Source organism: Labeo rohita, chromosome 21 (genome assembly GCF_022985175.1).
Source record: "Labeo rohita strain BAU-BD-2019 chromosome 21, IGBB_LRoh.1.0, whole genome shotgun sequence".
Lineage (NCBI taxonomy): Eukaryota > Metazoa > Chordata > Actinopteri > Cypriniformes > Cyprinidae > Labeo > Labeo rohita.
In genome coordinates this window covers 18,124,047-18,268,225 of record NC_066889.1, presented here as the reverse complement: position 1 = coordinate 18,268,225, position 144,179 = coordinate 18,124,047, and the positions used below count along the sequence as shown (strand labels likewise).

Below are 144,179 nucleotides of genomic sequence, written 5' to 3'. Positions count from 1 at the left end.
AAATAGAGTCCATTAAACACATCTGATGCTCGGAAACAAATAGCGAGGCTATATGAGAGCAGGTGAGGGAGCCCACCTGGGTCCATGCAGCTTGCGTTGGTACTTTTTTGTGTGTTTAATCTATCTGTCCCAGAGCAGGACGAAGTGTTTGTTATAACAGATGAAGAGCTGAGAGTGACTCACTAGATGCAGAGATGCACTGATATTAAACTTCTGGTAAATACAGATAAGTCGATAATTGTTTGTGTTATGGCAGATAACTATGGAAGCCCGTTTCCGCCACTGAATAAAAAAAAAAAAAAAAGGTAATTGCGAATTTTTATCTCACAATTCTGACTTTTTCTCATCGTTGGGAGTTTACATGTCTTAATTCTGACTTTTTTTTCTCAGAATCACATTATACAAACTTGCAATTTTGACTTTTTTCCTCAAAATTTTGACAAACTTGCAATTACAAGTTATAAAGTCAGTAGTTTATATAGTGACATATAAACTTGTAGTTCTGATGTTTTTCTCAAAATTGCGTGAGTAATAGCATCAGTATTGTGTGACAAAAAAAAAATAGCAAAAAAATAGCAATTCTGAGAAATAAAATCAGAATTGAGACATTGACCTTATAACACAATTGCGAGTTATTAAGTTAGAATTGTGAAATATAAACTCGCAATTCTGAGAACATATCAGTCCTTTTTCCCTTCAGATTTGGACTAACTTGAGTGAATATCTCACAATTCTGAGAAAAAAATGTCAGAATTGTTAGATATAAACTCACAAATGCGAGAAAAAAAGTCGCAGTTGCGAGAAACAAACTTGCATTTGCGAAAAAAAAGAAGCTAGAATTCCAAATTTATATCCTGCTATTCTGACTTTATAACATCAAATTGTGAATTTAAATCTCACAATTCTCACTTTTTTTTCTCAGAATTGTGAGATATTGAGTCAGAATATTCAGAATTGTGAGTTTATATTATGCAATTCTGAGAAAAAAAAAAGAATTGCAAGATGTAAACTTGCAATTGCGAGAAAAAAGTTAGAATTTTGAAAGTCGCAATTCATTTTTTAATTTTTTTTATTCAGTGGCGGAAACGGGCTTCCATAGATAAAAGATAAATTGCATATATTAATAATCTATATTATTGATTACAAAATAAAAATAAAATTTAGGTTTCACTACACAATGGATATTCATATTGCAGCTTTTTTACCTTTTTATCACCTTTTAGGAGAAACCAGATAAAACTAGCCAAAACATTAATAATAAAATGAGCTTTTTCTTTACCCATTAGAAGAAAAAAAAAGTTGAAACAATAAATTTAATTTAATTTTCAAATTGATTAATTTAACTTGTTTAATTTTAAGTAAAATAATTGAATTTTAAGTTAATACTTAAAGCTTTTTGCCACTAGAGGGCGCATATTCAAAACAAACAAAGAAACAACCGCTTCCTCTTCTTCCAGTCATGTGTATTTGAGGTAAACAGCGCTTTTTTTTATCATAGCTACTAGATTTTGAATGTGTTGAAAGTTCTGTTATAATGCTACTCTGTGCATTTGTCACCTATCTGATAAAGTGCATAACATATTAAAGCATCTTCGGGGCATTTTTCCTACAAAATAAAACCAGAAAAATGGAGCGTGTATGACGTCATTGGCAGCTGACGCAATGACACGGTCCATTACACTACTTAATATTGCATATTTCTCTGGATTTAAACATTCTTCGAAACATTTGGGATAACGTAATACACAAGTCAGCAAAATATATAACACAGTTCTAGTGGTTTTGGATATTTTAATTTAACAATCTTACATTGTCCTTTTTAAGTCTGTAACTTTTAATGCTCTTGTGGTTAATAAACAGAACTGCATGCGTCTTGCGGAAGAACATTGTAGCCGGAGCTACTTCTCTCTGTTTATGACGAGTCACGCAGGTACTCCGCAACGGTTCCTACAAGAACTATCTAAAATAGTCCAAATATAAAAATGTATTATAGGTGCACCGCAGTGATTCATCATAGTATCTTACATACATCTGTGGCAGTTCATAATGTTCTGTGAAGAACGCAGCTATCTCATATTCTGCACACATGTACTGGTGACACGCTGAAAGGATCTAACAGAGCTTACTGTCATCTGTTTCATTCAGACGTGTACTTTCACACTTAGCCAAACTCATTCAGAGCCACCAGACCCTTCCACGTCACTAAATATCACGGCTTTTCTTTCCACTGGCACTAGTCACATCTTTTTGCACCTGATGTAAAATAAATAAGGAAGAACAGGAACAAAAAGTCAAGGGCAAATAGCGTGGCTGTCATCGTACTTAACTCAGAGCTCTTGATGTGAGATTGGCCCAGCCTCGTTCACAGTGACTGAGACGGCCATCCATGCACAGCGTCTTATTACACATCCGGAGAGTCATTTGTGATGCTCCGGGGGGATGATGAAAGTCGCGGGCACGCTGAACTAGAGTGTTTGTTCCATCGGATGCCCGCAGAGACGAGACAAACCAGCAGGAACAAAGAAGCTGTGAGACACTACTCCTTCCAAAGCAACTTGACCTCGCAAGGCAGATGGTTCATTATGGTTAGAACCCGGAGATTGACATTGGCAGGTGAACAGCGGGCTGTCCGAGTAATGATTTTAGAGCATCCATGCCAGATATGACCGGCGATGGCGATGATGTCAACTTTCGCACGTCGCCTGCCCTTCTAGTCTGGCAAATGGAGGGTGCTCTGAATTGGATGAATGACCTATCAATGGAAAAATGCATATGTATTAAGGACAAAATAGACTTGCGCAGCCAAGAAGGAAATGGCAGGTGCAGAACTATACGAACAGTGGCCAGAAATCTGGGTCACAGCAGTGGTACAACAACAAACAACATTTAAGTGAATACATAGCAAAAAATAAAATGTGTAGGTGGGTTAATTGAGTTTAAGAGTTGGTTTTAGAAAGCGTAGGCTGATTTTAGAGAACATAAGTGTTTGAGAGAAATTATTCACCAAGGCGTTGTGAAGAGTGTTAATGGTTCCTAATAAAGCTGGTTTTTAAATATAAACCTGTTCTTACAGTGGCACATTATCAAATGTGGAACAAATACACTTCATATTATACAAGCAATGATAATGGTTCAGTGGCACATGTAACCATTTTACCAAATCATTTGATGCCTCTTTTTATAAATGTTTGCTCTCATATTTAAAGAATGAGCTAAGGAAAGTATATTCACATTAGTTTATAACCATATTCAACTCATTAGTTGGGGTAGTTCTACCAAATAATGAGGTGCAGTATCACACAATCAGTGTGATATGGCTGTATATTGGCACGGCTGCGATTCGGCCGTAGGCCGCAGTTTGCTCTGCTCTGGAACAAATAATAGATTTACACAAAATGAATTATAACTTGTGTTTAACCACTTTAAAGACATACATTTCATTTAGAGACAAATTTCAGAAGATCTGTCCGAGGTAAGGCTCCTCTCGGCGGGTTCATGAGTGCTGAAAGGCCGCTGACATCCTGGAGCTCAAATTTCCATAAACGCTGCAGCAAATTTTCAAATAGATGTTGTCTTTTTTAACAAACTGCATATTTTAAGTCTAAACCAGTAACATTCTCACCTAAAAACTCTTAAAACTTAGATTCCGTGCCACAAAAACAGGATTATTAATAAAATTATAGTGGCTTTGGGCGTCCGCCATGAAACTCACTGTGAGAAATACCGCAAACGAAGTGATACAAACGTTGAAATGGTGGGAGCTGCAGTGTCACTAGAATATCACACTCTTCTCAGCCAATCAGATTCGAGGACCAGAAAGAACGGTTTTTTATATATATATATATATATATATGCATGCTATTTTTTATTTAGTACTGATCTGAATAAGATATTTCATGTAAAAGATGTTTATATATAGTCCACAAGAGAAAATAATGACCCTGTTCATAAGATTACATACACTTGATATTTAGGCAAAATAAGAAAAATATACACAACTTCATTCCGTTCAAAAGTTTACACCCTGGCTCTTAATGCTTTGTTTTTTCCTTCTAGAGCATCAGTAAGCATTTGAACCTTCTGTAATAGTTGCATATGAGTCCTTCAGTTGTCCTGAGTGTGAAAAGATGGATCTCAAAACCATACAGTCATTGTTGGAAAGGATTCAAATACACGAAAATGCTGAAAAACCAAAGAATTTGTGGGACCTGAAGGATTTTTCTGAAGAACAGCAGACAGTTTAACTGTTCAGGACAAACATGGGACTCGTAAACAACTATCACTAAACAAAAAAACACAGCTGTGGATCATTCAGGTAACAACACAGTAAGAATCAAGCATATGTAAACTTTTGAACAGGGTCATTTTTATAACCCCATTTTATTTATTTTCTCTTGTGGACTATATGTAAACATCATTTATGTGAAATATCTTATTCAAGTCAGTACAAAATAAAAAATAACATGCATTTTGTATGACCCCTATTATTTTGGTAAAAGAATGAACATTTTGCAGATTCTGCAAGGTGTATGTAAACTTTTGACTTCAACTGCATATAGCTATATAATTGCATTAAATTATATTTAATATTTGTGCATGCGATTTTATGTCTTCAAGGTAGTCTGTCTATGCACTGGTATATACATTTAGCCCACTGTGATAAATTGCGTATCTGCCATTTCACCCTCCATCTCAGTATGTCAGAGTGTGTGTGTGTGTGTGTGTGAGGGCAGGGAGGGGGACTCTCTGACTCACTCCTGACTCATACCCCCCTCCCCAGGGCATCACGGGAGGAAGCTCACCCCCCCTTCCCCCTCCCTTCTTAACAAACAACCACACACACAAAAGTAGAGATAAGATATGACAGAGCATTAATGATCCCATGGGAAGCATCACACTATATTGGGGGAAAATGCACATGCTAATCAAACATATTTAAACATTATAATGCATCCGAACACACTGTAAACACACACACACGTGCAACACACCCTGATAAGAATTCCAGCAACACAGTATGTTATAAATGGGGAATCCCTATTGGCAAAGACACAATCAGGTGACCAGCTACCATGGCAACAACCGCCTGCTGCCTGTCTCTGAGGAGCTTAAAGAGTGTAGGAGACTCATTCCCAGATCCGACGCGCTGTCAAAGACGAGAGAGGACTCCCCACTGAAATCAGCATGAATGAAAGACTCATCAGCATCCAAACACTTGAACGACCAAACTAGCATCTGATTTGGATTAGTTCAGGTGTTCTTGAAACTTGAAAGGGATAGTTCAACCAAAAATGAAAATTTTGTCATTAATTACTCACGCTCATGTCGTTACAAACCCGTAAGACCTTCGTGCATCTTTGGAACACAAATTAAGATATTTTTGATGAAACCTGAGCTCTTTCTGACTAGCTTATTTTAACAATGTTCTTACTACCTGTCAGTTGCGTTGCTGTCTATGCAGGGCCAGAAAGCTCTCGGATTTAATCAAAAACACCTTCATTTGTGTTCTGAAGATGAATGAAGGTCTTACAGGTTTGGAACAACATGACAAATTTTCATTTTTTTGTGTGACAGTTTCTTAAAAGACATTGGGTGAGATGCTGAAAAAACAATAGCATGTGACATAACCAGCAATGTGTGGACTTTTGTCCCATTTGGGTTACCTATTCCTTTAATTAATGGGCATATTGTGTAAATATTGGGTAAAGACAGTCCTAGTACAAATACATTTATCTTTAGAAATATTTTTTTTATGTGAAAGCAATATTACTAGACCTTCATTTCACCTCTGCGCATACTGCATAAAATGACGACATCATTTCATCTGAGCTATAAATGAAACTGCCGTGTTTTAAAGTGCATTAACTCTTAATGCAGCCTTGCAACTCTGGATATATCTGAACGGATCTGTAAAAGCAGCTCTCCATTATGGAAGAAGAGAGTGTGTCAATCAAGGGCTGAGAAAAGTAATTCATGAGCGTATGACTCAGACAGTTTCTAATAAAAGATCCACCTGAATCAGTAAAGCCACTTTCCTTGAAACTAAAATCCCAAAGTTGCATTTCTAAGAAATCAGAGTTTCAGAGTTTGATGGCAGACTTAAAGGTGTCCTTAAACCAGGCCTGCTTTTGGTAATACCTTGTCGAGTGACACAGGATGTTCACCTCGACAGACTTCCAGGCCGAGCGACAGCAGAAAGCTTGTGTTAAATGAGTGTAAATAGCGTATGTGTGCAAGTCTATATCACAACACAGCAACAGACAACATCTGCTCCACAGCTGAAAACGGACCACCAGAGGAAACAAATTAGTTTCTGACTCTCTCAGATGGTGTAATTATTTCAGCGAGGCTTAGTCTAAAAGCATATCTTCCACATGTGAAGGGTAAATAATCTTGAAAGTAATATTTCATTCATTAAGTTCCCTAATGATGCTGTTCCGACAATACAGCGTGGTATTTGATGATTCATTCTTGTAATTTACAATAATGAACACGGCATTAGCGATGCGCACTTATTTAATCAAACATCTGCTATCGCTGGAGTCCGAATGCAATTTTCACCTCACACACACACAGGTAAGAAAAAAAGTGATGTCCAGTAGGGTGAGTCACCATCTTCAGTATGATTCGTGTTCGTGTCACGTGAACCTCCAGCGCCTCTATCAGCCAGAGCTCATAATCTAACAGCGCAAATGAGAAGCACGTAAATGTCCGAGTGAATCATCCAATATTTGGATTTTATTATCAAACTACACAGCTGGCAGAGTGCTGCTCACTTTAAGGAGGATGGTGAACATAACTTCCTGTTTTCTTTGATCCATGGCTCGCTATCACCATGGCAACCGTGCACTCTTGTTAAACCTTCAAAATCAAGGTCATATTGAGGTTTCTAGACCAGCCGCTGATGAAAACTAATTTGGTAAATCCAACAAACACGGGTTGTTATTCATGTCTCGGAGAACGACCGCAAACCACCAAGGCATGATTTCATGACATGATCCTCACCAGGTATCAGTCAAGTACCTTGTGACACCCATATTCGGAAACTATCCATGACTAAGACCAGATGACCAGGGTAAGAGAGAGGGAGAAAGATACCTAATGAATAAGTCTATTTATGAAATGCATTATCCTTCCTGGATGGTAAAAACCTGTGCCTCGTCCTGGAAGTACTCAGCCTTTCTAAATGCAACACATCTCAAAAAGCTTCAAACCACTTACAGCTTTTATCGCAGAGGCGGTACCTGAGGGACCCAAGACTTAACTGCTCTGTTCAGATGCTTCCGGAAGTTTAAAAGCAACACATTTCCTGCCTTAAGTGGCCATTTCTCTGAAGATCTGGTGCGTAGCCAGTAGGGTTGTGCGCCAATTTGGCATGCCTTTAAGAGTCCAATTCTGTTTCTAAATTTAAATGCAATTTGAATGGTTGCAGATGCAGAATTGGGATTTAAATTCAAGGAAACAGAATTACCAATGTAAATGGAAAAATTAAGAAAGTTTTTCTCAGTAAAATTAGTACATTTTCAGTATGAATTACCTATTAACGTTATTATATGCTAAAAACATTAGAGGTTATTAATCAGTGTTTGAAATTCAAAACAGAAATTACATATTAAATTTAAATAAATGCCAAGTTCAAGACTTGAATGGCTTAATATAACAAATTATGTCTCTTGTACTGAAATACGTAGTAGAAAGCCATTAGAGAGAGTAGAAAGAGACATTATTTTTAAAAAAATCACATCGTTTCATACACTTTTTGGACTATGGGTGGCGCCAATACTTCAATGATGTGAAATTATTGCACTCTGTGAGCTACTGGCACTACCTGTTGCTATTTTTACTCTGAATACACAACTCGTAAAATAAAATACTAATACGATGACCACAGCTACTGAGAGAGCTTACAGATGGTGATGAATATAAGCGTAAGCTTAAATCAAATGCCGTATCATCAAATTTTTTCCCCACAAGAAGTCTAAACACCCCTGGATATCAAGTGAAATCCACGCAGAGAAACTCCTTCAGTGGGTGTGGCGTCATGACAAGCGTCGGCATGTTTACATCCTGGCAGGATGGCATCTAGCGTTTCTTGTCTCTGCCGTTTGTAAGCTCTTTCAGCAGCTGTGGCCTACTGAAAGCCTCAAAGGCATCAGGGCTAAATTAGAGAGAACAAAGACGTGGGTCTTTTTTTTTTTTAGGAAGTTTTATTCGTCCACAGGCATCTTCCCATTCTTTTCTCCTCTTCTTATTGCTAGGAAAAGCAGTGAAGACTTACATTGCTTCTCGTTGCCCTTCAAACTAAAAATTACAACCAAAAGCCGCACAATGTGGCATTGTATCAGTATTTTATTCTCCGAGTTGTGCTGTGGTAAATAGCAATAGTTAGCCAGTAGCTCACCCAGTGCAACCATTTGACCTCATCAACATAATCGCACACCCCATAGTCCAAAATATGTATAAAACGATGTGGATTTTTTAAACAACATAAATCTTTCATTGGTTTTCTACTAGCCTACATATTTCTGTAAGAGACATTTAAGTCTTTACACCCGTAGTTTCTTTAATGCAAACTATGATATTCACACCATTAAAACTACTTGGCACAAGCTGATTGGTACATGTTGCATACACAGCCAGTATGTAAATGGCTGCATTTACTAAAGCATTTTGCACCATGCTTTCAGAATTCCTCTGAAATCCTCCACCTTCCTCAGCTTCACTTGTATAGATCTGCTGTGGGCCTGCCGTTCTTCAGAAAAATTCTTCAGGTCCCACAAATTCTTTGGTTTTGCAGCATTTTTGTGTATTTGAACCCTTTCCAACAATGAATGTATGATTTTGAGATTCATCTTTTGACACTGAGGACATCTGAAGGACTGATACGCAATATTACAGAAGGTTCAAATGCTCACTGATGCTCTAGTAGGAAAAAACAATGCATTAAGAGCCGGGGTTGTAAACTTTTGAACAGAATGAAGGTTTATTTTACCTATATCATATATTTTTTTTAATGTAGTACTGCCCTTTAGAAGCTACAGAAGATACTTACATGTTTCCTAGAAGACAAAATAAGTTACATTTTCCCTGATTTTCAAATTCTAAAAGTTTTCACCCCCTGGCTCTCAATGCATTGTGTTTCCCTCTGAAGCATCAGTGAGTGTTTAAGCCTTCTGTAATAGTTGCATATGAGTCCCTCAGTTGTCCTCAGTCTCTAAAATCTTCTGAGAGTTGTCATGATGGAAATGTTTTTAACAGCCATTTGAAAAAAAAGTAATATTAACCACTGTTAGACCACTTTCTCTCTATTAGCAGACAGATGAGAGTTTGTTCATCCATGGGGGTGTTCTTTCTATCTCCTAACTCAACTCAACTATGGTCTCCGATCTGTCATTGCCAGCCGGATGAATCTGTCACAGCTCATGTCGCTGAAACAAGGACTGCCTTCCCACTCATCATGACCTCCACACACTGTTCCAGCATGCCCTGCAGCACCTGACTGTATCCATGTGTTTTCACAGACACGACACGCATTGAAAAATGAGATCACACCAATGTTACAAAAAACATCAGAAGAGAACCATGTTTTTTTTTTCTGATGAACAATCATCTCCTTGATAGTCCACTCATTATTGAAAATATTTGCGCAGATATTAAGCATTTTTATGATTATCGGCAACGGTCATTTTCAAAACCGATTGCCGGTAATATAATTTAAAATGTAAATACGTTGTTTGGCTCTTGTGATAAACTGCAGTACGTTTCGCCATTTAGGCTACTACTGTATGGATCATTATAACATTACAGACCCATTTCCTCTCTCTCTCTTTCTCTCTGTCTGGATGGACGGATGGATGGACTGAGGTGCTACCACTGGCTGTTCTGTTCAGCGTCACAGTTATTTTCATCTTAATGTAGACACCAGCCTTTAGCGTAACTACACGCTGTCACTAAATATGAGGCCATGCCAACCATGATTAGAGTTCGAGATTTGAGACAACACGTCAGATGCCGATGAGGTCAGCACTAGCGCGTGAACGGACAGGCAGAGAGTCCAGAAGAACGATGACGTGTCATTCGCCACCTCATGCCTCCGGGAGCCCTGTCACCCTCGTGTCCTCAAACAAGCCCCTGGCACTGTCTGCCATGGGACACCTAACTGTCACGCAGCCCATACACAGTTGCTGATTTGTACCAAAGGGGACAAGGCTGACTCAGAGGTGTTTTTTTTTTTTTATGTGAACATCAGGATGTGAATGTGACATTATACATATACAAGTGGGAAACTATCTATTAAAACTTTAATATGTTATATTCTGTAAGAGCATTTAGATTTGTATTAATAAGTATTTGTAATGCCACAGACATAAAGTTGGGGACACAACTTTTTCTTAAAATGTAATTAAATATTTTATATATATATATATATATATATATATATATATATTTTTTTTTTTAAATAACTTTCTCATGAATAAAATCCATAGGCCTATTCACAATGTTATCACTTTATTTGTGTTAAATATGTAATATTGTTGCAATTACATATTAGAACACCCCTTTGATACTTTTTGAATATGCAGATTTTGTTACTGAAACCTTTCTCAAATATGTATTTATGAATAATAATGTAACCCTTAACAGTGCACAAATAGTTTTCAGCCTATATGTAATCATTTAATAATTTATTGGTATTTAAATTTCATTTCAACAGTTTTAAATTAGAGCAACACCTTTTCCCTTATGAAAATGATCATGGTTCTATAATAGTAAAATTGTAGTAACCATTTTTTTTTTGGCGTATTGACTACCATTTGTATAACCTCAGTTTTGCTACAAATACCATGGTTAAACTATGGTTAGTGTAGCAGAACCATGGCTAATTTGTAGTTACCATGATTTAACTATAGTAACTATTTTTTGTAGTTTTATTTGTGGTTATATTTCGTAAGGGATATCACTGCAGTAATGTCCCATATAACGTTAGTGTAAACTTGAAGCAAGTAATTTAACATTGGGAGTTTCCGAATTAACTTTCAAAACTTGGCCTACTATACTAGTGGTAGTATGAAATATACTTTAATATATAGTTATATCACGAATTATTACTGTGTTTAGCCTATGTACCATGGCACTTACACGGTAACCCAAGATAAAATGTACATTTTATCTCGAGTTACCATGTAAATTAATACAAATAAATTAAAAATGGTAATGTGGTAGGTGTACTGTTAGTGTTTTGGTCGGAAAATGTGCTTACTTGCAGTGAGTCGTTCACAAGCGCAGATGGCAAACAGATGGACGCTATTTCCGGTTGTTTCCGGCTAATAAAATTGATGGGTAAATGTATAAATATGCACTTCATCCATCACTCTTTTTGTTCTCTGTTTTAAAAAAAAGTATCACATTATTTTTGTAGCGAATGAGAAACTATTCCAGACATTTTAGTGAACAGTATGGATCATTCAGTGTCAGACTGAATCGCGAACCGATTCAGAGCGTTTTGCTAACCTTTACCGAAGCATTGAAAAGAATCGATTCACAACATGATTCGTTTAGAAATCGGCAGTGCTAGTTCTGAGTAAGAATGTAAACAAGCGGAAAAAACAGGACACACAACGTTCTGAAATATTGTGAGGGAAAATGCTTCTTATGTTGGTATGCGATAATATAGTCTGTGATTGAGAAACTTTTTTCCATTGTTCCGTTTACAAAAATGAATCAAAGTTTTATTATAGTAAAAGTGTAATAACCATGTTTTTTTGGCGTATTGATTACTATTTGAATAACCACAGTTTTACTACAAATACTATGGTTAAAAAAGGTTAGTGTAGCAAAAACAAGGTTAATTTGTGGTTACCATGGTTTAACTGTAGTAGTCATGATTTTGGCTTTATTTATAGTAAAACCATGGTTTATTTTCGTAAGGGTAAGTTAGTGCCTCTAGCAGTGCATAAATTACAAGTGCTTTTACTTCCAAATGACAAACTTTAGCCATTTAGTGAATCAAGTACTCTGTGTTATCCTTACACTTAGGGTTACTGGGGAAAAAATGTGTCATCAGAATATGAATAAAACAATGGATAAGCTGATGCTTACAATGAACTGACTTCCCACGTGAATTGCACTGAATGGAACCTTGTGCTAACACTTGAGTCTTGAGACTCGCTCTATAATTATCCTGTGTGATCTCCTATGAATTACATTTCCTGAGTAATGACACACTGAAAGCAGTTAAATAAAGAGCACAAGTACCCATCAACATACACTGTTAATCTGACTTTTCTAAGTGCAAAACTTTTTCTTTCTTTCCTTGTAGTTGGAGTCTTGAGACATCAACTGTCAAGTTGCAAAAGCAGAGTGAAGTAAGCCGTGAGATCTTTGGCACCATCTCGCTGAGAGGTCTGAGAAGGAGGGCAAGAGAAAGCGTTACACTTTGTGTAGCACAGTGTTTTTAAAATGGAGTGTGAGAGCAGACAGGCTGCAGAGCCAGAGGTCAGCGGGGTCAAGGAGGGCAGGAAAAATAACTGATAGGAAATAAGTGTGCATGACTGAAGAACACTGGAGGTGGGACTGCAGGTTTAGGGGTGTGGGAGGAGACCGTCTGGGTAAGAAACCCAACTTTGATGGCAAAATATCTCTCCCGCCATGAGCATTGTAGTTGTGAGTATGTTTCTGTAATGTATAATCTAAGGCCCTATGATTTCGGCAATGCAAAGAATGTGGACAGAATCCAGCCATTAAAATAGAACTTACTGTATAACGCAGAATGTCACGGAATTTTGGGTGAATTCATCAAAATGAGGTCATTTAAATCAAAACACAAAATGGACTAGTGTCTGTGAACATTTAGCTGCAAAACAATAAATCCTGCATGTTTTGCGTGTCTCTGTGTGAATGAATAGCGCACATTTTTATTTTTTATTTTTTTACACACATAATGAAGTGTGGGTGACTCTTGCAGTGTTTTCAGCCTCTGATGGTTCAATATACATGAGTACATGAAAACATAATCTCTGTAACTGCTCTGAGAGTCACTTCATGAGTATTTGGCCATTTCTTTTGAGAAAAACTATTGTCATATCATATACAAACAGAAACTAAAAGTCTTCACAACAACCCATCAAAATAAAAGTTCAGTTTAACTTGAAGAAACTGTGACAGAAATATATTACTGAGTGTAATGATAGCATTACTGCTACTAATAAAATAATTATTAAAACATTATTTTTTAACGAATATTTACCAGAAAAAATATTTACCAGAATTTATTTACCAGAAAAATGTAAATACACAACACAGAATAAAAAAAAATAAATAAATAAAATAATGACATTTTTTTTTCTAAATGAATTAATTAGAGATGCTTTTGATTATTAAAATGTAATAAAATAGAATACAGAAAATTAATGGAAAACAGCAAATTTGATAAAAGTAAAACTGAATTTGAGAACCAAATTGATCATATTTCAAAGGCCTTAAAAATTGAATTTTTGTGAACGATTACTAAAACTTACACTATCAGTCAAAAGTTTTTGAACAGTAAGATTTTTAATGTTTTGTAAAGAAGTCTCACCAAGCCTGCATTTATTTGATCCAAAATACAGCAAAAACAGTAATAATATTTTGAAATATTTTTACTATTTAAAATAACAGTTTTGTATTTGAATATATTTTAAAATGTAATTTATTCCTGTGATTTCAAAGCTGCATGATTCTTCAGAAATTATTCTAATATTTTGATTTGCTGCTCAAAAACATTTATTATTATTATTATGTTGAATTATGTTCTATTGATGAATAGAAAGTTCAGAAGAACAGCATTTATCAGAAATAGAAATCTTTTGTAACATTATAAATCTCTTTTATCACTTCTGATCAATTTATAACATCCTTGCTAAATAAAAGTATATATATATATATATATATATACTGAGAAGCTGTTGAATGGTATAGTGTGTAATGTTACAAAAGCTTTTTATTTCAGATAAATGCTAATCTTTGGATCTTTCTATTCATCAAAAAAATCCTGATAAAAATGTACTCAACTGTTAAATATTGATGATAATAATAATAATAATAATAATAAAGGTTTCTTGAACAGCAAAACAGCATATTAGAATAATTTCTGCAGGATCATGTGACACTGAAGACTAGAGTAATTTATTTCTGTTTGATCACAAAAATAAATTACATTTTAAAATATGTTCAAATAGAAAATTGTAAATAGTAAAAATAGTTAAATAGTAAAAATATTTCATAATATTACTGCCTCTGCTGTATTTTGGCTTGCTGAGCAGAAGAGACTTCTTTAAAAAAACATTCAAAATCTTACCGTTCAAAAACTTTTGACTGGTAGTGTAGTTCCAAGAAAAATTTATATTTTTTAATTTGACCATTAAAATACAGTCTAGAAAATTAAAACAGAAATTTTTTTTTTTCTTATAATCATAAAGGAGGCAATGCATGTCAAATAAAAATAACAGATTTAAATAAAAGATTATTTACAATCATTTTTGTTGAGAAAAACACAGAAAATAGCACTAGAGAGCCTGAAAGAACTATAATATGTAATATATAAGAGGTTATGTGTGATTTGATGTTTATCATCCGGTGAATTATTATCCACCACTGAACATTTACGTGGTCAATTGCAGTAAATTATTTGCGTTTGTTCTTAAAATAGCTATTTGGATTTGTTCTAGACATGATGTGTTCTTCTACTAAAAGTTACAGCACAGGATGTGAGGTTTGGATGATATATCATAGATAAAGTTTATTAAAAAAACAAGCACTTTATACAAAATCATGGCAAGAGCATGAAAGGTCATGCCTTTCTTTTGAATATCGATCCTAATATTTCATTTTCACCAGGAGGGATATTCAAAATGACATCTGAGCTGCACATATGGAGGCTGTAAACATATTCAAGGAGTGTAAAAACATTTGTAACTCCTTTTAACAAGGACAGCTATGTAATTATTAAGTCATTCAATCCAACTGGCGTAATGAATTGCGAATGAATTGTCTAGAGCGTACATAGTAGTTTCATTACAGTATAAAACACCAATGAACATTAATGCTAATGTATTATTAATGTACTTTAATTAGAATTAATAATTAATCGCAAAACAGTTCTAACAGTTTTAGACTTCGGCATAAACCTCCATAATGGTGAGGCAGTGCCATTACCTCTAAACAGAGCACCCAGCGGGACAATTACACTCTTGACTCAGTGTTTGTCAGAGCATTAACCCTGTCTGTGTGGCACTAATGTGTCATTAAGTGGCTGCTGCATCCTGTTTACTGACGGTAGACGTCTTGTCACCTACTGAGCAAACTGTAAAAAAAAAAAAAAAAAAAAACTGTATGCCACTATGCACTTGTATGCTTTGGGTTTTTTTTACGTGCTTTATCTCAAACACACAGGTGTGAATACTAATGACTGGATGGTCTTGAACTGTGGTCTCTGTTTGAATATATAGAGAGTGGGTTCTTTTAAAGTAGGAAACAGCTCAATCCTTTCTGAGAATGGAGCAGGTGTTGATGTTTTATGTATAACCTTATTAGGACAGCATATGAGACAGACTTGGCTTATGGCCTAACAATCTGACAAACATAAATAATCAAAAGCAGACTGAAGTCTTGGAGCGCCGACGCTTGTTCTGTTCCAAGACCTACTGAAGAATTTCTGCCTTCTGTGGAACACAGACTTTAACTCTCTTGAAATTAATCACAAGTCTGTTTTAGACTTTTTTTTGTAAGATACCTGAAGCTCAATGTTGCAAATTTCTATAATTTTAGTTGTTAGCAACTTGTTTGCAGTTTGTGCATAAGAATGGCTGCAGAACATTTTTTTATTACTTTATTAAATAAAATAAATGTTCGCTGAAATAAAATAAAAAAGTTAAAATTAAATAAATAAAATCTTACTAAAAACTAAACTTATTTTATTTCAGCCAGCTGCCGAGGAAAAATTTCTCATTTTCATTGTTTAATTTGATGTAGTAAAATAAACCTGAAATAAAAATTAATAATAAAAAAAATAATAATAAACATATAAAACATATTCTTAAAAAACATATATATATATAAAATAAAAATGACAAAAAAAGCTACAAATAAAATAAGCATAAACTTATTTAATTTCAGGCAGCTGCCAAGAAAACATTTCTTATTTTCATTTAGTTAAAAAACAAAACAAAAAAACATATAAAAAATATTTAAATAAAAAAAAAAAACAATCAATAAAAATGACAAACACATACAGCAAATTACTAAAATAAATAAATAAATAAATGAATAAATAAATAAAATAAACAAAAACTTAAACTTATTTTATTTCTGTCATGACAGCTCTCGGAGGGATTGGCATGGTAATGTACATGACAGTGTAAATGTATTTGGTCTTGGCGGAATAGATCTGCTACGCTGCTGCTGCGGCAGAGCAAGTACAGAGACTTGCTACTGCCAATACATTAAAACATACTGCTGTGAGCATGTAAGAAATATTGCTGCTGCACATATAACGTATATGAATAACACACATAGCATGCATGAATCACCTCGTAGCAGATCTATACAGGTGGAGCTGGGGAAGGTGGAGGGTTTCTGAAGCATGCTGCAAAACTGTTTACAGCTAGCACTAGTCATATATTTGAATGTTGAGCAGTGAGCTCATTGGCTACTGATACAGGAGAGAACCAATCAGCTGTGCCATGTGATAATGATGCCATTATGTCAGATTGAGTTAGACCTATCAGGATTGCGCCATCTAGATTTTCATGCCAGAACTCTGTATTTCAGCCAGTTGCCCAGGAAACATTTCTCATTTTTATTTAGCTTAACTTGATGTACTAAAATAAACCTGAAATAAAAATGAACAAAAACTATAAAAAAAAAAAAAAAGAAAAAAAATTAAAATGACAAAAACATACAACAGATTACTAAAATAAAATAAAATAAAATAAATAAAACTTATTTTATTTTAGCCAGTTGCCAAGGAAACATTTCTCATTTTCATTTAGTTTAACTTAGTATACTAAAATAAACCTAAAATAGAAGTGACTGGGAAACTGTATAGACATGAAAAAACATATAAAACATATTTAAAAAACATAAAAGACATACAACAAATTACTAAAATGAAATAAAATAAACATTTTATTTTACACTCTTGCTAAGTGGCTAAACTTAGTATATTAAGTTAACTTAATATACTAAAACCTGAAATAGAAATGAATAAAAAATATATAGACATATAAAAAAACATATAAGGTATATAAAACATATAAAAAAATAGGAAAAAAAATGAAAATAAATAAAAATAAAATTACAAAACATACAACAAATTACTAAATAAAATAAAATTAAATTAAACCTAAGCTTATTTTATTATATTCACTTGCCAATGAAACATTTCTCATTTTCATTTAGTTTACCTTGATGTACTAAAATAAACCTGAAACAGAAATTAATAAAAACTATATAGACAAAACAAAAACAAAAAACATGTTAAAAAAAACGAATAAAAATGACAAAAGCATACAACAAATTGCTAAAATAAAATAAAATAAATGTATTTTATTTCAGCCAGTTGCCAAGGAAACATTTCTCATTTTCATTTACTTTGACTTGATGTACTAAAATAAACCTGAAACAGACATTAATAAAAACTATATAGACATCTAAAGCATATAAAAAATATGTAAAAAATAATAAAAATTACAAAACATACAACAAATTACTAAAACTTTAAATAAATTTAAAATTAAAACTGAAAATATAAAACAAATTCAATTTATAAGTGTTTTTATAAATTTGTAAGTTCAGAAATCGGTGGTCAGTGAGATTTATTTTAATATTTTAAAAGAAATCCTTATGCTCAGATGCTGCATTTATTTGATCAAAAATATAGTAAAATGTGCTTTTGTGAAATATTATTACATAATATTGTGTAATATTATGTAATATTGTGAAATAATATTACAATTAAAAATAACATTCTAGTCATTTTGACATGTAAAATTATTTAAATAGCTTAGTTTTAGTAATTTATTTATTTAGTTTACTTGTTTAATATTTTTTGAAATTGTTAATTATTTAATCTATTTTAAAATGTAATTTATTCCTGAGATAAAAACTTTGAATTCTTGAAAAAGTTTAGAAAAAATTATTTTTATGAAAACCTAGATATATTTTTTTCCAGGATTGTTTAAAGAATAAAACGTTCAAAAGAACAGCATTTATTTGAAATAGACATTTTTACTTTTGTAATAATTTAAATGTCTTTACTTACATTTTTGATCAATTGAATGCATCCTTGCTGAATAAAAGTATTAGTTTCTTTAAAAAAATATCAAACTTTTAAATAGCAGTGTATGTTTAAAACAAAGCATGAAAGTCTCTTCAATTTATGTCAATAACAGATCTTATTTTGTGAAAAAGTGTGAATTAGCCTTGACTGAACAGCCATATAAATGTGCTTCTATAGCTTTCACAATATAGTTTTAAATAAAATGAGTGGTTTGAATATTAACTCTTGTGCCAGAGAGACTGATCAGTTCTGTGTGATAAATTCCACAGCAGGTTCAGTGGAAACTTGCTCTGCTCATTTTCAGAGAACGGCCTGACTCGCTGACCTCACGGGGTTAATAATACACTCTGGCAGTGTGGACACAGGATGCTGAAAATGCCTAGGCACACACGTTGCTCCATTTGCCCGGATTATTCACTCATTTCCAAACAGCCGGGGAATTATAAAGCACCCTAAGGTTTGGTGGTGCAGGTGGTGTGTGTCTTGCTTTACCCCTGCACTCAGGATGTGTGTGTTTGATTTATAGCTCAGAGGAGGATGTGGCGCAATGACCTCAGCCCCTGACCCCAGGTCTCACTCAAACGGATTGCACAACAACAATCAATTTCTAATCATAACCCAAGAGTTAGTGTAAGCTCTGACCTATGCATTATTCAGTTGAGGGACAAGGGCAAGCAATGCAAGCCCCTACGCACAAATCATGAATATTTAACACCGATCTACAGCGACGCTTCTCTGTAACCACAGCGATTAAACAGAATGTTGGAACAAAAAATGATGGTGTAGGAGTATATTTATTCTCTTACCCTCAGTCATCACTCACACTTGTGCTGGGAACATGTTCGACTCTCTGGTTCATAACAACGGCTTGAGAGTAAATCAATAACAACAGACTGAACGAGAGTCATGCAAATCATTATTTTCAGCCAGCGAGTCTGTGAGGCACATGTCTGAGAAAAAGCACACGCTGCTCAGTAAACCATTTAAGAAAAACTTCATCCTGCATCTCCCAGGCTCATCAACATCACCTATTATTTCCGTGATGAAATCTAGGTCTGTGACAACCAACCTAAGGCTTAAGACGAACATAGCTAGAGCACTGGGAATAATACATTGTAATAATACATTTTCAAGTATTTAATTTAAGTTTTAATTTAATGAGTTTTCAATAATAACATGTTATAGTTTTTATTTTATTGTTTTTATTATTTTTTTATGAGTATCAAAATAATCATTTTTGGTTTTGTGGGATAGATAGATAGATAGATAGATAGATAGATAGATAATAGATAGATAGATAGATAGATAGATAGATAGATAGATAGATAGATTTATTTTATTTTATTTGATTTTATTTTATTTTATTTTTCCAATGATAACATGTTGTAGTTGTAAATTATTGTAAATAATAATTTTTGGCTTCATTATTTTATTTTATTTTATTTTATTTTATTTTATTTTATTTTATTTTATTTTATTTTATTTTATTTTATTTTATTTTATTTTATTTTATTTATTTTATTTTATTTTATTTTATTTTATTTCCAATGATAACATTTTGTAGTTGTATATTATTGCCAATAATAATTTTTGGTTTCATTTTTTATTTTATTTAATTTTGTATTTTGTTTTGTTTTGTTTTGTTTTGTTTTTTGTTTTATTTTATTTTATTTTTCCAATGATAACATTTTGTAGTTGTGTATTATTGCCAATAATAATTTTTGGTTTCATTTTTTATTTTATTTAATTTTGTATTTTGTTTTGTTTTATTTTATTTTATTTTATTTATTTTATTTTATTTTTTCCCAAAGATAACGTTTTGTAGTTGTATATTATTGCCAATAATAATTTTTGGTTTCATTTTTTTTATTTTATTTTTTTTTATTTTGTATTTTGTGTTTTGTTTTTTTTGTTTTGTTTTGTTTTATTTTATTTTTTAATTTAATTTAATTTAATTTAATTTTTTATTTATTATTTTCGTTTAATAACGTTATAGCTGACCAAAATATGATTTTCTTTAAACACTTTTTATGAATTGTATGAATTTCCAATAATAACATGCTATAATTTTTATTTTTTATATTATTTTATGAGTTTTCATAATAATCATTTATTTATTTATTTATTTATTTTGACTTTCCAGTAATAACATGTTATAGTTGTAAAATATTGACAGTAATATTTATTTTATTTTATTTTGGTATTATTTCATTTAATGAATTTCCAATGATAACATGTTGTAGTTGTATGTAACTGGCAATACAAAAATTGGTTTCATTATTAATTTTATTTTATTTTATTATTACTTTTACGAGTTTCCAATAATATTTTTGTTATAGTTGTAAAATACTCTCAAGATTAGTTTTTGTTTTATCTAGTTCATGTATTTAATAATGTTACAGTTGACCTTTCTTCTCCCTAGTTCTACAAATGTGAATGTGGAATTTCTCTTTCTGATCTTCTCAAAATAAGAACAAGCATCTACTGCCTTCAATATTGAAATCAGTTCAATACCAAAGAGTGCAATGTCACCAGAAACACAGCAGCTGTCTAAAATTTCACCACTGTCTGCATATGGTTGTGTCTACAGCAGCAAACCACCAGAGCCTTTCATCTGCTGCGCACTCAACTTCACAACTCATTCAGCAGTGTCTATTAATATTAATAAGCAATTTAATTTATCACATATGTCTTGATAAACAGCAGTGTTTGGGAATGTTTCTGTCTTGTGTCGCTGAATTGAAATAGATTAAATTGTATTGTGCAGCTTCCTCACTCAGTTTTCTTCTGTCACTTGCTATTAAGCTGAATTCTAATATACAGCATCAGCTGTAAAGCAACTGGCCTTCCTGTAACGGTAAAGGGAGTAAAACAGCTCAATAATCAATATCAATAACCCACAGGATATTGTCATGTAAGGTCACTGAATGCAAGCTACTGAAGACAAGCTGACAACATGAGGTGTCCACCAACAGAAGATCTTTACTCTTTTACATACACGATGAATGTAAATCAAGGTCAGTCCTATCTATCTATCTATCTATCTATCTATCTATCTATCTATCTATCTATCTATCTTTTACCTCACGATTTTATCGACCTAGCAAATATCTATAGACGCACACAATATAATTGTAATTCATTAAGATGCAGCATATGTGTGGTGGTTTTGCACCATCTAGTGGTGTAAAAAAAATGTCTCAGACTGAGGATCTTCAAGGAGAGATCTTCATACATCAGAAAACTTATTTCTTAACCATTTAGTTCATAAACTATCCTCTATTTCCATTGTTGACACTATAATAGCATCCTATATTATAGCAGTTGTAACTGACAGGTACCCCTGGTGAAAAAACCAGCATATGCTGGTTAGGTAGGTTTTGATGCTGGTTTAAGCTGGTCCTTTGCTGGTTTATGCTGGTCTTTAGCTGGTTTATGCTGGTCCTTTGCTGGTTCATGCTGATCCCAGCATCAAAACATACCTACCAGCATATGCTGTTTTTTTCACCAGGGACGACTACTAAAAAGGTATCCTTACAAAAATTAATCATGGTTTTACCACAAATAAAAACAAAAAAAAACACGGTAATCACAAATTAACTATGGTTTTGCTACACTAACCATATTGTAACCACAGTATTTGTAGTAAAACGTGTTATCCCTGGTGAAAAAATCAGCATATGCTGGTTAGGTAGGTTTTGATGCTGGTTTAAGCTGGTCCTTTGCTGGTTCATGCTGGTCCTTGACCAGCAACATGACCAGCAAAAACCAGCAAAGGACCATCTTAACCCAGCTAAGGACCAGCATAAACCAGCAAAGGACCAGCTTAAACCAGCATCAAAACATACCTAACCAGCATATGCTGATTTTTTCACCAGGGGTATCAATAGGCTACGCCAAAAAAAAAAAAACACGGTTAATACTATTTTACTAAAATAAAATCATAGCTAATTTTCGTAAGGGTACCAACTGTCACTGGGGCGGTACCAAAATGTACACTTCAGGTGTTAATATGTATCTTTTAAGTACAAATATTACCATTTGGGGTAAAAATAGTACACGGATAGCCTATACCTGTTAGCTTTTAGCTAACGCTGCGCCTCAGAGGCAGCTTTGTACCTTTTTCCTGAGTGAATATTGCAAATTAGTGAATATTACACGTATATACGGTTCATTTTTATACAAAGAGTCTTTGCACATTCGATGGGTCTTTATTTTGTGAGGTAAAACACCGGGTGGCGCTGTTGCTCTGTTGTGGTTTGTTTCAGACTCATGTGCGTTGATCAGGCAGAGACTCGGAGAGCCGGTACACTTACATCAACAGATGATCTGCTGCTTACTGCAGTTGTTTGACTGTGACACAGTGCAGAGAAGAGCACTTCAGTCTCCAAATGACTGTGATGGAATATGACAGTTTATAGCAACACGTGTGGATTCACAAAGACGTCTGAAACACGGAGCCCCGGGGTGAGTAAAGTTATCTCAATGATGCTGTCTTCCACTTAAATGCCTTCAAGTGTCAAAATGTGCAACAGGTTATTGAAAAAACCATGAAGTACTGTTCATAAATGTTTTAACATATTTTAATAATAGTAATAACTATAATTGTATTGTTTTTCCTTAATTGCACCAAGTAATAAGATCCCATATTAGTCCTTTTGCATTTTTACAATGGGAAATATTGGAATTCTTAGTTTCAGTTAGAGAGGATCAAAATGTCTTTGTTCACTGGTCAGATTTTAGAGGATTTGCCTGCAAATATGAAACTTACAGCTGGGATTGATTCGTATCAAGGCTGTGAACATTATAGCTTTTAGTCTTTTTGTTTTTATTTAATTTTATGATGAGCAAAAACTTTGTGGAATCCTTTTCAGACAGATAATGTAAAATAAGATCTATGTTATTGTATGTTTTTGTCATCAAAGCTCATTTTACATATTGTTATTGTTCATATATTTCATATACATTCATAATAACTACAAGATAAATGTGTTTAAGACCACTACATTTGTGTTACTCCCATATGGGTTTTATCATTGTGTGTAAATGTCACTTTCATAACTTGTGAGCAGCTCATGGCTTATGTTTTCTTGTCACTACAGGTTGTGATTTATTTAAATGCAAATGCCACTCAGTTTTCCGGGTGGTATGAAATGAAAAAAGACGTTGTGTGGGAAGGTGTTGAAATCAGTTATTAGAGGGTTTGACAGTGCAGATTATTTTCATTATGTCAGTTATGTCACGTTAACATGTTTTGCTTGGTATAAGAGAAACTTAAGAAAACTGATCAAATCAGAGAAGCTGCCACCAGTAAATATCGCAGTGACAATAACTTGCTAAGAGTTGTGGGTGTTTGTTGAAGCACATTCTTATTGAAACCTATAGAGCTCCTATAGAGCTGCCTATTGCATTGTAATATGTTCAATTGTGATGCCTCACGTTTTTGGGTGCGGTTTCAAGCATAACATGTTCATTAGGAATGTTTATTCAGAAATAGAGTTTGAAGTTCATATTGTGCAAACCAGTTTAGTTAATGCATTTATACAAACAAGAGTGTTCAGATTCCAGATGTTCTTTATTTAGACGGATCTATAGGATTCACATGGTTGAAATCCCTTGTGCTAAGGGAATAGTGAACTCTTAGATCTTATGAGACAAGATTAGTGGAAGTTAGTGTCGTGTCACATGACATCAGCTTTGTACGTCAAATCAGCTGTCTTTTTGGGTCATTTGATGAAACGGGTGCCTGTCCCAGTTTGATTTTACAAGAAAGAAAAATCTGTTAGAAAAAGAGTCAGCAAATTGCATTGTGGTGTCGTAGGCTAAATGCATGCATTTTGGGATATCATAATTGAATAGATTCAGGGTAACAGAGTTGAAGTTACAGTTTAATTTGACAAGCCTTGTACTCAAGATTTTAAAATAAAGATCCTTCTAATATAATGTAATAGCAGTAATGTTTACAGATTAATACTTTTCATTTGTCAGTTGTTTACTATACAAAATCATGGTAACAGGGTTGACATTTTAAGATTGTCCCCTACTGACAAACATTACAAAATTTTGGATAAAGTGGAAGAAACTTTAATTTTGATTAAGAAATAATAGTGCTTTATAACTGGGAATATATTGTATGATGCTAACAGGATTGAAGCACAAACTAGGGACATTATTAAGGATTTATAAATACAATATGCCAATTAAACTATATAAAAACAAAATGCTAGATTAAAATTCCAATACAAAATAATTATTATAAAAATTAAAATAATAATTCAATGCTTTCAGACCTTCATATTCTCTGAGAAATTGTGTTTTTCAATGCAAAGTTTCTTGGGTGAACACTTTTGCAAGAGAAAATAAAATTGTTGAAATATAATTTTTATCTTATATATTTCTCATATATGGGCCATTCTATAGAATTGGTGCGAATCAGAGTTGGAAACATCTTGAAAAAATTTTTGTGTGTATGCAAATTGTATAATATCCAAGGTACATGTTTCTAGTAATTTTGCAGTTAATTCTCATATTGTATTTTCATATTGCAATATTTGTCCTCTACCCAAATTTGTCACTACTGGAACACAATAATATATACTTTAATAAGAAGGGTCTCTATTGACCTATTATGATTTTGCTTACATCTGCATTGTAAATATATTTTTTGCTATTTTATTAAAACGTTTTCAGAGGTAAATCAATAACAATTACAATTTTAACAATATTTCAAGTGTGATTTATGAAATTTGTTGTATTTTGAATCCACTTTTTTTATAAAAGGCAAAAAGTTAATCACACTGATATCAAACTTAAGGATTCATTAGTTTAAATATACATTGAACCAAAAACTATCATAACGTCTTATTTCTGACAAAACATCCCATGTTTCGGTAGTGACAGTAATGCTTTGGTAGTGACCACATCAAATTACAGAATTTTGACCCACAAACAAAAGCACTACACAAAACATACTAAAATACAAAAAAATTTGCAAAACTGTATTAAAGTTTTGTTTATTTCCCCCCAAATAAAGGATTATGTGTTCCACTTTTTTCACTACCGAAACAATGATGACATGTTTCGGTTGTGACTGTTATGGTAGTGAAAAATGTATGGGATAACACCCAAAAAACACAAAGATGTCACACTACCACAACTTTACCAAATGTTTCGCTCGTGACTGTTTTGGTAGTGACATTAAAAACAACAATGGAATAAAATGCAAAAATTATTTCAATATCATTTTCATAAGTTGAAATTTAGGGGTTATGGTTTGGGACAGCCACCTCCCAACTGAAAGCATCAAATAAATGATGATTTTATACATATTAAGCTTACTAATAATTTACATATTATTGTGGGTTTCAATAGATAATAAAATGATCTTAGTAAACATCTAAGATTTGAATACTTAAACGCTTTTTAAATGTGTTTTTTGGTTGTGGGACAGCAGTTTGCACCAATTCTGTAGAATGGGCTCATATAATCACATTGTGTACATAGTGTGACTCACTAAATATACTGTAACTATATACTATTATATTTGAAAATAGAAACGAGTATTAAATAAAAATACAGCAGTCTGAACTTATTTACACAATGCATTTTTCTATTTTGTTCGCGCACCACTTATGTGCATCCCTGCATATTATCTTATGTTTTTTTACATCACTATGTCTCTTTAGTGTTGAAGCATAGTAAAATCTGCCTTCAGATGGTTATTGTTAAATGTATTTATCCACACGTATATCAGGCAACAGGTGGCACCTGTTTTGTCGAATGACCCTGTTACTCTGTCCTACACAAGAATCATGTGTAAATCAGTTGTCCTCTCTGTTGTGCTTCTTAGAATAGCCTGTTTTGTTCAGTGTGTTTGATACAGGCCTATAATAACCATGTGGCTCATTTGAAACCCAAACGAAAGCAACCGAACAGGAAAGAAGTGTCCAAGCTGTCTCTGTAATACCCACTTGAGCCTCCCAGCTGGGCAAATACATCACACGCTTCCAGTGTTTACTCTGTGAGAGCTCTCTCCACTTCTGCGTGAGTTATGGCTCCAGCGCCACAGGCACAGGGTGCGATTTGGCCACTGTGGGTATTAACAGTGTGATGATGGAGTGCATGCACTTTGAGCTGAAGTTTTTCTATCTTCAATGTCTCGCCTTCAATATTTGATGTGTTTTGAGGGTATAATAAGACATATGACTCCAATTTAAGCCAGTGGTTTTCGACCTTTTTTTGTTTTATGTACCCCACAGCACCATCAGTAAGGCTCAAGTTCACCCTGTGTGACATCAAATCAGAAATGTGGATGCAAAAACATCTATTAAGTCTGTAAGGTGTGAGGAAAGTTATATTAAAACTGCTAAATGCATAACGTAATTCTAAATATATTAAAAATATATTAAGTGTAGCTGTAATAATTGTAATATGCTAGGTTTATTAAACAACTAGATTAGGAAGCAAGCTACAATGGTTTTATTTCACGAATACTGCTAATACATTAAAAAATTAACATATGTAGTATTCCACTCAAATTTGCACATTTTAGACATATTGCATTGCACATAGTTCATTAGGAATTTTAAATAGTTCACCCAAAAATTAAAAGTCATTAATTACTCATTTTCATGTCGTTCCAAACCTGTAAGACCTTCGTTCATCTTTGTAACACAAATTAAGATGTTTTAATGAAATTTGAGAGCTTTCTGACCCTGCATAGACAGCAACACAACTGACATGTTTAAGGCCCAGAAAGGTAGTAAGAATATTGTTAAAATAGTCCATGTAACTTAAGTCGTTTAACTGTAATATTATGAAGCTACGAGAATAATTTTGTGCACAAAGAAAACAACAACTTTATTCAAGAATTTCTTCTCTTCTAACAGTCTTCGCAGTGCGTTCACGGACTATTTTAATGATGTCTTTGCTAACTTTCTGGACCTTGAATGTGTTAGTTACATATTACTGTCTATGCAGGGTCAGAAAGCTCTTGGATTTCATCAAAAATAACCTAATTTGTGTTCTTAAGATGAACAAAGGTCTTACAGGTTTGGAATGCCATGAAGGTAAGTAAATTTTTGGGTGAACTATCCCTTTAATACTTCATATATTTTAGGATGATTTATCAAACAAAATGCGGATCGACAGCATGCAGTGGTTAGTCCTTGTGAGTGTGTAGTTTTGCTTAGAAAGGAAGACGGTCAGACATTCATCATGGCTCGTATTTATTTGTTATATCCCACAAGCCTGTGTTTCATTTATAAACGTGCTGATGGTTTAGTCTCAGTGCTCTCACTTTGAAGCTCATGCTGAAAGAATATGATTGAATTTGGGATGTGAGAACACGAAACAGTTGTGTTTGTCCCTCAGGAGAGGGACTGCATTGTCTTGTGTGAACAAAACCCCATCTGACCACTTCCATACAGATGACCAGTGATGGCCACAGCATCAGACTCAGCGGACGAGTAAGAACCACCTTAGAATATTTGACTACATATATAAGTATTTATCTTGGCTGTTTATGTGTAATTGGCTGCATATTTTTGTCTACAGTTCAGTGGATCAAGTCGTGTCTAAACACACTTCGAAGATAACACTGTCTATCGTCTTGGTGACCATCATTATACTGACTGCTCTTGGTAATTTGCTTGTAATGGTGGCTCTCTGTAAAGACAGACAGCTAAGGTAATGCTGCTTCATATCTACATTCAAATTCCTTCTATCAGTGTACATTTTCATGTTAAAATACATATAAATTAAGCTTAAGATATTTAAAGGTAGCGATTTGTAGGTTAATGTTACAAAAACGTAACACTGTGCTTCTTTAGTGTTTTCAAAACATTGTTCAGTTTGTTTGAGAATCTTGACCAGCCCCACATAGCAACAATGGCTCAACCAATAGCGTGTGTTTGGGGCGTGGCCATCTGTTGTTCCAACCAATGGCAGATGGGGGGCGTGTTTGAACAATCTTTTTTAAAGGGGAAATTGGAAGCAAAATTCACTTTTACATGGTGTTTCCATATAAATGTGTCTTAGCAGTGTGTGGACAAAACCACCCTACAATGATAAAAATCTATTCACTCTTTTTTTTTAACCTCCAAAAAACCTAAACAGTCCCAACTGTCAAGTCGCCCACGACCACTGACGGACTGTCCTGTATTAGCATATTTCCACCCCTCAGCCAGTTGTGCGCTGTTCACCATTTTCTCTGTGCTCAAGCAGCTGTAGGGGCAACAATGTCTGGTAAGCAAAGCAGGTGTCCCGACATCAGAGCCACTGAGGATGTAGTGGATTCGTTTTGTTTTTGATGGTAACACGCCACCAAATAAACAAAAAACGGAAGAGAGGGGTGGAGTGAGCAGTAGCTCATTATCATTTAAAGAGACATGCACCTAACGGGTCGCTGTGAATAGAGCTGTTTTTGACAAGGTAAAATGGGTGTTGTTTTAAATGACCACTAAGGAATTTTAACCAAAGTATGTTGCAGACATTTCATGTTAATCATAAAGAATCATACACACTTGTGGAAAATGGGCCTCCGATGTCTCCTTTAAAAAGAGTGTTGTTTCTCAAATAAATTTATCTTGTTTTAAAGATGCTTGGATATTTTCTTTATGTATTTTTGCAACATATTTTCCATAGTAAGTTGAAATGGATCTTTTTTTTACTTTTCCTGTTCTAATTTTCTCTAACAGCAAGAAAAAACCATGATAGCATTTTTTTGACTTTACAAAAGAGGAACAATTATAGAGATATTGATTACATTGGTTAGAACAGAAAAAGATGTCACATTTGCTGTTACTCCCTCATGGTGTGTTCACACCAGACGCGAGTGATTTACATGTTAAGTCAATGCAAAGACGTGATAGACATCCTACGACACGATTTGTGCGAATTGAGTGTTTCGGGCATTTGACGCGCTAACGCGTGATTTGCGCGAATTGAAATATCTGAACTTTGGCGAATATTCATGCCACGTTTACCAATCAGGAACAGAAATCCGAAAAAACAATAGAGGACAAAATCAACGTCGCTGCATATGGATACCCGGAGCTGTACGATGCATCTTCGTACTTTTATAGAAACCGGAATAAAAAGGATCTTGCTTGGAAGAAAGTGAGTGAGGAGGTCGGACAATCTGGTAAATTGTAAAAAAAGCTCTTTACTTTATGCAGGTGTGCATAATTATTAGGCATGTTTTCTTTTACAGACAAAATGAGCCAAAAAAGATATTTAACCCAGACTGAAAAGTCCAAATTATTAAATGCCCATGAGAAGAATGCAATACTAATGCATTACAAGAGTTTGCAAAGTTAAGGCTTGACCATTGGACAGCGAAATGCTTGTTAAGTCTGCATGGTCAGAAAAAACAGGTGGAGAAGGAAAGATGCATGTTAACTGCAAAAGAATTAGGAATTAAGGTGAAGAGTTAGGTGTGACACCATCAGGAACCGTTTAGTCTCCAGCGCCACCATTTTCCAGAACTGCAACCTACCTGGAGTCTTCAGAAGTACAATGTGTCAGGTTCTCAGAGACTTTGCTTGGTAAAAAATCCTAAAAAATGCCCCTGACTTAATAAGAATAACAAGCTGACGTGTTGTGAAATACATGAAGACAGTTTTTTTTTTTTATAGGCTTTATAGACAGATAAGTTGAGAGTGACTCTTGAAGGACAAGCATCACATCCTCTTGTACCTCTGATTCAAGAATTTATCTTCCAAAATCTGGCAGTAAGTTTTAGGAATTCATTTTAGTCCATCTCTGCAAGTCAGACTTTTCAGGATAGGAGACTAAACATGAACTCCCAAAATGTACTGCAAATTCTTGTAATGCATTAGTATTGCATTCTTCTCATGGGCATTTAATAATTTGGACTTTTCAGTCTGGGTTAAATATCTTTTTTGGCTCATTTTATCTGTAAAAGAAAACATGCCTAATAATTATGCACACCTGAATATAGGGAGTTTTTCACTTCCAGCCTTCACAGACAATTATATATCACATATAAATGATTAAATACAAAATTAACAGTAGTTATTAAGACTGATGTGGTTTGGAATTGGTAAAATGTGTTTGGAAAAAAAAATATGACCAGAATATCAACATGCCTAATAATTCTGCACACAGTGTACATAGCTTAAACGTGAGTGTTTTCTCTGTATAGAAACTGAAATATTTTCTACAGTGAACTCATTTTTATTAACATTATTGTTTGTTTATTTACTGTTCTGTATCTAGGAAGAAGAAGACCAACTTCTTCATTGTATCACTGGCATTTGCAGACCTTTTAGTTGCCCTTGTTGTGATGCCCCTGGCAGCCATAGAGCTGACCACAGGTCGGTGGAGCTATGGAGAGACGTTCTGCTTGATCCGTACCTCACTGGATGTGCTGCTAACCACTGCGTCTATTCTGCATCTGTGCTGCATTGCACTAGACAGGTGAGTGCATTTGTGAAGCTAATATAGAAACAAAAAATGACTAATGTTGCTCTACACAGAAAACTGCTTGCGTTGCCATGGCAATATTGAGAAAAGAGCTCTTAAATTAGAACATGTCATCATGCACATAATAGTTTTGTTTTAGCAGTTTTGTTTACTAGATTTGATGATACATTTTTCTTTATATATTTATGTATATATACACTACTGATCCAATAATTAGAATAGTTAAGATTTTTGTAAAGAGGTCTTTTAAGCTCACCTTGGATGCATTTATTTGATCAAAAGTACAGTAAAAACAGTAATATTGTGGAAGTTCATTACAAATTAAGCACCAAAAATAATTAAGCACACTAGAATAATTTCTGAAAGATCATGTGACATTGATGACTGGAGTAATGATGCTAAAAATTTAGCTTTGCATAACAGGAATAAATTACATTTTAAAATAAAAATCTGTTATTTAAAGTTTTAATAATATTTCACAACATTACTGCTTTTATTGGATTTTTCATCAAGTGAATGCAAAAAAAAAGATTTATTTATACAATTTATTTACTTTTTTTCCTCTAAACTGGAGGATTTGCATGTTGGCGTCCAGAGGCGCTCTGAAAGGTTTAAGCCCTGTAATCACGCGTAACCAAATTACAATGTGCTACAATGTTTTTCTGGTAGCCTGCTGTGCTATATACAAAAATGATGTCCGGCCTGTGTTGTTATGTCTAATTTATATTTTGTCCAGTTCCTAATTGTTATGTTTCTTTGATTGCAAAGATGTGTTTTATGTACTACGATTCACTCACAGAGTGAACTGTACGTTCAAAAATGTATGCACAAAAAAAGAAACACATAGTTTATGTCTTGACGCTAACTCCAGGGGCTTGTCAGCGTGTCAGCTAATTATCTGTAATTTGCTGCGTTACGTATGCAAATTTTCTCATGCATCCATTAGGAAGACCGCAGCTCTTTTGGCCTGTAAGAGAGCAGCTGTGATTTATGCACCGCACCTGGTCCATATGGCAGTAACATGACTCATTCTTAGTCTCTCAAAGCCTCTCTCTATCTCTCTCTTTCTCTTTCAAACAACAAATTCTGTTTATCCCACTGTGTCACCAAGTTCTTTCTCCATCCGTATGATTCCCGTGACTCATGATGTCTTTGCCACGACAGTCTCTAGTGAGAGCATATTTTCTGGTTGCATGTAATTCACAGCGTTAGCTTTTCTAGGAAAGATCAGCAGAATCATTTGGGTTATGAGAAAGTACAGTATGTAGGGACGCATTGAATAAGAAAGATACTGTACTGCCAGACAGCTTCCATGAATCATTTTTGAAATATCTGCATTTCTTGGACAGGTACTATGCGATTTGCTGTCAGCCTCTGGTCTATAATAACAAGATGACACCTGTGAGAGTCTCACTGATGCTGGTTGGATGCTGGGTCATCCCCATTTTCATCTCTTTTCTTCCCATCATGCAAAGTTGGAATACCATTGGAATTGAGAGCTTTGTAAGTGAGGAGTTGTTGGATGCGTTCGTCTTGTTATTCTGATGTTTTATACGCTTTAAGTAATTACTCTCTGCTAGATCTGTGTTGGATGAATTGCAAAACAATTTTTTTGAAATAAATAAATAAATAAATAAAATAAAAAAGGGGCATTTGCCACAAATACAGGGTGCAAAAAATGCTACAGATATGTGTAACAATTCAAAAATGTAATTATTTTATTTAACCAATGAGCGGCGCCATGAAGGATTCTAACTTCCGTTTGGGTGCTTTCATGTTCCTGTCTCCATAGAAATCCATTTTAAAATGGCCTGAGTTGAAACTTTTTCAATATAACTAACTATAAAAATGTGCCCAGTTTAACATTATATTATTGGAAAATAATGAATATGAACGAATATGAATATGAATTCAGCAGATTATACCACTGTTCAAAAGGTTGAGGTTCGAATTTTTTTAATAAATTATTTTTGTAGTTTTGAGAAAGAATGCATTAAATTGGTTTAAAGTGATAAACTTACATTGTTAGAAAAAATTGTATTTCATGTAATTGCTTTTGTACTTTCTGAAAGACATGACACTTATTTTTTTGTCAGAATTGTGAGTTTATATCTCTTAATTCTGACTTTTTAATCAGAATTGTGAGTTTATACAATTTCGAGTTTATATCACGCTATTCTGAGAAAAAAATGTAAATTGGGAGTTTATATGAATGAATAAATGAATGAGGCATTCACACTTGTGAATTTTTTTCCACAGAATTGCAAGTTTATATCTCACAATTCTGACTTTTTTTCTCACAATTGCGAGTTTATACAATTTCAATTTTATATCACGCAATTCTGACCTTGTAACTCGCAATTACGAGTTTATATCTCTATCTATATCTCAAAATCTTTTTTTTCGTCAGAATTGCACATTTATCTCATATTTCTGACTTTTTTCTTTAGAATTGCGAGTTTATACCATTTCGAGTTTATATCACGTAAATTCTGACTTTATATCTCGCAATTCTTAGATTTTTAGAAAAAAGTCAGAATTGCAAGATGTAAACTCGCAGTTGCAAGGAAAAAAGTCAGAATTGTGAGATAAAAAATTGTGAAAACTGGTTGTATAAAATTCTGTTGTATGAATTTATTTGTTAGATGTAGCTGAAAAGGTCAGGACGTTAGGTGATAAATCAGTAAAATAAAAGTTACCAAAAATAATGATTACTGATTTTAGAGAGTTTTTTTTATGAAAAATGAAAATTTTGTCATCGTTTACTCACCCTCATGTCGTTTCACACCTGTATATGTTTATTTCTTATGTTAAACAGAAGAAGATATTTTGAAGAACCAAACAGTTGTTTGTCCCCATTGATCAGTGTTGCCAAGTCCATGGTTTTCCCGCGGAATTGGGCTACATTAACACTATTGCTGCGGGTTGTTTTTGATGTCAGCGGGTTGAGACTACCCCAATAATGTCATATTTAGCCCCTAAAATGCGAATTTACCATGGGAACCCTGACAAAAAAACGCATATATTATGGGGTTTGTTGTGAAAACCTGGCAACCCTGCCATTGAAATCCATAGTAGGGAAAGTAAGTCAATGGGGACCATCAACTGTTTGATTACCAGCATTCTTCAAAATATCTTCTTTTGTGTTCAACATAAGAAAGAAACTCATACAGGTTTGGAACGACAAAAGTAAATGATGACAAAATGTTCATTTTTGGGTGAACTATTCCTTTAATTTATTTTCTGTTTTTTCCTTGTTATTTCCCAGATCGAACAAAGAAAATTCAACTCCTCCCGTAATTCGACTTGTGTGTTCATGGTGAACCGACCCTATGCTCTGGTGTGTTCAGCCGTGGCCTTCTACGTGCCTCTGGTGCTGATGGTCCTCGCCTATCAGCGGATCTACGTCACCGCTATGGGACACGCTCGGCGAATCGGCTCGCTGCACCGGGCCGGCTCGGCCCCTTCTTCGACTTACCCCAACCACGATCAACACGGCTCCAGTCGCATCAAGAACGAAACCAAGGCGGCCAAGACACTGGCTGTCATCATGGGCTGCTTCTGTCTGTGCTGGGCGCCCTTCTTTATCACCAACGTGGTGGATCCCTTCATCAATTACAGCGTGCCCTGGCAGATGTGGACCGCTTGGCTCTGGTTGGGTTACATCAACTCGGGCTTGAATCCGTTCCTGTATGCTTTTCTGAACCGGGCTTTTCGCAGAGCCTTCCTTATGATCCTGTGCTGTGGAAGTGAGCGCTATGCCCCGCAGGGGGGGCTTTAGTCCGAGCAGACGGCACTCAGAGTCTGTCAACGGAACCTCCATTTCTCTCAGGTACAGTTAGTCCCTCCTGAACACACTGAGCTTTTAAAAATGAGTTCTGGGAGAAGAAAGATGAAGGATATCCGTATATATGAAAAGTGCATGGAAGAATGTTGCTAAACTGTATTTTTTATTACTAATATTTAATTTTCCATACCTTCCGAGAAAAAAAAGATTGTGTGCGGTAAACAATAAATATACAATATCAAGTCAACTAAAGCTAAAGTTATGAGCTAAAATTGAGTTAAATGTTTCCCTGTCTTTCTTACAAAGTGCATTATGTAAAATTTAAATGCAGTGTGCCAACATAATCAATTATTGATTATTTTAATGATTATAGCTTAAAATGCAACCCTCAGTTCTGCACATTATGTAACAAGGGGTCCCTGCTCCTTCTCTCTATTATCCTTGGCCTGAAAAATGATAAAAATGTTCGAAATGATAATGTCACAGTAATCTTAGACTATCTTAGACATTATCATAAAAATGATCTTTATAAAACCCATTTAGAAACATGCTAATACCATACAGGCTTTTACAAGACACTTAAAAATGACATAATGGCCTGGAACGTGCTCAGTAACTTTGAAAGTGAAAAGCTGCGTTTAGCCGCAAGAGCTGGTGGAATATTCAGTGACGAGTCTTTCCACGTTTCCAGTTGTTTTTCTCCTCATAGTTTCAGACTGTTTTAAGTGGGCTCTGCCATTACAAAGGCAATTACCCCCATACTGGTTTTGAATAAGTGTAGATGACATCAGTTTGCGGCTCTTGATCAAAACAAAAGCACATGGTTGTGACCATGCATTGTTCGTCGCACTGAAACTTTATGATCTGCGTAAAACAACAGAGGCATTTTAAATACACCACTATTTATTTTCCCATCTTTTATTTGTGCATTTCTATTATTTGTGTGTGTTTTCCACCCCAGGCGAATGAATTACTTCAGTGATGTTTTGACCTTTCTGATTTTTACGACTAAGGCCAGTACTCTGAATGTCTACGCTCAGTGGTTTGCCGTCTCGTCCCAGCAAAATACTTGTCGTTTTATGCACCAATATAATGGGTGTATCCTTATGATTTGCTTTGTTACAATGATGTTTTGGGGAATTATTCCCCATTTTATTACTGTTAAGTGGCTCTAGAGAAACCATGATGTTTGGTTTGCATGAGTAGTCTCCTTTTTTAAGTTTTAGTGTGGTGCAAAGCCCTTGGCCAGTCATGTCATCTTATTTGAAGTCTTTTCAAGTCTTATTTTGCTGTATATCGTTCAGGATATGGTTTAATATTCATAATACTCAAATTAGCTAACCATTTTTTGACATTTTGTCATATTATTAGTGATACTAGTAATATTTGTAATAGTTTTTCCTGCATTTGATGGCAGAACTGTATTAGCTGAGTCACTGACACTGCTTATGACACACATTTTGGGGAAAATAATTAATTGTAATCATAGATAATTTAACAACAACATGTTTTGACTTGATCATTTGTTCAAAATGACATGCTGGTCACATTGTTTTCTCACCATTTTTTAGTTTAAGGAGGGTGTTTGGTTAACAGCTGACATTTTTTTGTGGACATGAGTACATATTTCCTGATTTAGAAGAAAATAACATTTAAATGTAATCTATTTTTCTAAGGTATTTTGATAAATTAAATACATTTAATGCACTGCCATTCAAAAGTTTGGGATCAGTATGATTTTTAATGTTTTTTAAAGGTCTTTTCTGCTCAAGAAGGCTGCGTTTATTTGATTAAAAATACAGAAAAAACAGTAATATTGTGAATTATTATTTCAATTTAAAATAGTGATTTTCTATTTTAATATATTTTAAAGTAGATATTATTCCTGTGACCCAAAGCTGAATTTTCAGTATTAAATGATCCTTCAGAAATCATTCTAATATGCTGATTTATTATCAATGTTGGAAACAGTTGTGCCGCTTAATATTTTTTTGGAACCCATGATACTTTTTTCAGGATTCTTTGATGGATAAAATGCTAAAAAGAACAGGATTATTTAAAATAGAAATCTTTTGTTAGAATATACATTAAAGTTTAAAGTTTGGGGTCAGTACATTTTTTCTTTCTTTCTTTCTTTGAATGAAATTAACACTTTTATTTAGCAAGGATATGTTAAACTGATAAAAGTGATAGTAAAGACCTATATTGTTAGAAAAGATTTCTATTTTGAATAAATGCTGTTCTTTTTAACTTTTTATCCATCAAAGAATCCTGAAAAAATATCACAGGTTCCAGCATTGATAATAAAGCAGCATATTAGAATGATTTCTGAAAGATCTTGTGACACTGAATGCTGGAGTAATGATGCTGAAAATTCAGCTTTGCATTACAGAAATAAATTATATTGATCAAATAAATGGAACTTTGATGAGCATAAGATATTTTTTTTGAAAAACATTAAAAATAGTACTCATCCCTAACTTTTGAACGGCAGTGTAGATAATCTTGACTAACATTTTAATTCATTATTAAATTTGAGACTCATTAATTCAAAAAGTATTTTTAGTTCATCAATTCATAATGGCAATTTCAAGCAAACTAAAAAACAGGGTGCACGAACTAAATTTGTTAGATTATAGTATGTATTCTCTTAATGGATAAAATGTATCTCTCTCTCTCTCTCTCTTTATATATACAGTGGGTACGGAAAGTATTCAGACCCCCTTAAATTTTTCACTCTTTGTTATATTGCAGGCATTTGCTAAAATCATTTAAGTTAATTTTTTTCCTCATTAATGTACACACAGCACCCCATATTGACAGAAAAACACAGAATTGTTGACATTTTTGCAGATTTATTAAAAAAGAAAAACTGAAATATCACATGGTCCTAAGTATTCAGACCCTTTGCTCAGTATTTAGTAGAAACACCCTTTTGATCTAATACAGCCATGAGTCTTTTTGGGAAAGATGCAACAAGTTTTTCACACCTGGATTTGGGGATCCTCTGCCATTCCTCCTTGCAGATCCTCTCCAGTTCTGTCAGGTTGGATGGTAAATGTTGGTGGACAGCCATTTTTAGGTCTCTCCAGAGATGCTCAATTGGGTTTAAGTCAGGGCTCTGGCTGGGCCATTCAAGAACAGTCACGGAGTTGTTGTGAAGCCGCTCCTTCGTTATTTTAGCTGTGTGCTTAGGGTCATTGTCTTGTTGGAAGGTTAACCTTCGGCCCAGTCTGAGGTCCTGAGCACTCTGGAGAAGGTTTTCGTCCATTATATCCTTGTACTTGGCCGCATTCATCTTTCCCTCGATTGCAACCAGTTGTCCTGTCCCTGCAGCTGAAAAACACCCCCACAGCATGATGCTGCCACCACCATGCTTCACTGTTGGGACTGTATTGGACAGGTGATGAGCAGTGCCTGGTTTTCTCCACACATACCGCTTAGAATTAAGGCCAAAAAGTTCTATCTTGGTCTCATCAGACCATAGAATCTTATTTCTCACCATCTTGGAGTCCTTCAGGTGTTTTTTCATGTGTCTTGCACTGAGGAGAGGCTTCCGTCGGTCCACTCTGCCATAAAGCCCTGACTGGTGGCGGGCTGCAGTGATGGTTGACTTTCTACAACTTTCTCCCATCTCCCGACTGCATCTCTGGAGCTCAGCCACAGTGATCTTTGGGTTCTTCTTTACCTCTCTCACCAAGGCTCTTCTCCCCGATAGCTCAGTTTGGCCAGACGGCCAGCTCTAGGAAGGGTTCTGGTCGTCCCAAACGTCCTCCATTTAAGGATTATGGAGGCCACTGTGCTCTTAGGAACCTTAAGTGCAGCAGAATTTTTTTTGTAACCTTGGCCAGATCTGTGCCTTGCCACAATTCTGTCTCTGAGCTCTTCAGGCAGTTCCTTTGACCTCATGATTCTCATTTGCTCTGACATGCACTGTGAGCTGTAAGGTCTTATATAGACAGGTGTGTGGCTTTCCTAATCAAGTCCAATCAGTATAATCAAACACAGCTGGACTCAAATGAAGGTGTAGAACCATCTCAAGGATGATCAGAAGAAACGGACAGCACCTGAGTTAAATATATGAGTGTCACAGCAAAGGGTCTGAATACTTAGGACCATGTGATATTTCAGTTTTTCTTTTTTAATGAATCTGCAAAAATGTCAACAGTTCTGTGTTTTTCTGTCAATATGGGGTGCTGTGTGTACATTAATGAGGGAAAAAAATGAACTTAAATGATTTTAGCAAATGGCTGCAATATAACAAAGAGTGAAAAATTTAAGGGGGTCTGAATACTTTCCGTACCCACTGTATATACATACATACATACACATAGTTTGCTAGATTAAGGGGCGACTACATGTTATCTTTTAAGAGTAATAAATAACCGCCACTAAAGAGGAGGTTTGTTTGAGTATAGCCTGTTATATTTAGCTACCACTATTTGTTTAACTTTAGTGTCTTTTCAAAGGCTTGATTTAATCTTTGTTTTCCCAAGGCAGCCTTTGTCAAAAATGATCTTCTGAAGGAAGTAAAAATAATTATTCTCAGATTTAACCCCCTCTGAAATGTATTCAAGTCAAGTCGAGCTTTATTGTCATTCTGCTACTTGTGTGGACATATAGTGGAATGAAACGTTGTGTCTCGCAGGACCACTGTGCTACATACTAGGTAAACATAAATATAAACATACAACAATAGAAGACCTATTAGAACAATTATAGACCTATACAACAGTTAAAGGAGAAGTCCACTTCCAAAACAAAGATTCACATATAATGTACTCACCCCATTGTCATCCAAGATGTTCATGTCATTCTTTCTTCAGTCGTAAAGAAATATATATTTTTTTTTGAGGAAAACATTTAAGGACTTTTCTCCATATAGTGGACTGATATGGTGCCCCAATATTGAACTTTGCAATGCAGTTGCAACTTTGAAAATGCAGTTTAAATGCGGCTTCAAACAATCCCAGATGCAATTGTAAACGATCCCAGAGGAAGAAGGGTCTTATCTAGCGAACAATCGGTTATTTTCATAAAAATAATACAATGTATATACACTTTAATGTCAAATATTCGTCTTGTCTTACAACTCTGTGTATTCTGACTCAAGACAGTTAGGGTATGTCGAAAAACTCAGATCCTTTTTTTTTCCCTTAACTTCAAAAATCATTTCAAAATCATCCTACATCGCTACAGAAGTACTGACACAGTCTTTGCAAAGTGAACATGCAAAGAAGATCAAATTTCGACCCTAACTGTCATGAACCGGAAAAAAACAGCCCAAGCAGAGTAAGACAAGATGAGCCTTTGACATTAAAGTGTATGTAAATTGTTTTATTTTTATGAAAATAACCGATCGTTTCGCTAGATAAGACCCTTCTATCTCGGCTGGGGTTGTTTACAGCCACATTTGGGGTTGTTTGAAGCCACATTTAAACTGCATTTTGGAAGTTCAAAATCAGAGCACCATATCAGTCCATTATATGGAGAAAAAATGCTGAAATGTTTTCCTCAAAAAACAAAATTTCTTTACGACTGAAGAAAGAAAGACATGAACACCTTGGATGACAAGGGGGTGAGAACATTATATGTGAATCTTTGTTTGGACGTGGACTTCTCCTTTAACCATCTGACTATACATATACTATAAATAGTTGACTATGCATACTCACATTCCCTGGATGATATTATTGTATCCAAATTAATATTAAACCTTCAGTTCGCTTAATTGCTTTAACACCTCGGCTTATTCCAATGTTTTCATTTAAAGCAGCTTTCAAATGCTATAAATACAAGGACTTAGAGTTACACTTAGTCCCTTTTGTTAGCGGCTGCTGCAGAATCTGTCCTTGTGCAACACGAGCGAATACACGGCGAGAAGCGATTTGTTTTTTGTCTGAAAGCTACAGCCTTGATCCCCGCATGAAGTATTTTAGCGCCGCATTTTTCCCACTTTGTTCGTTATCAGACTGATGATTGGCGATGCAGAAAAGGTGTCAGAAGACACAGCTCTCTCTGCTTCTGTTTCCATAGTGACTTCTCTAATGGCCAGCATCCAGCAAACCTTCACTGTCAATCACAGCCTTTCACATTTTCCATATTCTACACATATTTTCCAGAGGTATGTGTGGAATGTGACGTTCTTCCAACCGAGGAACATTTGTGCGGCTTAGCGCTATAGCCATGTGGTTTAAGCCTGGTCTCTACTCATGCGGAGGGCTTTGATTTGAGATTTCTGAATCCGTTCAATGGCGGCCGTGCTCACGTTTCGCTCGGTGTGACTTAAAGCTTCACGTTTGTGAGAAGAACTTCGGACCTTTGGCTTAATCAGAACCAGGTACCGCAGAAGATTGCGTCTTTCCAAGAATTAATAACGCAGTATTGTTTTCAAAACCTATTCAGAAAGATATGTACACGTTAGCAAGTGTGAAGGTAAACGTCTTAGACGTTCAGGTTCAGCCAAGGTCAAATCACACAGCCGTGAAACACAAAGCCAAGAAATAAAACCAAAACATATGAGAGAATGTTTTATTGTTGCTCTTCAATCTAATAAGCAGCATGATTGAGGAATGATAACATCCTGATAGCGTTCTCTCGCTGATAACTTCTTGAATAGAAGCTGAGATGAAGGTGGTCACATGTTTTATGGCCCTATCTTAGATTAAGGACGTTGTTGTTATTGCTGCCTATAAAAACGTCCTCTTGGAGAGAGAAATTAAATTTGATAGCACCGTGGCCCTGCACCCTGACATCACTTTTATTCAAAGACGAACAGACCTGTCTCAACACATTTTTAAAAACCTGTGATTGAAGCCATTTTGACGCTAAATCTGGCTTGTGATGAATTTGACGCTGCAGTAAAGGCCTTAAATATTGATTGTGATGTTTTAGGGTGTCAGCTATAATAACTGTGCAGTTTTAATTTCTGCCATTAAGATCTCAAACACTTAGAGTGGGTTAACAGGAGCAATGGGTTAATGTGTCCGATTGATTTTACAATGTACTTTACAAGCTTTCCCTCCTTGCCGAAGCAGTTATTAGCTCAGATTGATCTTAGAAGTGGCACTATTTTAGCAACCCGCTATACAAATAGTGCCAGTGATGAGCAAACCTCCTCGCCGTGTCTAAAAGAGGGCATAACTATTATTATCTTGCGATTACAAACTATTTGATTACATATAGCATATCGTAAAAGGTGTTGGATTGTTGCTGTAATCTTGGTTTGACTTTTGAGTTTCTGTCTAAATTGTTAAAGGAATAGTTCATCTAAAACTTCAATCATCAGTGTTGTTAATGTTAACTTCATACTAAAACTGTTAAAAATAAAATATAAATATTATGTGAAAAGCTTAAAAATGAGAAACGTTATTTTGGCAACAGAATGAAATAAGTTTAAAGAGATCCAAAGAGTTCATCCAAAAATGAAAATTCTGTCAATTACTCACCCTCATGTTGTTCCAAACCTGTAAAACCTTTGTTCATCTTCAGAATGCAAATTAAGATATTTTTGATGAAATCCAAGAGCTTTCTGTGTGAGACATTCGTTTTATTAAATTCAGCTATAGGCTAGATATTTTTTCATTCCTTCTGATAGCTGTGTTAAAAGCAACAAAACACAAAATTATTGTGATTACTGGGCGGCTGGCGTGCTACAAATAATAAATGGAAGATGTTAAATATTATTTCCAATCATTCACTGTATTACACCGTTATGAATAGTCACTTATATACCTTAGAAAAGACAACAATATAACTTATGTTAACAAGTTGGATTCCACTTCAACCTTTAGAACGTTTTATTGTTGTTTTTAATTAAATACATGTAAGGAATAAAAGATTGGACGCACAGATATTTTTGCGGAGCAGGTGGTGGAATTTTCACAAAAAAAAACGTATAATTTAAAGAAACGAACGTCTCTTTGTAATCGAAAAGACAGTTGATTCACATGAATACAGCGATCTGTCCTGCCACATTAAAGAGCGTCAAAAACACATTATTGCAATCATATTGATTGTATTTCACTATAAAACTGACATATTTTGAAAGCTGAGACTTTGTTTTATATTAAAAGTTCCAAAAGCATAAAGCTTATTGCTATTATTGGGTGGCTGGTGCACTACAAATAGGCCTAATGAAGGCAATCGAAGACGTGAAATATTTTTTCCAAGCATACTGTCACTGTTAGTATAACACATGGTATGATTTCTGCTAATAATCCCAAATATTGTCAAATAAATTCTGGTGGCCTGGAAACATCTGCTGGGGCTCCCAGTCTGGCCCATTTGCATGCTCTCAAAATATTATAACTTTAATTGCTATGATTTAATTCTCGTAATTACAACTTTATTCTCGAAACATTTTGACTTTATTCTCAAAGCATTTTGACTTTTTTTCTTGAAACATTTCGACTTTATTCTTGAAACATTTTGACTTTATTCTCAAAACTTTTTTATGACTTTTTTCTTGAAACATTTAGACTTTATTCTCATAATTTTGACTTGATTTTCAAAACATTTAGACTTTATTCTCGAAATATTGTGACTTTATTCTCAAAATATGACTTTAATCTTGTCATTTTAGATTTTTTTTTACGTGGCGCTACAACACCATAGTAGAAGGCTCTCAGGTTTCATCAAAAACATCTTAATTTGTGTTCTGAAGATGAAAGAAGGTCTTACGGTTTTGGAACGACATGAGGGTGAATAATTAATGACAGAATTTTCAGTTTTTGGGTGAACTATCCCTTTAAGTTTTAAGTTAAAGTACTAAAACTAATAGAACTGAATTAAATTTGATATACGCAAGTGTAAATGAGATGTGAGAAGTGGGATCAAACATTACATTTGAATAATAGCTTAAACTGTGGTCCGTTCCTCACAAAACTATTGTATGGCTTAAGACTGCCTGAATCATATGGTACTTTTTGTCATTTTTGGAGCTTGAAAACCCACACATTCATTTTTTTCTATGGAAAACAGCAGTATGAACATCTTGTTAAACATCTACTTTCAATTTGGATCTATCCATTTTAAACAGTACATTTGAATATCACCAAATCTGCTTTAGATTAATAATTTCTTTGAGAACTATTAAAGAAGCTCAAAAATATTTCGATAATCACTGGTGTCTAGGCAGTAACCTGAACACATTTAATCTCTCTGAACACCATTTCTCTTGTGAAGTCTAAATGAGGTTCGGACTGAGCATTTGAAAGGTATCCGCTATAACCCACTGCTAAAGATGATGTTTCCATGTTTGGTCAAAACTGAACCAGTTTCTCTCTTCGCTGCACCAAATCCTTGGGTTTCAGGTTAATGTCAGGTCAGACTATGAGTTGGTCATCAGACTAATGGATAGGGTCTTGCATGCGTATCTATTTTAAATCATTTTCCCTGTGCTTTTAAAAAAATATCCACAGGGAGTCACACTGATTATTTTACTCCCATTTCACAATCCTTGATAGTATTTTTGGCTTATGTTGTAATTGTGAGCATTCAACATGTTATTTATTTTACATTTGCTTTAAAATTCTGATTAAATGATTAGAAGTAGCGATTTCTAAAAGCTGAAAATCTCTCCCCAGTGGGCGTGAAAAAACGGTTTTGACATTGTTTTGTATTTCTTGTTTTAACGGCAGTGGCAGATTGTTCAGGCGTCCATAGGGTTTCTTTTCCTGATGTCCGTGTGAACGTATGGATTCAGTGTAAAGACGGTGCCAAATTTGTCAGGAATGATTATTTAAACATACAACAGATATTTATATCTGTATGGCGACTTGTTAATTTTCACTGTTTTGTTTTGTATCATTTCTTTTCTCATGCAGAACGTGCACGGATTACTCTAGAAAGGCGGCCCGATATGTACGAGCGAGGAATCCGTATTCTCTTGTGGTTTGATTTGTTACAGATGTTTGGGATGTTTTTAAGTGATCACACTAGTTCGATGTGGTTATGTTTGATTTGGATATCAAAATGAAGGTTTATTTGGTTAGATATATCTGCACACATTCTCTGGACCCGTCTTATTTTTGACCACCCGTACTGTCTGTTTTATCTTTAGCAGAGTTCACTGTAAGCGCAGTGCGGTTTGCTGTGAAAATAAACTTGTGTGCTCAGTTTCAAGTCACACTTTTATCATTATTGTATACCAAAATAAAAATTGGTCATGGAAAAAAAAAAAAAACTCTTCATGAAGGAAGAACAGTGGATAATGTTAAATGTGTAATTTATATGTCAGGCACAGTAACAGATGACTGAGATAGACTAATTACTGCACTCAGACTTAATTACTTTAAGAGCAAAAGGTTGAGTGATGTTAACGGATGTTCCTCTTCTCTGGCATTAATTGGTCTGTGCAGTTACTCGTAGGATTTTATTTGCTCATTCGATTCTGTTTCCAATCGATATCTGAGAGTAATAGAGGACAGTGTTTCTCTGTTAGCGTACAGTCAGTCATTATCACAACATAAACCCTGATGGAGTAATTAGGACGCAGAAGAGGAATGGAAGACGTGAAATATTCATTTGAGTTAACCAGAGAATCGCTTAGCTTCAGCTAAGGCAAGAAAAATAGTCCCTCACAATGTACAAAATAATGGGACTAGCAGAAAAGATGAAGACTGAAACAATATTACTGTAATAATATTTAAGTCATTTGAGGTCATTTTCTCTACAACTGAGAAATGAGACGCTAGATGGCGGTGGTTACATTGAGCATGAGTACATGAAAGTAGCATTGATTTCAGTTAAGTTGCAGTTACATTTGCATGGATTTGTAGGCAAAAAACCTTATGCGAAACTCCCAGTTGAAACGACTGGATTTTACCTGTAAATATTTAGCTGATGAATGGTAAATAAAAGTTATAGATGCCTATTTTTTGCTACTGAATACAACATTTAAAAAGTAATTGTGCCCGTTTATCTTCTGACTTTTTTTCTCGCAGTTGCAAGTTTACATCTCGCAATCCGGACTTTTTTCTCAGAACTGTGTGATACAAACAATTCTGACTTTTTCTTGGAGAATTGCGGAATATAAACTCGCAATTACGTGTTATAAAGTAAAAATTCTGAGATTAAAACTCACAATTGTGTCTTTTCTCGCAATTCTGACTTTATAGCACAATTGTGAGTTAGTCAGAAAGTAAGTAAGTCAGAATTGTGGGATATAAACTTGAAAAGTCGCAATTCTGGGAACATATCAGTCTTTTCTCTTTATAACCTGCAATTGCGAGTTCATATCTCACAGTTCTGAGAAAAAAAGTCAAAATTGCAAGAAAAAAGTCAGAATTGTGAGTTTTTAATCTTGCAATTCTGACTTTATTTCTTGCAACTGTTTTTATCTCAAAATTCTGACTTTGTCTCACAATTGTGAATTTTTATCTCACATTTCTGACTTTGTCTCACAATTGTCTCACAATCTTGCAATTTTGACTTTATTTCTTGCAATTGTGAGTTTATATCTTGCAATTCTGACATCTCGCAATTTCATGTTTTTATCTTGCAATTCTGACTGTATTTCTCGCAATTGTGAGTTTATATTATGCAATTCTCCAAAAAAAGTCAGAATTGTAAGTTTTTATCTTGCGATTCTGACTTTATTTCTCGCAATTGTGAGTTTTTATCTTGCGATTCTGACTTTGTCTCGCAATTGTGAATTTTTATCTCACAATTCTGACTTTATTTCTTGCAACTGTACGTTTTTATCCCACAATTATGGCTATTTCTCACAATTGTGAACTTATATAACAGTTCTAAAAAAAGTCGCAATTGTGAGTTTTTACCTTGCGATTCTGACTTTATTTCTCGCAATTCTGTTTTTATCTCGCAATGCTGACTATATTTCTCGCAATTGTGAGTTTATATCACAATTCTGAGAAAAATGTCGGAATTGTGAGTTTATATCTTGCAATTCTGACTTCTCGCAATTTCGTGTTTTTGTCTTGCAATTCTGAATTTATTTCTCGCAATTGTGAGTTTATATTATGCAATTCTCCAAAAAACGTCAGAATTGTAAGTTTTTATCTCGCGATTCTGACTTTATTTCTCGCAATTGTGAGTTTTTATCTTGCGATTCTGACTTTGTCTCGCAATTGTGAATTTTTATCTCACAATTCTGACTTTATTTCTTGCAACTGTACGTTTTTATCCCACAATTATGGCTATTTCTCACAATTGTGAACTTATATAACAGTTCTAAAAAAAGTCGCAATTGTGAGTTTTTAGCCTTGCGATTCTGACTTTATTTCTCACAATTGTGAGTTTATATCACAATTCAATTCTGTTTTTTTGAGTTTATATTATGCAATTCTCAAAAAACGTCAGAAAAGTTTTTATCTCGCAATTGTGAGTTTTTATCTTGCAATTCTGACTTTGTCTCGCAATTGTGAATTTTTATCTCACAATTCTGACTTTATTTCTTGCAATTGTGAGTTTATATCACAATTCTGAGAAAAATGTGAGTTTATATTAACAATTCTGAAAAAAGTCGGAATTGTGAGTTTATATCTTGCAATTCTGACTTCTCGCAATGTCGTGTTTTTATCTTGCAATTCTGACTTTATTTCTTGCAATTGTGAGTTTATATTATGCAATTCTGAGAAAAAAGTCAGAATCGTGAATCTCGCAATTCTGATTTTATTTCTCGCAGTTGAGTTTTTATCTTGCGATTCTGACTTTGACTGTCTCGCAATTGTGAGTTTTTATCTCACAATTCTGACTTTATTTCTCACAATTCTGACTTTGTCTTGCAATTGTTTTTATCTCACAATTCTGACTTAATTTTTTCGCAATTGTTAGTTTATATCACAATTCTGAGAAAAACATCTGAATTGTGAGTTTATATCTTGCAATTCTGACTTTCCTGCAATTTCATGTTTTTATCTCAAAATTGTGACTATTTCTTGCAATTGTGAGTTTTTATCTTGCAATTCTGACTTTATTTCTCGTAATTGTGAGTTTTTATCTTAAATATGATTTTATTCCTCCCAATTGTAAGAAAAAATTCAGAATTGTAAGTTCATATATCACAATGTTGACTTTATAACTCAAAATTATGAGTTAATATCTCACAATTCTGAGAAAAAAAGTTTGAATTGTGAGATAGAAAGTTGCAATAACATTTTTTATTTTTTTATTCAGTGGTGGAAGCAGGCTTCCATAAAAAGTACATTTGTCTCAACAGGAATCCTGATAATGACTGACTGTCCGGATTTTGCATCCGATTCGCATGTTTTGCCACACTGACCAGTGTAAAGCTGCTTAGTTTGGAATTGACTGACTGGCGATCTGGCCAGTCATAATGCCTAAACTGCCATTTTGTCTGACAAACAAATCAGACTGGAGAGTAGATTAATGTCATTGAACTTGAACTTGAAAACTAGTGTGTATTGACGTCTTTTCACGGTTGAAACAAAATTCTTCTGATTCATTCATGTTTATTTCATGTTATAACTCGTAAAGAGGAAGAGATGATCGTTTGACGTGCCTCTTGAACTGAGGCGCTACAGCGATCTGTCACGACACATTAAAAAGCCACAAAATGGTATTTCTTGTTTAAATTTCTCAAAAAATGACTACATTTGAGCTGACTCTTTGAAACCCGTGTGAGGATCAAATGATATCGGTGCTTAATGCATCGCTACACTTGACAATGTACAAAATCTTTGGCCACAAAATTTCATAGAAGTTTCGCAAATGTGACCATTGCTTTTACCTGGAAGAGCAGATATATCAGATGGCTGGATGGCGCAGTGTCCAATCAGAAATAAATATTCCAGCTTGCTGCCTGAATACAAATTTAGTTTTCTTCACTTCACTCTTTTATCATCTTCTTTCCCCTCATCTTTCATTTCTGTTCTTCTCTGGGGATGTTGGAAGATTTTTTGATAGCTTCTAGCTAAGGACAGGAACGAGGACAGAGATCAGTCAAAGAAGAAAGCTTTGAGACAGACAGGCTGCTCTTTTTACAAAGTTTTCAAAGCTCAAAGCCCGCCTGACCTGTTGTAGGAATCTGTTTTGGCATATGGGGAGAATTATTGGACATTAGGAGTATAATGTAGCTCATAAAGCGGGAACTCATCTGAACTGAATTACTGATCTTATCAATCTCAGTCTTATTATAGAACAGTTCATGAGAACGGCCTGAAAAAGGTTTCAAGGCATGCCTGTCGACTCAGAGGGTTTCTATTTTCTGTTGGGAGATTAATAATAGTTAGCACTGATTGCAGAGTGCTAACTGCAAAATGATTTAAAGATTTTTTTTATTAGAACTAGAACATCTTGAACAATTTGAAGGGATAGTTTACCAAAAAAACAAAAAATTACTTACCCTCAAGTTGTTCCAAACTGCTTCTTTCTAGTGTTAAACACAAAATAAGATATTTTGAAGAATGCTGGGATGTTGCCAGTAGCCACTGACTTCCATAGTATGTCAAAGTCAAAATACTATAGAAGTCAATGGAGCCCAGCAACTGTTTGGGTACCAACAATTTTCAATACATCATCTTTTGTGTTCAACAGAAGAAATGTATACTGTTTTGAAACAACATGAGGGTGAGAAAATTTTAGGGTCTCATTTCAAGTCATTTTATGTCTCAAGATGTTCCCAGAATTAATATTTTAATAAATTACGCACCCCATTATGTACATAATGTACTGACAAATAACAATCCTGCTGCATACAGTTGCAAGGCATTTTATAAGTAAAAGCTAACTTGGTTTTAATTTTTGACAGTTGATTTGATAAGAATAATTTGATAAAATTTCACTCTGACATTCAAGGTTAATCACATTTTATTCTGGGCCGCAGAAGCGCACACATTTACTTCGTATAAATCAACATTCATTTACAAAGCAAATGAATCAGTGAAGAATAAGATTTCCTTTCTACCCAAATTAATTTGTTTATTGCATCATAGAACTTTGTATCAAACCACGTGATCATGAAATTGTGTGTATTTTTAGATATGTATACTATATACCAGTCTCACGTTATTCAGACTGTGTAGTATAGTATATAGTATCGTCTAGAAAAGAACAGATAGTCCACTATTGTCACTACTAGTATATAGTTCATTTTTTACTCACTGTCATATTGTTCAAATCCTGTTTACGAATTGAAATCTGGAATTTGATATGGTATATCTCTTGATATTGATGCCCGTTTGTGTCATGAAATAATAATAAATTAATTAAAAAGGTAATTGTTTTTTTATTTCTTTATCTTATGATTCAGCCTTTTTCTGGCAATTCTGAGTTTATATGTCACAACTCAGACATTTTTCAGAATTGCAAGATATAAAACTAGATGTTTTTTTGAGTTTACATCTCACAAATTTGTATTGATGTATTTATTTTTGGTTTGGAAGCTTGTTTTCACTATGGGATAAAAAATAAGAAAGGTAACTGCGACTTGTATATCTTGTAATTCTGAGTTTATGTCTAGCATTTCTGACATTATTTTCCCCAAATTACAAAAAAAAAAGAAAAAAATTGAGTTATATGGACCTTATTGGTGCTTGACTTATGTGTTCACTAGAAACTATTTTTGTATGAAAAGACCTGTGAAAAATTATTTAAATTACTCATTTGTCTTAGCGTTTACCATTAAACAATAGGGACTTTTATGCAACAGTTTCCAATGGAACGGCTACAATGACCGGAAGTAGGCTGTAACCCCGCCGTAGCTGAGAAAGTAAAAATCTTTAAGCAACTAGGTGCTGATGCCAACAGCAGACATATCTTTGTACAAATGAAAACATTGTTAAAATTGGCTCAAGTTTAAAACATATCAACACAGACTAAATGAAAGACTAATGGTAGAATCGTATACTGATGGAATTACAGTGGTATATACTATAAAATGTAACATTTATCTACTAATCTGTGACGTTGTAAAGACTACAGCAAACCAGCTGTTCTCCCGTAGTAGACGGCTACAGTAGAACGTCAAGAAGTGGCGGTTAAAGTCGTGAACGCGCAATATGATGTCGGAATGCCGTTGCCGTTCCATCCGTGGATGCTGCTTAAAGTCCCTATGAGCGTTTATACTACGGGGGGCGTTGAATGCTTGAATCTGATTGGCTGACGAACGTTCTGTTATTTTCAGTGAAAAGCACGGCGAACGCAGTTCCAGACAGTTTCTTGACTGCATTACATGGCTGTAATGCTTTGCCACTTTGCCACATGATTTCAGTTATTTCCAAGGTCCTTACAACCTAAAACAGCAAATTAACCAAACCCCACAACGACATTGGCCAAATAAATAAATACAGTAAACAACAGGATAAAAACGACAGATTATTTCCATGTTTTTGCCACAAAGTTACATTTTATTATGTACGGAAAGCACATACTCTATTTCTCCCACTCTCTCTCCCTTCCAGACGCACACTCAAGCTATGTTTTCATTCAAAGATGCGAATTTAACTTATGCGCAAAACTGGAATATCACATTAAAGATTTGCGCATACAGCACCGTTTCCAACCAACGAGACAAAGAGAACAAAATCGTCACTTCCTGATAAACTTGCACTAAATATCACTGAGAAAACTAGGAGAAGCCACTGAATATAATAATTTTCATATAAATATATGAATTGCTTGCACCGCAGGGCGAGCAGTAGGGATGTGACGGTGCGAGGATATTTTCCCACTGGTTAATCGACGTGTGACAACACCAGTAATACACCAGGGGGGAGAGGTTGTGGGGTAGTTCATTAGAGTTTTCCTCTTTTCCACGCTTTTCTTCACTTTTAAATGCCGTGCACATTTTACTTTAAGTTTCGAATTAGCGTCGATTCGGCATCAATTGACTGAATAGACAATAAAACGGGACAAACTCACTTATATTAAACATAAAATGATTCATTTATAAACAAAACGAATAAAAACCAAATAAGAAACTACGTGTTCTTCCAATGAGCTTCCAAAATCACCTTTTTGGAACAGTCACATGATTTTCTTTTAATGCGCATGGAGGAATTCGGTAAAAGTGCACAAGCGAGGTAACAACGGCACTGTTCCAGAAGAAAATGAACTCACAGTTTCACTATTAGTAGAGACACTGCTGCCGATCACTTTTGAGAGACACACAGACTCAGAGAGGTAATTCACGAGCTCTCTTTCTCTCTCTCTCTCTCTCTCTCTTTCCGTCTGTCTGCTTGTCTGCATGTCTGTCTAAACTTAATTATTAACTGCATTAATCTGCTATCAAGCATCGTTACTAGGTCTAAAATGACGTTTTGAAATTATCAACGGAGGCATTGGATGAGATGTGTAAGAAATGAATCCTGCTCACAATAGTTTTTTAAGAAAAAAAAACGGACGAATGCATTGAAATTTATCATCTGATCGATGTCCGCTTCGTGCCATGGCCACATCACCGCCTCTGTTGTGCATTATTTTCAAATAATCCAACGGCCTGTCGTCAATTATTCCTTACTTAAGCAACATGAGGGTGAGTAACTAATGGCAGAATTTTAATTTTTGGGTGAACTATCTCTTTGCATTTACCTGTGCAATAAACTGAGAGGTCAAATCTTGCGTTCGATTTAAAGAAGGAAGGAAAGCCAGTCGGAGAGATGAGAAAGTGATGAGGAACTTAGTGAGTTTGTGGCTTGTGTGACAGTCAGGCTGAGAATTCCTCAGTCTTACCCTGTCGACCCTCAGCCAAGATTTGCTTGAATGCATTTCACATGAGTCAATCACTCTATACTCCCCCAGCATACTTGAACCCAAGACACATTCTTTCAGCTATTTCGCTCCACCAAACAGCTGTTGTTGTGCTGTATCATGGTTAAATGAACAACATGCTGAGGAAAGAACCCTGTGGAGCCCTGTTCATGCAGGACAAACGGGATTTGACACTCATGCTGTCCGTGGTGGAGTTTTGTAGTGCTCAGCTTAAATGTATAATAATGTATAACCGTGTAGATGCACAAAAAGTGCGACGTTTCATCCTAAGACGGTGTGCGGCAAACTCAGGTTCGTCGAAAACAACTGTAGTGCTGAGATAATGCAGATCAAGTGCTAGTTTTAGAGTTTCTGCCACACATTCTGCTCCTCCATGAAGATGGTTTCTTTTTTAACATTAAGAACCAGCTACAGTCATTCAACCGGAGATGTAGGAAGAGTACGAAAAGTGGAAGGGACACATAATAAACCTTGGTATCTTGGCTTATTAATATAAGACAATGGAACATTTGCCTAGTAGTTGCAAACGGTGCCAGAAATGACCTTTTTAGCTTTTAAATATACACTGTAAAAACAATTTGTTGAGTCAACTTAAAATAATTTGTAACCTGGCTGCCTTAAAATTTTAAGTTCAGTCAACTCAAAAAAAGTTTGTTCAACTTGAAATGTTAAATTATACTAAGTGACAACTTAGATATTTGAGTTAAATCAACTTAAATATTAAGGCAGCTGGGTTACTTACCCATCTGTTAAGTTAAACAAACACAAATATCTAAGTTGATACTTACTACAACTTAACATTTCAAGTTGAATAAACTTATTTTAGTTGACTGAACTTAAAATTTTAAGGCAGCAGGGTAACATTATTTTAAGCTGACTCAACAAATTGTGTTTTTTATTTTTTACAATGTAGTTGAAGTAGTGAAAGCAACATGCTTACTGCTGTTTCTAGTTTTGATGTCTGCAAGGGCTTTACAGATGAGAAATTGATATGGAATATAGACAGGCGGACAGATATACATAAAGTCAAGATTTAATTTTCGCCAATGAGCTAGTCCATTCAAACTGAGCTGCATTACAATTTTTTAAAAAGAAATTAATACTTTTATTCAGCACATTAAATTGATTAAAAATGACAGTGATGATATTAAAAAAGATTTCTATTTCAAATAAATGCACTGTAAAAAAAAGTTGACTTAAAAAAGTAAGTGTTCATGCTGCCTTAAAATTTTAAGTTTAATTAACACGAAATGTTCAGTTGTACTGCATGAAAACGTGGATATTTGAGTTGAGTAAACTTAAAATTTGAAGGCAGCACGAACACTGACTTTTAAAAGTTGAAAACTTTTTTGTTTTTGTTTTTACAGTGTTTTTTTCATCAACGAATCCTGAAAATGCATCAAAACTGATACATAACACAAGTGTTCTCAACATTGATGATAATAAAAAAAAAAAATGTTTCTTGAGCACAAAATGAACATATTTAAATGATTTCTGAAGGGTGATGTGACACTGAAAATTCAGCTTTGATATTAAAGGAGTAAATTACATTCAAAATATATAAAAAATCAAAACAATTATTTTATTAAATTCTAATAACAGATCACAGATTACTGTTTTTACTGTATTTTATTAAAACAAATAAGACCTAGAGTTAAAAAAATATATATATATTTGCAAAACATTAAAAATTCAGGTAAATCGACCCTATTAGATGTTTTGGATGAAAACTACATTTATAATTAATAATTAGTCACCAATGTCATCTAAAAGGCAACTGTAACACAGAACTGAGCATTGTGAAATTTTTCTTTTTGATTCTCTTAATGGATTAATGGATGTGCACCATAATTGTGCAAAAACTCTTCAACATGGTTTAATTAGATGATAATGGATGTCTAAATTTGGTCAGAGGAATGCATGTCTGTTTGATTGACGTATATGGATGCTTGAGGTTTTTTTTTAATAAAACCATTAAGTAAGATCTTTTGAAACCACACTTTCTCAAAAGCTAAAACAAATCTAAGAACAGCTAAAAAGTGTACTGATGGATTGAACCCATTAAAGAAGTGTATTTTAACTGAACAATAACTATTGATGTTTCTAACAGATATTTAGCAGCCGCATATCTGAAGTCAGTCCGTAAACAGTCCATATGTTCAAAAAAACATTAATGAAGTCTGTTTCTGTCTTTACTTATGATTTATAATATCCTTTTCCTGCTCACATCTGCTTTCATTTACTATCCATTGATATTAACAGTGTAAATTCTTTTTCCTAGAAAACCTATGCAATAAAAAAGAAAGAAATTTGCATTGAGCTGCATTTGCTTCTTTTCCAAGAATCAAGCAAAATATAAATGTATGTTTTCTGTTTTGTTTGTTTTTTCCCTCAGATTGTCATTTATTCAAAACCGAAGGTACAGTGACAATTCCAACAGATTTCTGTCATGCGAGCTGGAGTCTCAGGAGTCTGTTGGTGCATCATAGCGAAGAGATGCAGCCTGAGGAAAACATACAGACAACTGCCTACATGGGGAAATATGTGTCAAATCACGAGACTTCATTGCCATTTCCTTATGATGATAAATAACAAATTGCAAAGATTATTTACAGGCCTATTTCGCAGAACTTCTACATTAAGTAAGAATGATGTTAGCATGCAGGTATTTTATCAGACAGCCTAAAATCATAATTGCAACCAGATAAAATGTCCAGGAATGTTAAGGAGATGGGTAAAGTTTGAAAAAGCACAACAAAGGAAGAAGGAGGCAAAGAAAAATATACTTCAAAGGAACAATTTACCTTAAAATGAAAATTGCTGAATATTTATTCATCCTCAGGCCTTCCAAGAAGACCATCACTTGTTTACCAATGGATCGTCTGCAATTAATGGGTGCCGTGAGCTGATAAAAAAATCCCAATAATCGTCCATAACAATTCATAATATCGCTGAAAAGTTCATCCCCTGTTCCCTTCTCACATCAGAATCCACCAACATATTTGTTTAGAGCTATTTTGGACTGTAAACCGTGCTTGGACAGAGAACTTGTATTTTAGCCCAGGGGTGTCAAATTCAGTTCCCGGAGGACCACTGGCCTGCAGAATTTAGCTCCAACCCTAATGAAACACACCTGAACCAGCTAATCAGGGTCTTCAGGGGTTACTAGAAACTTCCAGGCATTTGTTTTGGAGCTTGTTCGAGCTATATTCTGCAGGACACCGGCCCTCCAGGAGTGGAGTTTGACACTTGTTATAGCCGGACACAATGGTTTGAAGTTAAAAACATCTTAAAGATGGATTTGTTTCTTACAAACATGCAGCTTTTCACAGTATGTTAATTGATGGACTGAAGTGGTGTAGATTACTTGTGAATTATTGTAATGTTTTTATGAGCTGTTTGGGCTCTCATTTCTGACAGAATCTATTGATTGGTGACAAAGTGGGCTACGTTCACACTCAAAGTTTTTGGGATAGACAACCACATCTACTTGCAGGTGTGAGTTTCGAAGTGTCCCGTTCACACAGAAACTTACATCAGTTGACCATATTGGTGGCACTCAATGTAAACAATGCCAGTGAACCATACAAAACTCGCATATTTTGCTGATTATTGCTGCTGAAAATGGCTAGTTATTATCATGATTTGGGCTGTACTAATCGGTTGGACTAGGAAAAACATTTGGAGTACTATAAACTGCCAAACGTTATAACAAATCAAGGAGAAGAGAGCAACAAACTGTCTGAGGAACAAAAGGCGTTTGTGGTTGGCCAAACTGAACCAGGATTTCCAGATTTTTTGACAACATGTTTGTTTTTAATCATTTACAGTCAGGTAGGTGAAATATTAGGCTCATGTCTTAATTAAAACTGCTCTTACATATGTTTATCACATATTAACTTTGTCAAAATATTGCGCTCTTTGTCTGCTTACTAAGTCCTTCTCTATATTATTTAGCACCGTTTTCTATGGTTTAGACAGCATTAAATTAGCAGGACAACGTATTCAGTAGTACGTTAACCGAGCAATCCGTGCTGTTGTTTACATCCGAGTATCTCCAATACGGCCGCGCATCCGGGTAACTGACCAAATCGTGATAAACAAGCCCGATTTCTTTACCAGTAACATAGCTACAGTGACCAAAGTAATGTCAAAAATTCCAACGTTTATGAAACTAAAAGTCTTGTCACTTTATGACAGGAAAAGAGTCAATCAAGTTCACACGGCGCGTGTTTTCCGACAATTCACGGGTGTGAGTTCGGTTACAGAATGTGGTTGTCACGCCCATATTGTGTTTCAACGTAAGTCTATTAAGGACTCAAACATAAGACTGAAAACCGTATTCTGTTGCTGTGTGAACTGTAATACTGAAGTACTCCAAATCTGTTTATATGAAGAAACAACCTCATCTTCATCATAGACGGTCTGATGGTGAGTACATTTCACAAATTTTAGTTTTTGAGTGAAATATTTCTCATTTTTCAAGCTATATGAGGTTGTCAACTTACGCTTCTCATTTACGTAGTCATTCTCATCTTTCAAGTTAGAAGGAACATTTCTGCTTCAGCTGTAAAGGCTAACAATGACAAATATACTGCTCAGCAGGCTTATCATTTAAGCATGCGTTTATTCTTGCATCCATTGAACCTCAACTGCTCATTTTCAGACTAAGGAGCTGATACTCCCTCTTTATTCATCAACGTATTTATGTTGTACAGTTTTGACTTCTGTGAAAAGAAGCAGTGGCTTGTCACTGTGTGACATTTGTACTTTTATTGTATCACTGTGTAATCAAAATTATTTAATGTACAGTGTATCTGGACGATGAAATCTCAAAAAACTGTTGTTAAAGTTTCATAAAACTATATAAAAACTACATTGTTATTCTGTACCGCATGTGTTCGGCGCTTCTCATCCATTACATAAAAGCTGCTGTTTGATTGATGTGCCATTGTTCTTTCCATTGTGCTCCAGACAGCTCGATGGAGGTTCCTAGGAGACAGCTAAATGCTGAAATATTTTAATTGTGTAATGCTTCATATGGCCTTGAAAGCATTAGCTTGATCAGGCCATTACATTGTTTTGCTCAAATGAGCCAATTACATGTCGAGGCATCGAGTGCCACTCAAAAATTCAAACTCGACCATCAAAGATCTAAATTACTATCCATTTGCAAAACGAATGTGAAGATGATTTCAAACGTGAAGTTTTAAAGCAGCTATTCCAGCATGAGGCCACACAACAGATGTTTTATGCTCTGCCAGAGACAATCAACCTGACAAAATATAATAATGCAAAGAAAGATCTCTGAAGTACTGTTTTGACGTTCACTGACAAAACACATTACTGTTCAAAAGTCTGAGGTCAGTAAAAATTTTTACCGTCTCTTAGGACCACTAAGACAGCATTTTTGGTCAAAGATATAGTTAAAGCAGTATTGTGAAATATTATTTCCATCTAAAACAGCTGTTTTCTATTTTAATACATTTTAAAATGTCATTTATTTATGTGATGGCAGTCTTTACTCCAGTCTTCAGTGTCACATGATTTTTCAGAAACCATTCTAATATGCTGATTTGTTACTCAATTAAAGAAGTTCACTTTAGTTCAATTTCCTGATAATTTACTTACCCTCATGTCATCCCAGATGTTCTTGCCTTTCCTTCTTCGGTCAAAAAGATATTTAGGTTTCTGAGGAAAACATTCCAGGATTTTTCTCCATATAGTGGACTTCAATGGTGGCCAACAGGTTGAAGGTCCAAATTGCAGTTTCAAAGGGCTCTACACAATCCCATATGAGGAATAAGGGTCTTGGCTTGCAAAACAGTCATTTTCTTAGAAAAATACAAATTTATGTACTTTTTAACCACAAATGGTCATCTTGCACTAGCTCGACCTCCCGCATTAAGTAAACGCATGCATGACGTAGGTGGAGATTCCAACCCAGTGTCTGTTGGATGATTTTAAAGTTGAAGGAAAAAATGGAGTTTTTCACCCTACCCTACCTTTTTGAACAGAACAGTGTTGCCACATCTGTGGTTTTCCCACAGAATTGGGCTACATTAACACTGTTGCCATGGGATGTTTTGTATGTGTGGGACGTGATAATTTAGCCCATGATATGCGAATATTACGAGGGAAACCCCACCAAATAATGTGTATTTTACCCCAGGTTTGTACTTTTTACCTGGGAATCCCAGCCGAAACATGATTGGGCTAGTTTTGAGTAGCAATTGAGGCAGGTTTTGTTGTGAAATCCTGGCAACCCTGGAACGAAAGTACACAGATGAAGAACTAGCCGCGTGTGACCTTTCCAACATGATTACCCAGTTCGTGAAGACACGTATGCACAACGCATAGCCAGTGAAAGATGAGCATTTGTTTAAAAAGTATATGAATGTTTTATTTTTTATTTCTAGAAAATGACATTGTTTTGCTAGATAAGACCCTTATTCCTCAGCTGGGAAGCTGTGTTGAAACTACAATTTGGACTTTTAACCCATTGCCCACCATTGGAGTCCACTATATGGAGAAAAACATGGAATGTTTTCCTCAAAAACCTTAATTTCTTTTCGACTGAAGAAAGACATGAACATCTTGGATGACATGGGGGTGATAAAATGATCTGGAAATTTTTATTCTGTAAGTGAATTAATCCTTTAATGCATCCTTTCTTGTTTCTTCCTAACTCCAAACTTTTGAGCAGTAGTGTAGTCACCATTCCTAGTAATTCAGGATACATTTATTTGTTTAAAAAAAACTGTGCAGTCTTAAAAAAAAAGCCAATTTAGAAATGTATAAAGAAGCATTTTATTAAAAGTGCTGTACATACACAAGGAAATGCGTGACCTTTTATAAGATAATATTTACAAAATCTACCTAGGAAAGTAAACAATGACATAAAAAAGCAAAACAAAAATGTATGTAATTGTGGCTTCTTTGGAAAGTCACTGCACCGGTCAAAAGTAAATAAGACAAACACCTGAGAATAGTTGTACCCTGTAGAGTCTTAATCCTGACATAATTATGTGTGACCTAAACCTCATAAAAAAAATTAAATAATAAAAAAAGTTCAATCAAAGCATATCTTTAACGGTGGAATTGAGAAAAGCATCAGTGTTGGCTTTCTTGGAGAGCTCGCTCTGTAATGGGAAACAAGATAAAACATGTTAACACATCTTTACTAGCTGAACACCGAATCATTATGTGCGGGGCTTAAAATGTTAATGATCTCTCTTGGGGCAATTAGCGGTCACAAATGAGCATCCTTCTTATCACTGATGCTCCATTAATAAACATCCGGGCAAGTAGTCTGATGCTGAGTGATTGGGCTTACGGTAAAAGCAGAGTAGCTCACTGGAACCGGTTTCTTGTCACTGTTGAACTCCTGCAGCGGCACACGTGGGCCAGAGCTGACCTCTGTAGTCTTGGTCCTCTGTTAGACCAAAAGACAAAAACACACCAAAATTAAGAAACATCACTGATCTTTAAGACATGTACAGATGATAGCACTTAACCTACAGATTTACACAGAGTACTGATTGTTGTTAATGCAACAGTGTCATCTAGTGTTAGCTTTAGGAACTTTTAACACTAGACTTATGTCTAAACCCAATCCTTTTTGGACTGATGTCAAGCCAAAAGCTTTGAACACAGAGTTGAATTGAGATCGGAATGCACCAGGCAGATGGTTTTAACCTTGGCAGAGAGTTGAGGTCTTCCTGGCACACACAGAAATGTGGTAGATGAGCTGGCGCTGCTGCTGCTGGCACTACTGATGCTGTTCACGGTGGCAGTGCGAGGTGCCAACATATTGGGCGTCTGAAACAATTGGAAGATGATTATGCGTTTTGATAAAATGCTTGTTTTTGCACATTCATGCTTAGGGAGAAAACAGATACCTTTCTGATTTTGTTAGGGGTGGGAGTGGTATATGTCGATCCAAGGGGTCTCTTTGTTGGAGTTTTAAACTGAGAGGTTTCTGTTTTCTTTGTCATCTGGAAGACACAGTTTAGTAAAAAAAAATATATATATATATATGAAAATCTATTAAAGTATGATACAGACACTCTATACTACAAGGTATTTCCTTCTTTTGTGTCTGAACATCATCTGATATTAGGTGATGGCTGATTTATGTGCTTTTCAATACTCAAATTGAATTAAAGGGGTCATCGGATGCCCATTTTCTACGAGCTGATTTGAGTTTATAATATACTTTGGTTAAAAATTCTGAATGGTGGTTTAAAAAAAACACCCTTTTCCCTTTTTACCTTGTCAAAATAAGCTCTGCAAAAATCAACCCATTCTGATGGATTGTTCCTTTAAATGCAAATGAGCTCCGCCCGCTCCACCCCTCTCTTCTCTCTGTGGAGTGACGAGCTCTGCTCGGAGAGATTGTTTACCTCAGCCGCATTTAGCGCGTTTAGCCGTGAAAGTTGCTAACTAGCATGTTATTAGGAAAGCTGATTGCAGAGATTCATAAAAAAAAAAACAAAACAAAACCCTTATACTCATTTCTGCTGTAGGTAAAGCTGGATCATGAATGATTTGCGCGAACACAGACATTTATGTAGATCGGGAGGCGCATTTCCTTCACAAACAAATGTAATCCACAGCATCTTCAGCGGCTCAGATGTCGAGAGTAAATAATGACCACTATGTTCATTATTACATCCAGCAACACAACACCTCAATCGCTCAATCAGAGATATTCTTGCCAACTTACATCCCTGCTCCGGCATCAAAATAGTGGAGGTCAGACTGTTACAGCAGATTTAGGGCAGGTCTGAGGTAAGACGCTCATGTCAATCAGAGTGAACTTTGCATCCGATGACCCCTTTAAATCTTGAAAGCGTTGAAGTGACGCTTGAGTGATCAAGAATATTCTAATATACTAATAAGCTTTCCTTTAATTGCTTTGTCCTTATTTTCTCTCCTTGCATCCTTCCCTCTTATTCAAGGGGGTGGAGCTAAGATGTGAGGCAAGGAAACAAGGGTGAACAAATAAGAAATGAGAAGCACTGAACGAATCTCACCCGTTCATTCTTTTCCTTGTCTTTCTGCAAGCGGTGCTCTTCCCACTGGCTGGAGATGTAATCCATAATCCTCTGACCTTGTACAAGAAAGGAAGTCCCCTGATTCTTTTCCCAAGCTTCCACATGGCTTCTTAACTCCTCTTCCAGCTGTTTGTGTAGAGATCCACAGGCAAATTGACATTACAAATCACACAACCACAACTTGTTTACAAAAATGTCTGTCATTAATTACTAATTAGACATTTGTTCATCTTCGGGAACACAAATGAAGAATATAGCTGCAAGAACCAGTAGGGTTCAAGCGCTTAAGACATTCAGGCATATAAGGAAAAAGATATTACATATTATTTAGTAAGGCTGTACCCACATAAATCAATGATTTTAAAAAAAAAAGCATTTTTGGCAAATCCAAGTAATTTACCATAGAATAGGGTAATCAGACATGCTACTTCCACAACCCATTCAGCACAGGATTTCTAAATTGCCTAATCCCCTTAAAACTTCGAATGCTGATTTAGAATCACCTGTCACATGTGCTCAGCAAGTTTTGAAAATGATTTGATGATTTGATTGACAGCAGTGGTTCTAGAGGCAAAGTTGTCCGGAACAAAGAGTTCTACAGTAGGACCATGAGTCAAACAGGCCCAGCAAGTTTCGTTCTGATCGGCCTTCCAATTGAGAAACGCAATTGTCCTTATAGACACATATGGCACTTCAGACCGAGACTGTGCACACCGATTTTCATGTTAATAGGATGAATGGTTGCGCAGTTATAGCCATTTTTATGTTTTTTCCCCCTCTTATATTGCCACCAAGTGGCCAAGCTCTATGATTTTCCCTGTGACCTCAGACTGAGCTCTTACTTAAGTGTTCTGAGTTTGGCTGAGATATCTAATTCCGTTTAGGAGTTATAGGCATTTTACTAAAAGTGGCCTTGCCCTTTTGAACATTTTGGCATCCCTTTGAGATGGTGAACGTCTTTCTGAACTGGTTTGCTTCCGATAGAGCAAAAAACCAGGACTATTTCGCAAAAGTAGGTTTTTCAAAAAAAAACAAACAAACAAAAAAAAAAAAAACCCACACACAATACCCAAAAATTTCAGCAGGCTCACGGTTGAGTCTGCATTTTGACCAGCGTAAGCCAAGGGTCAGGGAAAAAATTGTTGAATAAAGTTATTATTTTTGTTTTCTTTGCACACAAAATTGTCGTAGCTTCAAAAAAAAAAAGGATGGTTGAACCACTGATGTCACATGGACTATTTTAATGATATCCTTACTACCTTTCTGGGCCTTGGACATGGTAGTTGTGTTGCGGTCTATGCAGGGTGAGAAAGCTTTTGGATTTCATCAAAATTGTCTTAAATTGTGTTCCGAAGATGAACGAAGGTTTGGAATGACATAAGGGTAAGTAATTAATGAAAGAATTATTTTTTTTAGCAATAGCAAATGTGCAAGTACCTTTGGGAGCAATTTCTGCACTTTGGCCCTGTCCTTACTTTCTTTAAGCAGGGACCCTCCTCTGTTACTGAAGCGGTTTGGATCTGCAGCCTTTCTCTGTTAAGCAAAACATATGGAACAAAATGACACATTTGAAACCACATATGGAAGAGTTCACTTCAAGCATAGGACTTCTGAAATGCTTATACCTCAAACTCTTGAAAGAGAGCCCAGTTTCTCTTCCATTTTTCCAGGTCCTCCAATATGGGCTGTGTTACCTCATAGAAAGCCTTCATTCTCAGCAGCTCGGTGTCATGGAGGGCCAGCAGCTCCTCTGTGTAGTGATCTGTTCAACCAGAATGAAGCCCTTTTCCATTAGCAAAGAATACATTTTTATCCGTTTTTAATGGTTTTAAACACGGTTGGTGATTAATAATATAATCTACTCAACAACTCATAATTAATTAGCTACAATTACAATTAGTTTATAATTAAACACCCAAAAATGAAAATTCTGTCATTAATTACTCACCCTCATGTCATTCCAAACCTGTAAGATCTTTGTTCATCTTCAGAACACAAATTAAGATATTTAAGATGAAATCCGAGAGCTTTCTAACCAAAAATATCTTAACTACGGGTGAGTAATTAATGACAGAATTTTCAGTTTTGGGTGAATTATCCCTTTAAAGGAATATTTTGATGGATGAGTTTGCTTCTTCATCTGAACGAATTTGTTCTGATGAAGAAACTAATTAATCTATATCTTGGATGGCTCTGATGGCAAGTATGTTTAATATTTAGGTACACTATTCATTTGAACACATATTTGTGCTTGCTGAGAAAAGCTATGAATTTAAGATTATAAAGTTACCCGACTGCTTTTAAGTTTAATTAGGAAGACTCAGGCAACTTACCGTCACAGAAGTGAACACTGAATGGCTCTCTCTGTTCTGGTCCAAGCATGCATTTGTCCCATAGAACCACAAGCTCCTGTCGGACCTTATCAATCACCACCTCCAGCTGAGCCATCTGCAGTTCCTCCAGATGTTCCACATAGCCCCGCCACTGCAAGAGGAAATGCAGTCCATTAGCACTCGTTGCTAAACCACAAGGAGAATTAAGATCCCTGATAGGACATCCTGTGGGTTACATGCAAAAGCTCTCACCCGTCTGATATCATCAGAGAGAGTGCTCATGGCAGCCTCTCGGAACGCCTCGCCTTCCGGCTCAGGACAACTCAGACGATTCCACAGGCTCGTAGCTCGCTCCTTGAGTTTGTCTCGGGCTGAAATCAAGGATTCCTTTTTCAGTTCAAGCTGTGTGGAATAAAAATGTATTATTAGTATAATAATAATAATAATAATAATAATAATAATGTTTATCAGCCAGCTGGCAAGTATCTCTTTTTTTATATACTCATCTATTTATACTTACATAACCAATTTTAATTTACATTTGGTGCCAAATGTAATTTTGCCAAGCCTGCCAAGCTTGTTCAATAAACAGCCACTAGATGGTACTGCTAGTTCATGCAATGCTTTTAGACATAATATCCATGCAGAAACATTTGTATACATTTCGGAAGCAAAAGAAAAAAAAAGAAATAAAATAGTGTGTACATATATATATATATATATATATATATATAAAATAACTGCATTCAATTTGAATACATTTTAAATTGCAATTTATTCCTGTGATTTGAAAGCCAAATTTGGAGCATCATTACTCCAGTCACATGATCCTTCAGAAAGTATTCTAGTATTCTGATCAGCTGCTCAAAAAAAAAAAATAAAAAACATTTATTATTATTATTATTATTATTATTATTATTATTATTGTTTATGCTGAATACAGAAGAGTAGAATTTTTTTCAGATTTCTTTGATGAATAGAAAGTTCAGAAGAACAGGATTTATCTTTTGTATAAAGATAAATTTACCGATTTATCTTAAATCAAAAAACTAACCAAAAATACTGATTCCAAGTTTTTGAATGGTATAGTATATAATGTTACAAAAGCTTTTTATTTCAAATAAATGCTGATCTTCGGATCTTTCTATTTAAAGAATCCTGAAAAAAAAGTACTTAACTGTTTTAAATATGGTTAATACTACTACTACTACTACTACTACTAATAATAATGATAATAAATGTTTCTTGAACAGCAAATCAGCATATTAGAATGATTTTTGAAGGATCATGTAACACTGAAGACTGAAGTAATGATGCTGAAAATTTATCTTTGATCACAGGAATAAATTACATTTTAAAATATAGTCAAATAGAAAGCAATTATTTTAAATAGTAAAAATATTTCACAATATTACTGCTTTTGCTGTATTTTGGTTGAATTAAATGCAGGCTAGGTGAGCAGAAGAGAGAAAAAAAAACTTTTGACATTTACAAAACTAATACTACTGTTTTTTCATTGTTGTTTAAAGGAAAAAAATAATTAGCACCTGGCTGAGCAGCAGTTTCAAGGCTTTGATATTATCATGCGTGAGCAGAAAAATATCAGTATCGGGGCAGATGCTCTCCCGTTCCAGACTGCTCTCGGGTTCATGTCCCATCTCATCCATCAGGTTCCTGATGTCCTCTCTGAGCCCAGAGAACACCTTCTCCCTGCTCACCTACAAACACAGAGCTTAAGTCATAAAAGCATCCAGGACAGAAACTTACAAGCAATCTGAACATGTCCAAAAAGAAAAAGAATAGATACTTTTTCTTTGCCAAGTTTCTCAACATGTTCCTGGAGTTCCTGCAGCTGGGTTTGAGAAGGCACGCTTCCTGACGGAATGTAATATGGCGTAGCGCATAAAGTCACGCACAACTCCTCGTCCTGCTTCTTCAGATCACTCAGCTCTCTTAAACGCTCATTCTTCTCCTTTAGAAGAGATTCAACACGGCACCGCAGGTTCTTCTCCATCTGGAGGACTGTGAGGTTGTCCTCCAACTATAAAAAGATTGTAGGATAGCTTTCCATAATTAGGGTTAAAATTTCAAGTGACAATTTCAGATAAGCATCACAGGTCTTACTTTATATGGTTCCAGTGCCAGTTCCAAGCACAGTGTATCCAGTTGTTTTTGGAAGGTAATGACGTCGGTTTTGATGCGATGTCTTAAGGCCTCTTCCTCCATGATCATTGAATGCAAAAGCTCCTATAAAACACATAAGTCAGAGTGAGCATCATGCACAAATTGATAAGATGTTATGCATGCAAAGGCAGAACTTACATCTATATGTTTTTTCACAGTTTGCATTCGTTCTACCCTCTGCTCCTCCATGATGCCGATACTGTCCCATATGTCCACAAGCCTGGCCATGGCATGATTGATCTCAGTCACCAGAGAGAATGCCAGAGCTTCACTGCTCATGAAAACATATGGAAATAAATGTGATTAAATGAATACTTACAGATCTTAGGGTGTTTGGACTGACCATTCAATTTCACAACATCTTTTTGGCATGCAATGAAAGTGAATGGTGACTAAGAAACATTATCTTTTGAGTTCAAGAGAATGTCAATCGCTTTTGGAGCAACATAAAAGGTGAGCAAATGATGACAGAATGTGTATTAGTATTATATTGATGTATGTTTTGGCTGAACTATCCCTTAAACACGGTCATATCACCTAAATAAGCAGTAAAGCTCACGTCAACAAAACATCAGCAAGGCGTTACACATGAGTAATAAAGTAACGTTAACGTTGCACTACCAGTCAAAAGTTTTTGAACAGTAAGATTTTTAATGTTTTTTTTTTTTTTTAAAGTCTCTTCTGCTCACCAAGCCTGCATTTATTTGATCCAAAAGATAACAAATATACGTACTATTTTAAATAACCGCTTTTTATTTCAATTATTCATATGATCAAAAAAACAAACATTAAAAATCGTACTGTTCAAAAACTTTTGACTTGTAGCGAACGTTTATTTAATACTACTAAGTTACAACGTCAGTAAAACTCGCTGCATAACCAAAAAAAGAGGTAATTTATTAACTAGCATGTGTTTTATATTAACTTACCAGGCACAAGCTAAGATAATGAGACACGTCCATAATATAATTTAACCTGACACTGGTTTGGCAGTTTAACAGTTTCGACTTAAACTACACACACTTACCTTCTGCGACAAGACATCGTTGTACCCCACTAACGCACAACTTTATCGGTAAACTAAATAAAATATGACGTATGAAAATAATAACAGTCCTCTCGCTCTGCAGCCTACGAGCGGTAAAATTTGAATCGCAGCTGACGTCTTCTTGTCTTCTTCACTGGATGAAGCGGGAAAAGAGACTCGTAGAGTCACGAGTGTGGCGCCACTACGCGTCCCGGAGCGAAATAGGTTCATTATAATCGATCACATTCCGTAGTGATTTGTGATAACGACGGTTATCCTTTAGGATGTTAGTGCGATGAATTATTGGAAAAAACTTTGTTCCACTTAATAGATAAGAAATCTGCTCTTGGAGGTACAAACCACAAAATCTGCAGTCTGTGGGGTATCTTCAACTAAGGTACAGTAATCTGTAATGTAACCTTTGTATTTGTGTTCTTCTTGGCAAAGACATGGACAGTTGTTCCTTTACAAGAGGTCTGCAGGCGGTCCACCTATAGAGAGTTTGCTTTTATGTCACGGTTTGGTCAGTTACCTGGATGTGCAGCCATATTGGAGATACTCGGATGTAAACAAAAGCATGGATTGCACAGTTAGTGTACTACTAAATACGTTGTTATGCTAATTTATGCTGTCTAAACCACAGAAAAAAACGTGTGGAAGCTGCTAAATCATATAGGGAAGGACTTTTTGACAAACTAAAGTTAATAGGTGGTAAAGATATGTACGAGCAGTATTAATTAAGATATTAGCCTAATATTTCACCTTCCTGACCAAACATGATAAGAACAAACATGAAATCATGGAAATCCTGGTTCAGTCTGGCCGTCCATAAACGCCTTTTGTTCCTCAGACAGTTTTTTGCACTCTTCTCCTTGATTTGTTAAAACTTTTGTTAGTCTATAGTACTCCAAATGTTTTTCCTGGTCTGACCGATTAGTACAGTCCAAAACATGACAATAACTGGGCATTTTCAGCAACAATAATCAGCAAAATATGTCGGCACAGTGGCATTGTTTACGTTCTTTGCTGCCAGAATGGCCGACTGATGATGTGAAAATATTCTATTACGGTTTGATCTCAAACTATTTTGTACACAATACAATTAAGTGAACTGAAACCAAAAAGCATAGTGTATCAATCAAAATTTATTAGAAAAGAACTCAAATTAAGATGTTTTTGCAATGTAATCATCACAACCAAGTGTGTAAAACATGAATATGGTGTGTTATACAGTATCATGAATAGGCTATAAAATATGCATGAACCTTGAGGCAACAAATGTATCCAAATGGAATCTAAGAGTAATACAAATAGTAGTTATTGACACTGGTTTAAAATATAATCACATCTCCAGGCAAAATTCGTACTTTACTTTTATTTCCTCAAGAACACTATAAAAACATTTTCACATTTTAAAGGCAGTATAACAGGCAGCTCAAAATCACAGATCTGAATTGTCTTATCATTGTCCTGTTTTATTTGACTTTTATTAATGGCAAGTTTTGCACCAATCACATTCACACACAAAATTATCTGTCTTATTGTATATTTCACATTTAAAAGGGCATTAAATATTAAATTAATGTGTCAGTAATATCACAAAACATTGATATTATTTGTTAGAGTTTCTTTTTAGTAAATAAAAAAAACTTAATATGAGGCATAATTCCAGTGTGTGTAATAATAACCCCTGAGTTTGTACAGTAGCAGAATATTCAAAATATTCACAGTCAGTTTTCAAACAGGAGTCGATTTTTTTATGCCATCATGTTGATTTCATAAACATATTCAGCATTCATTATTTTCTAAGAGCTGAATATCATATTTCATGTTTTAACAGAGAATATGTTTTTCAGCTCTTGAGGCCCATTTGTGGACACATCACACAGATGAGTCATTAACCAGTTGAGTCGTACGAGTAGCAAAACAAACAGCACTGTGTATGGTATGAAATGACAGTTGTTCCATGTTTTTGTCAGCAGCCCCAAAGAAAGAGCCTCTCCTTAAAGCATCTATTACTGGTGTGTTGCAGCAAGCCAGAATTACATTCACGCCAACTTCTTTATAGTCTTTTAAAACCATTTTGAAGGTGCTCACTCCTGCTGTGTCTATTATGGAGATGCAGGAGCAATCTAAGATGATGGTATGAAAATCTATGTTTTTTGAAATCAAGTTTACACTTACATCTCCATTTGTTTCATCTACTGCCTTCTTCGCTGCCTTTTCTCTAGCTTTTTTCTCCAGTTTTCTTCTGCGGGTTATTTCAAGGAATGGCTCAAGATCAGTTGCTTTATATAAAGATTTTAAAAAGAAGTCTTTGTTGGCGTAAAACAGAGGCGACTGAAAACGAAAGATTTTTACTTTTGGAACAGGTGAAAGATTATCATACTCTTCCATGTCTTCAAAGTCGTTGGTTTGTTCAATTTGTCCCAGTAACGAAACCTTAGGATTCTGAGTCTGGGCCACCACGCAGATCAAAGAGAAGACCACCCCGATCGCCAATCCAAGCTCTACGCTAATTAAAGCAGTTGAGCTCATGGTCATGAACCAGACAATTGCCTCAATCTTGCTTTCACGCCATTGCTTAGGCACGTCTAGAAATTTGCGCAGGGCGCCCCGCAGACTGACGATGATGATGCAGGCGAGGACACATTTCTGTAGGGCGTAGAAAAATGGTGCAAAGAAGAGAAGGACCAGAAGAACCACTAAGGCACTCACTATGCTGGAGACCTGAGTCTTGCAACCTGTTGAGTCCTTCACCATAGTTTTCGCAAGGGCCGCACTTGTCGTGAAAGAATGGAAGAATGATGGAATTATATTGCAGAACCCAATTGCGATCATTTCTTGGTTGGGCTTAACCGTGTAACCATTCTTTTTAGCAAACATCTCGGACAGCGAAACGGTAAACGCAAAACTTATAACAGCTAATGGAATGGCATCATATGCTACACGGGGCATCAATTCAAAGCTGGGCACCTTTGGCGGAACGAAACCGGTTGGAATGGCACCTGAGATACTGGAGCTAAACTGTCCGTTTAGATCAGCAAAGTGGGAAACTATTGTGGCAACTGCCACTACCACCAGTTCTGTGGGCAGCGGTATCTTCAAACGGTCCTTATAGCGATCCTGGATCTCTTTTCCTGCAACCAGCACTGTGATGCAAATGGCACTTGTTATTAAGTCACAGAAGTTGGTTTTGTGGATGTTCTTGAAGATGTTGATCCATGTGACCACCACTGTGCCGTAGCCTTGGTGTCGAGGGATCTTAAGGCCGAGCAGGTACTTTGCCTGGACAGTGAGGATAGTGCAAGATGCCCCAGTGGCAAAGCCATCAAGCATAGGAGCAGACAGATAAATGGAGACAAACCCCAGCCTGAGAACAGCCATCAGCACCTGAGAAGAAAATACAATACACCATAAATAAAGTAAATCCATCACCGAAGGGCACTTATGGTGCTTTTCCACTGCATGATACGGCACGGTACAGCTCACTTTGGTCCTTTTCCACTGCATGGCTTGGCTCTGTACTGCACACTTAAAGGGTTAGTTCAGCCAAAAAGAACAATTCTGTCATTAACCAGTAATACCTTAGTTCGTCATAGCTAGCAAGAGTCCTACCATGTTCAAAGTCCAGAAATGTAACAAGAACACAGACAAAATAGTCCATGTAACATCAGTGGTTCCACTGTAATTTTATGAAGCTATGAGAATATTTTTTGTTGTGCAAAAAAACTAAAATAACAACTTTATTCAACAATTTGTTACCTCCGCGTCATCCTAGCACGATTTCTGAACATAAACAAGGATCTTGAACGTGGTAGGACTCTTGCTGTCAATGAAGAGTCAGAGAGCTCATGAAATTCATCAAAAATATCTTAATTTTTTTCCAAATATGAACGAAGGTCTTACGGGAATGTAATGACATTAGGGTGAGTACCACCTTGGTTGAGGTTCCAAATGAGCCATACCTACAATGTGATGTGTTTACACTGCAGATCACTGATTGGTCAGCCAGCATCTGCAGCAAATCTTAGCAGCAGCAGCCAATCTTTGCTTAAAAAAAAAAAAAGAAAAAAAAAAAAAGAACGGCAGTAGAGGCAGCATAACTAGTCTAAACTCCCAACCACTTTGAAGCGGTGCTAACTGCAGTGGAAAAGCAAGTGAGCCAAGCCGAGCCGAATCGTGCCGAGTCGTACCACGCAGTGGAAAAGCACCAACAGATGTACGACTAATCATGACTGCCATGGTGAAGAGTTGTTCCAAGCCAAAGTGCTCAAAATGGGTCACTTCAAAGGATGCTTTGAAATGACTCGCTCCCATGATTCTTTGCAATGCACTTCAAGGATCAGTTGTTTGGTTCCCTACACCCTTCATTCCTTCAAATCTCTCACTCACATTTATTTAAATTTTTGTATTTTACTTGAGTGTTTTAAGAATGTGTACATACCTGGTAGACTCCAGCAAGAAATGTTAAAGCTGTGGCAATGCTAATGGCGTAGCATTCCTTTCCACATTCCATATTCAGTGCCATGATCTTCAAGTTGACCAGAGTAGTGTTAGCTTCCCCAGTGCTATTTAACCCAAATGCGCTTTTCGTACTGTCTTCATTCAGATCGAAGCCTGCAAGGTAGACCTCTCGGTCTACAACTTGTCCAACCATCAGACTCATGAGGCTAAAGATGCCCACTGAAACATGTTTTGACGTTCCCATGAGAAAGTAAATGATGTTTGCGAAAAATGATGTGTACAAGCCATAGATGGGTTCCAAGCCAGCCAGCAGGCAGTACGCAATTGCTTGAGGGATCAGTATGATGCCAATTATGAGGCCAGACATCAGATCTCCCCATAAATATTCCTTCACGTTGTACTTCGGAAGCCATTTCACTACAGGGAAGAAGCCTGTTAGAGTCTTCTTCACTTTAGTTCCTGAACAAGAGAGGTTTCTCTGCAACTTGGTCTTGATAATCTCAGGAATCCGTTTCCTCTGACGCTCTCTACGTTTTAGTGGGCCCACAGTCACAGAGTTGAGGTCCTCCATGGCTTTCAGTGATGAAGGACCCATGGACTGATGAGGCTTTTAAGACAGCTCCTGAAAAGTGGACAAAGACCTTTGATCAGTAAGTGATCTCCTTTAAAGATCAAACTGGAGGTCTGTTAAATAGGGGTAACTGATTAATCGTTGTGCATGGAGCAAGTATGAATGGAAAAGAGTTTCCTGTGTTTTCTTTTTTCAGCTGTTTCTGCTGGAACAAGTCAATAATTAGTCATGCAAGTTAACATGATTATCAAAGGTTATACTCCAATCAGTGTTTGAGAGTGTTTAACGTGCTTCATTGGAAATGATTCTCACATGCTTTTCTTATCAAAGCCTCTAAAGCTGTTTGATCTGTAATGCTAATACAGCTATTTTATGATGGTAACGATGTTAAAGTCCTTTCCCTTTTATAATCATTGTTGAAACTCCATGAATTACAAGTAGAGATGTACTGTATGTGGCACAACAAGCAAATCTGTGTATCGCTTAGCGATTCAAAGCAATTCCTGAGTAAAAATGTCCAGTTACTAAATAGTTCACAGCGAAATCTCACCAAACATTTATTTTGGTTTCTTGTTCCATTAAGTCCTCTTCATGTCAATGTGGCAGGCATCTGCTGTAGGCTTTCTTGACAATGGTCTCTATTCAAAGCAAACTACGTGTGCATGCTATTTATCTTCAATTGTCTTTTTACTGAAGGGTCGTAAAATCACTACTTAGATATGAGATTGTTTTCCATGATGGTGTCCCATAAAGTTTATAGGTCTATATTTGAACTGGCATTAACATCAGTAAACTCTTTTTTTTCCTCCACAATTGTTCTTCTGCAAAAGTACATGTGTGCGCAGTGTGTTTTTGAATTTTAAGACAGAAATAACCAATTGAGCAACTATTAAGTACAACACTCACCTGAATAAGTGGTCAACCTATAAAATGAACAAAACTGCTTAGATGTATTCACTAACCTCTCTACACCCCGCCTCTCACCGCCTAAATGGAAAGTAATGGTGTAAGTCCATGCTTCAGACCTTCAGGCAGACCTTTCTGACATCAGTCGTTTTCATAGGCTGTAAGAACAGAAGGCGGAAGTGTTGTATCTCTCCTGGGTTAAACATATGCTAGTTTGTAGTGCTCTGCATTGAGCAACAGCAGGGCATCATGTCAATAAGGCGTAAAGAGTCAATCTTTTACTGGTTCTTATTAGATGGAGCAAAGCCAGATCACACATTAGATAATACTACGAAATATAATGAAAATAAGTTTCATCTGAACTAGTTAAATGAATTATAGACTGGACTATGTAGTGCAACGAGCTATGTGAGAAGAAATGAAAATACATTTGCTTTGTTACGCAATTGCAATTGTTATGCAGTTACGCAGTTTATTATGTTGTTACGCAATTATGCAATTTACACCTAGTGGATAGCAAAGATTTATGCATTAAAGTGCATATACTAGATTTAATTGTAAAGTGTGTGAATACTTTCTACTCTTTGTCTTATAGCTATACAGTTTCTATTAAAAAGCAATAGCAGGGCAACCTGGCCAAGCGCAAAGAGTCAATCTTTTACTAGTTCTTCTTAAACTGAGCAAAAACATTTCACACATCAGACCGTTCCATGAAAAATAAAGAAATAGCAGAATCAGTGTTTCATCTGAACTAGTTAAATGAGTTATATACTGGCTTAGTGAACTAGTTTTACAATTGGCTCTTTGTTTGTTGCATGTTCAATGGCAGGCAGTGTCTAAAAATTGCACACTGACTTGAAGATGCTGTTGTTTGGGCTACTTACAGGATGTATGGCATTTATACTGTGAAAAATTGTGTGAAATACGACGTACACATTTCTACAGAGACTATTTTATCATAAATCTTCTGCTTTTAAATATAGGTCCCATTATGTGGGACATTTTTTTGGCTCTGTGTATTGCATAATATTTGTCTCATACTGTTTTTGTGTGTGTGTGTGCAGGTTTCCATTCATTGAAATTATTACTATTGTGTCAATAAATAACAAAGAGCCAGTTCAGGTAATCTCTCAGTTTATTCTTTGAAATGTAAGCCTCCGTCATCTGGTAGAATAATGACTGTGTGGTTAAGTAAAATATCCTTTCTGATCTTTCTTCATAATTGCAGACATAGTTGTTGTTATTATGTGTAAAGATAGAGATCTCAGTCCACTTTATATGAAATAGAACAATGACGGTGTGGTTAAGAAAAATGTCCTTTCTGACCTTTTTTCATTATTGCAGACATAGTTGTTGTTATCAGGTGTAAAGATAGAGATCTCAGTCCACTTTATATAAAATGCGTCAGTTATGAGTCATACTTTATGAGTGAATATAAGTGAATGAGAGACAGACCTTCAAATATGGTCTTTGGCAAACTGAGATCTTGTGTAAGATATGTCTTATATAGATAACATGTAGAAATAAATGGTTTAACTTCCGTGTCATATAATAATCCCTAAAGTGTCTAAAATCATAAAATGATTTGACATGACATAAATGTGCCAAAAGGCATGTTCCTTTATCTTCATTTCCTGTTAAATATGCATGTGATTTCATACTAACATATGAACACTTTGTATAAAAGGAAGCCCACTACCATATAAAGATTGAGGATGAATATTTTGTGAAACAGTGACTCACCCTTAGCATAGGAGCGGATGAGTAGAATGGAGAATACATTTGCCATGCCTTCACTGCTGAATTTCCCGGTGCGCTTTAGCTTGACTGTCTGAATAGAGCAAAGGATTGTGGGTAAAGATGTTGCTCCGCTTTCTTAACCCTCAGCAACCAATCATAGGCAGATGGAGATGGAGGAAGACAGAGAAGGGAGGGGGGGCTGTGGGCTGATCACCATAGAAACAGTGCCACCCACAGTCACTACTTAGTATTACTGAATTTGTATGTGGCTGAAAGCATCTGAGTAGTTAACTGTGAGCCACATGAGAAAAAATAGACTGGAATTTAATTTTATGTTTACCTAGCATAAACTTGCTGATTATGTATATAGACATGTCTGTTTATACAGGACTCTATTGTACACCTTATTATATAAATGTTGTTTTTTTGTATTATTAAAATACTTTGTATTCTCTTTTAATATAAAATGTGTTAGTTGTTTCCCTTAAAAGTGGAACACTGTTTGTGCCTCTGGCTCTGTGTTGCTGCTCTGTTTTTTTGAGCATCCAATCTGCCCGACAACAGCTTAGCCAATGGTGTGAGTTCAGGGCATGGCTACCTGTTTGTCCAACCAATGGCAAATAAGCATGAGATGAGTGTTTGAGGAAACCTGTTTGAAAATGGTCAATTTGGCAGTAATGACATACTATCTATTTTTGAAAATTAGAATTCAGATTCTGAGAATGTAGGTCAACGTTTGTTATTCCATTGAGGAGTAACCATCATGTAAACAAACAAACAAACAAACAAACAAAAAAAAAAAACAAGGCTAATGAGGTACTAGATCATATACACTACCAATCAAAAGCTTTTGAACATTAAGATTTTTTATATTTTTAAACGAAGTCTCTGCTCACCAAGTCTACATTCATTTGATCCAAAGTACAGTAAATTTTTTAAACGTTTTTACTATTTGAAATAACTGTTTGAATATATTTTAAAATGTAATGTATTCCTGTGATTTCAAAGCTGAATTTTTAGCATCGTTACTTCAGTCACATGATCCTTCAGAAATCATTCTAATATTTTGATTTGCTGCTCAAAAACATGTACTAAATAAATAAAATAAATACAATTATTAATTTAAAAAAATAAAAGTATTAATTTCTATAATTCCTTTCCAAAAAAAATTATATAGACTCCAAACTATCAAAATATTGATAACACGCTATAGACGTTATACTAACGTCAACATATATTTAGTGTTTGCTTAGCTGCTTTGTTCTCTTTGTTCTCTTTGTTCGTCTTTATTACTATATTAGACTTATTACATATGACCTTTCAAAACATTGCTTTTCCACAGCAAACAAAGCATGAACCCAAGTTAATTATCTTTTAAAACAGGTCAGTATGTTAATATATGTTTGCTGACATCCTATCACTTTGTTAATGTTCATGAATGGTTTGGTATCACAGTGACTATGGTTACTCATTCCTTTTATCACAATGTTCTAATAACGTGTACTACGTGTCGCAGCTTAAGTGAAGTTTCATGACTTCAGTTGTGGTTTCTAAAGATAGTTTTTAAAACTTTTTTTTTTTTTTTGGCTGTTATTATCAAAATTGTATTAAATATAAGAGAAGAAATAAGTATTACATTTTTTGTAACAATCTTTATTATGTAATTATGTATAGTATTATATAATGTATAATTGAATATAGTCCTTGATGTAATTTGACTGCTTTGTGTGACTAACAGACCACAAATTAGGTATAAAGTAAATGTTTAAATAACTGTTTGTTAATTTTTGATATGTTTTAGGTTTCACTGCTGCTTTATGATGATGCATGCAGGATATAAATAACCAAAAGAGGGAGCGGTGTTTTTAAAATGTAAACATTTTGATTTTTTTTTTTTTTAAATTATTTTTTCATTTTAAGTATTATTTAGTAGTACGAGTTTAGAAAACTGTGCCAGACTTCTAGTCTGATGTCTAGACTTTTCTGCATCTTGTTTACCTACATTGTCAGTCTTTAAAAGCCCCTTATGTCATTAACCCTGACTTTCTCCAGCAGAGACTTGGCTCAGTACAGACAATCTGTTCTGTCTCCAAGACACCAGCTGGCCTGAGAATACTTATCAGCAGTCGTAACAAGAACAGTTTTCAGAAGGTATTAACCTATTGTATATAAATTGGCAAGACCTCAGATGACCCAGCGTAATAATGAAGTAGATAAGCTCATACTGCACTTACTTAGGCCAGCTTGTTTATTTCAAATCTTTTAAGGGTGTTGCATTGACTGCCATTGCATGAATGTGAATTAATACTGCTCAATTAACATTGGAAACATTATGTCTATTATCTATTAATAGTGCTTGTTATTGTAATTTACATATATTACTGTGAAAATCCTCAAGTTTGGTTGTCTTTCTTATGTAATAGGAATATGTATGTAATATGTATTAAATGTATTTGCAACACATATATTTAATGCTAAGTATACTACAAATACATTTACATATGTATGTACTTAATATAAATACCCTACAATTATACTTTTGTCTACTAAACTGGTATACTTACAGTCTGCTAAATTTGAACAACTAATTTTGTACTCAGTGTACTTTAATTGTGTGGAAGTAGTGCTGAAGTCCACCTAAAGATGTACTTGAATATATTTGATTGTGCAAAAGTGGAACTATTGCAAGTATACTTCACAGACAATTTAAGTATCTTGCATTTAAAGGGGTTATCGGTTCACTTTTACATGTTGTTTGAACATTAATGTGTGTTGGCAGTGTATGTATACATCTACTCTATAATGATAAAAATCCATGCAGTGGTTTTTAATTAATCTGTAAAAATAATGTCCCCTTTTTCAGATCGAGCCATTCTCACACCGACAGAGGCCGCACCCACAATAGTTGATTGACATGAGCGTCTTACCTCTGACCCGCCTTAAATCAGATGTAACAGTCTGACCTCCATTGTTTTGATGCCGGAGCAGGGATGTAAGTTAGATGAGAATATCTCAGATTGAGCGATTGAGGTGTTGTTTTGCTGGATGTAATAATGAACATAGTGTCATCATTTACTCCCGACATCTGAGCCGCTGAAGATGCAGTGGATTACTTTTGTTTGTGAAGGGAAAGTGCCTCCCGATCTACATAAATGCATCTATGTTCGCGCAAATCATTTGTGATCCAGCTTCACTTACAGCAGAAGTGAATACAAGCGTTTTTTTATGAATCTTTTTGCGATCACCTTTCCTAATAACGTGCTAGTTAGCAAGTTTAGCAGCTAAATGCAGCTAAAAGTGGCTAAAGTAAACAGGCTCGTCACTCCACAGAGAGAATAGAGGGCGGGGCGAGCAAAGCTCATTAACATTTAAAGCAGCCTTGACCAGAACAGGATGATTTTTGCAGAGCTGATTTTGGCAAGAAAAAAAGGGTGTTGTTTTACACTACTATTGAAAATTTTTAACCAAAGTATATTATAGACTTTTCATTAAGACTCTAAAGAATCATATCAACTTGTGGAAAATGGGCATCCGATGACCCCTTTAAAGACTGATACAATCCTCCTCAATATTGCATTAAAACACATTTTAGGCTTAATATTAAGAAATGTGCATTGTGCAGAAGTAGTATTCCAAATAAAGTTTAATAAATAAGCCTCAAGAAGCTGTGGTTTACAGTGACTTTATAACAGCTAAGGGGCGTTTTTTGTGTTCTCCACTTTGCGTTGTGCCTAACAACGCCCCTTAGATGTTATAAATTCACTGTAAACCACAGCTTCACGGGCCTTATTGCATTTATAAAATGGTTATTTTATATACATAGTAAGGTTTCACAAAATAAAACAGCAAATAAAGTGTAATGATATTAATAAAAACAGTATTCTTCCACCAAACAATGTAGTTCCCCAGAAACAGTTGTGGTTTCAACAAAGTGGTTGCCAAGCGACACAGAAGTGAACAAAGGTGTATATTTGTAGAGTAATTTACAACAGCTTCGAACACGGCTCAACCAATCAGAATCAAGGACCCGGAACTATCTGTTTTGTAACTATCCGTGTGTAATGTCAGTTTAGAGGAATTGTCATCACTAAAGCCTATAACTACACTAAGTGGATAACTTGATCTTCTTTTGCCAAAACAACACCTGTTCAATTTTTACTATTTTAGATATTGCAAGCCCTCTTTGGTTACCAACTTTGGTTACCGTTTTCCACAATCTTAATTGAAATGTATTTATCCCTTGTGATTTATACTGTATGTTGATTCTGTTCTTCTTGGCATTGGTTATTAATGCAAATATGCTGTGGAGTATAATATACCCCTTTCAGTTTGCATACAAATAGGGCATTCATGTTGTGTATCTATATTTAATGTATTTTAAATTTAAAATAATCTGTTAAAACATCCTGACTTCACACTGGGGTCAGTGATACAGAAGATGCTAATGATATGCAAAACAATGCACAACAATCCACCCCTACAAATTCCATACAAATGTCCAAAAGCAAGTTTTGTTTAAAAAATATTTATTGTCACACACACTTAACACAGTACAAGATTCCCTTGAGATAAGAAGTTCAATGATCTGATGTATCCCTGATGCACACACGCATCTCTACAGCACTGAAATGGGATGAACCCGGATACCACTTCTTATGCCAGCATGGTCTTTGTTTCTCTAACAGCTTAGCAAGCCCCTGTAAGATGAAAGATGAGAAAAGTCATATCAGACAAATCAAAGATTATCATGAATAAGACTACTTTTGTTGTATTGCAGCTAAATTAAAAACCAGTAGACTTACCAGACTGCAGGACGGGCTGGAACTGACCAGCCATGCAGATCTCGTCTTGTTTCTGGCGGACGACGCGCTGGATTGCCGGAGGCAGACCACGGGGGTTGCGTGAGAAGACCAGGGCATAGCCATCCTCGCATGTGCCATCATCCTTCAGAGTGCGGCAAGCATAGGTGATAGCGTAGTTGTCGTAGTCAGTGTCAATGACCCAGTAGTTATCACCTTTATGAAGAATAAACAATATGAGTCAACTGATTCAATGGATACAGATGTGATAATGGATACAGATGTGTCTTCTTACCTCCACTGGACAGATAGCTAGCCAGGCCCTGATAGTTCATGAACATCTTGCCAGGAGTGGTAGGGTCAGGAACACTGTACTGGGCGGCCATGTCAGCACACACAACCCAGAATCTGTACAGAGTAAGCAGGATTAACATTAGCATGTGACATCACTAAATTATTTCTCAATTAACCAAGAACCTGTATATAGCAGGATTAGCATTTGCATAAGACGTCATTGCTGTCGTATACTATTTAAACTGGATTGCTGAATCAATGCAGAATTCGTAAGCAGCAGGATTAGCATTAGCAAGTGACGTCATCACTATCATGCATTTAAACTTGTTTTCTGAATCAACAGATGCCTTAAACTGAAGGATTTGCATTGCTATCATATATTTAAACTTGCTTTTGGTACTCTGAACTGTGGAAACACCGTTTTTAAATGTTTCGTTTTTTCTTGGTTACAGACAATATTAAGGCTCTATTTCATTGTTTTGCAAACATTATGGGTATAAGTATTATCCAAACCATCTTAAACCGTGTATACACTGGACTAAAGACTAGATAATACCGGACGGAACAGTTGTGGTGTCGCGCTGTTTACACTGGACGTGACAAAGCGACCAATGCAAATCATTTGAACTTTTCCTGCGTCCCAATGTGCATACTATCCACCCTATTTATATAACTTAGAGATCTTGTAGACATTAGCCAAAGTTCAGGGAACATTCCCTTTAGCTGGGTTTTAAACAGTATAGCATTAGATGGCGATGTTATCGCAATCATAAGCTTTCTGAATCAAATGTCATTGAATGTTCCATTGTCAAACTCATACTTTCAGACTCATCACTGACCCGAAAAGAGTTACGCGGCCCTTGGAAGAGGCAGTCATGGTGCCGTCATCATCAATGGTGTATTCGGCAGAGATGTTGTCCTGGAGGAAGAGTCCCTCTGGGTCTTTTTTCTGCTGAGCGTACCATTTGCCTGCATACTGCAAGATACAACACACCAGGTCAGGTCTAGCTATCTGTTTTACATTAAGATTACAAATAAGCAAACTTATTCCCTAGGAAACTGCATACTACATACTCTCTTGGGGTCAAAGTCATCCTTGACTGTAAAGCTGTCCACAACGCAGGAGGAAGACCAGCAGCGCTCAACGTAGGACAGGAAAACCACCAGCAGTGCAAATTTGTAGTATTCCATTCTGAGCAACGGAGAAGGAAATCAGCTCATTTTTTTCATTACAATTTTGACTGCAGGGCCTAGAGAAAAACACTAGATCTTACCTGTTTGCTTTGTTGTTGTTTGGAGTCAACGAATGGAAGAATTTAGTTGTGTTAGAGCTCTCTTTGTGGTTCTCCACAAGGCTGTGTTGTCTACAATGAGCAAGAGCCCTTTTATACCAACTCTACAGACAGGCTTATTGATTATTTTCACTTCTTGTGACTAAATAAGGTTCTTAAATCTATGGGTAATCCGGTTGCAGAAATCCTCACTGTAATCTGGCTTCTCGGTTGAACCCTCCCATGCTTTCCAAAAAACAATTAAAGCTTTATGCAACTGTAGTGAGGCTTTGTTTAACTGTTTAAAGCAAAACATCTGGTAATAGGACACAAGGAAATTGAAAAAATCAGTCTGGAATATTATTTGTGAAATTGTGTTGAACACGTTGTATTAATAGGTATCTGCTAATTTTTTGAGGTAGTTTGGAATAGTTTCCTCCAAACGTTGGAACTCATAATTAACTCTATATTCTAAATATATATTCTCTTAACAAACATAGTTTACTGGTGCGTATCATCCCTTGACAAATTATTATGTGAAGCTGCATTGTTGCTGAGTAACGATGGCTCTTCAGTTTTTGTTATTTTGTTGAAGACTGATCTTTATCTTTGTATATCCAAGTTTAAATCTACATCCTTGATGTGCTGTATGCTGATTTTAATAGTTAAAATAATCAAGATAAAAATAATTTAGTGACTTAATTCTAACTCCACTCCAGTAGATTCTACAGAATTACAATGCAGTACTAATTGTCCAGTACATTGAAAGCAACTACACGAGACAGTTTTTTGTATTTGTGATGATTGTGATTGTTGATTATCTTTGTCTTGATGACAAAAGGCTCCAAGAGGCTTTGTGTTGTTTTGATGAGATGGACATAATTACGGAAGCAGCTTTATTCGTTATGAGAATCTATTATGTAATAATGTACTTGGTTCTTTCTAGTAGATTTGTGTGGTGTGATCGCATCAATTTCACATTCAGCAGGTTTTAAGAGGAGCCTTGTTTATAATAGCACATAATTGATATTATGCAGGAATAGTTATTATGCAAACACAATCTAGATATGATAATACCATATGTCTATGATGCCATTACATAAAAGCAATGGATAAAATTGTATCCATTACCTTTTCTGTTCCAAATGTATTCATTAAGAAGTTAAACAGGCTCCTAGTCACTCTCACTAGATGCGTCATCAAAAATGGAAGTAAATTGAGGATTGAATTATTTGCTGTTATTATCTGCTGTTATTGTGGTCAGTGTTATCACAGTTTTGTTTGGACATTTAATTCTGGAATTGCTGTTAACTGTCTATGAAAGTCTGTGTTTTTAAGGTACTTAGCCAGATATTTGCTATTGAAGAAGACGTTTATTCATGTACAGTTGAGGTCATAAGTTTACACACACCTTGCAGAATCTTCAAAATATTAATTATTTTACCAAAATAAGAGAGATTATACAAAATGCATGTTATTTTTTATTTAGTACTGACCTGAATAAGATATTTTACATAAAAGACGTTTACATATAGTCCACAACAGATAATAATTGTTAATAGTTTATAAAAATTCTTCTGTAATAGTTACATATGAGTCCCTCAGTTGTCCTCAGTGTAAAAATATGGATCTCAAAATCACACAGTCATTGAGTTCAAATACACAAAAATGCTGGAAAAACCAGAGAATTTGTGGGACCTGAAGGATTTTTCTGAAGAACAACAGGTAGTTTAACTGTTCAGAACAAACAAGGGATTCATGAACAATCATAACTAAACAACAAAAACACACAGCTGTGAATCATTCAAATAACAACACAGTATTAAGAATCAAACATATGTAAATTTCGAACAGGGTCATTCAACTGTTATTTTCTATTGTGGACTATATGGAAACATCTTTTATGTGAAATATCTTATTTAAATGGGTCATCGGATGCCCATTTTACAAAAGTTGATATGATTCTTTAGGGTCTTAATGAAAAGTCTATAATATACTTTGGTTAAAAATTCTCAATGGTTGTGTAAAACAACACCCTTTTTACCTTGTCAAAATCAGCTCTGCAAAAATCATCCCATTCTGAGGGATTGTTCCTTTAAATGCAAATGAGCTCTGCTTGCCCCGCCCCTCTCTTCTCTCTGTGGAGTGACGAGCTGCTCTGAGAGATCGCATTTAGCGCGTTTAGCTGCAAAACTTGGGAAAGGTGATTGTAGAGATTCCTAAAAAAATACCTTATACTTACTTCTGCTGTAAGTGAAGCTGGATCACGAATGATTTGCGCGAACATAGACACATTTATGTAGATCGGGGGGCGCATTCACAAACAAATGTAATCTACTGCATCTTCAGCAGCTCAGATGTCGAGAGTAAATGACGACCACTATGTTCATTATTACATCCAGCAACACAACACCTCAATCGCTCGGAGATATTCTTGTCTAACTTACATTCCTGCTCCGGCGTCAAAACAATGGAGGTCTGGCCGTTACAGCTGATCTGAGGTGAGATGCTCATGTCAGTCAACTATCATGGGAGCGGCCTCTGTCGGTGTGACAGCACACCGACAGGCATCTGAGAATGGCTCGATTTGAAAAAGTGTAAAAGTGAAGTTTGCATCCGATGACCCCTTTAAGTCAGAACCAAATAAAAAATAACATGCGTTTTGTATGATCTTATTTTGGTAAAGTAATTAACATTTTGCAGATTCTGCAAGGTGTTTGTAAACATTTGACCTCATTTGTACCTACTTTAAAATGGCTTGTTCTAGATTGTCCCCATAAGTCTTTTATAAGCTGTTCTTGGGACTAGTTCCCATGCATATCTGCGTAATATAAGTGGCCAACAATTGGTGAATTAGCAGTATTAGGATTGGTTGGCCGCAGGAACCGTCACGTTACAACACTGAGATCTCGTGGCTCAGATGCTACTGTGACCTCAGGGAACTTTGCTCTCAGGTGGGGTGATTCATCATACTCTATGTATCCATACAGCTGCCAGTATTCTCCACAGGTTCCATTACATAATGCATAATTAGGTCCTGTCTTATAGGTCAACTCTATAGTGGCAGTGTTACTATACTCTGAATTCTAATTGATTTATTATTCACATCTAAAAATTAGATATATCTAACCTGACTAATCTCTTGGCACAACAGTCAGCGTTCAGTAGTATCTATTTGTAGGTGTGTTCTACAGAGATTAGAATGGTTCTTTTTAAAGACCTTCATTTCTTTTTTCAGCCGCAGCTTTTCAAGCTGTCGGCTATATATACCATGTAAACAGACAAAGATGACAAAGATTTTGTTTGTCCCTCATTGTTGTTATTCTTATGCAGTAGAGTGCATTTGCTTTTTGTTTTTTTGGTCCATACAATGGAAGTCAGTTGGCTCTGTTGTTGTTGGGGTACCAATTGCAAGCTATTTTTCAAAATATCTTTGTCAGTGTTTTGCAAAAGAAGAAAACTTGCACTTATCAATTTTAACAATAGTTGTTCAACAGTAGCTTCTAACTTGGTTAAACTTTTTGTTTAAAAGCAGAGCAATATGAATTTTTTAAAAAATTTCACCTTGCATTTTTTTTCTTGGTGGATATCTTCACTCCCTGCGGTTTTCGTTGGCTTCAGCGCCTGGAGAAATCATGTATGGCCGTCCACGTGGACTTCACCCCATAAACCCTGATCCTAATCCCTCACATCCCCCATGTTCTCAAGGTTTGCTCCTGGCCAGCCTATGAAACTATTCAAACAAAGGCACTCCTTAGTGTCCACACACCAGTGCTGACCGTGCACATGTTCCCATTGACTGATGCACTAGATTAAGCTTGTTTTCTGGAATCACATATGCTGTTTCATGCTCCAGTTCAGAGAACAGGATGTCTTTAACCACATCAAGCTTATGTATTTGATGCACGATCATCATGACTTTGCGGAAAAACTTGTTCTGTCCCCAACTGATTGTGTATACTTTTAGCAAGTAAAAACTTTTTACACTTTTCTTTTTTCTTTTTCTTTTTGTAAGATTTATAAATGACTGTCAATTAGGGGTGTAACGATACATGTATTCGTACCGAACCATCACGGTACGGGCATCTCGGTCCGGTGCATGAGGCCTTACAAACGAATACAGGCAATTCACCTTCAAGTTGCATTTGAAAACAAAGCCCACTAGACAGTGATCACACTGTCTACGTGTCGCACTGTTTTTCCCAGTTTCACCCAGTTAACTAAATTAAATATATATCAAGTATTTATTACTTGTATGTATATGTACTACAGATTTTATAGCCTATATATGACATTATAATTTGATAGAATATTTAGTATTTTCACATGTAGGTGGGAAAAAATCACTGTCTGTTAAAAATAAATGAAAAGAAATCTAGCACAGTAGATTTGATTTTTGTTTTTTTGTTTTTTTTCTGTTGTACCGATATTGTATCGAACCGTGACCCCCGAACTGAGGTACGTACCGAACCGTGACATCTGTGTACCGTTACACCCCTACTATCAATATAGTGGTCTTGATTAAAGTTGCCCATCGGTGCTGGGTAGTAACTGATTGCATGTAATCTGGATTACAAAATTAAATTCCAAAAATTAAGTACTTGTAATTAGAGTATATTACATTTTAAAGTGCTTGTAATCAGATTACAGTTCCTTTTTCTTATGGATTACATATATTCTGTCGACAAACTGGATGGTTACTGGTCCGTATCACTCCTTGGTAAATTATTATGTGAAGCTAGAATGTTGCTGAGTAACAATGGCTCTTCAGTTTTTGACTGATCTTTATTTTTGCATATCCAAGTTTATGATGTCTTGTATGATGTTAATTATGTTAAAATAACAACTACTATTAGAGAAACAAAGTTAGATATACAGGATTCAATTTTAGTTAAAATAATCAGGATACATATAATTTAGTAACTTCACTCCAGTAGATTCTACAGATGTTTTTCCAAAGACGATCAAGCTTTATCTAATGCAATATGTACTAATTGTCCAGTACTCTGAAAGGAACTAGACGAGACACATTGTTGTGTTTGTATTGATTGTGATTGTTGATTTTAATGGGGATGTTGCATGTTTCACCGCTGTCTTGATGACAAAAGGCTCCAAGAGGCTTTGTGTTGTTTTCATGAGATGGACATAATTACGGAAGCAGCTTTATTCATTATAAGAATCTATTATGTAATAATGTATTCAGCTGTTTCTGGTAAATTTGTGTGGTGTGATCGCATCAATTTCACTTTCATCAGGTTTTAAGAGGAGCCTTGTTTATAATAGCACAGTATTGGGGTACTGCAAAAAGCATGATTAGCAATAATGCAAATAAATCTAGATAATATAATATTTCTTTTCCTTATGTCTGTGATGTCTTTACATAAAAGCAATGCATAAAAATTGTATCCGTTATCTATTCCATTCCAAATAATGTTATATATGCTCATTATTCAACTCGATTATGACATTATAGAACTTGTAAAATAACTGATTTGTAACTGATTACATGTAAGAGTACACTGTAAAAAATAATTTGTTGAGTCAACTTAAAATAATTTGTAACCTGGCTGTCTTAACATTTTTCAGTCAACTCAAAAAAAGTTTATTCAACTTGAAATGTTAAATTATACTAAGTGACAACTTAGATATTTGAGTTGAATCAACTTAAAATTTTAAGGCAGCTGGGTTACTTACCCATCTGTTAAGTTTAGCAAACACAAATATCTAAGTTGTTACTTAGTACAACTTAACATTTCAAGTTGAATAAGCTTATTTTAGTTGACTGAACTTAAATGTTAAGGCAGCAGGGTAACTAATTATTTTAAGCTGACTCAACAAATTGTGTTTTTTATTTTTTACAGTGTAGTGGATTGTAGTGGATTACATGATCACATGTTATTCACACAATGGCAGAAAATGATTAATAATTTATTTGATTTTTGAAGTCTGGACAAAAATATTTTAAACCTAGAAGACTTTGGGCATGTCGTTGTGTTCATGTTTATTTATGATGCTGTTTATTTATGATGTTGACATAAAAAAGTGGAATAGATTTTCTTTCTTTTTGCTTTTTTATATCAATATGGTGCATTTAATGGTAAGTTTAAAACAAGTTGTAGTTTTCATCATGTAATCGTAAGCAGTAACGGACTACAATATGTAAGAGATCTATATAGCTGACAGTCAGTTTTGTAAATTACATTTGTACTTTTTTTCCCCCCCTGGAGTTTCAACTTTTAGAGACCCAGCAAGGTCCAAGGACCACAGTATAGAAGTCAAGATCAATTGAGTTCAGCTAAACTGTGCAAATTGCAAGATCATTGGCATGTGAGTTTAATAAATTCACATGAGTTCAGTGTTCGAATGAGTTCAGAAAAATGATTTAAATTGCGATCTACTGCACCCTTGTGGATTCTGTAGGCAGTGACAAAAGCATTAAGACATTTACAAAAACACTGTTAGTTGTTTGATTTATCACCTTGAGGTCTATTATTTTCAAGAGATTCAAAATTTATTTTTTTTTCTATTTCATTTGGTTAATGTGCAGCATCATCCTGATCAGCACACACTAAGAAAAAAGGTACAAAAGTTGTCACTTGGTACCTTTTCACTAGGTGGCACAGTAACAAAAGAACTATAGCCTATGTTCCTTTAAAAAAAAAACAAAAAATGGGTCTGGATACAGATGGATCTGATAATCTGCTAATATAGATATTGTAGGTTAACACACATTGACTTCTGGTTCTTCTGAACCTTAGGCTGCTCCAAATGGACTGTATTTTGTCTAGCAGGTTGATTTACTTAAAAATCTGTGTATTGGTAAGTAACGGACAGCTGGATACTTTGACTATTAATCATGTACAGCTTCTAAACTGCAGGGTTTACCAAAAATACAGATATGTACCAGCACTCACAGATGCACACAGGACCTTCCCTCAGCAGCCAAAGCTCTGAGTTGTTTTGTTCACGTATGGAGCTATTAATATGCTGATTATCCTCATGACCTTTTGCATAAGATGGATACGAGGACTTTATATAGATATGAACTTTACCTAAACAAAAGGATTATAGGCATTTTATCATAAGACTCTGTATTGTTATTCCATCTAGGCCCATATCCTTCAGTAGTTTTTGTGTGTTTATATTATGTTTATATAATATGTTATTCGATATAAAATTTGAAGAGTTAATTAGCAAAAACGGATAACTAGTTTTTAACAGTTTTCAAAAATCACATTTTTTCATGTTAACATTCCAGTTAATTTCAGTCAAACTGCAGTTGGGTTATTTTGATTGAGTAACAATGACTAAAAAATACAGCTCTTTAAAAAATAAACTCTTCATTTGTATTTCAGAAACACAACTGAGGTCAACAGGTTTAGAAAACAGGTTTACAAAAAAGTAGCTTTTATTTTATTATTTTATTTATCATTTTGTACTTTATTTAATTGTAACATTTTTTAGCATTTTTATTTTACTTTACTTTTACTTTTTAATTTAGCATTTTTTATTTCGTTTTCTTTTATTGTAGCATTTACTTTATTTTTTCTTAAGCAGTTTTTATTTTATTTTAGCATTTTTTCATTTTAGCATTTTTTATTTTATTTCATTTTAACATTTTTATTTTAGTGTTTTTAAAATTTTAAAAGTTTCCATTTTTATTTTATTATCGAATTTATTTTATTTGAGTATTTTTAATTTAATTTAATTTAATTTTAACTTTTTTATTTATTTTAGCAATTTTATTTTAATTTAGCATTTGTTAATTTTATTTAAGCATTTTTTATTTTAGCCTTTTTTATTTTTTTATTTCATTTTATAATTTTTATTTTATCTTAGTGCTTTTGGAAATTAATTTGATCATTTTTATTTTATTTCATTTAATTTTAACATTGTTATTTTAGGGTGGGGGGTGGGGGCGTTAAATCTTTATCATTTTTTATTTTATTTATCATTTTTTTTATTTCATCTTCTTGTTCATAATCCTTCCACCAATTTTGCTGCGTATGCCACTATAATGTATTCTGTTTGTAAATACCATACATTAATTATGTAAAACTGTATATTGGTGCCCATATGAATCACAGTCTAATAGTTACATATTGCAAATTATATATATGTGCAGTGTTCCCACTTTTATGCTAATGGCTTTTAAGGTTATCCATGTTACTGCTATACAAAATGGTAGAATTATGGGAATATTATTCTTTCATAGAATGAAATACAGAGTTATTGACTCTTTTGAGAATAGTTATAGATGCTGATAATATTTTATATAACGTTTCTCTTTAATTATATACTAATTCAGGCACAATAAATCTGGTCATCTTTGGTCTTATTTCATGACTAATATTCACATATGCTGTACATAAATTCTTTTCCATTTTTTAGGAAACTCCTTTCACTACTTTCATGGTTGCAGTAATATTGAGTAAGAAGACAACTGGGGTGCTGAGATAATCAGCTAGTGGCCTGGTTAAATAGGGCTTAGTAATGAGGAGTGTGTTTTTAATAAGAACTTAAAGAGCTTGTAGCGCAAAGGCCAGGCTTCTGTGAGAAGAGACAAAGAGGAACAAAGCATAAGAGTGTGCATTAGCATTCACATACTTCATGATCGCATAGCTTTTCCTCTAAAACTCATTAAGAGCATCTCTTCTCTTTCCCAGGACACAGAGAGCGTTCGGAGGAGGACGTCGGTTGGTTTCAGCTCTGGGCTCAGGCTTTGATGCAGGTCACCTGATCAGTTTTACTAGAGCAGATCCTGATTCACCTTCAACACTATTAGGAAAACACCTTGCTGATGACAGTTGGATTGGAGACGGGTAGCCCCTGCTGTGGCAGGCGTCTCATCTCACGATTCTTCGTTTTTTCAACCATTTGAGGATTTTATGCTTTAAATATTCAGTTTTTGACCTTAAAACTCATTTGAACTCTCATTACTTGGCCTGCAAGTACTGGGATTGGGGCAGAAGATCCCAAGATGAGTGTCAAAAAGGAAGACGTGGAGAAGTTCCTGGATGGAAATCAAGATTTTGCCAGGAGCTATTTCGACAAAAAGCTCAAACCTGGTGCCGTGGCCTCGATCATGCGAATACCAGAGTCTAAAGTGGATGTGGACAGTTTTAAGGACATCTGCTCGGTAGAGGAGGGAGGGTTATTCTACGATCTCATTACAGACATGCAGGAGAACGTCAATATGGAGAAGGTGATTTTTAAGATTCTGAAGCGGATCAGCGCTCTGATCCACGCCGACCGATGTAGCCTGTTCATGTATCGACAGAGGAACGGCATCGCTGAGCTGGCTACTCGTCTCTTCAACGTTAATGAAAATTCTGAGCTGGACGACTGTGTGGTGCCTCCAGACTCTGAGATCGTCTTCCCTCTGGACATCGGTATAGTAGGACATGTGGCTCAAACCAAGAAGAACATCAATGTGAAGGATGTTACACAGGTACAAAAGAAAACATTGCTTTTAAAACAAATCAGACAAACTGTAAAACTTGATTGAGAGAGAGTAGTCACATTATTATACATTATTAGACTGTAGGTATGGTCATATTTTGAGGTTAGGCAAATCCTCTTGACATAATCCATTTATTTCAATATGCCATGACCCATGTTCAACATGAAGGATTATTTCACATGTGGCATTTACGCACCGGCCAAATCTTCTCTCAGCAGTTAAATTACACAAAAACTTTAAAAGATTGTTTTATCTTGTTAAACAAGCATTTTTTAAAATTTTATCTTAGCTTTTTTTTTATTTTAGCCTTTTTTTTTGTTTTATTTTATTTTGTTATTTTAGCATTTTTTATTTCATTTTAATTTTTTTATCTTTTTTTTTTTTAGCATTTTTTATTTATTTATTTGATCTTGTATTTAATCTTTTTATTTCATCTTGTTGTTCATGATTTGCACAATAGTTATTTTGTCAAACGAGTGCAAAAAACACCTTTTGGTAACACTTCACAATAAGCTTCCATTAACATTAGTTGCATTATTTTACAAGAACTAACAATGGTAACACTCTATTTTTAGGTATCCTTGTTACACTACCAAACCCTTAACATACAGTAAGCATATGTAGTTAATTAATATTACTCAGTATTAGGGGTCAACAGATTATTGGCCTGGCCAATTATCGGTGCAGAGATTAAGCATTTTTATGATTATCGGTATTGGTCATTTTCAAAACCGATTTGCCGATAAAATAATTTAAAAGCATTTAAAGAAAGTTTTTGTCAGAACTATTGTTAATCTTAATTTTGACATTAATTTTAATTTTTACACCAGACATATATCGGTTATCTTTCTACTTGATCTGTAATAATTGGTATCTGTATTGGCCCTGAAAAACACATAACAGTCGACCGATTATCAGCCTGGCCGATTATTGGTGCTGAAATAAAGCATTTTTATGGTTTCAAAACCGATTTGCTGATAAAACAATTTAAAAGCATATAAAGAAAGTTTTTGTCAGGGACCTTGTTATTTTTAATTTTGACATTATTTTTATTTTTACATCAGGCATATATATTGGTTCAAAATATTGTTTATCTGTCTGCTTGATCTGTAATAAACGGTATCTGCATCGGCCCTGAAAAACACATATCGGTTGACTGATTATTGGTCTGGTCGATTATCGGCACCGATATCAAGCATTTTTATGGTTATCAGTATCGGTCATTTTCAAAACTGATTTGCCGATAAAATAATTTCAAAGCATGTAAAGAATGTTTTGTCAGAGCCCTTGTTATTTTTAATTTTGACATTCATTTAAATTTTTACACCAGACATATATATCGTTATCTACTTGAGCTGTAATAATTGGTATCTGTATTGGCCCTGAAAAACATGTTTCGGTCGACCAATTATCAGCCTGGCCAATTATTGGCACTGATATGAAGCATTTCTTTTGTTTTTAAAACCAATTTGCGATTAAAGAAAATTAAAAAGCATTTAAAGAAAGTTTTTGTCAGAGCCCTTGTTATTCTTAATTTTGACATCAATTTAAATTTTTACACCAGACATATATATTGGTTCAAAATATTGGTTATCTGTCTACTTGATCTGTAATAATCAGTATCTGCATTGGCCCTGAAAAACACATATCATTTAGGCAATTATCGGCACCGATATCAAGCATTTTATGGTTATCGGTATCAGTCATTTTCAAAACCATTTTGCTGATAAAATAATTAAAACATTTAAAAAAAAGTTTTTGTCAGAGCCTTTGCTATTTGTTAATTTTGACATTAATTAAAATTTTTACACCAGACATATATTTGGGTTATCTGTCTACTTGATTTGTAATAACTGGTATCGTATCGGTACAGAAAAACACATATCAGTCGACTGATTATCAGCCTGGCTGATTGTTGGTGCTGATACGAAGCATTTTTATGGTTTCAAACCCAATTTGCAGATGAAATACGTTAAAAGCGTTTTAAAAAGTTTTTGTCAGAGCCCTTGTTATTCTAAATTTTGACATTAATTTTCAATTTTTACACTGTCTACTTGATCTATAATAATTGGTATCGGCATTGGCATCAGCACTGGAAAACACATATCGGTCGATCAATTATCGGTGCCGATATCAAGCATTTTAATGGTTATCGGTTATTTTTAAAACCATTTTGCTGATAAAATAATTAAAAGCTTTTAAAGAAAGTTTTTGTCAGAGCCTTTGTAATGCTTAATTTTGACATTTATTTACATTTTTACACCAGACATATGTATCGTTTCAAAATATCAGTTATCGGTCTACTTGTAAAAATCTGTATTGGCCCTGAAACATTTACTAATACATTAGTAAAATCAAATATTTCATTAACAGTATTTAAGGAACAGTGAAGAGTTTTTATTAACATTAAAAATATTGCGTTGTTACTAAATGTTACTTAACACATTAAACAGTGCTAACTATTGAGACCTTACTGTTAGCAAGTGTTATCAATTGTTATTTATCTTACTTTCTAATATCCGTAAGCAGGTAATTCATTAGCAATAATTAATTGTCAAATAAATGAGCAAGTTAGTGCCACAGTTACAAGTGAATTATAAATATGTCTTTGAAAATGTATTTTCTTATTTATGTGTTTCATCTGTGACAATATATTGTGCTTAATTAACATCAACAGAATACAAATTTAAATCCAAATGAAGAAACAAACTAATAAATTAGTTTTTTTCAGCCTACCATAACCTTAACCTTAACCTACAATAAATAAAAACTAGCACGTAGGGACAGTGTGTACTGTGCATGACAAAACTGACTTTGCTTTCACTATAGAATAGTCACTTCAGCTCATTCGTCGACGAACTTACTGAATACACCACACGCAACCTCTTGGCCACACCTATCATGAATGGAAAGGACGTCGTAGCCGTCATCATGGCAGTCAACAAGACTAATGGACCCTATTTCACAGATGAAGATGAGGATGTAAGTGTCTGTTTGCTGTTTCTGTCCATCACTATTATTAACAGAGTCTACATCGGCCTTAAAAATGAATTTGGACATGAGTAGAAGTAGCACAAGCACTTCTTTTTAGCACAAGCACTAAATTTTAAATGTGAGAACAACAAACTGTAATGTTAATTTCGTAAAATTCTCAAATTATGTCTCTTTTTTTAAAAGCTTTTTTTAAAGTATCTGAAAGTTGGCTCTCTGAACCTGAAGATCTTTCATCTGAGCTACCTTCATAACTGTGAAACCCGAAAAGGACAGGTCAGTCTGAACAAGCTTGCAACAATTAGCTACAGGTGACGAAATTGTTAAACTGAATTGAAAAAGGTAGATTTTTAAATGCATTTTTCATATATCTCCTGCACAGCTGCTGTTGTGGTCAGCTAACAAGGTGTTTGAAGAGCTCACAGACATTGAACGACAGTTTCACAAAGCTTTGTACACAGTACGAGCCTATCTCAACTGTGACAGGTACTCCGTGGGCCTTCTGGACATGACCAAGGAAAAGGTACGTCAATCAATATAATTACTGAAACGAACAGAGACTTCATGCTTAATTTAGAAGCTGTCCTGTCACTCACTAAAACTGACTCAGTGGTTTTATTCTCTTGCAGGAGTTCTTTGATATTTGGCCTGTGTTGATGGGAGAGCAGCCACCTTATTCTGGCCCCGTTACTCCTGATGGAAGGGTAAGCTGCGTTTTTACAATTCAAATTAGCTAAAAATCAAAATTGTTTTAACATTTACTAACTCTTATGTCATTGCAAATCCATTTGACTTTTTGTGTCCCAGTTTGGATCTTATTTCCCAAACAGTGACATCTGTAGTCACAATTTGCGTAAGAAAGTCATACAGATTTGTAATGACATGATAACTGACATATATTTGGGTCAACTATAAATTTAAAGTCTCTAAAATACTTATAAAAATCTTTCATTTTACTTAGGAAATCATTTTCTACAAAATTATTGATTATATTTTACACGGAAAAGAGGACATCAAGGTCATACCGTAAGTTTTCCCATTTTTCTTCTAGTAACCCACGTTAAATCCAACATGTGCTTTAAATTAAAGACACAATTTTCTTTTTTAACAGAAATCCACCAGCAGATCATTGGGCTTTGGTTAGTGGATTACCTACATATGTAGCAGAGAGTGGATTTGTAAGTGACTCCTTTATTACTTTAGGAATAAAGTATGGTTGATTTTTGAAATGTTAAGTATGTATTTACATATACATTTATTGATATCTGTTGTGTATTCCAGATTTGTAACATCATGAATGCAGCAGCAGATGAAACGTTCAACTTTCAGGTTTATTTTTTCCTGTCTAAAACACATTTAATAGTTGAAGTTCCCTTGACTTGCAGTAATAACACTTTGGGTTTCTGTAGACGGAAGCTCTGGATAGCAGTGGATGGACCATCAAGAATGTGCTGTCCTTGCCAATTGTCAACAAAAAAGAAGAAATTGTTGGCGTTGCAACTTTCTACAACAGGAAGGATGGCAAACCATTCGATGACCATGATGAACAACTCATGGAGGTAAAGTTGATTGACTGATTGGTACCATTTACAGACTGAATGCTGACTTGTTGACTTACGGAAGGATGCGCTGCTGTCTTGACAGGCTTTGACACAGTTTCTGGGCTGGTCGGTGCTTAACACAGACACCTATGACAAAATGAACAAGCTGGAGAACAGGAAGGACATTGCCCAGGACATGGTGCTGTACCATGTCAAATGTCGAGATGATGAGATTCAAAACATCCTTGTAAGTTTATACTTTTAACTTGCAAATGTTATTTTATTTTTTTATTTTATAGCTATATATTTTTGTTTTCTTTGGTATTTCTATTCTAGAAAACAAGAGAATATTTTGACAGAGAACCAAGAGACTGTGAGGAGGAAGAGCTTTTGGAGATTCTGGTAGGCTGAACGTCTTATTAATTAAAGATTTTTACAATCACACGCTGTAGTTAAACATCTCAGATAAGATAAAGAAAGTCACTTTTATTCACCTTTTTCCTCAATGCGAAAGTAAGTACCTATGGGTGAGAATTCCGGTTAATTATTCGCTATAGGAACAATGTGAGAATAACAATGTGCAGTAAACAGTAAAACTGTTTGTTTATAATTAAGATAATATATTAAAATAATATGGTAAGACACATTCATCTGCAATATCAAGCAGGAAAATGAGCCGTTTTGTACAGCTAAAAATAGCTGGATGTGGATGAGACCATAAGCCACGCCCATAACATTTACAAATGGCCCACTCTTAACCCGAAGAAAAAGGTGGATAGAAATCCATTAGTAAATGGTATGCTGTTTCAGCTATTATGTTATGCACTGTCTGACTTTTGTTTTCTTATTTTTCATACAGAAAAAAGAGCTGCCTGGTCCAAATAAGTTTGAGATCTACGCGTTCCATTTTTCAGACTTTGATTGCACTGAACTGGATCTTGTAACATGTGGGATCCAGATGTACTATGAAGTTGGAGTGGTTAAAAAGTTCCAGGTCCCTCAGGAGGTAAATTTGCTTGTTTATAATGACGGATTCTCTTGATTTGTGTCATGAAGTGTCATGAGATTACATAAAATTGGCTGCTATCTTTTAATTAGGTTTTGGTGAGATTCATGTACTCAGTCAGCAAAGGCTACAGGAAAATCACCTACCACAACTGGCGCCATGGCTTCAATGTTGGGCAAACCATGTTCACTTTACTCACGGTATGACCTTCTCAGGTTTTTTTATTTATTTTATTTGATGTTTTCAATTAAAGTATTCCCTGGGAATTCAAACCATTATGTTGGTGTTGTTTAGGACTGTCACGATTCCTCGATTCAATTCAAGTACTTGATTTTAAAAAATCCTTCACTGCATTTTGCCCATGTTGAGTAGTTGCCAAAATAGTTGCACATTCCACAGACAAGAATCCATGAGATGCATTATCAGAACATTTTCCAAGGCTGTATGATATATTAAAACCATAATAAAGCATAATGTAATTGTGAATTCAAAAACGTTAAGATTCAGTTAAATCAACATATATGCAATGCACGTTTAATATATGCGCTTCATTTACATGTGTGGAGCGTCTCAAACTACATCTCTCAAATTGTTGTAAGTTTGGGTTTGTTATAATGTTCATCTGGGAACGTGTGTGACATTTCATCGGATTTGTAAGGCAAATCATTATAAACCTACACAAACACAGCAGAATACTTCAATATCTTTCTCAATATGCTAACTGTCCATTGCGATTTCAAAATAAAAGTTTAAACCCTCACTTTAATGTTACACATTTTGATGTCCACATATTCAAGAAATTACAGTGGCTGTAGAATTTGTCATAAAGTGGCCAAATATGAAAGATTAAGTGGACATTTGAATTAAATGTTGTTTAGTCAATATTAAACAAGGTTTAGATTGTGTTGTATAGTGTAAAAACAATCATCAGGCCATTGGCGCCCTCTGCTGTTATTATGTATTATATAATACTTTATGTATTTTAACAGCTTTGTTCAATAAAACCATATGACTACTTGCTTTTGATACTTTATTATCTATGTTTGATACTTTTGCATCTATGTTGTTCATGACACATTTTTGATACACATACTGAAAATCGTAAAATCATAATGAGAATGATTTTTTGTTTTTCATGGAGCCAGACAGGCAAACTGAAGCGGTATTACACAGATTTGGAGGTGATGGCTATGATCACTGCTGGCTTCCTGCATGATATCGACCACAGAGGCACAAATAATCTCTACCAAGTGAAGTCAGTAAAACTTTTTCTACTAGTACTTGTAATATTAATGCTTCCTACTAATAACATGACATTTATATTTTTTGTGATTAGGTCCCAAAATCCTCTAGCCAAGCTGCATGGATCCTCCATTCTAGAGAGGCATCACTTGGAATTTGGCAAATTCTTGTTAGCTGACGAGGTATGAGTGAATTGTCCAGAAAATTAGCCTTCATGGTTAATTTGTTAGTTTGATTTGATTCTAACAAATGTTTTTTTTCTTAGTCATTAAACATCTTCCAAAATCTCAACAGAAGACAAATGGAGCATGTCATCCACCTCATTGACATTGCCATTATTGCAACTGATCTTGCCTTGTACTTCAAGTAAGTTTTTACAGTATATCATAATAGCATGTTTTAAAATAAAGCAATAAGCCCAAGAAGCCATGGTTTACAGTGAATTTATAACAGCTATGGGGCGTTGTTAGGCACAACGCAAAGTGGAGTCCCTAAAACTCTCTTAGCTATTATAAATTCACTGTAAACCACAGCTTTTATAATATGGTTATTCTATATACATAGTAAGGTTTCACAAAATAAAAAACAGCAAATAAAGTGTAATGATTTTAATAAAAACATTATTTTTCCACCAAACAATGTAGTTCGTCAGAAGCGGTTGTGGTTGCAACAAAGTAGTTGCCGAAGAACACAAAGACGTAAACAAAGGTGTATGTTTGTAGAGTAATTTACAACAGCTTCGAACACGGCTCAACCAATCAGAATTAAGAACCGGAACTATCCGTTTTATAATCTACAGTATATAATTAAGTTAAAGGAATTTTTACTCAACAATAGAAATACATTATTTGCTTGTCACTATGCACTATTTCAAACTTGTATGCAGTGACTTTTTTCTGAAGAATCATTCGGCTGTTTTTAAAAGAAGTGAAATGTAAAGCTAAAATGGGACAAAAGTTTTAAGATATAAACTTTTCTTAATTCTACCTTAAAGAAAGAGAACAATGTTCCAGAAAATTGTGGATCTCTCTGAGACATATGAAGAACAGAAGAAGTGGGTGGACTTCATGTCTCTTGAAACGACAAGGAAAGAAATTGTAATGTAAGTGTGTCCATTTATAACTACGCTAGCATTTTAGCATAATGCATTTCTCAAAAATAAACATTTTGTGCTTTTTTTATTTTTAATAATCGACTAGGGCCATGATGATGACAGCATGTGACCTCTCAGCTATCACAAAACCATGGGAGGTGCAGAGCAAGGTAAGAGGTGTCAAATGAAGAATAGCTACAGTTTTGCTTTTTAGCAATATACAAAGTGTAATTTCTCCCATCCTAGGTCGCTCTCTCTGTAGCAGCTGAATTCTGGGAGCAGGGTGATCTTGAGAGGACTGTTCTTGAGCAACAACCTATCGTAAGCACCTGAAACTAATATTAGTGGTTGGGCTACTAGTAAAGCACCTATCTTAGAATAATCTAAAAATCTAATTTTTGTTTTTAAATCTAGCCCATGATGGACAGGAACAAAGCTGCGGAGCTGCCAAAGCTTCAGTGTGGTTTTATTGACTTTGTCTGTACTTTTGTCTACAAGGTACATTTGTGAATGAAGGGGATTGATCATTTTTGTTTCAAGAGATTAATGTTAAAAACAAAAAGAGAATTGGTCTTTAAGATTAATCAGCAACCCTTCCATCTTTTTTTTCCAAAGGAGTTCTCTCGTTTTCACCCCGAGATTCAGCCAATGTATGATGGCATTCTGAACAACCGGATGCATTGGAAAGCAAGGCAGGAAGAATACGAGGCAAAACTAAAGGAAATGGAGGAGGCAGTTAAGGCCAGGCAGGAAGCAGCTGCCAAAAATGGTTTGAATTTTAGCCTTTGCTTTAGCATTTAAAATCTGTATCTGTATTTGTACCGAATGTGACCCTGGACCACAAAACCAGTCATAAGTAGCACAGGTATATTTGTCGCAATAGCCAAAAATACATTGTCTGGGTCAAAATGATAGATTTTTCTTTTATGCCAAAAATCATTAGGATATTAAGTAAAGATCATGTTCCATGAAGATCTTTTGTTAATTTCCTACCATAAATAAATATATATTTTTTATTTGTAATAGGCATTGCTAAGAACTTCATTTGGACAACTCTAAAGGCGGTTTTCGCAAAAAATTGACCCTTATGACTGGTTTTGTGGTCCAGTGTCACAAATTAGAAAGAACTTACATTCGGACCCTCTTATAGCTCAATTTCAAGTTTACATTTGACATACCGATATAAACTACCATTCAAATGTTTAGGGTTTGTTAAGGATTTTATTTTTTAAAAATGCATTTATTTAATCAAAATTCCAGTAAAACTGTAATATTGTGAAATATAAAATTATTCCAAAAACAATTCAGTTCTCTATTTTAATATATTTTAAAATGCAGCCATTACACCAGTCTTTAGTGTCACATGATCCTACAGAAATTCTAATATGCTAATTTGCTGTTCAAGAAACTTGAAAACAGCTTAAAACATTTATGTCAAAATTCTCTGATACATAGAAAGTTCAAAAGAACAGCATTTATTTGATGTAGAATTTAATTGTAACATTATACAATTACTTTACTGTCACTTTGATCAATTTGTCCTTCCAGACAAAAAAAAAAGAAACAAAAAAGAAAACAATGAGCCTAGACATTTGAAAGGAACATTATTAATCTCCAACGAACTTGATTGGCTATCAAAAAAGCCCAGACCTCAACTAGAATAGAGTGTCCATATATTGTGTGATATGACGCATTTCTTTAATTCAGATTCTCTGTGTTTGTGTCTCTACAGCTGCAAATTCCAACAGCACCAGTGGATCAGGATCAGGGTCAAAGACCTGCTCTATCTGCTAGAGAAAAGACAACATTACAGAGGGCAAGGCACCTTGAGATGCAACCTAGCCTCTAAGTAGTATGTCACACGGGGGGAGATCAACCTCACCCCAAGGATCTGATCAAGAGTGAGTGGGAAAACACTATCAATGCATTATATGCTATTAGCAAGCCACAAGACCACATCCTAACCAAAACACACGTTGGATCTCGCCTACAGTTAGTATTACTGTTCCACTGTGTTTCTGTGGGTTATAATGTTTAAGAATTTTCATTGGATGGCAATCGTTTTTAATTAATCACGATGCAAACTTAAATGTACTAAGGGTGAATATTGCAAAGATGGTTCTGATATTGTTTTTTCCATCCAATCAAAGATTAGCATCATCTATAATTTGTTGTCACCACCTACTATTACTGAATATCAGAAAACAATGGCCATTATATGAGTGATGTGTATTTATGCCATTTATTCTCTCTAAAAGTAATCATGTTGTATAGCTGGAAGCTAATGTTCGGGTCGCTAAATGTGAAAAGGTAGGTGACAGACATTAATGTGCAACAATATATACAGGGTTGCCAGGTTTTCACAACAAAACAAGCCCTAGTGTTTTGTAGGAGGTCCCTTGGTAAAATAAACATTTTTTGGCGGGGTTCCCCTGGTAAAATTCGCATTCCAGGGGCTAATTGTCACATTGTTGGGGTTGCTTTAACCCGCAGACAACAGTGTTAAAGTACCCCAATTCTACAGGAAAACCATGGACTTGGCAACACTGAATATATAGCTTCTGGTAAGCTAGATGGCAGAGTACAGTCGTGGTCAGCATGTATAAAGATTTGCTATAAAGTTATAGTTGTTGTTATAGTTTGATTTTTTTTTCCATCACTTAAGTTGACAGGTAATACGCAATTGTCCTTCAGACTTATTTACATCAAGTGCTGTCATGGGTGTGTTTTACTGAGCAATGTCCCGTTACTCAGTGTCTCTGCTGTTGGGACATGCGTTCAGAGAGAAAACTAATTCCAGTGGCCTTGATACCATTCATCTGTTCTCAGCTGACCTGTCATCACACTGAACCTTGAGAAGTCTGTGATTAAATTTATGAAGGTATTCAGATTCAGGCATTTATGTCTGACTTCTTTTTTTTTTTTTTTTGTAGGAATCAAGTTTCTCTTTCACTGGTTGTCTGTAAAAGATCATAAAAACATCAGTTGTGAATCTAATTGTGTAAATATACGAGAATTATTTTTCAATTTTATGAGGTACGACTTTACATAGTCTTAAAGTAAATACTACGAAGGTGTGTTTTAGTGCACTTGATGAATTTTACAAGCTTACTATATAAAGTTGCTGCTTATGTTTCACATATCGTAATGGTTTAATTTAAATAGTGAAGGATCAGGCAGTAGCAAAGAAAATTGATGTGTCAGATCTGAGAGCGAGGGCCCGGTAATAAGACTTTTTGAGTCTTTTTGAATTTGACACAAATGTGATTTACTTGCAGAGCAAGTTTCATCATTTTTGATTCATCATCAAATATGATGCTCTCAAACCATCAAAAATACAGCATCAAATATGGGTGATTCCAATTAAATTGGTAAACATGTTAAGCTTCTTCTGTATGCTTGATACCATGACAATTAAAGCATATATTTTTATGAACTTTGTGTTTTTCTTAGTAGTTAGTTTTTTTTTTTTAAGTTGTTACGTTATACGTTATATTTATTAAAAAAAAATCACAGTTTACAAAAATATTAAGAACTGTTTTCAAACTGATAATAAAAAATGTTTCTTAGCACCAAATAAGGATATTAGAATTATTTCTAAAAAATCATGCGACACTGACGACTGGCATAATGACGCTGAAATTTCTGATTTGTCATTTCAAAAACATGAACAAAACATACAGACTGATAGTGTATTAAAGCAATAACAGTATTAATTTGAGTCTCTACAAAGGATTTGATTGTCTTCACACATCTGCTCAATGAATCACTCGATAAGAAAGCCTCTTATCCCATGAGAACTATCAGCAGTTTCCACCCTTCCCTTCCTAGATAACTAGGTGTCACCTGCAAAGGTTATCTGAACATCCCTACACATTCCATTTCCCAATAAATCCTCTGACAGCATTCCTAAAAATAGTCTGTTAAAGTCATGACGGTTTATGGTTTTTAGATAAACTCTGAATAAATGTTGTGTATAAATGAAGGAAAGCAGAGTTTTTAAGTGAATATTTGTCTTGCTTTTTCAAACAGTTAATGAAGTGTAGCACTGCAGCTAAGTAGCTGCGAAGCATTTGTGCAAAATCAGCACTTGTGCAGTATTGGCTTGACCTAAATCCTGGGATTTATGCTAAACCATGGTCGCGTTATACAACCGTCCTCCCTTTATAAACAGCACCATGTCAGTGGAGAACAGATAAAACAGTCTACAACACATGGTTTGTCAGATGCACATTTGTGCGTGCATACAGTTGAAGTCAAAAGTTTACATACCTTGCAGAATCTGCAAAATGTTTATTATTTTACCAAAATTAGAGGGATCATACAAAATGTATGTTATGTTTTATTTAGTACTGACCTGAATAAGGTATTTCACATAAAAGATGTTTACATATAGTCCACAAGATTAAAAAAAAAATAGTTAAATTTATAAAAATTGCTCCGTTCAAAAGTTTACAAACACTTGATTGTTAATACTGTGTTGCTACCTGAATGATCCACAGCTGTTTTTTTTGTTTAGTGATAGTTGTTCATGAGTCCCTTGTTTGTCCGGAACAGTTAAACTGCCTGCTGTTCTTCAGAAAAATCCTTCAGGTCCCACAAATTCTTTGGTTTTTCAGCATTTTTGTGTATTTCAACCCTTTCCAACAATGACTGTATGATTTTGAGATCCATCTTTTCACACTGAGGAACTCATACGCAACTATTACAGAAGGTTCAAACACTCACTGATGCTTCAGAAGGAAACACAATGCATTAAGAGCTGGGGTGAAAACGTTTGAACAGAATGAAGATGTGTACATTTTTCTTTTTTCTGCCTAAATAGCATTTTTTTTTCCATTCAGTACTGCCCTTCGGAAGCTATATAAATGCATTGTTTTTCCTTTTAGAGCATTAGTGAGTGTTTGAACCTTCTGTAATAGTTGCATATGAGTCCCTCAGTTGTCCTACAGTCTCCTACAGTCCTACAGTAATTGGAAAGAGTTCAAATACACATAAAATGCTGAAAAACCAAAGAATTTGTTGGACCTGAAGGATTTTTCTGAAGAACAGTGAGCAGTTTAACTGTTTTGGACAAACAAGCAACTGATGAAAAAATATCACAAAAAAAAAAAAAAAAAAAACAGCTGTGGATCAACAACATAGTATTAACAATCAAGTGTATGTAAACTTTTGAACGGGTAATTTTTGTATAAATTCAACTATTATTTTCTCTTGTGGATTATATGTAAAGATCTTTTATGTGGAGTACCTTATCCTGGTCAGTGCTAAATAAAAAATGCATTTTGTATGATAAGTCCTCTTATTTTGGTAAAATAAATAACATTCTGCAGATTCTGCAAGACGTAAACTTTTGACTTCTGTATATAAGAAGTCTTCTGTAATTTATGACAACTGTATATAATCCAACCAAATGAAGATGTACTTTTCCTGCTGAAAAGGTGTGCAGATCATGAATCAGAATTACCTGAATAATTGCAATAAAGAAAAAGAAAATATACAAGAATATTTTTTACTATCCGTCTTTATTGAAAAATAAAATTAGGTTTATTGTGATTCATTTCATCTGGTGCTGGAATGGATACATCAGGGAGATTTACTTCAGAATGGTGTCAGAGTTTGCTGTGGAGATATAAAGACAGTAGTGATATATTTTTTTACTTTTTTTAAATACACTGTATTACTAATCAGTGTGTAAGGCATACATCCCCTCAAATTCATTTCCATAAAAATGCTTCTTTGCATTTGTTTCACTAAATATTTTTTATTAAAATACTTAAAATCCAAAGTTAAATTGATGCGCTACATAATGAAAGCTGTTAATGCATCACAAAATAAAAAAAGGGACTAATTTCTTTTGTCAGATGCCATTTCAACATTACTGTATCTACCCTGTACAGTCTGTTTAATGTAAAATGTCAGTATTGAGACACCAGGTGGACCAGGTGTCTCTGCGATATCATCTGATATATATTATATTGTAGAATAAAAACGTGTATAGAGAAAGAAGGTTACAGACCTTCAGAAAGCTGTTTGTAAATGCGCTCTTGCTCTTCCCTGAGTTTCTTCTCTTCCTCCTCAATCCTCCTTTCTTCAGCAGCAATGGGCTTCAGATAATCTGGTGAACAGAAAGACAATTAATTTAACCAAGGCAGATAAGGATACAAAAAGTCAAAAGCCTGCTTCAAAATATTACTAAATTAATTTGTTTCAGACTAAAAATGTTAAAACTTAAATAAATGTCATACATAGACACTTACCATATCTCTGCTTCCCATAAATTAAACCAACTAGCAAGGCTGACCATCTTGCTGTCTGAAATCAGAGAAAGAATCTGCAGGTTTGTTGACTGGAAACAGGCAACTCTCACGTTTTATAAATATATGTCTCTATATGACTAAAAACTAAGCATACAGTATAATAAAATATAATAATAATATAAAAGGCGACTATTTTAAACAATGTTTTTAACATACAGCTTTTAGACAGTAAGTATAACCTTAAACTGTGTATGACCATATTAATTTAGAGACTACAGGGACTATTTATAAATTCACCCTACCACAGGACAATGTACAAATTTAGTCAATACTCCTTATTCACATTTGACAGGTCATTCGCTGTTTTCCGTGCAACACGTCATGGTACCCGTAATTACTGACCTTGCAGTGCAATAGACAGGCTAAGTTAGCTGGCTAACACGATGAGCTCATCCACCGGCTACAATTGCTAACGTTATAGGCTAGACCAGCAGAAGCTATGCTAAGCTAACACTTTAGCGCTAGCAACATATAGCGAGCTATTTGCTGAGGACAAATGAAGGTCGCTAATATAAAACAACAAGAATAAAGCACGTTTCTGAATATAAATCACAATTTGAGAGTCATATTCCTAATAAAGGTTGTACCTTGATAAGCGGCGAGACCTGTACGGGAGGAACCATGTTTGAGTGGAGCTCTTCAGGCAGGAGAGGACGGAAGTCAGTGCTCGGCGCTCTCCGTTCTGGTCTGATTTGATTCTGCCTGCTGACAGTAGGCTACACAGTACATGTCTATCAACTTTTGTGACTGTTTTTCACCATTTTAAAATTAAAAATAAATAAACTAATAAATAAAATAAACCTAATAATATAATATTCCCACAGAGTTTTTTTTTAATGTAGCCTATAGGCTAAATATTCCATACAGTATCTCAATATAGTTCATTAATCCAGTCATGTATTAATTTGTAATTTGTTAGGTCTGTCATCATTATCAACAACAACAACACCATTTTAGTTCCACAGTGTGACAAGTGTTTTCTGGTAAATATTTCCTAATACAATCTCTTAATTAATATACAGTTTTCGTTTATTTATTTAGTAGGCATTTTGTTATTATTATAATTATTATTACACTCAAGAAAATGCTGGGTTAAATACAACCCAGCGCTAGGTGAAATATGGACAAACCCTGCAACTGGGCTGTTTTGACCCAGTGGTTGGGTTAAATTTTTAACTCAACCTTCTGGGTAGGTTTATTTAACTCAACTATTGTTTAAAAATTACTGGCTGGATTAGAATGAACCCACAATGTTGTAAATTAAAATTCAGACACAGAGCCATCAACAATAATCAAAAGGTGAACATTTATTAACGAGCAATTAAAAAATTGTTTAATTATTTTATTCAACATTAATGAATGTTCATTTATTGAACACATTCATAAATGTTTATCTTTTGAGTTCATTTTAAGCAAGGAATATAGCAATAATTAAATTAAATAAAACTAACCAAAAAGTTTGGGTTAAACATTTAAACATTCAAAACAACCCAGTTGCTGGGATTATCCATATTTTAACCAGTGCTAGGTTGTTTTTAACTTTTATAATTGATTATTATTACTATTATTATTATTATTATTTATTTTAACAACTAGTTTACTTAAATAGTCTTATGATGTCACAAATGATTTTTATATATTTAAAATATTTAAAAAGAAAAAATCTAATCTATCTATCTATATCTATCATGGTATACTACTGTAAAATTACATGTATTATGTAATATCCAGTAGTTAACCATTTGTGACCCTGGACCACAAAACCAGTCTCAAGTCGCTGGGGTTTATTTGTAGCAATAGCCAAAAATTACATTGTATTTACTGTATCATTTTTACAGTCTTTTATCTTTTGTCTTTTTTCACAATGTAGTAGATGATTTAGATTTAGAAAGAAATCAGTTTTGCCAACTGCCATTTGTCATTCAGATTTATCATGTATTGTCATTAAAATACAAATTGTACCAAGTGTAAACCTTTGAAATATAAATACAAAACTTTAGACAAGACAGGTTATGGCTATTCTATAAAGATTAATTCCATCACTTCCTAAATAGATATTTGATAGTCTCATAGTGATGATACATTTTTTATTTTTAAACACTACGTCTCCACTTGAGTTAAACATGTTCCTTCCTTTTGAATCTATTTCAGGAGATGACGTGGCCAGAGGCACTGCCAACACAGGTGTCAGTTTCAGAAATCTACAGGATTAGAAAGCATGTTTGAACGTCTGTAAGTTAAATATAAACACAGCAGACAGAATACGAAGTAAGTTCTGACACACAAAAAAAATATGGCCTGATTTAAAATTGTAAGATTTATCAAATTAAGCCTGATTAGTTCATATATGTCTTTAATATAAGGTATGTTATATTGCTACATGATAGGGAAACTTTGTATCATCCTCCTGCATTAACCTCTTCCCTTAATAGAAAGTTATGCAGAGCCATTAGAGCGCCAGAGTGCTCCCTGGAAATAGAACAATGATGTGCTTCTCTGGTATTTAACAGATGGATCACAAAAATACAGCTGACTTGTTTTGGAACATGACAGCAAGTGCTCAGTCATAGCAGCTCTTCGACACACCACAGTGCTAATAGAGGAGCGCTACTGGAATGTTCCGAGGCAGCGTATAAAAGCCTCGGGTCTTGTTCACAGGGACAGAAGCACAGAAGAACTCGACCAACTCAACACAGAACCGAAAACCCTCCGAAGATGCTTTGCCCAAGCACATTTCAGCCTCACCTCAGCCCATTCATGGACTTCCACTGGCCAGTGCGCAGTCTGTGGCCAGAGACCAGACCTCTGTTTTTTCAGATCGAGCAAGAAATGATGAGACACATGCAGGAGATGAGACACAACCTGGAGTTCATGGAACGCCTGCACCAAAGGATTTTCGACGAGATCGACCACGTTTCACCCATGACGACTTTTAAACCCATCTCATTCCAGATCGGAAAGGAAGGAAGCCACTACGCGCTGATGCTAGACACAAAGGATTTCTCTCCAGAGGAGCTGTCTGTTAAACAAGTTGGCAGGAAGCTGAGAGTGAGCGGCAAGACAGAGAAGAAGCAGGACGACGGGAAAGGATCATTCTCGTACAGATGCCAAGAATTCAGGCAGGAGTTTGACCTTCCTGAAGGTGTGAATCCTGAGATGGTGACCTGCTCTTTAAATAATGGCCAGCTACAGATACAAGCACCCAAAGAAGCCAGTGCTGCGAGCAACGAGAGAGTGGTTCCCATTACATACACTCCTGCTGTGAAAAGTCCTGCTCCTCAAAGCCCTCAACCTCAACTTGAGAGCCAAGCAGCTGAGACAGAGGCTACAAATAATTGAGCTTCGCCTCTAATACTATATATCCCACAGTGGAACAAATGACTCTATGGAACATTCATGTACGGCTTGAATTTACAAAATTGTAAAATAATCACATTTGAAAGATCATTACTGGTCCTGGATTTTGTGGAAATGTATTAACATTTTGTTAATTGTATTACGATTCAGAAGAGAATACTTCAGTATTTGTTTTTGTTGAGACTGTTACATTTTATTATAGTTTTTGACAATAAAGTAAAAAACTAATCAAGTTTGAGTCCTGGAATGGCTACCGCGATTATGAAATTTGCCAGATTTACACAAATATTATTCAGTTGGTAAATTGTGTATTAATTTGTACTTATTTATTCATTTAATAAATTTATCTCCCATTTGCTTTTACAAATTTCTTAAGAACTTTTGCGTACGTTAAATTGTTAGTAATTTCTCATGATTTGTTGCATGCAAAACTTACAAATTCACAAATTGTTTGTTTTCTTGTGTGAAAAAATCACCAATTATCAAAAATTAACTCTTTGTGGATCTCATCCATAGAGAGTTTGCACTTACGTCACGATTTAGTCAGTTACACTTTTAAAAACAAAGGTGCTTCACGGTGCCATAGAAGAATGTTTTTCGTCTAAATGGAGAATCTTAAACATCTGAAGAATCTTTCTGTTTCACAAAAGCTTTCTGGTTGCGAAAGAAGGTTCTTCAGATTATAAAAAGGTAAGAAAGAGATGGTTCTTTGTGGAACCAAAAAATCGTTCTTCTATGGCATCGCTTGAAGAACCTTTTAAAGCACCTTTATTTTTAAGAGTGTACCTGGATATGCGGCCATATTGGAGATACTTGGATGTAAACAGCATGGATTGCACAGTTAGTGTTAGTAGCTGCACATGTACTACTAAATATGTTGTTCTGCTAATTTATGTTGTCTAAACCATGGAAAAAATGTGTGGAAGCTGCTAAATCATATAGAAAAGGACTTAGTAAGCAGGAAAGGGCGTAATATTTTGACAGACTAAAGTTAATAGGTGGTAAAGACACATACAAGCAGTATTTTTTAAGATATTAGCCTAATATTTCACCTACCTGACTGGAAATGATAAGAAGAAACACGAATGTTATCAAGATTCTTGCTCTGGAAATCCTGGTTCAGTTTGGCCAACGACAAATGCCTTTTGTTACTCAAGACAGTTTTTTGCACCTTTCTAACTGATCTGTTATAACTTTTGGCAGTCTATAGTACTCCAAGTGTTTTTCTCAGTCTGACCTATTAGTACAGCCCAAAGCATGACAATAATTGACTGTTTTCAGCAGCAATAATCAGCAAAATATGTGAGTTTCATTCAGTTCACCGGCATTGTTTACGTTCAGTGCCGCCAACCCTAGTGAAAAAACCAGCATATGCTGGTTAGGTATGTTTTGATGCTGGTTTATCTGGTCCTTTGCTGGTTCATGCTGGTCCTTGACCAGCAACATGACCAGCAAAAACCAGCAAAGGACCAGATAAACCAGCATCAAAACCTACCTAACCAGCATATGCTGGTTTTTTCACCAGGGAATATGGCCGACTGTTACATTGTTACATGCAAAAATGAGCAAATATCAATATTTATCTCTTTAACATGGTAATAGAATTTTCATTCTTGTCTTTTTTTTAATGCTTTATTTGAACATTTAGTTTACAATGTGTTACAACAAAATTAGAACACAATAATTAAGAATAGCAGCAAAGAACACATGAACAACCAATACCACAGAGGGCATTATACAGAATAATAACAATTATACATTAAATACAGTTGAACATTTGTAGGCCGTGTAAGCGAAAGTGAAATTATAAGTAATTTTTTTGTTTTTTAATCTCTTGCTAACCTAAAAAATAAGTAAATCCCCTCGGTTCACAAGTGAAGTTGATATTTCGCAGGAAGCACTAATCACTCCAACCCTATAGGTGGCAGTAACTGCTTTAACAAAACAAACTCCATTCGAAATTTCAGTTCTAGAAAAAACACCTTCCGTTTGTTCACCCGCCACTAACAAGCAAATGGCTAGCTAGGGTACATTTTAACCCTCAGTTTTGTAAGTAATGAGGTAGTAAGTGTATCTGTTTGGGAGGAAAGTGCCGAGTAATCATCCTTGAGCATGACGGCAGTAATTAACGAGTTACTGTCCTCCGTTATGGGGGTATTAGTTGAAAGTGTCGTGTCGGAGTTGAGCAAACATCTCTCTGACTTCACGACTGTCTTATCTGAGGAGTGGAAGCGCAACAAAGGGACTGCAGTGAACAAAAACAGACTTAAACAGGCGAATCAAGCCAAAACTGTAAGTTCTACAGTAGAGGAACGAATGCAGTGTCCATTCCTGTTCATAATAGCTTTCTGTTGGTTGACAGTTGTGTACAACTTCCATTTAAAGAGTGCACAGTGTAAAGGATATTTTTAGATGTTCACATTTAATGTACTTATATTATAAATATAATAAACCTGTTAACTTTGCAACCTTCATCTGTTTCTCAATAAGCTGTTGCTGAATAATGTGTATCTGTGTTTTTATGTATTGTATTAGTTTAATTAGCATTAGTTTTAACGACATATGTTCTCACAGAAACATCCCAGAATTGTAATATTTCCACGTGGAAAATAGCCAGAGATGATCAAGATTAGTTTTTGACATGCATATGATATGACAGACAAATGAATATGTGTTATTGTGTTATGTAAAGAAATATGCTCTGCCACTTTCTTCAGACAGAAGGATGAGATGTTCTTTTATATATATATATATATATATATATAATGACCCTGGACCACAAAACCAGTCATAAGGGTTAATTTTTCAAAATTGAGCTTGAATAGTATAAATAGCTTGAATAGCATTTCCATTGATGTATGGTTTGTTAGTGTAGGACAATATTTGGCTGAGATACAACTATTTACAGATCTGGAATCTGAGGGTGCAAAAAAATCTAAATATTGAGAAAATTGCCTTTAAGGTTGTCCAAATGAAGCTCTTACTAATGCATATTACTAAACAAAAATTAAGTTTTGATATATTTACAGTAGGAATTTTACAAAATATTTTTATGAAACTCTATCTATCTATCAATACTGCCTTAACACAGAATATGGTTGTTTTGTCACTGATGTAATGGCAAAATGACAGATCCTGCAGAAAATAGCCTGTAATCTCATTCATTCAAACGAATGATAGAGTTGGCAATTAATGTAATATGTGACATTATTTTTATAACAGTCGTTGTTTTCTCATAACTCAAAGAAAAAGATGACATTTCAGTTCTTTCACTTTATCAGTGGAGATAACTTGTCTGAAGAAGTAAAACATTTGTGTGTACAAAGTAATGATTGTAAATCTAACATTGTGATAAAACACAGGATTATTAAGTCAACGTAAGAGAAATCTGTAATAAGCCACCCCTTTTTTTGACACATAGGAAATTGTAATAGGTGCATGCAATGAACTAAATCTCCAATGATCACTTTTGTGTTTCAGAAGGAGTTTGCTGATTTCATGGAGCTGTTGAGTAAAGCCACAGTGGAGACAATGGTGAGACTGATTCATGATCGCATCTCAGCTCAAGTACTGGAAACTACAGCAAAGTCCCAGCTCTTGAAACAAGACAAACTAAATGGTACGTCTTTATGGTTCATCAACAACTTAAATACAAGCCTGAGCAAACACTCAAATATTCATTGTTTGTCTTGGCTGTTTACATATATATTTTGTTAAAAGTATAGTTCAACTAGAAATAAAAGCTTAAATTGTTACAAAACTGTATGAATTTTCTGCCGAGCACAGAAGAAGATATTTTGAATAATGTGGGTAACTAAGCAGTTTTTGGTCCCCATTGACTTTCTTAGTGTTTTATATACTGTGGGAGTTAGTGTGGACCAGCAGCTGTTTCATTATCCACATTCATCAAAATATCTGATTTTGTGTTCAACAGAAGAAAGAAACTCATACAGGTTTGGAACAACTTTAGGGTCAGTAAATAATGACAGAAATTTAATAAAAACTTTTAATTCACCCTTCCACAAATTAAGGAATTAAAAAGATTTTAAATCAGAGCATAACGTCTTAAATTCAATTTTGTATGCATTGCACAAAATTTATATCTTTCTCAGTTTTATTTGCCAGTACAAATTTCAAAACATCCCTAAATAAAGAAACATGCTTGAGATGCATGAAAATTAAACAAAAATAAGTGAGTTTATGCTTAAATGAGAAAAAAATATCTGTCAGTATTGTATATGAAAACTTCTTATTCCCTTTTTAATTAATTTGATTTGAGCCCATTGGCAGAAATGTATTATTTTTAAAATAGTAAACTCATTTGATTTTCATCAGTTTAACAGAAAACGAGACATCTTATGTCATTTTCCTGCTCACTTAAATATATCTTTAGACATTCACACTGGAAAACAAGACACAGATAATGAGCGACCTGATCAGAAAATGCAGTAAAAGTTATTATTTTTTTATGTTTATTTATTTTCTTTCTTTTGTCTCTTTTCTTTTCTTTTTTCTTCTTTTGTAAAATGAATTAAAAAGTAACGGAAATCAGAAGTTGTATTTTTAAACTTTGAAGTGTTGCTAATACAACTCATTGTTTACTCCTTATACATTTACATTTCGAGTACTTCAGTTTATTCCTCACATTTCTTTATTTGGTTTTAAAGTCTTAAATTTACCAGAAAAAGTACATGATGTGCATTTTTTGTACTTGTCTTGGTAGAAATTAAATGAATTAAACCTTGATCTGTAAATCTGTTAAACCTAATATCTGTAATATAACCTAATCAATATTTGAAGACTCCTGCTTGTAAAGTCTTAAAATAATAATAATTAAATATTGTGTACTTGTTTATATTATGACTTTATTATTTTCAAACAAAACATTAATTTTTTCCTCATTGTATTTTCACAGAGGGTCAATCAGTCACATCTGAGCCAGAAAATAGTGTGCTTCTTGAGCCTGAGCAGAGCAAGGATTATGAACTGGAATCGGAGCATCATGAAAACTCTGGACATGCAGCAAATCAGTACCAACAGCTGTCATCTGCACCCACAGATATTCTGGCAGGCAGTTTAAGTTTGAATGAAAGCCAGCCTTCTACAAGCACAAATGTAGCAGCTGAGGAGAGACAGGAGCCTGTAATTTGCGAGTCCTGTGGAGTATCTTTCAATGACGTGGCTCTGCTAAACATTCACAATGCTTTACACAAAGAAAGACCTTTCAATTGTTTGACATGTGGAAATACTTTCAAAATGATGAAATGCTTGATGAAACACCAGAGATTTCACACAACGCCGGATTTGAGTATCGAGTTCGAAGCTACTCTGAATGAAGAAGAATTCATTGTGCAGCTCGAAACCTGTGATTCGGTCAGTACATCTCTGGAAACACTAGAGGTCACCACTCAAGGTAAGACATGATTTCAAATGCAGTACTTAAAGGAGAAGTCCACTTCCAAAACAAAGATTCACATATAATGTACTCACCCCCTTGTCATCCAAGATGTTCATGTCTTTCTGTCTTCAGTCGTAAAGAAATTACATTTCAGCATGTTTCTCCATATAATGGACTTCTATGGTGCCCCATTTTTGAACTTCCATAATGCAGTTTAAATGTGGCTTCAAACGATCCCAAATGCGATTGTAAATGATCCCAGGTGAGGAAAAAGGGTCTTATCTAGCGAAACGATTGGTTATTTTCATTAAAAAAAATACAATATAAATACTTTTTAATCTCAAACGCTCGTCTTGCCTTGCTCTCCCTGAACTCTGTATTCTGACTCAAGACAGTTAGGGTATGTCGAAAAACTCAGATCGTATTTTCTCCCTCAACTTCAAAAATCATTTCAAAATCATCCTACATCGCTGCAGAAGTACCGACCCAGGCTTTGCAAAGTGAACATGCAAAGATGATCAAACACCTTTAACAAAAAAGGTAAAACAGCGATATAGAACGATTTTGAAATTGAGGGAGAACATGAGATGGGAGTTTTTCGACATACCCTAACTGTCATGAACCGGAAAAAAACTGTCCAGGCAGAGTAAGACAAGACGAGCGTTTGACATTAAAAAGTATATAAATTGTATTATTTTTATGAAAATAACTGAGGATACCATATCAGTCAATTATATGGAGAAAAATGCTGAAATGTTTTCCTCAAAAAACTATTTCTTTACGACTGAAGAAAGAAAGACATGAACATCTTGGATGACAAGGGGGTGAGTACATTATATGTGAATTGTTTGTTTGTTGTGGAAGTGGACTTCTCCTTTAAAGAGACGGTTCACACAAAAAACAATTCTGTCATTAATTACTCACCAAACATGTTGGACCAGGGGTTCTCAACTCTGGCCAGTGAGATCCATTTTCCTGCAGAGTTTAGCTCCAACCTTGATCAAACTCACCTGCCTGTAACTTTCTAGTGATCCTAAAGACCTTGTTTCAGATTGAACTTGTTCAGGTGTGTTTGATTAGGGTGGGAGCTGAACTCTGCAGTTAAATGGATCTCGTGGGCCAGAGTTGAGAAAACTTGTGTTAGACCATTGTTCATCTTTGGAACACACATTAAGATGTTTTTTATGAAATATGAGAGCTTTCTGACCCTGCAAAGACAGCTAAGCAACTGCCACGTTCAAGGCCCAAAAGATAGCAAGGACATTTTTAAATTAATTTATGCAAACGCGATGAGTGAACAATTACTGGGTGCACCCTTAAAGGAATAATTCACCCAAAAATGAAAATTCTGTTAATTATTTACTCACCCTCATGTTGTTCCAGATCATGATTTAAGATCATGAATTAAGATATTTTTTGTTAAATCTGAGAGCTTTCTGACCCTGCATAGACAGCAACGCAGCTACCACGGTCAAGGCACAGGAACCTAGGAAGGACATCGATAATATAGTTCATGTAACATCAGAGGCTCAACCATAATTTTATGAAGCTACAAAAATACTTTTTGTGCGGTTTTTGTCGATGTTCTTGGTATGTCTCTGGACCTTGACTGTGGTAGGAACCTTGCTGTCTATGGAGGGACAGAAAGCTCTCGGATTTCATCAAAAATATCTGTATAAATAATGTATTTTTATATAGAAAGTATATAAAACTATTTCAATAACATTTGTCAAGTTTGTTTCTCTTGAACATACTCTGTGTTTTTCCCCTCACAGAAATTCTCCAGAATAACTTGGACAGTGAAGACGTATCTTGTGCTGTTTTGGAAAGCAGTCAGTACACGACCGAATCGCTTGTGCAAGGTTTAAACATTACCATTGAAAACACAGACAACCAGCACACCGCCACACCTAACACAGATATGCAATCGATAAAGCAGTCGAATGATGGATTGTTCCGATGCAAAACCTGCGGGAAGTGTTTTGAACTGAGGTGGAAGTTCATCAACCACGTTCGGGCTCATGTGAAACATTACAAATGTTCGCATTGCGACAAGCGCTTTACTATGAGAAGCTGCCTCGTCAGACACGCAGCCATGCACACTGGAGCTCAGCTATTCAAATGTGATATATGCTCTAAGTCTTTTGTATTTCAAGCCTCTCTGGAAAAACACAAACGCCTTCATACGGCCGAAAAGACGGTTACGTGTCCAAACTGTCAGAAGGTTTTTCCCGGCAAACGCTCGTTCGGCAGACACAGATGCAAAGCGGTCGAAACACTCTACAGCTGTCCCGTATGCGACAAGCAGTTTAAAATTAAACAAAACATGCTTGACCACCAAACACTGCATACTGGCGAGAAGCCATACTGTTGCGAAATCTGTGGTGCTTTTTATAGCTGCGAGCGATATTTGAAAAATCACCAGAAGAGTCACATTGAGAAAACCTACGACTATCCGTGCGAACTCTGCGATAAGCGCTTCAGCGCTCGCAAGCATTTGCAAGCACATATGCTCGTTCACACGAGGGAAAAGCGATACACTTGCGACGTATGCGATAAGAAGTTCGCCACCTCTGGAAACCTCAACAGGCACAAAGCCGGCCACACGGGAGTGAAGCTGTACGGTTGCCCGATATGTTTAAAAAGGTACACCACAGCGTACGCCCTAAAAATGCATATGCACAAACACACTTCAAGCAAACCGTTTCTTTGTGACGTTTGCGGAAAGGGATTCACCAGTTCAGACTACATGAAGAGGCACAAGCGAATCATTCACGCAGGAAGGAGGGATTGTGTGTGTTCGATCTGTAACAAGGCCTTCATATTCCCCAGTTCTCTTAATCAGCACATGCTTATACATACAGGAGAGAAGCATCATGAGCGACTGGTCAGTCCTTTGTTGAAGAAGTTCAGCTGCGATCATTGTCAAAAAAAGTTTTACTCACAAGCCGCCCTTACGGTACACCAAAGGGTTCACACTAAGGAAAAACCGTATAGTTGTGAGGTTTGTGGAAAGAGGTTTGGGTATTCGAGCAGTATTCAGATGCACATGAGAATTCATACGGGGGAGAGACCTTTTGGTTGTGACGTTTGTGGTAAGACGTTCAATCAGGCTGTGCATCTGAGGACCCATCAGCGAGTGCACACCGGTTTGAAGTCCTTCAGTTGTGAGAGCTGTGGGAAGAAGTTTGTGGATCATAGAAATCTTAAACAACATAAATGTAAATACACCATGTAAATTCTTACATATATGCAAGACCAAAGGTTACACTGAATTGAACACTGCGATTTATTTTCAGGGCCGTTTGAAATAGTTTTATGTAATGCATATCATTATGTTCATAGCTGATGATCTTTAGTCTTATGTGGCAAGATGAATGAAATAAGAGTGTATGCTTCTGTATTTTTAATTGTGCAGACAGTTATATTTTCAAACCAAGACTGGGAGTCAGTGCTTGTGTGTGATGCAATAAAAACATTGTGAAGAACCACTTCTGATTTTTCCATTAAATACTGTTCAAGGAATTATTAATAGTCATGTTTGAAAAGTATTTTTGATGCCTGTGATGTGTTTTTTCATTAAATTTCTTGGAAATGCACCACAAGTCAAAAGTTTTTGAACAGTAAGGTTTTTAATTCTCTTCTACTCACCAAGCCTGCATTTATTTGATCCAAAATACAGCAATAGCAGTAATATATTGCTTTAAATTGTTCAAAAGTTATGATAAAGACACTAAAAAATATCAGATAAATGCTGTTCTTTTGAACATTTGTATTCATCAAAGAAACCTGAAAAAATCTACTTTTCAACATCATAAAAAATGTTTTTTGAGCAGCAAATCAGAATATTACAATGATTTCTGTATCATGTGACTGGAGTAATGATGCTAAAAAACTTCAGCTTTAAAATCACAAGAATAAATTACGTTTTTAAATATTTCAAAATAGAAAGCAGTTGTTTTAAATGGTAAAATATTTCAACATTTTTACTGTTTTTGCTGTATTTTAGATCAAACAAATGCAGGCTTGGTGAGCATAAGACTTGTTTAAAAACAATAAAATCTTACTGTTAAAAAACTTTTGACCAGTTTGCTTGATCTAATTTGTCAATACTTTTGAGTTATTATAGTTGTTTTGCATATCAGATGGCTTTATTATGAAATTTATAGTAATGAGAAAAATGAATGAACAGAAATGATAATAGATTTATAGTTTTAATCTTGTTAACATTTACAGTCGCAAAATGGGCAACAGTAAGTAACCCAACTTATTTTCTATAACATGACATCAACGTTTGAGTGCGTAATTAATATTAATGAGCGCGTCCTGGAAACTTGACTTCCGGGGCGGAGACTAATTGCTTATATATAAACCTGAATTCAATTGGCTGAGTGTCACATCTGACGGTTACGTTAATTTGTGCTCACAAACTGGGTTTCAATCTTCGGGCACTGTTTAACGCCAGTTCTGCTGTGTTTGTAGTCCTTCAATGATAGCGACTCGATTATTTCATTTCCCCTGCGATAATCGATAAAGATGAAGGAGTTAGTAGAGGAGATGCCTGATGAGGGATATGGATGCGCCGTTGCAAATCGTTTCGGGCGGCTGCTGGACGATGAATCCGACCCTTTCGACATCTTATACGCGGCAGGGATAGAAAAGAAACAGAAGAAGAAGAAAGAGGAGCCAAAGAAAACTCCAACCACGACTAAATCTGGGAAGAAAGAGACTCAGAGGGACAGGAAAATTGCTGTTCCAGCAGGTGGAGGAGGACAAGGTAAGTGAAGGACGGGCTGTCGTTAGTTTTATTCGACGCGACAAACCTTTGTTTTAATAATTATCCACTAATTTAATTAACCTGTGTGCTGTTTGTTTAAGTTGTAGGTGGATATAAAGTGTTTTCATTTGTTTGTGGACATGTGCTTGTAGGCCAAGTCCGTCTTGCTCGTGGAGAAGTTGAGGAGCGGATAGAGAGACGTGTGACTTTTGAGCGCAAATTTAGCGATGCCGACACCCCACTCAGTTTCTCTGTTGAGCGGTAAATGTCTCTCATTACCGGTTAATAAATGTCTTTATTTTTTATTCATCTTCCTGAATTTATCTTGCACGCCACTCCATCTATCTTCATCTGTTTGTAGGCCTGTGGATGTGCTGGACAGGCCTGTCAGAGGAAGAGGTACGGGAAGAGGACGAGGAGCCCGAGGCCCAGGATATCCAAGATCCAGTGATGGATTTGACCAGAGGGGAAAGAGAGAGTTTGAGAGACATAGTGGCAGTGACCGAGCGTGAGCCGTGACTCATTACTGTCATGTTAAGAGTCTAATTTGGTGGTCAAAAGGGCCCGAACTTTATACTGGGCATCTTGTAAATGTAATGTAAATGTAATAAATCTAAAAATGTAAATGTACAAATAATGCAATTATACACAACTACACAGAAGTAAACAGTGAAATATTGAAACTTTTTGTTTTAATATTAAATTAATGTACACGACCAGTCAAAAGTTTTTGAACAGTAAGATATTCATTTTAATATATATGTATTTTTAAAAGTCTCTTATGCTCACCAAGCCTGCATTTATTTAATCCAAAATACAGCAAAATGAAGTTTTGAAAGTATTTTACCATTTTAAAATGCCTCCTCTATCTGGATATTTGTAAAATGTGATCTTTTCTTGTGATCAAAGCTAAATTTTCAGCATCATTACTTCAGTCTTCAGTGTCACATGAAACTTCAGAAATCATTCTAATATGCTGATTTGCTGTTCAAGAAATGTTTATCAATATTTAAAACAGTGGAGTAATTTTCTTTTTTTTTTTTTTTTTTTTTTTTTTTTTCTTTGAATTGGAAGATCCAAAGATCAGCATTTATCTGAAATGAAAAGCTTTTGTAGTTAGTATTTATTTCTTTTAAAAAGACACTTATAATGTTACAGAAGATTTCCATTTCAAATAAAAGCTGTCCTTTTGACCCCTTTTTTTTTTTTTTTTTTTTTTTTTTTTTTTTAAAACATTTATCAAACTGGGAAAAAAAGAAGAGAAGAAAATGCTACTTGGCCGTTTTCAACTTTTTTTTTTTTTTTTTTTTTTTTTTTTTAATTCATTCTTTTTTTTTTTTATTTATTTATTTATTTTTTTTATTCATCAAACCTGAAAAAAAAAAGAAAAAGACTACTTTGCTGTTTTTTTAACTTTTTTTTTTTTTAATTCATCAAACCTGAAAAAGAGAAAATACTACTCGGCTGTTTTCAACTTTTTTTTTTTTTTTTTTTTTTTTTTTTTTTGAGCAGCAAATCAGAATATTACAATGATTTCTGAAGGCTCTGAGACTGTAGTAATGATGCTAAAACTGGGCTTTGAGGTTACAGGAATAAATTGTTTTAAAATGTATTCAAATAGAAAAGTTATTTTAAATGGTAAATTTCAAAATGTTACTGTTTTTGCTCTTCTTTGGATCAAATAAATGCAGACTTATTTAAAAACTTCAAAAACGTTTGGCTGGTAGTGTATACAACGTATTGAGAGAATTGGCAAAAGTTTATGAAATTTGTTCAAAATTTTATAGAATGCTATACAATTAATATAACTTAAATTCAGTGTATTTTTATTACCATTTTTATTATTTTTAGTAATTTAGGATATTTTAAGTGATCACATTTTATCACATTTTCAGAAATGGTCTGACACCCATTTTTGGGTTGTAAGTAATGGGTTGAAACATAGCTTAGAATGTTCTGTGCATGCAGTCTGTTAAAACGTTGGTCTCAAGCTCAATTCCTGAAGGGCCACAGCTCTGCACTGTTTGTCTCCAACCCTAATCAAACATACCTGATCCAACTAATCAAGGTCTTCAGGATTACTAGAAACCATTAAGTGGGTGTGAGTTGGAGCTAAACTCTACAGAGCTGCAGCCCTCCTGGAATTGAGTTTGAGACCACTGTTAAATAATACTTTGCTTTAAAATCAGGAGTGTCCGATCAGAAGAGAAGCGTAGCGGCAGTGGATCTCGCAACTGGGGCTCTGTGAGAGACCATATGAGGTGATGTTTTGTTTTATATTGTCAGATTTTTCTCACTTTGCTTTTTTCCCCCCTACCTTTTAAACTGTTGTCGTTTTTTTTCTGTCTTGTAGTGAAATTGAAGAGGGGTCACCTAGTGAAGTTGTTGAAACTGAGGAGACCCAGGAGGCAGTAGAGACTGATGGAGAAAACAGGTCCGCTTCTCACAGCTGTAGGAAATATCTTGTAACGCAGATGATGCTTGACAGTGAATATGATTATTTGCTGACTTTATGAACCTGAGCTTCCTTTTATAATTCATAATGGATGTAAATTTATGATTGCTGCTCTTATTACTCTTTCAGACCGTCTGAGACCGAGGAAGTGATTGAGGTTGCCCTAGAGATGACACTGGATGAGTGGAAAGCTCTACAGGAGCAAAGCAGGCCCAAAGTAGAGCTGAATATCCGTAAGGCAGACACCTCTGTGCCGTCCAAGGCTGTGGTCATCCATAAGTCCAAATTCATTCAGGTGAGGAGTCTTATTTGTAGCACTTTTGAATCTGTATCGAACAGACTCCTATGATTGCTGTTCCTGTTCTAGAAACGTCGTAATGGCTTGGATGAAGAGGATGTGGTTTTCCGCCGCCCAGCCAATGACATCACTTGTCAACTGGAGATCAACTTTGGCAGCCTGGCTCGGCCCTCTCGTGGTGGTAGAGGAGGGCGAGGTGGTCGTGGCCGTGGGGCTCCATCTATGCCATCCCAAAGATCTCCTCAAAAACTGGAATCCGTAAGTTGTTTTGGTTGCATCATAAATTGCTCATGCCCTGACAACACAGTGCTGTCAAATGCAAGACTTTAAGGCGCTTTACAAGCCAGATGGGTGTTCATGCTATGTGGTGGTTTGGGGCTAAATCATATTTTTGTGTTTTCTAAGGCTCCAAACCCAGATGATCCAGAAGATTTCCCTGCATTGGCCTAAAGCTCCTCTGGAGGAAGAGAGTGGAGATCAAACTGTTCTGCAACCCATGTTGGTAACTGTGCACTTGAAATAATAAAAAATAAGGAATGCACAAAGTTGGTTCTTTGCAGTTGCTGTAGTTGTCATCTTGTGTATCGTTCTGAAACTTCTGCACTTGTTTGGATGTACTGTTGTAAGAGGATGGAGCGGTAGTTTGTTCGAAAATAAAGCATGCTGTTAAAGGCATATTGATGCTGAGTGAACACTGTATGTTAAGCATTTAGGCATATTAAAATCATAATGTAGACAAGTTTCTGCAATTACGTGATTAGCCAGAAGAGTTATGGGGGATTAAGCAAGGTGAAAGTGACTTGGAACTGAACTGTAATTTCCTGGAGTATGAATCAAATTCAGGGGAAAATGGTATCTCACCATTTGCATATATTTGAGGAAATGTGTGTTATGTGGTTTTTTTTTTTTTTTTTCCTCCCCTTAAAAGTACGTTCACCATCCTTCAAATGTTAGGGGTCAACAAATGTATCATTCTGCAAAGTGCGCGAAGGATTCATTAGCTCCAGAATTAAAATGTCCTTATTTACTCACCCCCATGTCATCCACGATGTTAATGTTTGTCTTCAGTTGAATAGAAATGAAGGTTTTTGAGGAAAACATTCCAGGGTTTTTCTCCTTATAGTGGACTTCAATGGGTTGAAGGTCCAAACAGGGGTTTCACTACGGCTTCAAAAGGCATTACATGATCCTAGCTGAGGAATAAGGGTCTTGTCTAGTGAAATTGATTATTTTCTAAAAAATAAAACCTTAAATACTTTTTAACCAGATGTGCTCGTCTTGCACTAGCTGTGCAACGCGTGGCTTTGCATTATGTATTTGCATGGTTTGCAGATTTCATGCATGGTTATTTCTTTGTCTGTGTACTTCAGTTCACAAAGGTAGGGTAGGCAAAATCGTTCAACGTTGTTTTACCTTTTTTGTAAAGCTTGAAATTCTTTGCACGTTTGTTTTGTAAACACTGGGCTGGTATTTTCGCCTACGTCACGTGTGACCTCCAACGTGGCTATGTAATGCATGAAGTCGAACTAGTGCAAGGTGTGTGTATGACTTATAAGACGCTTTTTCCTCAGTTGGGATTGTGTAGAACCTCTTGGAATTGCAATCTGGACCTTCAACACAATGGTCCCCATTGAAGTCCATTAAATAAAGAAAAATTCTGGAGTGTTTTACTCAACCTCAATTTCTTTTTGATTGAAGGGAGAAAGACCTGAGGCCATAAACTTAGGGCCAGTTGCATAAACTTAGCCTCTATGTTAAGACAGCGTCTTAAGTACTAGTCTGATAAACTAGCAGTTAACCAAAGAGTAATCAGTCTTATTTTTTGGATCCAGCTTGGACTAATCTACATTTTTCTGTAACTGAATATAAAACATTAGGACCAGACATAAAGAAAAATTTGGCTGACTTACTTTTTAAGACTGGTCTAACCCCTTTATGCAACCGGCCCTTAGTCTTTATGTTAAGACTGTGTCTTAAGAATTAGTTTGACCAACTAGCAGTTAACCAAGTGTTAATCAGTCTTAAATTTTAGATTTAACTAATCTAAGTTATGTAACTGAATTGTTAAAAATTTTGGCCTGTTTTAAAGGGAAAAAAAAACCTGACTAACTTTTAAGACCAGTCTAAACCTTTTATGCAACTGGCCCCTGAACATCTTGGATGACCTGGTGGTGAGTAAATTATCAGGGAGTTTTCATCCTGGAAGTGAGCTAATTTTTTTTTTTTTTTATTGATCACATGCCAGTAAATACACTTACATGATTGCAAATTGTTTCAGAAAAAAATGCCATTCTTTTGAACATTTTGTCCAAGAATCCTGAAGGTATCGGTTTCCACAAAAATCTGACGCAACACAACTGTGCATGTTTCTTGTGCAACAAATCATCATATTAGAATGATTTTTGATGGATCGAGTGATGCTGAACACTGGGTTAAAGGCTGCTGAAAATTCTGATTTGCCATCATGGAAATAAATTATATTAAATTTAAACTTGCATTAAAAATACTATATTCAAGTAAAATGTATTGTTTCAAATAGTAGTTTCATATGTGTTGTTTTTATCATACTGAGCAAATAAATGCAGCTTTGGTGAGCATAATAATTTCATAATATTGTAGAAAATCTTACAGACAGACCCCAAACTTGTGAATGGTTGGGAGTTTGTCTGTCTGCTGTGTGTGTATAGAAGAGTTTGAATAATGCATATATAGAAATATTTAAAACCATTAACTTCATTGTAGTCCAGGGGTCACCAGACCCGGTCCTGGAGGGCCGGTGTCCTTGCTGAGTTTAGCTCCAACCCTAATCAAACACACCTGAACCAGCTTACTAGGTATACTTGAAACTTCCAGGCAGGTGTGTTGAGGAAAGTTGGAGGTAAACTCTGCAGGACACCAGCCATCCAGGAACAAGTTTAATGACCCCTGCTGTTGTCTAACCATTTGATCTCAGCTTTTTCTTTTAGTGCAGTGCTTCTCTTCACCATCAGGGGGCGAAATACCCCAGAGAATAAGTTGAATCTGGCTCTCATGGACCTGCTGCCAGTAGGACGTCCATTGTACTTCTACACTATTTTCTGTGTGCAGTAAGCAATGGTGAGTCTTTAAGTAAAACTGAATCATTGATCCTATACTCTGTCCCGCTGTTTGAAATATGTTACTTTAAAAACAAAAAAATTGATGTCATGAAAAAAAGCTTGTTTTCTTTTTTTTTTGTGGGTAGACAAGTTTCCTTGAAGCTCTCAGTGCTTTGGCTGGTGATGGAATGTCACACTGCTAGTCATACAGTGAAGGGAAATTAAATTTACAATGGGCTGTTTCCTCCAGCTCACCGTGTATCACTATAGATTTTGGCAGTCCGCTAGACAATACTGCCAATCTTGCTGAAAAGAACCGCAGAGCGCTGTCCTGCAAGCCTGGCAGCAGTGAACTCTGAAATCAGATTCCTCAATAAGGAAATGGACAGTAGTGAAAGAAAACCTCACATCTGCTGAAATCACTTTTTTTTTTCAGCTTCGCTGTCCCTCCTGATTGCTCTGACACTCTTATCTTTGAGCTGTAAGAGTCTTGTCTTAGTGTAGTCATATGATACACCCTGTTTTAGTCTTTGAAGAGAGTCTGGTGTTTTTTTTAGAGGGATTGGGCCAGATTCCCGTGGCTGCGTTAACACTGAGGTGATTGTAAATGTTAGGCTTAAGTGTTCTTTCTGCATTCTCAGAGCTGTTTTTTCTGCGGATAGTGTTGAGCTGGTGAAACACACACAGGCATGAGCTCATTGTAGCTGACAGAGTGAATCCAGATGGATAAAGCAGTGATACTAGGATGTGTGTTCGCAATATTTTCTGCACCCAAGTCCAGAGTTTTCTTTGTCTTGGCATCTTGTGTTTTCCCTCTGTATTTAAGGGCTATTGTGGAGATCATGAACTGTGTGTGACCTATAATTAACTGTCAACTGTTTTGAATTAATATAGATCCATTGGGGCGTAAAAAACAAATGGTGATTGATCGCTGGCCTCGGGACCCAAAGAGTGATTGATTCAGTATGGTGTTGAATTTGGTATAACTCCAAAAAAGCATTTGTACCTTTGTCGTTTATTTTTCCTGAACAAATGTTAGGCTAAATCTTAAACAAGAGAGATCTTGTTTTCCTTCAGATTACTGTATGGTGTTGACGAAGGCTTTTGTTTAGTGTTGCTGCAGATGCAGTGGAGCGGATGGTTCTATAAGCAACGAGATGATCTGAACTGAGCTGATATCGGACCTGCTTGTATTTCATCTGTATTGGATTTGTTGATATTATCCTCCTGGGACCCAGAAAAAAAACGTACGGAATTTAAGTGTTTTTTTTTTCTTCTCTTATGACATTTATAGCATTTGGACTGTTTAAAAAATTCTCTGCATGTAGAGAATTCAGGACTTAAAGGTAAGAGACTAATGTCAAAAATTTAAACCAAATTGGTTTTGTGCTCATTTTCTATACAGCCCTCTCGACTGATTATATATAGTTGAAAGATGTTTATATTTCATATTTATGTATGCACATTAGTGTATGTAATAATTAGCAGTGTTTAATCTAAACGAGTGTTTTTCATCACATTGGCACGGAAATGTAAACTCCTACTAAACATTTGCACATAGTTTCTCAACTATGTTATGAAAGATATTACAGAATCATTTAATAGAACATTTACATCCTGATTACTCGCACCGTTTTGTAAACATGGACAAATATAGATTTTCCAAGTCTACATTTTTTATTATTCTGTACTTCAAAAATAGTGTTAATGTATCATGGATGTTACATGGATAGAAAAAAGAACAGAAAAGAAATCTTGTACTCCAGAGATATTTATTATGAAAAACAATAAAAAAAAACAATCAAATTAAATATAATAACATGTATGCAGTTTTATATATGCAGTGTGTGTATATATACAATGGAGATCAAGAATTAGAGAGCAACCTATAATTTCCTAAATTTCAAGGTCACTGCTTAGTCATATTTATTATTATTATAACAGGAGTAGAAGGGCAGTTTTTTAAGCATATTTCGTAAATGTATTCTGAAGCACAGTATATCTTAAATTAGATATTTGAAAAAGAACTCCGATCAGAACACTTACAGATACCTCCAGTTTATTGGTGTTAATCTGGCACCTGGTGCTCATTTCTTTAGTTGTATGACAAACCCTATTTAACTTCCTCCAATTTTCGCTGAGATTGCAAGATGGCAAGGTGCTCTAAGGTAACTGAAACCTTGCGACAGGAGGTTGTCCAGATGAAGGCCAAAGGGATGACCCTTTCAGACACTGCAAGAGAATCTGGTCATTCCAAATCTGTGATTTCTCAAATATTGCAGGTTTACAATGACACTAATTTATTCAAGCCCTCCAAAAAGGCTAGTTGTCCATGCAAGGCTAATGCAGAGACTCTCAGTGGGGAATAGGTTCAACACTGCAGCTGGAATTGCTTTCCAGTTTAGCTCTGAACAGGGTAAGGATCTGTCTTGGCATGTTTAATGGCGTGTTCACACTTGTAGTTCGGTTCGTTTCATTCATTTGGTCCGAACCAAAAAGGAAAATGATACATTTGGTCCTGGTTCGCTTAGCGTTCACACTGGCATTTTTGACAGTGAACCTAAAGATACCGAACCTAAAGGTATAGTGATACGTTCACAACCTGATTGGTTGGGGTGAATGACGTATATTTCGTGACGGAACGCACCGAACACTCCAAACAAAAGGAAAGGTGTATTCAAATTAAAGCGGTGATGCGAGTGTATATCATCAAAGTACCCATTCACTGATCGCTCTGCTCAGCGCTACTTTAAGTCACCTAATGCCGTCTGCTGGACTAAGCACGCTCATTGTTGTGTGTATATGATTTTATTTTCACCATCTGCAAACTCAAAAAAGCTCATAAATGGCACTTTACCTACTCGTTGCTCCATATTTGCCCCCTGCTTATTTTGTTTGGGGTACACCACTGGTTCCCTTCGTGAAATCATGTTGCATACACCGTAAAAAAAACAAAAGCGAGAAAACAGTTTGTTGAGTCAACTTAAAATAATTTGTTACCCTGCTTCAATTAACTCAAATAAGTTTAGTCAATTTGAAATGTTAAGTTGTACCAAGTGATAACTTAGATATTTGAGTTGACTAAACTAAAAATTTGGTTTGTTAAACTTAAAAGCTGGGTTTGTTACCCAGCTGCCTTAAAATTTAAAAGTGAATCAACTCAAATTTCTAAGTTGACCCTTAGTACAACTTAACATTTCAAATTGACTTAACTTTTTTTTTTTTTTGAGTTGACTGAACTTAAAATTTTAAGGCAGCGGAGTAACATTATTTTAAGTTGACTTAAGTTTTTTTTTTTTTTTTTTTTTTTTTTACAATGTAGTGTTGCATCTTGTCATTACTTCCTGTTTTTGGATCATTTAGAAGTATTTGGTCTGTTTTGTGATCATACTTCATTCAAACTGCACCTGAGTTTGCTTGGAAGCGGACCGAGACCACTAAAAAGAGACCACTAAATTCAGCCACCCATCTTTTTAGTGGTCTCGGTCCGCTTGTTTGCTGCACACCAGGGTTCACATGACTTACTCAAATGAACCGCACTAATAGAGCAATCCCTCCAGAGTTTGTTTTAATCAAACCAAACATGACAAGTTTGAACACACTCTAAGAGAAGTCAGACTGAAAGTGCGGTCTCAGCGACCAAGCCTCTCATCAGCAGAAAGAATCAAAAGGCTAGACTCATCTTTGCTGAGGAGCATGCTGTGTAGAGAGAGGAGAACTGGTCCAAAGTTCACTTTAGTGATTACTGCAAGTTTATTATATTTAGGTCTGATGGGAAACATTTTGTTTGGCATCAAACTGAGGAAAGACTTAAGTCAAAGTGTGTAAACAAGTCTGAAAGGTGGAGGAGGAAGTGTCATGGTTTGGGGGATGTTTTGTGCAGCAGGAGTTGGGCCTCTATTACAGATACAATGCAAATGTTTATCAGAACATCAATTCAATAATATGCTGTTCCTTCCCTGCAAGCATCTCCCAATCAGCTTGCAATTTTCATGCAGGACAATGCTCCTTGAAGATAAGAACAGTGAAATAATGAAATGGCCTGATTGAAAATCGCTGGAAAATCCTTGGTGACTAAGTTTTGGCTAAGAAACCCACTGCAGTTACCAAACTATTGAAGAGAGTTGAAGACAAGTGGATCAAGATCACACCAGCGCAGTCTCAGAAACTAGTGATGTCCTGCGGCCGCAGATGTGCTAAAGTCATTGAAAGCAAGGGCTTCCACACTTCCTTCTAATTTCTGACAGCTGAAACCCTCCAAAAATTTTGTTGTAATCTTCTTATGTTGATAAAACCTATCAGTAGAGTACAAAATTACATTGACCAAAATTCACTTTTATCCATACTGATCGCTCTCGAGCTCATTACAATTCATGTCCTCTCTTGGGTCCTGCACTGTGATTGGACAGCTGTACTAGAAGCCTAAATTCCCTCTCACTCCTTTTTTTGTGGTTTCTCAAGGTTGTGCTCCATGGTAAGTAGGTGTGGAGCTCAAAGAGTCAAACCCAACATATTGATTAGGGCTTTAAGGCTGAGCCTTTAGCAACCTTGAATCCTGGAGAGCATGATACTGCAGAGACTTGTCGACTAAGGAAGTGCAGTCTGATAAACTACATTGTACATTTGGGACTCGATTTCATTCATCTCACACAAAGAAATTCTACTTCACACTATGATTGTTTACTACGAGAACTGTATTCTTGACACTGTTTGCTTGGAACTGATTATGCATACTGCAATATGCATATATTTGTACTATTTTTATACACATTTGATGTGTGTGTTTTCAAGCACGCCGGTTGTATCAAAGTCTTAACCCATATCTATTAATAATAAGCAGCTAATCAATCAGGGCTTTAGAGACACAGGCTGCTTTGCCCTGCAGGGATAGAGTGGGCCAATCAGCAGTACCCATGCTCATTATTAATTCAGTAGCTATGGGAGCTCTTAGCTCTCTATCCCACTGAGTTTAGAGCTCTGTGTCAGCACAAAGTGCATCCATCACAATTTGGCCTTCTTGGTATTGATTTGGTCTACTATGTTAAATGTATTCAAGCAACAAGTAATATTAGTCATCACTGTGGGTAATTAATATGCATGAGATGTTATATATATATAGAATCATAGGCATTAAATATTCTGTTTAAGATGCAGCAGGTTTCGTTTTTTCTGGCTATGGATTAAAATCAGTTAAATGGTGAAATCACAGGCAATGATGTATAAAACTAGCGTTTGAATCAGCTGGCATAAAGCAAAATTATAACTAGGAGGAATTACTGACAAAAATCAAGATGTTTATGACAGCAAAGGTACATTTTGAATTATTTTTGTCAGTCTGTGTATCAGTGGTGGGATGTTTTGGTGACTCTTTCTGCAGGTAACATGATTACAAGCGAATCTTTATGAGTGAGCCATTAAAAATTTAAACGTATTTATTTGAATCCTGATTCATATAGAAACAAACATTTTCATTAAATCATTTTTTCAGCCATTGTGTTAGAACATTCAGTCTTTTTGAAATGAAACATTATGAGTGATTTATTGAATCATTAATGCAAATGATTTGTTCCAAATACTGATTCACATAGAAATGGACCAAGTGAGTGAGTTATTGAATCATTAATTCAACCAATTCATTCAAAACACTCAATCATTCAGAAACGAAACATGTGACTATTTTCTTTATGAGTGATTAATTGAATCATTCATGCAAATGATTTGTTTAAAATACTGATTCATGTAGAAATGAACCAAGTGAGTGAGTTAATGAATCATTCATTTAACCAGTTAATTCAAAACACTGATTCTTTTTTAAACAAAGCGTGCCTGTCTTTGAGTAAATTCATTGAATTATTCATGGAAATAATTAGTTTGAAATACTGATTCACATAGAAATGAAACAAAGTGAGTGAGTTATTGAATCATGTATTCAACCAATTCATTCAAAACACTCATTCATTCAGAAACAAAACAAGTGACTACTGACTTTATGAGTGAGCCATTGAACAATTATACCTATGTATTTGAAACTTGAGTCATACAAAAATGAATCTCGTCAATGAGTCATTAAATCATTCATTCCACTAATTTGTTCAAAACACTGATTCATTCCGAAACAAAACTTGTGACTGTCTTAGTGAGTGATTCCTTGAATCATTCATACAAATGATTTGTTTGAAATACTGATTCATATAGAAATGAACCAAGTTGGTGAGTTATTGAATCATTCATTTAACCAATTAATTCAAAACACTGATTGTTTTTTAAATAAAACATGTGATTGTCTTTATAAGTAAATTCATTAAATTATTCATGGAGACGATTTGTTTGAAATACTGATTTACATAGAAATGAACCAAAGTGAGTGAGTTATTGAATCATTCATTCAACCGATTCATTCAAAACACTCATTAATTCAGAAACGAAACGAGTGACTACTGACTTTATTAGTGAGCCATGAAACAAATAAACCTGTTTATTTGAAACCTTATTTATACAGAAACGAATCTCGTCAGTGAGTCATTAAATCTTTCATTCAACTAATTTGTTTAAAACAATGATTAATTCCGAAATGAAACGTGACTGTCCTTATATAATTCAGTGAATCATTCATGCAAATGATTTGTTCAGAATACTGATTCATATAGAAAGTGAGTTGTTGAATCATTCATTCAACCAATTTATTTAAAACATTGATTCAGAAATGAAACAAGTTAACATATTTTTTTAACACCTGATTTATACAGAAACGAATCTCATCAGTGAGTCATTAAATCATTCATTCAACTAATCTGTTCAAAACACTTATTCATTCTTTATAAGTGATTCACTGAATCATTCATTCAAATGATTTGTTCGAAATACTGATTCACATAGAAATTAACCAAGTGAGTGAGTTATGGAATCATTCATTCAATCAATTCGTTCAAAACACTCATTCATTCTGAAACAAAACGTGACTATCGTTATGAGTGGTTCATTGAATTATTCATGCAACTGATTTGTTCAAAATGCTGATTCATATAGAAATGAACCAAGTAAATGAGATTGAATTATTCATCATCAACCAATTCATTCAAAACACTCTTTCATTCAGAAATGAAACAAGTGACTACTGTCTTTATGAGTGAGTTATATTTTGATTTGTTCAAAACACTGATTAAGTCCAGGGTGTTGCTTGAAGACATTGTCTGGAACTATTTCTGTCTCAGCAAAAACAATCATATTAGCAAGGCTGTGAAAATATTTTTGCTTGTGATGTTTTGTAATGGAAAAATGATTGTGATAAGCAGTTGACTAAAAGAGAATCACCGAAGGGCGATCTCAGCTTATATTTCACATGAATATAAATTTGTTTTTACCCTATATTCACCTGTAGCATCTTCCCAACATGTGCGAAAACATGAAAAAAGAGCAATAAAAACAAAACATTGGACTTGAATTAGCTGTCATCGTCAAGTAAACCTATTTATGGTTATCTGTTTAAAAAACAAGGATGTTTATGACAGCATGAGTGAATTTCTTTTCTAATCTTGACCAGTGTTCCTGCTCCGGTTTCCATGGTTGCATTTAAACGTGAAATATTTCAAATTCTTTTTCTGTTCTTTAGGGTTCTTATCATTTCTCTGCCATTGTGATGAAAATCACTAACCTTGTCTGGAACATTTCCAGAGATGACTAATCAAAATATTAATATTCCAGCACCACAGAGTTTGGCATCAGCTCAGGACTCTTTGAAATGTGTGAATTACGTATTCTTTTTCATTAAAACACCGGCAGGTCACTAGAGATGGTCTGTATTTGGTTTCTTCATTCGGTTTCTGTCTTTTTAGGGCACGGACAGTGTGCGGTCTGACCTACCCTTGCCCAACCATGTCATCCAGCCTACTGAATGTGGATAAATGCCCTCAGGTGATTCTCTTTTAGTCAACTGCTGATCTCCCTGTGGTGTGATACAACGCGGGCCTGACAGGTTATGGAAGCGCAGTCCAAACACAGCTCTGTAGAGCTGTTTAATTAGTTCACACTCTCCACGGTAGACACCCAGAAGGCCCTTCAGCACGCTTGCTTTATCTTAATGTGTTTACCGTCAGAAATAACCTATGCCACATTTATCACCAGGCACCGACCTCTTGGGTCCTTTGGGAGTTGAGATGGTTGTTTTCACTGGCATGGAGCTTGTTCTTCACTAACCTGCAATTCCAGTGGCACTTTTTGCTACCACGTACATCTCTACTTTATTTAACTATGCATAAGCGGTGTTGTGCAATAATGAAATGTGTGTAGGCATGTGACAGCTATGAATATTTCATTCGAAATGTGATTTTTAGCAACAAACAATCTGTGAGCTGTAGGTCAAGGACTATTTGTTTTGCATGCATATGTATGACCGCTTTGGCCCGAGGGATGTGAATATCTGCCTTAAATTATTATGTTATTATTAACATCCTGAGACTATGCTAGGAGTTTCCATGATCATGTAAAGGTCATTGTAATGGTTCTAGTGGGTGGTGAGGGGGTCAGCTGCCCTATGAACCTCTCCTGGGATGCTCAGCAGGGCATTTCATGTGTTTGTCTTCATTTGTTTGTGAAAACTTGGATGTACGATACCTGAATTTGTTTCTCCAATGTGTTTCTGGCTGAGTAAATCACTGCTAGTCTTTAGTAATTGAAAACATAAGACCTCTGGGGGTGCGATAGGTCATGTTGTGGATGTAAGTTCTCTTAGTGGAGCATTACCAAACATTTCATTTGCATTTGGTAGAATGTGGCTTGTAGTGTCGTTAAAGTGCAACGAAGCAGCCTAATGCTGTAGTGAATTAACACAGAAATATGAACAGGAAGGCTAGTCATTTGAGATTTCTTTTCTGTCTTCTGTTAATAAGATCAGTTTACTCAAAATTGTAACCTACAGTCATGGCCAAAAATATCGGCACCCTTGCAATTCTGTCAGAAAATGCAACACTTCTCTCAGAAAATTGTTTCAGTTGCAAATGTTTTGGTACTCACATGCTTATTGTTTTTGTTTGCACTGCAACAACACAAAAAAACAGAGAGGAAAAGTCAAATTTGATAAAATTTCATACAGAACTCAAAAATGGACTGGACAAAATTATTGGCACCTTATTGTAAGAAATAATTGCTTTTCAAGCATGTGATGCTCCTGTAATTTGTATTTAGACACACCTGTGGCAAGTAACAGGTGTGGGCAATATAGCAATCACACTTGCAACCTGTTAAAATGGAGAAAAGTTGAACCTTTGTGTTGTGTGTCACACTGAGCTTGGAGAAAAGAAAGTGTAAAGCGTTGTCTGTGGATTTGAAAGAAAAAATTGTAGAAAAACATGGACAATCTCAAGGCTACAAGTCCATCTCCAGAGATCTTAATGTTCCTGTGTCCACTGTGTGCAATATCATCAAGAGGTTTACAGCCCATGGCACTGTGGCTAACCTCCCTGGATGTGGATGGAAGAGCAAAATTAATTAAAAAATTACAACAAAAGATTGTTCAAATGGTGGATAAAGAACCCAGATTAACTTCCAAACAATTTCAAGCTGATCTGCACTATCTGTCACCATCTGAATAAAAAGGGACGCTATGGTAGGAGACCCAGGAGGACACCATACTGTGGACAGATGAGACAAAAGTAGAGCCTGGACATCATGGCACTGTTTACAGAAAAAGAAATGAGGCCTTCGATGAAAAGAACACAGTCCCTACAGTCAAACATGGTGGAGGTTCAAAGATGTTTTGAGGTTGCTTTGCTGCTTCTGGCACTGGATGCCTTGACTGTGTGAACGGTATCATGAAATCTGTATCACTGGCCACAACACAGTGGCTGCGTCTCCACCAGAGGTCATGAGTCTTCCAGCAGGACAATGACTTGAAACACACTTCAAAAAGCACTCAGAAATAGTTACAAACAAAGAGCTGGAGAGTTCTGAAATGGCCAGCAATGAGTCCAGATCTGAATCCTATAGAACATCTGTGGAGAGATCTCAAAACAGTAGTTGGGAGAAGGCATTCTTTAAATCTGAATGACCTGGAGCAGTTTGCAAAAGAAGAGTGGTCAAAAATTCCAGTAGAGTGGTGTAAAAAACTCATTCATGGTTACAGGAAGGGAGTGCTACCAAATATTAAGGTAAGGGTGCCAATCATTTTATCCAGTGCATTTTTTGGGTTCTGTGTGGAATTTGACTTTTGACTTTTCTTCTCTGTTTTTTTTTTTTGTGTGTGTTGTTCCAATGCAAATAAATAAATAAATAAATAAACATGTGAGTACCAAAACATTTGCAACTGCAGCAATTTTCTGAGAAAAGGGTTGCATTTTCTGACAGAATTGAAAGGGTGCCGATATTTTTGGCCATGACGGTATATGCTGTCTTTTTTTCTTCAGAGTAGCACTATAGTTTTATTTATTAATTTTTTTGTAGAATCTTTGCATTTTACACGTTTCAATAACACTTCACAATAAGGTTCCATTTGTTAACATTAGTTAACATGAACTAATAATGAAAAACAATTCTAAGCCATTTGTTAACCTTAGGCTGGTGACACATTTTAATTTTTAAGGCTACATTTAAAGATTTTAAGGGGGAGGGTGGCCTATGGAAGCCTATGTCCTCCACTCAAGATATAAATTCGCAATTCTGAGAAATGAAGTCAGAATAGCGAGATACAAACTTGTAACTGCGAGTTATAAAGTCAGAATTACCTGAAAGAAACTCACAATTGCTAGTTATAGTCAGGAAAAGTCAAAATTGTGAGTTTATATCTCTCTCTATTCTTTTTTTCTCAGAATTAGATGATATAAACTCAAACATACATGAAATAAAGTCAGAAATGCGAAATTGCATCTCGCAATTCTGACTGTCTCGCAATTGCGAGTTTATATCTTACAATTCTGACTTTTTTCTCGCAATTCTGACTGACTTCTTCAGAAAGTTATAAAGTCCAGTTTTGAGCGGGGAAAAAAGACTGATACGTCTCAGCGTGATATAAACTCACAGTTGCGAGGAATAGTCAGAATTGTGAGATAAAATTAAAATAACTGACAATTCTGATTTTCAGGATTGCAATATTATTTCTCGTAATTCTTTATAACTCATTATTGCTAGCTTATATCACGCAATTCTGAGATTTGCAAGTTTATTTCTCACAATTTATCACAATTCTGAGAAAAAAGTCAGAATTGCAAGACACAAACTCGCAAATCTGACTTTTTTCTCAGAATTGTATAACTCGCAATTGCGAGTTTATATTGTGCAATTCAGACTCATTTCTTATATTTGTGAGTTTATATTATATTGTGCAATTCAGACTCATTTCTTATATTTGTGAGTTTATATCTAGCAATTCTGACTTTATAACTCGCAATTGCGACTTTATATTGTGCAATTCTGGCTCATTTCTCAGATTTGTGAGTTTATATCTAGCAATTCTGACTTTATAACTCCCAATTGCGACTTTATATTGTGCAATTCTGACTCATTTCTCAGATTTGTGTTTATATCTAGCAATTCTGACTTTATAACTCGCAATTGCAAGTTTATAACTCACAATTCTGAGAAAAAAGTATGAATTTTGTAACACCTAATTCTGTGAAAAATTCCGAATTGAGATCGCAATTACCTTTTTAATTTTTTATTCAAAGGCGGAAACGGGCTTCCATAATGGCCCGATTTGAGGCTTGTCACAAATTATTTTTTGTCCAAAAAATACTCTATTCATTACGTTGTCATTACGTTTATTTAACTGTTCTCGATATAGATTGAGAGTCTCCAAACAGAAATTGTAATTGTCAAACATGTCTGATATTTACGACTCTTGAGCTGGCTGGCTCTGACGTGATATCTGTGATAGCCAATGAGAGTGAGCAAGCCACAAACATGCCACGAACGTAGAGTACAGAGAAAGAACATCACCCATATTCCTCTTTACCATTTTTGCACTGTACAACAGAACGTGCGCCAGTTGACAGCGTTGATTGTCCTCCATGTGTTTTTCTTCTTTAGTCACATTGGAGACCCACGAGATCTTGTGTCATTGTGAAATCGTTCCTATACTCAACAAGTGTGTGGTCTCTCGGTCTGGTCGAATTATCTAGTGTGCGCATTTAGAGGATTATAAGGCTAAAAATCAGTTGAAACTGTTTTCATGTCTGTGGTCTCCCATGGTTTTGAGCTAAGTTAAGATTTCGAAAATAGTCTAGTGACTAGTGCCTGGGCCTTTACTACAACATTTACTAAAACATTATTAAAATCAAAAATTGTTAATATTATTGAGCTAACATGAACTAATAATGAATAGTTGTATTTTAACAAATGTTAACAAAGATTTAAAAATACTGTAACAAACTGTTTTTTCTATATATTATCACATATATATTATCAGTGGATCTTCATATCTGATGTGTGAGGAACAGACTGAAACTTAAGCTGTATGGGAAAAGATCTATGTGAAGATAATGCGTACAAATTTCCAACCACAAGAGGGTGAGTAAATAACACTATTTTCATTTTTAGGTGAACTATTCCTTTAAAGCTACACTATGTAAGCTGTAGGCAGCTTGAGTCTGGAAATATATATTTATGTAGTTCTCTAAACGCTGTGCTAAAATATTGTGCATCCATATGTACACCACATTCATCTGCGGAGAGACGGAGCACAACCAAAACGATGTTCTTCTGCAAGACGGCTAGAGAGACAAAAGTTAAATTGTCAGCAACAATATTCTTACATCTTTAAATGCACCTTTAAATGGTGTTACCAATATGATCACTGTTTTTTATGTTGCATATTGACATGGTGAATGGCTAGTGGTGAGAACCCCATACGGAAATGTAATATATGACATATATGTACCTATATCAGAAGTGCTACTCTCATATATGTTAAATATAGGGCAATATATTATTATCACATATATCCATTTTCTGGATATATGTAGATATATGTTTATAACATATATGAATTTCCCATAGTACAATTTGTATATAAACATATATTGAAAGTATATATATGTTTAACTTTTATATGGTATTGTATGTTATGACCATATATGTTTACAATATATATCAAAATTATATATTGTATTATAAGTTATGACCATATATGTTAACAATATATATCAAAATTATATATTGTATTATATGTTATGACCATATATGTTAACAATATATATCAAAATTATATATGGTACTCTATGTTTTGACCATTTGTTACCAATGTATATACTGAATTTATGCAAGTTTATTAACCATATATGCCTAAAAGATACTGCTTATTGTAAATCATATAACACAATTCATTGCTTAACTTTATTAATTGTTTCAATTTAGTTTTCTGGGGGAAAAAGTAGAGATGAATATATAACCTGTTCAAAAATGCCAATGTACTAAAAGTTACTTGTAGGAATGTATTATAGAGTTATTGAGGGGGAAACACTTCATGTAACTGTTTGTCCATATGTGCTCTCATCATCAATGAACTAAAATGCATTTTATTAAAATACATGAGCGATTGTATGTGAACGTCACAATAGCGCTTTTGCGCATGCGCCAAAATTCAAACACACCCGCGCTAACGGCAGAGTCTGAGCAATGGCTGCGGCTAAACAAACAGTCATCTGCAGTAAGATGTTTTTCTTAGTGGAAGGATAACAAATGTGCCAGTACCTTCACATAATAAACGACAATGATTTTATAGACGGGCACGAAGACAGACCGACATCACTGAGTGGAGTGGATGAAACGCCTTTGAATGTGGCAGCGGTGCAGGTAATTTACACTAATTTACTCAACGCTTTATTCCTACACTAATATTACATAGAAACTAAGTGTTATATGATTGTTTTGGTCTGCAAGAGCCTCTGTCTCTATATAGATCAGCTAATGTTTTAAATATTCCCTGTCATTGTTGTATATATGATGTTATGATTACAGCTGCATTGATGTGTTTTGCAATTTGCTCGCGTTAAAGTTAATTTTAGCTTTTGGGTAACAGGTTAATCTGTATGGAGATACTGTGAGCTCATTGTTTTCACTTGATAAGCAATGCCACGTTTGGAAATTATTTAAAGCTGTCTGACAAAAATAATGGATGAAAATTATAATGTTTATCTCTGAGATGTAGTCTAGACTAGAACTATAAAACTGCACGAAATGGAATTATTTAAATACAAGCACCTTGAATTCATATAGTAAATGACAGTACTTGGTTATATTGCACCAAGTGCATTGACATGTCCGTGACATGCCTAGAGTGGGTGCGTAAGCACATGTATGTGCATATTGCATAAAGGTACAGTAAGTTACACTAAAGGATGTGATTGTGGGGTTTTAAACATATGGTTAATCTATCGTAGTAAATTTTGTTCATATCATTGCTGATAATTGTGCTATTCTTGTTTGTGTCCCATGACAAGGTAATGAGTCCCGACATTCTCAGAAAATAGAAATGGAGGCCGAACCTGCAGATGTGGATGGCAGTGATGTGAATGATGGAGCATCTACACAGAAAAGGTTAAATATTTTATTGAAACCAAAACTAGCATCTGCAATATACATGTAAACAAATCAAATCAACAAAATATTTTAGTTAAAAATGTGTCTCCATGTACTATTTAATACAATTCTAGTGCATTTAATCTATTAAATAACAGTGGAGTGAGTGAGTTTTGGGATATGGTTAGATTAAACTTATTTTAGTGAATGAAGTACCACATTTCAGCTCTAATTTTGTTAGGGTGGGTACACAAAATATTATTTTATCCTTGCTTCTAGAAAATCCTTAATCTGTCTGCTTTCTAACAGCTTCATGTGGCCGTAACGTGGCTTTAAGCACTATAGATTATTAAAGTTTCACTTTGACTGTGACAAAGGCAGTAAATGTGGTGTTTATATGGAATAATTGTAATATTTATGGTACAAATACAGAGAGAGTCCCCATATCAGTAGGAAAGCGATCAAATGAGCATCTTCCATCCGAAGACTTGTGTTGCATGCGGGAAACTATTAATTGGTTATTCTACAATTAATTGTACCATAAATTATACTACAATTGGAAAATACTGTAAATTGATAAACTGTTCAGCGTGATGACGTTTAATGCCTCCGACAGGGCCTGTAGTCCCATTTAGCAGCATGTTAGCAACCACCTTTTTTAAGAAACATAACAGTTTAAAAAAAAAAAAAATAAATAAAAATCAAGAGTGGGGTTTAACTGGTGTGTTTTATGTCATAGAATAAAACGTGAAAATATTATGAGTTTGTGTAAACCGCAGACCTTATTTTAGGGGATTTAATCAAAATTGTCATTCAAAAACCCATGTCATAGTTCCACCCCTCTATTTCTTTTCTCCAGGCCACATTCTCGATGCACATATTAGGTATTATGAATGTAAACACTTTATTTCATTGATGCTAAATAGCAAATTAAATTGTAACCTGTGAACTCTGTCATTGAGCATTTGGGTTACTATAGTTTAGTTCTTCATGTATATAGAGACATATAATTTGAATGGGCATGCAGGCTGTGCTCTGTCGTTGTTCTGCCATGTCCTTGTGGTATCTGGGAATATTTTACAACTACAATTTATAATTATTACATAAATAATGAGTATTCTGCAGTTTTAAAATAATCTTTAACTTTACCAACCATGTTTAATACTCAGTATATTTGTCATCTTATAGTAGTTAATCACTTTAAGATACAGGCACAGTTCTAACTAAAAACCTAAATTAAACTTTGGTACAATGTTGGATTGCAAGATTTAAGCAGGTTTTATATTTTAATATCATGTTGACTAAAATCAAGTTTAGTTTACTGTACCACCCAACACTACCAAAGCTAAAAAGTTGCTTTTGAATGTGGTGCATTTCCTGAAATCATATATGGTGCAGAAAATTTATTGTAATTATCTTATAAAAACCTAACTTTTACTTTTTTTTTTTTTTTTTTTTTTTTTTTTTTTTTACAGATGCTGGAATCCAGAAATTTCTTCACCTGGGGCCTACTGGGGATGGCAATAAACAAAAAACTAACCAAGCTGTGGGAATACAAACCTGTAGACCTTTAGCTGAACCACTACAATTGATGTTCTGTTTCTTATGCCTGTTCAGTGTTTTGATCAGTTTATATATGTAATTCTTTTTTGTCCTGTTTGATTGTGCAGGTCAGTAACTTTTTTTTTCTATTTAAATAAATTCTGTTTAAATAAAGATGCTTCTTTGTGTAACTTTCTGTACCATTTAACATTTAAGGCTAAAGGTGTGAAATGTGCAATGCACTGCAACTTTGTAGAGTGTCTTACATGTGTCTACAACCTCTATTTAAAGATCAAAGATCACATATTAAAATATTAAATATATGATACCATATATTTCATGCATATATGTCTAATTTGTATACAACATAATAAAAACATACATATATCTCACATATATTAATAATTATATACATTTCATATATGGCAATGCATGTATTATACATACATAAACATATATTTTTGTATGGGGTAGACTTATATGTCAATATATGAAATTGTTCCATTTTCTAATAGGAATCATATATGGATATGGCATATATAAACATGTATTCAATATATGGGTATTTCATATAAGCACATATATTACATTTCCGAAGATGTAACCTAAAAGAGTTCCCACCCATTGACTTACATAAGCCTGTTGACCTGAAAATATGGCGTGAATGCTGAGGAAAATTAATGCTTGAGCAATGATCATGCTTATGTTGAAACACAGATTAGTTAAAAGATAAAATGAAATGTTGATACTGACGCGTACGGTGTCTCTGTGAGCTTGTGTATCTTTGTGTGCGTCTCTGCAGATAAACAAAGTAAATGGGAATCCACGGGAGAGTGTGACTCATGCTAATGATGAGTGTTTAATTGAAATTAGTAAAGAGCCAGCAGTTATAGCTCCCTGCCCCTCTCTTCACCTCCTTCTCTCCTTGTTTTGTCTGGGATGTGGCTTGGGCTGAAATAGTAATTACCGTTCAGTCTGAGGGGGGAAGCGCGTTGCACTGCTGTATTCGGTGGCCGCCTTTGATTCCTTGGGAAGTTTTCAAGTCAAACAAGCCTATGCAAAATCGCAGCTGCTTAACACCATCATTATTCCCCATCAAATGAAGGCTCAGAGGCTGTTTGCACATCCATGCTTGGCATCACCACAAACATTTTAACTGGGAACTATGAAAATTATATTCATTGATTTCTTTTAGTTGAGCCTTTAGTATTTGAGTTGCAGTGGAAAAAATGAAACTGTTTTACAATGGTACACAAGCACAGAGAGTTTATTCCAGCATTTATGTAGCAAAGCCAGTTTATTCACCATTTGAAGGTTATTTGACTTAATCATGAAGTCATAGTACAATAAATATGAAAAAAACATTGTGTGCTTATGGATTCAATTCAGGGCAGAAGGAATATAAAAAGAACATTAATACTAATTTTATAATCAGTCAGAATATTTCTGTGGTGAAGCTAGCCATGCTTTTTTAAAGTAGTTCAACTAAAGTCAAGCTAAAAAAAAAAATAGTAAGGTACACTATAAGTTACACAAAAAGCTGCAACCTCAGGCTCTCTGAAATGAACAGTAGTTGCAGTAAAACACCAGCAATTTTTATTTTCCAACCTGACCTCATGATGAAAACGTACCTGTGGGAACTTTTTTCGCAAGACGTGAAATACGTTTTGTGACATATTCGATGTCCACTGAGTGGTGCTAAAAGAGTGTAAGGTTATTTGCCCCAGAATAGATGAATGTACATATGGTATATTTTATGTGACTTTGGTTTTGTATGTCACCGCAGTTCTGACTTGAAATGTTCACTGAGTGGTGCTATAACTCTAATGCTCTGTGACGTTTTAAAATAACGTACCATCTGCACTACACCTAAACCTACACAACAGTATGAACAAAAGCGAATGTTTTTTTAGCTTGTTTTTCGATCTCCCATCTTTCACCTGTTTCATTGTGAGTCATGTTTTTCACAGGATTCGTACCCAAGGATTGCGCATTCTATGTCCTGAGCTACCAAGCAAGCTTGTTACATATGAAGCTGTAATCATAACTGTGTATGAAAACGATTACAAGTGCTCACTGTTTTACCGCCTCTAGTGTTCATTTCTGTTGGAAACTGTAGTGATATGCACGTATCGGTGTGTATTTCACGCCTTGCGTTCCCAAAGTACGTTTTCGTCATGAGATCAGGTAGTTATTTTCACACAAATGATCAATTAATAAAGAATATTTTTGTGTGGTTCATCGCACAATACTGTGTTGTGACCTCAAAATATATTTATTTATTAAACTAATACATTTTTGATTTGTACATCACATAACCAGCTCCATATGTTTGGCTTTTGTGACATAGTAAACTTGCTTGGTAGCTCACCCGGTAAGTCCTGTGACACGAGTGATAAAAGAGCACAAGGACAAGCTAAAATGAGTTGGTTGCTTCAGCAAATTTGTTTTTAATCTCACATTTGCTTTTGCTAACACTATTAGTTAGGTTTAGTGTAGGTGGTATGTTATTTTCAAACAGCATTAATGACCGCTCACCAGATATTTCTGAACTGCATGAAACAAACAACAACCAACGTAAATAAAACACTGTGAGAAGTTCATTTGTTTTAGATAAAACTGAACATGGTTTTTCATTGGACATTTTGCTTTAAAGAGGTCATCGGATGCCCATTTTCCACAAGCTGATATAATAAGTCTTAATGAGAAGTCTATAACATACTTAGGTTAAAATTTCTCAGCGGTAGTGTAAAAAACACTTACCTTGTCAAAATCAGTCATGTTCAGAGCATTCTATTGCATGTTCCTTTAAATGCTAGTGAGCTCTGCTCACCCCGTCCCTCTCTTCTGTGGGGTGACAAGCCGGTTTGTTTACTTTAGCCGTGAAACTTGCTAACTAGCACATTATTAAGAAAGGTGATATGCAAAGATGCATAAAAACCCTTATACTCACTTCTGCTGTAGGTAAAGGTGGATCCCCAATGATTTGTGCGAACATAGACACATTTATGTAGATTGCCAGGTGCATTTCCTTCAAAAACTAAAGTAAAGTTAATCCTCTGTCTTCAGCGGCTCAGATGTCTGGGGTAAATGTTCATTATTATTGACTTTTGTTCATACTATTGGGTAGGTTTAGGTGTAGTGCAGATGGTACGTTGTTTTAAAATGTAAAAGAGCATTAGAGTTATAGCACCAGTTGAAGAGTTGAAGCTGCATTTAAACTGCATTTTGGAAGTTCAAAATCGGGGCACCAATGAAGTTCATTATATGGAAAAAAATCCTGGAATGCTTTCCTCAAAAACCATAATTTCTTTACGACTGAAGACAGAAAGACATGAACATCTGGGATGACAAGGGGGTGAGTAAACTATTTGTAAATTGTTGTTCTGGAAGTGAACTTCTCCCTTAATAGACATCACAGGTCAGAACTGCGGTGACACGTACCATATGTACGTTTATCTGTTCTGGGGGAAAAAAATATGTCGAATGTCAGGAAACGTACATGGTGGTACGTATTTCGTGTTTTGCTAAAAGGTTCCCACAGGTACATTTTCATCATGAGATCAGATTGCATATGTTTTGATATACTTAATTATCTGATGACATAATAGATATTTGTGAGTTTTTAATGTATTCACTTATTATATATCATTAAACCTACTATAACAGTCAAAATCGGTAATGAAAAGCTGCATTTAAATAAATATTTAGCTTCAGATGGAGGTTGATTCGGTTATTGTTATGAATCGTTTCATTAAATTAAATTGTCTGGAGAAAGTGATTTTGTAGAATGAATCAGAGTAAGTGATTAAATGCTAATGTTGGCTATTCACCTGAAATAAGGATGAAAGAATGTAGTTAACTACTAGCTACTATATGCAAAATTTAGAAAAATTATACAGTTGTTCTTTGAACAATCAATATATGAATGCTAGATTGGAGACCTGTAGATTTTTCAAGCAAATGAGAGTATTTATGAAACACTTGACTGCTGAATGGAGAATATGTGCAGAGTGAAGATAACTTCAGAAACCGTTTGTTTCAACTTATATAACAAATGTATATGTCTGAAAGTGATGTTTCAGGTCTGTTGAGCTGCATTGTTCATGTGCAGAAAGATTCTGCAGATGAATATTGGCATGAAACATCTACACAAATGATTCATTTGCTGAAATGAGAAAAATCACAGAACAGGTTCAACTCGGTAATGAGAAAGAGA

General features: G+C 35.2%; 8 protein-coding genes and 2 long non-coding RNA genes across 12 annotated transcripts; 6 read left to right on the top strand and 4 right to left on the bottom strand.

Annotated features, from left to right (window-relative positions):
* Positions 1-22,646: 22,646 nt before the first annotated feature.
* Positions 22,647-57,131, top strand: si:dkey-247m21.3 (5-hydroxytryptamine receptor 4). The gene is given in 8 exon segments (XM_051092828.1): positions 22,647-22,783; positions 27,689-27,783; positions 27,872-28,003; positions 30,557-30,757; positions 32,113-32,266; positions 34,032-34,526; positions 34,528-34,595; positions 54,640-57,131. Coding segments are annotated over 7 exon segments (1,173 nt in total). The 5' UTR covers positions 22,647-22,783; positions 27,689-27,754; the 3' UTR covers positions 54,734-57,131.
* Positions 57,132-59,040: 1,909 nt separating this feature from the next.
* zgc:86764 (uncharacterized protein LOC797431 homolog) lies at positions 59,041-67,031 on the bottom strand. The gene is made up of 14 exons (XM_051093492.1): positions 66,848-67,031; positions 65,959-66,091; positions 65,761-65,883; positions 65,444-65,677; positions 65,184-65,354; positions 63,889-64,038; positions 63,637-63,787; positions 62,929-63,065; positions 62,741-62,836; positions 61,283-61,429; positions 60,146-60,241; positions 59,943-60,065; positions 59,581-59,679; positions 59,041-59,386 (listed from the first exon to the last, which is right to left on the bottom strand). The coding sequence occupies exons 1-14, from the start codon at positions 66,862-66,864 to the stop codon at positions 59,321-59,323; spliced, it is 1,743 nt and encodes a 580-aa protein (XP_050949449.1). The 5' UTR covers positions 66,865-67,031; the 3' UTR covers positions 59,041-59,320.
* Positions 67,032-67,974: 943 nt separating this feature from the next.
* slc26a1 (solute carrier family 26 member 1) lies at positions 67,975-74,626 on the bottom strand. 2 transcript variants are annotated; one of them, XM_051093490.1, is made up of 4 exons: positions 74,535-74,626; positions 72,848-72,949; positions 71,295-71,936; positions 67,975-70,240 (listed from the first exon to the last, which is right to left on the bottom strand). In XM_051093490.1, exons 3-4 carry the CDS (start codon positions 71,907-71,909, stop codon positions 68,729-68,731), a joined length of 2,127 nt encoding a protein of 708 aa, XP_050949447.1. In that variant the 5' UTR covers positions 71,910-71,936; positions 72,848-72,949; positions 74,535-74,626; the 3' UTR covers positions 67,975-68,728. The 2 variants fall into 2 exon arrangements, with proteins under 2 accessions (XP_050949447.1, XP_050949448.1); XM_051093491.1 differs by lacking the exons at positions 72,848-72,949; positions 74,535-74,626 and adding an exon at positions 72,436-72,769.
* Positions 74,627-79,042: 4,416 nt separating this feature from the next.
* Positions 79,043-80,966, bottom strand: rbp4l (retinol binding protein 4, like). Its single transcript, XM_051093849.1, has 6 exons — positions 80,899-80,966; positions 80,699-80,816; positions 80,464-80,600; positions 79,626-79,738; positions 79,334-79,546; positions 79,043-79,228 (listed from the first exon to the last, which is right to left on the bottom strand). Exons 2-6 carry the CDS (start codon positions 80,813-80,815, stop codon positions 79,218-79,220), a joined length of 591 nt encoding a protein of 196 aa, XP_050949806.1. The 5' UTR covers position 80,816; positions 80,899-80,966; the 3' UTR covers positions 79,043-79,217.
* On the top strand, positions 80,490-101,159 carry pde6b (phosphodiesterase 6B, cGMP-specific, rod, beta). 2 transcript variants are annotated; one of them, XM_051093848.1, is made up of 23 exons: positions 80,490-80,621; positions 89,562-90,346; positions 93,188-93,340; positions 93,536-93,625; positions 93,732-93,872; positions 93,979-94,053; positions 94,311-94,375; positions 94,461-94,527; positions 94,631-94,678; positions 94,759-94,908; positions 94,994-95,137; positions 95,227-95,292; positions 95,750-95,896; positions 95,989-96,096; positions 97,042-97,151; positions 97,233-97,320; positions 97,404-97,504; positions 98,133-98,240; positions 98,338-98,401; positions 98,478-98,552; positions 98,646-98,729; positions 98,847-99,000; positions 99,964-101,159. In XM_051093848.1, exons 2-23 carry the CDS (start codon positions 89,876-89,878, stop codon positions 100,023-100,025), a joined length of 2,571 nt encoding a protein of 856 aa, XP_050949805.1. In that variant the 5' UTR covers positions 80,490-80,621; positions 89,562-89,875; the 3' UTR covers positions 100,026-101,159. The 2 variants fall into 2 exon arrangements, with proteins under 2 accessions (XP_050949805.1, XP_050949804.1); XM_051093847.1 differs by lacking the exon at positions 80,490-80,621 and having other exon boundaries at positions 89,436-90,346.
* A 2,578-nt stretch (positions 101,160-103,737) lies between these two features.
* On the bottom strand, positions 103,738-105,281 carry LOC127152753 (uncharacterized). Its single transcript, XR_007825132.1, has 4 exons — positions 105,139-105,281; positions 104,492-104,546; positions 104,251-104,349; positions 103,738-103,853 (listed from the first exon to the last, which is right to left on the bottom strand). It is a non-coding gene; the product is annotated as an uncharacterized LOC127152753 (long non-coding RNA).
* A 1,897-nt stretch (positions 105,282-107,178) lies between these two features.
* On the top strand, positions 107,179-108,140 carry hspb9l (heat shock protein, alpha-crystallin-related, b9-like). The gene has a single exon (XM_051093594.1). It carries the CDS (start codon positions 107,267-107,269, stop codon positions 107,888-107,890), a length of 624 nt encoding a protein of 207 aa, XP_050949551.1. The 5' UTR covers positions 107,179-107,266; the 3' UTR covers positions 107,891-108,140.
* A 1,726-nt stretch (positions 108,141-109,866) lies between these two features.
* si:dkey-30k6.5 (zinc finger protein 345) lies at positions 109,867-116,877 on the top strand. Its single transcript, XM_051093592.1, has 4 exons — positions 109,867-110,200; positions 111,389-111,527; positions 112,824-113,321; positions 115,082-116,877. The coding sequence occupies exons 1-4, from the start codon at positions 110,021-110,023 to the stop codon at positions 116,542-116,544; spliced, it is 2,280 nt and encodes a 759-aa protein (XP_050949549.1). The 5' UTR covers positions 109,867-110,020; the 3' UTR covers positions 116,545-116,877.
* Positions 116,878-117,689: 812 nt separating this feature from the next.
* zgc:103482 (uncharacterized protein LOC450001 homolog) lies at positions 117,690-121,377 on the top strand. Its single transcript, XM_051092411.1, has 8 exons — positions 117,690-118,083; positions 118,236-118,344; positions 118,445-118,591; positions 120,273-120,344; positions 120,437-120,517; positions 120,668-120,833; positions 120,906-121,094; positions 121,242-121,377. The coding sequence occupies exons 1-8, from the start codon at positions 117,843-117,845 to the stop codon at positions 121,284-121,286; spliced, it is 1,050 nt and encodes a 349-aa protein (XP_050948368.1). The 5' UTR covers positions 117,690-117,842; the 3' UTR covers positions 121,287-121,377.
* Positions 121,378-137,355: 15,978 nt separating this feature from the next.
* On the top strand, positions 137,356-140,032 carry LOC127151979 (uncharacterized). Its single transcript, XR_007825015.1, has 3 exons — positions 137,356-137,692; positions 138,340-138,436; positions 139,894-140,032. It is a non-coding gene; the product is annotated as an uncharacterized LOC127151979 (long non-coding RNA).
* Positions 140,033-144,179: the final 4,147 nt, after the last annotated feature.

Excerpts from the sequence above, each read along its gene's own strand:
- zgc:86764 (XM_051093492.1), bottom strand. Across the intron at positions 65,355-65,443 it reads AGAAACTTGGCAAAGAAAAA|GTGAGCAGGGAGAAGGTGTT; the intron begins GTATCTATTCTT and ends CTGTGTTTGTAG. Across the intron at positions 63,066-63,636 it reads CAGTGTTCACTTCTGTGACG|ATCACTACACAGAGGAGCTG; the intron begins GTAAGTTGCCTG and ends CTGGTTGAACAG.
- slc26a1 (XM_051093490.1), bottom strand. The coding sequence starts at position 71,909 with ATGGGTCCTTCATCACTGAAAGCCATGGAGGACCTCAACTCTGTGACT. Across the intron at positions 70,241-71,294 it reads TTCTTGCTGGAGTCTACCAG|GTGCTGATGGCTGTTCTCAG; the intron begins GTATGTACACAT and ends TTTTCTTCTCAG.
- rbp4l (XM_051093849.1), bottom strand. The coding sequence starts at position 80,815 with ATGGAATACTACAAATTTGCACTGCTGGTGGTTTTCCTGTCCTACGTT. Across the intron at positions 80,601-80,698 it reads ATGACTTTGACCCCAAGAGA|TATGCAGGCAAATGGTACGC; the intron begins GTATGTAGTATG and ends TGTATCTTGCAG. Across the intron at positions 79,739-80,463 it reads GGCCGCGTAACTCTTTTCGG|ATTCTGGGTTGTGTGTGCTG; the intron begins GTCAGTGATGAG and ends TACTCTGTACAG.
- pde6b (XM_051093848.1), top strand. The coding sequence starts at position 89,876 with ATGAGTGTCAAAAAGGAAGACGTGGAGAAGTTCCTGGATGGAAATCAA. Across the intron at positions 94,679-94,758 it reads ATGAAACGTTCAACTTTCAG|ACGGAAGCTCTGGATAGCAG; the intron begins GTTTATTTTTTC and ends GGGTTTCTGTAG. Across the intron at positions 98,402-98,477 it reads CATGGGAGGTGCAGAGCAAG|GTCGCTCTCTCTGTAGCAGC; the intron begins GTAAGAGGTGTC and ends CTCCCATCCTAG.
- hspb9l (XM_051093594.1), top strand. The coding sequence starts at position 107,267 with ATGCTTTGCCCAAGCACATTTCAGCCTCACCTCAGCCCATTCATGGAC.
- si:dkey-30k6.5 (XM_051093592.1), top strand. The coding sequence starts at position 110,021 with ATGACGGCAGTAATTAACGAGTTACTGTCCTCCGTTATGGGGGTATTA. Across the intron at positions 111,528-112,823 it reads GAAACAAGACAAACTAAATG|AGGGTCAATCAGTCACATCT; the intron begins GTACGTCTTTAT and ends GTATTTTCACAG. Across the intron at positions 113,322-115,081 it reads ACTAGAGGTCACCACTCAAG|AAATTCTCCAGAATAACTTG; the intron begins GTAAGACATGAT and ends TTCCCCTCACAG.
- zgc:103482 (XM_051092411.1), top strand. The coding sequence starts at position 117,843 with ATGAAGGAGTTAGTAGAGGAGATGCCTGATGAGGGATATGGATGCGCC. Across the intron at positions 118,592-120,272 it reads CATAGTGGCAGTGACCGAGC|GAGTGTCCGATCAGAAGAGA; the intron begins GTGAGCCGTGAC and ends CTTTAAAATCAG. Across the intron at positions 120,518-120,667 it reads GAGACTGATGGAGAAAACAG|ACCGTCTGAGACCGAGGAAG; the intron begins GTCCGCTTCTCA and ends TTACTCTTTCAG.